Source organism: Borostomias antarcticus (genome assembly GCF_949987555.1).
Source record: "Borostomias antarcticus genome assembly, chromosome: 6".
Taxonomy (NCBI): domain Eukaryota; kingdom Metazoa; phylum Chordata; class Actinopteri; order Stomiiformes; family Stomiidae; genus Borostomias; species Borostomias antarcticus.
In genome coordinates, this window is record NC_140239.1 from 23,901,074 (window position 1) to 24,045,252 (window position 144,179).

Below are 144,179 nucleotides of genomic sequence, written 5' to 3' on the forward strand. Positions count from 1 at the left end.
AGACACCTGTCCCCTCACTAGTCTCACATCACTCCAGTCCCTCCTCTCCTGGCCCCCTTTAGTTCCCCCCAGCCTCGTTCCCTGTTCCCTTCCCTTGTGTCCTTGTTCCTCTGTCCTTGTGTTGGTGTCTTGTTGGAATCCCTCCATGTCCTTGTCTGGGTGATTGTCTGCACCTGTGTCTCGTTATGTCTTGTTGCACACCTGTACGTTGTTCCTTGATTGTTCTCCCAGAGTATATATGCCCTCCTGTTTCCTTTGGTCTCTGTCGGGTCATTGTCATATGTTAGTGTGTTTCCTCCTGGTGTTACCATGTTTATTTTTATATTAAATCTTTATTCTTTGAACCTGCACTGCCTGTCTGCCGTCTGCTTATGGGTCCTACCTCCATCTACCAGCCTCAAACCCTAACACATGTTGTTAACAGGTCCAACGGGCCCTGGTCAGACTAGAATAGGTCTATATCAACAAGACGACAACAACAGGAAGACTAAGTGTGAGACATGCAATCATCACTTTAACTGTGCTGACAGGTTACCATGCCATACTTGTATGCCATAAATTGTGCAGAAAAACGGCCAAACAGTGTGGCTGGGGAACAGGCCTGTGTTAGGATCAATGGAAAGAATAGTCTGTGGAATGATTTGATAATAAGCATACAGTAGTGGTTTCATCAAAATCAAATAAACAATGAACTTATTAATAAAGTAATATAATTATATATTAGTAATATTCACATGTAATATTCATTTCCATATTATCTATCTAAGTTTGGCAGGGACAGTGTACATTAACAAATGTACCAGACTTAGCCAAGAAGGCTAGTTTTCATCTGTAGTCCCTGGACAGCTTAAAAAAAGGAAAAACAGGCATTGGTCAAATGCTATTACATTGCATTAGTACTGTATCACTTGTAAGATTAGCAGTACAGTAAGATTGCATTGTGCAGACAGCATACTTTCAGATCAGTCGAAGTTGCGTCATTAGGCCTACAGGATTATTCTGTATATCAATATTAAGTAAATATTATATATATCAAAATATGATGCGGCCATCGCTGCCAGCTCACACAGTACTTGTTACCATGCTCCATATGTGAGCCAGATGGCATGCAATCACTCCTATATCTTCCTGGGACTGGGACAGCGGTGTGTGGGACTTCATCAGGTTCTTAAGTGGCCACCCCCAGGGTTTCGTCTATGAGCCCAAGACAACTGAGATGGCGCTCGACAGCAGAACCAGCGCCCAGGAACCAGCCACCACTCAGCTCAGCCCTGCCTCCCTCCTCAGCTTGGCTTTACCGCCACTTGTCTTCAGCCAGATCCAACAGGATGCCAACTCTGCCTGCTTGCTGACATCAGCCACCAGCCTCTTCCTTGTCACTTCAATATGAGGGAGGCCCAGGGCTCTCCAGAGTGGCCTTTAAAGCCCCTGCAGCCAAACTCAACAGATTGATTCTATGAGGGACTGATATTTCTTGAACTATTATTATTATTATTATTATTATTGTTGTTGTTGTTGTATATTAAAATGTAGTAATATTAAATCAGTGCGTTTCTAATAAAATGATAAACATGACAGATGTTTTGTCTTGCGTTGATGCTTTCTGTGGGTATTTGCCATTCATTGTCGGGAGTGGCTCCTTTTCTTGGAGCATCAACTCTGTTTGGTATGAGCTTCATATGGTCTGCTAGGTATTGATGGGGCCAAACTTTAGGGCCAGCTTAGCCTACCCCCTCTCAAGATTCACCAAAGTGTATTCTTTTATGTGGCCAGATACTGCAGCCATAGAAAGGGCGGCTTTACTAATAAACTGCAGCATCATCATGCAACACCTGCACACAACTAAACAATCTCTGCACCTACACCTACTGTAGCTCAACTCTCCCTGAATATGGGGGGCCTGTGGTATAACTGCTCTGGGAATTTTGAGTAGGGTCACCCCTGCACACACACACTGTGCATATTAAAACTTTTTATTAGCCCTCAAACCCCATTCCAAGCCTCAGACCATACTTTAGCCCCAGGCCCTGCAAGCCCCACTCCAGGCCCAGCCCCAGCCCATACTCTAGCCCCAGGCCCTGCAGTGCACCCTCCAGGCCCAGACCCAGCCCCAGCCCATACTCTAGCCCCAGGCCCTGCAGGCCACCCTCCAGGCCCAGGCCCTGCCCCAGCCCATACTCTAGCCCCAGGCCCTGCAGGGCACCCTCCAGGCCCAGGCCCTGCCCCAGCCCATACTCTAGCCCCAGGCCCTGCAGGGCACCCTCCAGGCCCAGGCCCTGCCCCAGCCCATACTCTAGCCCCAGGCCCTGCAGGGCACCCTCCAGGCCCAGGCCCTGCCCCAGGAAACACTCCATGCCCAGCTCCTCAGCCCCAGGGCTAGTGAAAGAGAGCTTTCCAGATCGCTGCAGGCCACTGCCCCCTGTACCCACTGATGTTCCTCTGTCTAGGATGAGCGCAGTGAGGATGGTAGCCTTGCTGCTAACCCCCTCAACTCTGACCCCAAACCCACCCTACGCAAACAAGTGGGTAGGGTGTTCTTCAATCCTTGTGGCTCTAGGTGGCACTATTGCATCACTGAAAGCTTTGTGTCCAACAGCTGCCAGGGCATAGTAAACATTATTGTAGAATGCTGTGAATTGCTTCCATTATAAATAATTTATTTGCTCATCCAGGATACCTTTTCTTAGGCCCTGCACTCATCGATTGTGTGTGTGTGTGTGTGTGTGTGTGTGTGTGTGTGTGTGTGTGTGTGTGTGTGTGTGTGTGTGTGTGTGTGTGTGTGTGTGTGCGTGTGTGTGTGTGTGTGTGTCCAGTCTGGTTTAACTACACCTGTGATTGTGATTTGTGTGTGTGTTTTTGTTGACCACAGTCACAAGGAGGTCCTGTAGGAGTACTGTAGGCTGTGTTTTTGATCTGTACATGGACCAGGCTTTCCTAGATAAATATCTTACCAACTTTGAGTTCAGATGTAGATTTTGTGTACTTATACTTGGAAGCCTAGGTCATGTACACAAGCATACCAGTAGTGGTCTGAGAATTGCTGGCATGAGAAAAAGCAAAGCTACACAACTTGTTAAATATTGCTCTGTTTCAGCTGTCATAAGCAACCTTGCTGTGTGGAGAAGAATGAGCTACAGTATGTGTATGCTTGAGTGTTCTGGCACTGTCTTATCCTATTATATTTGATTCCCTGATAGCTGTGATTTGATTTGTGGAATCGAATAAAGTTTTCAAATGTGTGTGTGTGTGTGTGTGTGTGTGAGGGGAGGGGGGGGGGGGGGGCTTTGAGATATAGACTAGTATGTTACTGTAGATACTAAATTGGAAGGAAATTGGAAGCTCTCATTCTCTGCCAATTATTTGTTGCAAACCACTATGAACAAGTTATCTTCCATATTAACTATATTAACACTACAATACCACCTTTTTGTCCCCATGCAGAATCCATCTCCCAGTTCTTATCGCCCTGTGAATCTTTCAGAGTGGATGCAATGATAGACGAGGAGGAACAAGATCAAGCAGCCAATTCTGAACATTCTGACTTAGAAACAGTCCTGTGAAGAGGCAGATATTACTGTGAGTACTATTTCAGATCACAGAGGCTTTGCATTCATTCCCACGCTACCAGCAGTTCCTTTGAAATCATAGGAGAGCAACCTGAAGCTGTCTGTCTTTAAGCTTCAATGTGGCTATGGTCACAGACAATGTTGTGTAAATATTTTACAAGCTTAAGTAGGATCAATGCACCCTTGCATTGTTCTTTGTAATTAGACAGACATGATCTATGATCCTCTAAAATGTCCAGGGCCCCCATTCCTTTTTTTGTCTCCAATGATAGTTTCCACATAGTAGTGTTTTCACAGAATTAGATTTCATGTTAGTTACTCACTGGTGTTTTGGATACATAAAAAAAAAAAAAAAATGGATGGATGGATGGAACATTTTGTTTTGCATAATCCCTCATTTTCCTTCTATTTGAATGATGCAAGATGTCACATTATCTTGCTTACTAGGCGTGGTGCACCTTTGATACTTATTTCATGGCATTGCATGACCCATAGGTATGAATAGATGAACACAGTTTTGTCCCATTGTCAGGGGAAACATGAGGCAGACATAGCTTCTGGCCCCTTAGGTGATTCTCTAATGAGACGCTCTCACCCTTTATAGCTCTCAGCTTTCAGCCTGGTATTGGATGACTTCTTTAGGGGGGGAAACTACAAGTTTTATGTTACTGGCCACTGAAACATTGATGATTCTCAAATTGTGGTTTGTTGCTCTGCTTAGAAGCCAAGTGGAAACATTGCAGATTTGTCAATAGTTTTCTCTTTACTTGTATTGAATTATACATATTTTCAAATATGTCTGCTCAGTTATCACACAGACAGTAAATGTAGGACCCAACTATTGTTTAGTTACATGCATGGATGTACAGTTAAGGCATACAGTGCCCCTAATGTTCATCAAATGCTACTGCCGTCTTTGTTCGTGACGTCACGGCCAATTCCCTGGACTTCTGCGGGAGAGCTCTGGGAGATCGGAGCTTGGATCTTCACCCGGCAATTATCGTGGAAACTTGCACTTTTATAAAGAAACACAAGTCACGGAGTACAGCCGCAGGTTGAAGTGCATACGGTAGGTAACGTCGGCAAGTATTATTTCCTCGCGCGCACACACAATCTATTGAAATTGAGGGTAGTAAAATAAGGCTTCACTTGCTTGCTAAAGAACAGGATGATCCATGGAACTGCAAGGCAGTTTGAGCTTATTGATGCTAGCGGTGGAGGCTGTCAAAACACAGGAAGCGATTACCATCAGTGTTAATTATCCTTCATTCAGGAAAATCTCGTAAACAAATCATCCACTGGGGTGTGGAATTCTTTAAACTTGCTGCACCAAAATGCTCGATTTCAGCGAACACCAACATTGAGTTTAGGGTGAACAGGATTCTGGGAAATTCTATATTTGACATACATATGCTCAGGGATTCACTAATGACTGGTTCAATTGCCCCGCTATGCTGTGAATTCCTGTCCAGCGGTAGCCTACATCAGATGGAATAGCTGCTGCGTGCCAGGCTGTGTTTTGTTACAGCATTTAGAGCAAACATGAAACATTTTCAAATCCGATGCGGAACGCATGAGGCCTGCATCCACAGTGCCAGTGACAGCAACCTGGAAACTGTTCAAGGTTTTCTATTGATGGTGTGAGAGGATGGGTGCTCCCATGTTTCTCCTCATCTCTGTCCTACTTGGCTATTGCAAATGTTGCCTGTGTAATCTGGGCATGTTCAGCTCATGATTACATATTTGTGTTGTGAGTGCCTTTTGATATGGCAGAGACCAAGTGAACTGCTGGATGTACGGTAGTGGAGGTGTAGGCTTCATTGATTCTATTGCATTCCCAGGAAGCTTAAGCAAAAATGAATGAAATTTCTCTCTTTTTTGATGGACTTTGGTCATTTCCATTCGTTTTATGAGTAAAGTGGCCTATCAGTCAAGTCACACGGAGACTGCTCATTGGGACAGAGGTGTGGGTTCATGTGTGGGCAGCCTAGTAGTAAATGTTGAGTGAAGTCAAAGTCCTTTCAGGAAATGCTCCCCACAGTTGTATTCCACTTCTGGAAACACATTGGACACTGAAAAGATTGTCATTGCTACCCCAGATACTTGTCCATGTCTCCTTCTACAGTACCTCAGTCTATTGTGACCACAATGGGCCGAGCTATAGTACTGCAAATAACTATTGTGTTATTTGCGGTACTATAGATATTATAGCTACTATAGCTATACCATTATTGATAGCCAGTCACAATAAAGTCTTGAGTCCTGTCATGTGAAGGCCTTTAGATTCAGGGCCAAATTGTAAAGCTGAAGGTGTTTGTGGCTGTAAAATAATGTCACTGTCCTGCTCTTTGACTATTGCAGTTAGAGTTCGCTGGCCAATATTTTTTTCTATAACATAACATTCCTTTCCAAAAGAGAGAAAGGGGTTTTAACCGTTTCATCAGACATGAGCCCCACACCGTAACAGCAACATATTGTGACCACACTGTGCAGTGCCAGCGACGATGACCGAATGGGACTGCACATATCCTGTTTCTTGGGGTAGTGACACGAAGGGGGTTTGGACACCATTGACTTGCTCATGTGCCTTTGTAATTAGCTGAATATGAACTGAATTAGTTATGCTCCAGCGAACAGACTAAAGTCACTGTTCAGTGTGATGGAGAGTGTAACCTTACACCGTCTGCGCGCCAGGCCCTGGCTCCTGGTGCTCTACTGTCTACTCTATGGTCTGCACTAGTGCGCCTCTCGCACACACACACCACCACCACAATCCAGGTTTTTATTGTAGTTATAGATGCGGGGGGCTGTATTAGAATAGACTGTCATTCAAAACTGTACTGCTAACATCAAACAGATAATTCCAGGGCTCATTCAGAGTCTCTACCCTTTGGTCCCATTGTCATTTGGTGGTGGAGTAAGTTGGGTTACCTCTTTAGTTCATCATTTCGATTCATCCTTCCATGGCCCAGCTGTGCACATAGCCTCATTGCATAACATCGTGGCTTAAGTGATTCAGTCTAGCTAGTAATGTAAATGAACCCAGGCCATCGTTATGGCTGGTAGTGTAACCATAGTGACGTAGAGCATAGGACTACCCGTTCTCTCCTATTGGTTCACATGTTGCTGACCTTTGGAGCCCAAGGCCTCCCTCTGGTATGAAGTTAGGCTGACTCACACTTTATGAGACAATGCCTCTGCTTACAGCAGTGAACACCCTGATAGTTTAGTCTACAGTGCACATTATGTGTTGCTGATATAGTGAGTTTGTATCTAGGCAATGTTTTGGGAGTTGACCCGATTGGGTATCAGTTCGATACCAGTTGCTACAACATAACTTTTTTTATACTGCTTTATGGAGACACACAACTAGGCCTACTGAACAGCAGCTATTAGAATATTTTCCTTTGTAGTTTTACAGTTCTTCAAGCTATTAGTCTAGAGAGAGCTATTAGCCATGCATGAAGAAGTTCCATTTGTGAAATAATTTTATATTATGAGTGGATTATTTATTCTGCTTCCGTCCATAACCATGCTAAGGCCCGGCCCAACGCTCATTAGGTAACTTTATCCACAGGAACCTTTGACCTATATTAAACCAGCACACTCTCTCTCTCTCTCTCTCTCTCTCTCTCTCTCTCTCTCTTTCTCTCTCTCTCTATCTCTCTCTTTCTCTCTCTCTCACTCTTTCTCTTTCTCTTTCTCTCTCTCTCTCTCTGTTCTCTCTCTCTCTCTCTCGCTTCTCTCTCTCCCTCTCCCTCTCCCTCCCCCCAGAAGGCCATGACTAGACTGATGTCTGGGCTTTTTCTCTTGTCATCGAGGGACATTTTCTATTTTCTACACGAAAGGGAATGTTTCTTTGATTTAGGATAACTAAAGAACACTTTCAGCAACCCACACATGGTATGATGAGCGGTCACTCTTACTTTTTGATCAGCATTCACAGTAGCCTACCATTATTCACACGTTTTCCTATGAAATAGAAATACTTTTTTATAACCCTGGTCTAAAAAACCCTCAACTGTAACCTGAGAAATCTTGGTGTCATCTTTGATCAGAGTGCACCTTGACAAGCACATCAAGTCCTTGACCCGTACATGTTTATTTCACCTAAGAAACATTGCAAAAATCAGATCTATTGTATCACACTCTGAGTTAGAAATGATTATCCATGCCTTTGTCTCATCACTCCTGGTTTATTGCAATTCTCTCTTTACTTCAGCTGGTCCAAAATGCTGCCGCCAAGCTGTTTACCAGGTCCAGCAGAACTTCTCATATTACTCCTGTCCTGGCCTCCTTGCACTTGCTCCCAGTTAATTTCAAGATCCACTTCAAGGCTCTTGTATACATACAAGATATATGTATCCTCCATGCTCCACATACATATAGAGCCCTACTTGGTCAGGCACCTATGTCTGACTTGCTCCATGCACATGCTCCCAGCAAGTCACTGAGGTCTGCTGATCTGTGTTGTTGTCCCTCTCACCAGGCTCAAGACCAGAGGCGACAGAGCCTTTGAGTCTGTGGCACCTAGATTGTGGATTGTGCATTTCCTCAGGACTTGAGAGGTGTGGCCTCTGTGGGCATTTTTAAGAAGCAGCTAAAGACTCTTCTGTTTACAGCCGTTTGTCAAATTAATTTGACTGTATGTCTATGACTGTTGTCCTGTTTTTGTCCTATGTTTAATTTTGTTGATTCTTTGTATGCATTTTAACCTGTATGCCACACATTGTGAGTCCTCTCTGTGAGAAGTGCTATATAAATAACATTTACTTACTACAAATACATGTATTTACTGGGCTAGCTCTACGCTCTGCTGCTCAACCAGTAGCCTAGTGTATAAAAGACAGCAGTCAGATAACCAGCCTTTAGACTCTTCTTAGTGTCTCTGTCTGTCTGTATGGGGCCTAGTGCTCCACTGTGACTGACCACCTCTGTTTCTCTGCCAGACCCATTTAGCTCCAGTGCTTCAATGTGTTTTCCATATCGCCTCTGACTGGTTAAGACCAGTGGGCTCTGGGAGCTCCTGTCTGATCCTGTGTGTGTGTGTGTGTGTGTGTGTGTGTGTGTGTGTGTGTGTGTGTGTGTGTGTGTGTGTGTGTGTGTGTGTGTGTGTGTGTGTGTGTGTGTGTGTGTGTGTAGGTGTGTAGGTGTAGGTGTAGGTGTGTGTGTGTTGTCCCACTGTGACGCCACCAGGCTTTCCTGTCTGTTCATTTCAGCTGTGGTACGTAGGTGCATCTGTGTGAGGAAGAGAGGTCGCCCAGGGGAGAGATACTGTATCTTTGCGTCTGAAAGGAGGAGATTCTGCTGTGTATCTCTCCAGCCAGACTGTCGGCTTTGTATCTTGACATGGAACAGACTGAGCACTGTCACCGTGACAGCGTGTTTTCTTAAGATTGAAGTCTATAAGTCTGAAATTAATCTATTAAGTGCGGTGTTTGTTTTGAATCAAACGTTGGCAGCTCCCGTTGGATCACGGATTTAGAAAACAGTTTAGTACAGTATCATTGTGTTTGCCACAAGACCTCTTTGCATAATGTTTAACTTTTTTAGTGGCAGAGTCTCACTGATGAGAGCCTTTTATTGGGGTTAGACTTCGACATGAGGAAGACGATCGTCAATCTTTAAACTGTCGTACAAGCTCCTTTGGTTAGGCATTGTATTCACTGTCTGCTGAGGTCAGCAAAAGTCAGTTCACTGGAAAGGGAGTTCATACATAGTGTACAGATAAATTAGTATGAAGGGAGGGGGGAGATTCCTGGTTACACAACGTCGTCTTCAAGACGAAGATGAGAACGACCTCCGGGCCACATGAACATCGTGTCAGCGTTTCCAGAAGTAATAAAGTGCATGGATACGCTTATCACACCACCATTCATAACACTGGGCATTAGGGCTGGGTATCAATTCGAATTTCAAGAATCGATTCGATTCCGATTCACAAGGTTCAGAATCGATTATCTCGATTCGATTCAATATCGATTTGGTTAGTGTTACTAAAACCTTTTTTTTTGTTGTAACCTTAATTACATGACTGCCAAGTTATGCAACACATCAATACTAGGGCTGGGTATCGATACTGATTTCCAAAAATGAATGAATCATTTCTTCATTCATTCATTAAATAAAAGATCGATTTTGGGATTCATGAATCGATTCTGAATCATTTGATCGATTTTTTATACCCAGCCCTACTGGGCATGCACACACCGGTTGTAAATAGACCCTGACAGTTATTTCTGAAAATAATTGGTTCCTAAATACATTTTTCTAGGGCTGCCTGTCTTCAACCAAAGAAAATGTTGGTCAGCCTTTTCTCAGATCTACAAATTAGCTTATAGACCTAATTTGTTATTCAGCAAGTTGTTGTTGTTTTTATTATTATTATTATAATATATTATTATTGTTTTGATGTAGGCCACTTCCACTCGACCACAAGTTGCATCTACCCTGGACCTCTGTCATATTCCATAACCTCTCATTTTGTCAGGCCATCCATTCAAATTATGTAACCCATGCACTTTCCAATGCCAGAATAAAATCATGAGAGTTTTGCTAGAGTCGGTGTTATTCCGTCAACTCCGTCAGGTGGCAACACGAGCTGTCTTAAGTCAGTCTTTTTCTCGTCTTGACATTCCGGTAAAATCAAACATGTTTAATAATATTGGAAGTTTTTAGTCTTGGCTCATGCAAATGAGCCTGCATGATCTCAGTCTTTGCAAAACCTTATAGTCTGTGTGACTAAAAACTCAACACTACAGTACTAGTTTTTAGATGTGAGAGGGTGTCAGACTTTAGTCTTTTTGAAGTCTTCTAGTGTATGGTAGGCATAAAATGTTTTCTAAAAGCTTATCATCACCAGTATTCATGATTTAAAACATGAGGATTGCAAGGTCCCCGGTTCGATCCCAGCTCCCTGCAGTGTCGAAGTGTCCTTGGGCAAGAACCCCAAAATCGCACGGTGGTGTAGTACCTGTAGTGGCAGTAGTACCGTGGTTTAGGTGTGACAACAGCGCATGACAGGACTGTTAGCCCATGATAGATGGTGATGGACGGATGGTTCATCTAATCACCTACCTGTATTTTTGAAAGTGCCTTCCTGCCCTTTTCCAAACATTTTCCAACAGAGCCTTCCCAGGTGGCTGTGTGAAACAAACCATCTGGCGCGCCAGGTTAGGAGATTCCTGTCTACTGTAGTTCAACAATAAGACGATGTTAATCTGTTGATCCTTTTACACTCCCTGTTTGCAGAGCTGCAGGTGGGGTTGGCTAATTCTCACACGTGTGATCAGGTGAACATGACCCTATAGAAGCGGCCTTCCTCTGAAGCAGTCTTCCCGGTGACCAGGACCGGTGCCACATCCTAATCCCGTGGGTGTGTACAGTTTTCAGTGCTCGGATGAAACCCTACTGTACATTCTGAGCAGGGGTCAGTAAACCCAAGGCTGACAGAGAAATCTACGTAGATGGGTCTCGTATTCGAGTTGGCTAAAGCATCGGGGTGTGTGTCAACCTTAGGTGTTGACTTGAGTGTAAACCATTAGGCCTATAGGTTGAAAAGCTGGTTTTCCAGGTAGCTGTGATCCATGTGTCGTCATGTAATGACGGATGGTTGTGGTTGGGCGCGAGGACTCGGCTTGGTTATTGGACTACTGATGCATCCTCATAGGAGTTAGCCATATACTGTAGCACACCTCACACATAGGTCAAGTCAAGTCAATTTTTATTTAAAGTGCAAAATCACCATGACATGGTCCCAATACACTTCACAGACATATAATAAGCAAGTAAAAAAATAATAAAACAGATTAAAAATCAAACAACCATATTGGACAATGAAAAATTAAAATACAATAAGAGACTGGGCTAGACCCAAGCTGGTCAGGGCAGACCATAAGAACGAGTGAATAGGTGAGTTTTCAACATGGTTTTAAACACACCAATGGAGCTAGCCTCCCTGACTACGGCCGGGAGACTGTTCCAGAGGAGGGGGGCACGGTAAGAGAAAACCCGATTGCCTACTGTTTTTTTCTTGATTTTGGGGATGGAGAGAAACCCAGCGTCTTGGGATCTCAGTGCGCGAGCAGGTACATATCGGGAGATGAGTTGTGATAGATATAGTGGTGCAAGTCCATTTAGTGCTTTGTAGGTTAGAAGGAGGACTTTGAAGTCAGACCTAACATGAATTGGGAGCCAGTGCAGGGAGGATAGGACTGTGATATGGTCAAATTTTCTAGATTTTGACAAAATTCTGGCAGCTGCATTTTGAACTAGTTGCAGACTTTTAGTGCTAGATTTCGGCAGGCCAGAGAGCAAAGCATTACAGTAGTCAAGCCGGGACGAGACGAAAGCGTGAATTAAAGTTTCAGCATCTGACATAGACAGTATAGGTCGAATTTTTGATATACTGTATTACGAAGATGAAAGTAGTCAATTCTGGTGATATCTTTAATGTGACTTTTAAAAGAGAGTGAAGGATCAAAGCAGACACCAATATTTTTAATTGTGGCGCTCTGGGTTACAGGGCAGTTTCCAAATGTTATGGAGGTGTCATTAAACAAGTCACGTAGTCTAGGAGGTCCAATCATTAACATCTCAGTTTTATCAGTGTTAAGGAGCAGACAATTGGTTGACATCCAGTGTCTAATGGCAGATAGACATGCCTCCAAGTTGAGCAGTTGGGAGTGATCAGTAGGTCTAATGGGAAGATATAATTGTGTGTCGTCCGCATAGCAATGGAAATCAATACCGAAGCTATGAATAATTCCACCAAGGGGTAGCATATAAATGGAGAACAGTAGGGGGCCGAGGACGGATCCTTGTGGGATGCCAAACTGCACTTTGGAAGCCTCAGAGGTAACATTGTTATGGACAACACAGTGGGTTCTGTCAGTTAGGTAAGATTTGAACCATGAGAGCGCTGTACCTTGGATGCAGATTGAGTTCTCGAGCCGATCTAATAGAATAGCATGGTCGACTGTATCGAAAGCGGAACTAAGGTTGAGTAGTAATAATACAGAGGGAAGGTCTGAATCAAGAGAGAGCAGTAGGTCATTGGTCACTTTAGTGAGGGCCGTTTCAGCGGAGTGGGAAGCTCTGAAGCCAGACTGAAAGGGTTCATGGAGATTGTTGCTTGATAGATGGTCGGTAAGTTGCTTAGCAATAATTCTCTCTAGAATGATTAAGGTCATGTCTCAACAAACACTCAGTCTGACTAATGGTACAAGTTCTAACTGATTGCTTATTACATTCTTTTAAAGGAAGCCAGTTATTTTATGACCATGTAGAATTATGATCTGTCGTGTTTGAATAGCTTAGTAGTTTCTGCATTGAGTTTGTACAGTGCCTCAAGGCTTTTTCTGCTATTGGATCATATGACGACTGCAAACAGTTATGCTCCGACCGCATTAAGGAGTAATGACGGCTGGTAAAGATTGTATAAATAGAGCATTATTAAAACCAAGAGATACTGCCATTATTTGAGGCAGATTCAAAAGCTTTGAAGGCTTCGTTCTTTGGAGTTTCCCCTCAGCGCAGTCAGTTCTGCTTCAGAGGCCATTGTTTCCAAACGCATCGCAGTCACCACGTGACTTTCCTTTTTTTGACAGTGAGCTCACAGTCCACGACGGACACAACTCTAACAATCCTCTGCTTGTCTATGAGGCATAAGAGTGGGGGCTCGATGTGCATAACTCACAGGCCAACAGGCCATTCAGACCCGTCTCTCAAGTATTTCCTCTGCTTGTGGAAGCATTGGCTTTCTTTAGTCATAAGGTACAATGTGTCTTTCTGTGCCTCTCAGCTTCACAAGCACTAATATTTTAACCAGCTGGCTAGCCAGTATGCTTGTATTAAGTGGTTTGTATGAAGATGTCCAGTCCACTGTTGCCCCCCCCCCCCCCCCCACACACACACATATACACACACACGCACACGCACACGCACACACACTGCCGTACCTCCTGTTAACCTGAAGTGCTCCTCATCTTTGCCTCCAGTAGAGGGATAGTGGTGAGGCAGGAGTAATCAGACACTCTGGGGGCAACAATCACTAAAACAGTCGCCAGTGCACAGATGGTTAGTGAGGGTGACATCACTTTGTACCCCCACTCCAAGTTTCTGCATGAAAGCCATGGGAGTCAATAAATGTGTAGCCTAGTCATATTCCATGTCTGGGTATAATATATATTATTATATATTATATTATTGTATGCCTTTGGCAAAAGTGCTTGTAACACAGTATTGAGTGTTGTTCAAGTAGGCCTACTACTCATCAGAACATAAGGCAATTCTTTGGTTTGTGTTTTTAGATGGATATATTTGTATGTGTAAACCTAAACCATGGGAAACAATGGGTTTGTAAGCAAGTTCCTCAAGCCCTTTGATTCACACCTCAGACCTGGCTGTTGTTCCTGTTCCCAACTGAAAATCTTATGAAAATGCCATCCAACCCTGGAGTTACCATGCAATACGTCAACAGCAGGACTTGGTTACAAGGCCAGGCAAACAACTATTGGGTGGGTGTGCCCAGTGCCCAGAGATTGGAAACATGTTTCCTAGGCTTTTTATTAGTTGCCTCTCTAGATGGGACTAATTGAGCAATTATGTGAAGGGGACTAATAGGTTTAGCCTAGGCTACTTGATGCACTGATGCACTACTTCAATCTGTTACGGACACTACATTCATTGTTTAATATCTAGGCCCAGGAAAGCTGACTAAAATGCTAAATCTACCCAATTATAGCATGCATGTGTGCTCTACTGATAGTGTGAAACTATCATTAAGCTAATAGTTGGCTCCAAAATGATCATTGCTTGGTTTTCATCCTTAGCTTTAATTTCAGGCAATACCTTTAAAGCAGAATGTTTTGCCATGCAGCCAGTCTATGCTGGGCCGTAACAAGCCAAACAGGCTAGCCTCCTGAGTGAATGTATTAGATACAGTAGCTGTATACAGTACTGTAGTTTGCTTTTAAATATTTTTTAGTCCTTCCAGGTGATCTGTAGTTGTTGTTTATGATACAATTACTGTATTACACAGGCTGGTACTGCTGGCTTCTGTCTATTGAAGTGTGTAGGCTGCTGTGGGTGGGTGTCAGGTTCTGTCTTGCCTTTTTCTTTCTCTGCATGGCCCGTTGTCAAAATAGCTGCTGGCAGTTCTAATACAAGATTCACCGATGCTCATGTAACATACTATAAAGATAGGTCCCAGTAGATCAGCATACGGTACCTTGAATGAACAAGGACTAATGCGTTACCTTGATCTGGACTAGTTCAGGTTTATGGTCAGACCAGTCATGCCTTTTTAGGGTGTGTGTTTGTGTTCAAGGCAAATATTGCCTTCCTCACTTCCACTTGTTTTGCAAACTAAAGCTGAGGCTGGTCCTGTCAGGTTCCCATGGTCACAGTCAGGTTATGGAACAGATTCAGCAACACCACACCTTGAATGACGACATGGAATGTGCTGAGTTTAATCTAACTGGGTTAATTGGATAAGCGATCAGAAGCCAGAGGGGTTGAATATTGACCTCTTATCCATGTAGTTTCAGTAATGGAGCAGTCACTATTTAAATGATCACATGTCATCAGCACTGATGTGAATTTTACTGCTCTGACAATAAGTTACCACTAACCTTTGATCCATGTTAAGTCATGCCTAGTCACGCATAGCCAGACCTATCTCCACACTTCGTTTACACTGTGCCAGCGCCGGAGACAGGTCTGGCTGGACATATTACCATTCTGCAATAGGGGGGGAAAAAACGCAGTATTTCTTTAAACCAATCACAGTCGTCTTGGGCGGAGCCAGCCCCGGATGCAGCGACGGTGTTCTTGCAAAATAGTCTGGATCGAATCTGATTGGTGCCGAGAGAATCTCTCGGCCCGAATTAGATTAATTTGCGTCGCCAGTCTCGCCACTGATTGGGCAGTGTGACAACGATTTTATTGCCAAAACCTACATCCGTTGAGTCAGACTAAGTCATGCCTGACTGAACTAAAAACATTCCTGAATCATAGCTAGCCCTCAATAATGAATGACACAGGTAGAGTAGGCTTAGATACTGTATGATGAAGGTCCTCATTCAAAACCTGCAGGCATTATAAAGTCTCCATTTTGATGGCAGGCCAGTTGTCTTTGAAGAGGTTAAGGAACATTCTAATGTTGTAGGCAAACATCCATGCAGCTGTATTCCTCTCTGGGCAGAGATGTTTTGAAAAAACGTCAGAGCTTGGCTTCACACATTTTTTTCCCTCCTGCTTTTAGAGGTTACAAGAAAACGAATATGTTCCATATTATGTATGATCTCACTCTTGTTAATACTCTTGCGGCATGAAAGAGGCTTAAACAAGGCCACCATGTTAGTTTGTAAATTGTGAAAACAATTTGTGCTGTGTACACTCCTTGTTATAGCTAGGCTAGCTGACAAAGACTACAGCCAGCCACATGAGAGGGAAATTCGGTTTCTTGTTACTGTCTCTACTTACATTGGATCCTGGAGTTTGTTTATCTATCTATGTGTCTGTTTGTTTTACATTTCGTATCAGCACGGCTCTTTGAGTGGGCTCCTTAAATATATTTTTAGCTGAGAGGAGAACAAGGCGATTGTGGTGACTAGTAAGCGATTCTCAAAGCATGACCTAAATAATTAATAATTGAGCATTGAAAATCTCCCTTGAACCCAGGGTCCTGGACCATCGCCAGACTCGAGCTTTGGTAGCAGAGGCCTATCTGGGACAAACTTTGAGCATGAGGAACTCAAATGTGAGCAGAGAAGAGAATAACTATCCATCACTGCCACTTTTGTGCCAGCGCATGATGTGTAGTATTCCCCTGGTTATGGTATATCCTAGGGAACAGTGACATACCCAGTGGAATTCTGCCATATACCAGATGGTTGCAAAAGGCCTCAACAGTTAAGGAGTACTGTATGCTGCTTGCTACAGGGTACATCCTTTTAAGTTAGCATAGCTGACGGGTGCTATTCTGAGCATGCTAGCACTCTATATTTCTGTACAGAGCTTTACTGTAGTTTGAGTGAATCATCTTTCTCTGTTGTGTCTTTCAGGTTGCAAGTGTGTTGAATGTCTCTGTTTTGAAAGAAAACACTAGGATTGTTAATGGCTGCATGTCTCTCAGGGTTGTTGTGCCCGTTCTTCAGTCTCACACAGTGGTACAGTTGTAGTTTGCGGACTACTACCCCCTAGGCTATGTGTTTTAATGGATCAGCAATGGCACAAGACTGTTCTGCCTGGAGCTGTCCCCGAGTGGCCTGTACTACTTTCAAACGCCACACTAACAGGTTCAGCTGTTTGTTTCAATAACAGTGTAATTAGAGGCTATGCCCAGGAGAATGAGGTAAACCTGAGAGTATCTCTCTATAGACACTGGTGTGTTTGCTTAGTGAGCATATCTCACCCACATTACAGGCTTATACTCTGGTGACCCTAGAGTTTCAGAAATCTTTTTAATATTCAGGCATAGGGTTGTTTACCACCACACACAGGTAGTTATGCTCTGTAATATTACCCCAAATCCTCAAATCATGGTTTTCGCCCATAATGTCTAACACTTTATAATGGCTTGTCATGGCTCTGAATGCCCTTGCTTATAGTCCCCACTATGCTATCTCTTCCAGAGCCTGTCGAGCGGCGCAATGGAGGATGGGAAGCCGGTGTGGGCGCCCCACCCGACAGAAGGGTTCCAGCTGGGGACTATAGTGGACATAGGGGCCGATAGCCTGACCATCGAACCACACAAAGGGAAAGGAAAGGTGAGTGAGAGAGCACTTGGAATCATTACCTTCCTCATACACCATAGTGATTGTGGCAGTATTAAAAGTCTCAGAGGTTACGTCCAGAATGGGGAGGCCTATTGTCATCTGTTGGTACACAATTACTGTAGGCCATAGTGTTGTGTTTCTAAAGTGAAGTGTCTCTTACCTGGTCAAATAGATTTTCCCCAGTGAGGCCCCCATTCCCACTAATTGACTTTTCCGCCAGAGTAGATAATATATTAGCCTACTTTGTGCAAAGCTCTTAATGTACTTCAACCCAGTTTCTATGGTACCCCATAGCTTCCTGTCCAGTGTTAACTGTTTCAGCAGAAGGACTCAGCCACAGAGCATCCTCCTCAAACAATCTGCCCTCCATCGCTGTTTACATCCTGCCCATAAAACACTAGGCTCTGTCAGATGCTTTACACATAAGGAAGCTGTAAGGGCAGTGTGTGTCTGTCTGTCAGTTTGTGTGTGTGTGTGTGTGTGTGTGTGTGTGTGTGTGTGTGTGTGTGTGTGTGTGTGTGTGTGTGTGTGTGTGTGTGTGTGTGTGTGTGTGTGTGTGTGTGTGTGTGTGTGTGTGTGTGTGTGTGTGTGTGTGTGTGTGTGTGTGTGTGTGTGTGTGTGTGTGTGTGTGTGTGTGTGTGTGTGCGCGCGTGATCCCGAATGGACGTGTCCATCTATTTTCTGGATGTTAGTGTCAGTTCCGGACAGAGTCTGAGAGACACACAATGCCATTCTGTCCAGCAGCGGCCAGTTAGTGCCAGTGTGGGACCACCTCCCTGGGCCGCCTAGCGCAGCCTGCTTGTTGGCAGACCCCCTGGGGGGAGATGTAACGAGAGAGAGAGAGAGAGAGACTGCTCAGTGCATGACACGACATCAAGCAGACACAATGGCGGACTCTGTGGCCCTTCGGCGTTAGGTAATGTGTCCCGGGCGGTTTCCACAGTTCTCTGCCATGGTGACGGTGGACTACAGAGGGGGTGAGAGAGAGGGAGAGTTGTAAGAGAGGGGGAAGGTAGTGTTTAAAGTCTTGCATCACCCTCTTCCAACCCCCTTTTTCTCTCCTCCAGTCTGCAGCTCAGCCCTGAGGAACCCTGCCAGTAAAGTAGAGAATGTGGAACATGCCATCACAGGACAGAATAAATGGGCTGTACGTTACCTTGGCGCTGCAACCTTGGGGTATTAACACGTCTCTTTGATTGGATGGCTTTAATAATATGGCCAATAGCGCGGGCGGTAGGGCCCCAGTATGACCTATGGAAGCTGGCTGTGTTTGGTCTACACACACAGCCAACACAGCCTTACCTCTGCGCTCTCTGGGGTTGTTTGACATGTTCACACAGACCTCTCAAATATTTGTCTTAACGTAATTTTTTCCCTTGTAGAATGGGCCTCGTATGGACAATGTAAAATGGCAGACAGCTTTTCAGACGACATTAATGTTGGCCTCGTGTGTTGCAGCTAGCGTTGACTAGCTTTGGTTAGAAGTGTTTACAGTACATTAGCATCATGTGTATGCTATTCTGCATTGATCTCTGCCATTGCTATGGTAATCTTGTGGATTAGACCTATTCTAAAAAACTAAACAAAACATGAGCCTCAACCTCATTTCTCTCTTTGATGTTTCAAGTCAACCCTGTTCGTCTGGACTTTTGACACAGGGTTTGTTTTCAAGCAAATCAGAAGCATGTGACCCTGTTTTTTTTTTCTTCCAAGCTGCAACCTCGTCCTCCCCCTGGCGAGTCCAGAGAGGGTGCAGACAGAGCGTACTGAACACTCATTAGCCATTAATGTTAAGTGTGTCACAAGGGCTCACTCAGAGTCACCGAACGCTCACCGAAACTGCGCCGAGGTTTGAGTGGTTTTAAGGCTTCCGTAAAAACTCCCAGCACTTGGTAGATTTGTTTACAACGCGAACACGTGCTAGAAGTAACCTATCCATCCCACCAGCACCCTGCTCCAGCCTCCACAAGCCTGCTCACTCACTCTCAGTCTGAGCAGGGGCGCATGCAGTAACATTGTTTGTCCTGGTCAAGGCCTGCGGTTAGGCTGGTCAATAATGCATGGCTGGCTGTCCTCTGTCGTTCCGGAGGTGGGGACGGACGTCTCTGGGCCAGGGGACGGAGGGGCTGCAGGCCTTAGCCCCCAGCAGCCACCTCGCCTGGTTACCTGCTGCCCAGATCGTGTTTCTCCCTCCTTCCAAATAATTAATTGAGCCTCAATGTGTCACTCACTACTCCATGCTCCAGTGGACTGCTGTTTGATGCGCAAGAAAGTAGAACAGTTGGCATATTCAATCCCCTGGGAGTTGAAAAGGTACACATCTGATAAGGGCTTGAAAAGGCCTTGATCGCTAAAAGCATGCACAGAAATGGCGATAGAAAATGGATATTCTTTACTATTTTTTTGTGTTCTGTCCAAGGTCCTGTTCTCTCTCTCCTACAGTCATTAGGGCACGTTTGCAGAGTTTTCTTTAACCCTTTTATATAGAAATGAGAATGTTTAATCACTCGTTCACCTCTCACTGTCCTACAGCCCTTTTTGGCCACCGTCAACCAAGTGTTTCCTGCTGAGGATGATGTCAACAAACATGTGGAGGACAATTGTGAGTGTCTGCTAATTGCTAATGTTTGACTGTCAGCTCTGCAGGTTTTTTGTGATTCCATTTCATGAAGTTACCTGAACAGCTAGGCTATTGTGTTTTTGCAGTACCTAAATTAAAAGCCCAGTACTAATTTTGTAAACATTTCCACGTGTATGCTAACGTGTGTGCTTTGTCTTCGCGTTCCTTTTCTCAGGTTCTCTGATGTACTTGAATGAAGCCACTCTACTGAACAATGTGAGAGTGAGATATAGTAAAGACAAAATTTATGTAAGTACTGCACACAAACACAGATCTACTTGTAGCTAACTGACAACAGGTTTGAACGGAAGGATCGAGGACAGGACGCTCATCACTGTTTTAAAGTGTTTATGACTGTACCCAGACTGAGCCTACAGTATAACACACATGGCAGTCGGGCGGCTCCTGTCATTCTTGCTCAGGGCTGTCAAGTATCTGCTGGGAGGCAGACACACACATGCACACCAAGGTTAAAATAGTTCTTTTTTCATTAGTTTTTATTTTTATATCGTTTCAACTTTTTGTTTTCAATTTCCGTTTGGTTTTCAATCGTTTTTAAAGCAGATTTGCTAGTTGATTTTATTTTTTTATTTTTATATGCTTAGTTTTTTTTGAGTTTTTATTAGCTTCAGTATTAGTTTTAGTTTTTTTATCTTCTGCACTAGCCTCGTGAGACTATCCTGATCTCCAGAGCTCACGTTGTTTCACTCCATGCAAAACAACCACATGGCGCACGTCCGGTTACTTCTGTGCAGCGGCACAGCTAAAGAAAAAATGGAGGATTGATTTCATATCCACCCAAAATACTAGGCTTATGTATGAAATGAAAAAGACTAAAACTAAGGACATTTTCTCTAATTTTAGTTTATTTTAGTTAGTTTTGTAAACACACAACACAGTTTTAGTTAGTTATCGTTTTTTGTAAAGCCTAGTTTTTGTTTTTATTTCAGTTAATTAAAATGTTTTTTCACACCTAGTTTTCGTTTTTTAGTTAGTTTTTGTTAACTATAATAACCTTGATGCACACACGCACATGCACGCACACGCGCACACACACACACACACACACACACACACACACACACACACACACACACACACACACACACACACTACTGTCTTCACTGTCTCCCTGCTGGCTCCTGTGTTCACCCCCGGGCTCCGGTGTCAACCAGGGAGGGCTATCCTGTTCCCCACTGAACTTAATTGTCTCCTCTGAGGTGACAGTGCTACGTGGCAGCCAGCTGGTGAGGAGAGGCAGGGGACAATTGAGTTCCTCCAGGTGGCATCTAGTGGCCACATAAGGAACTGCTGTGGCTTGGGACTGTCTCAGTGCAGTCATTCAAACAAAATCAAACAAACATCTTTATTTGTTTCACGGCGAGAGGCGGCACATCACACGGTGTAGGCGGCGAAACACACACACACACGAAATGGCTGGAGCATCCACCGATGAAACTTCTCTATGCGCTTAACCCATTCCAACGTCCTGGGAGCTGGGAGCAGACAATAGGCAGCGTGCATGGGACGCGCCCGGGGGCCAACCAAGTGCTCGTGTCTGTCTTCGCCAGGGACGGACAGCGTTACTGATCTGTTCTTCTGCCTGTTTTTCATATTGGATTCTTTATGGTGGAAACCCTTGTGAACACGGGGAAAACATGCAAACTCTGCACAGAAAGGCCCAAAGACCTTCTGCGCCGCCGTGCCACACAGTCAGTTGTCGGAACTGTCATAATGTGCCAGTGAAGTAAACAACCTTGGCGTTTAAATGGGATGTGCTGAATGTATTCAGAGGGATTTGATGTGTATTTTTTCTGAGATGTGCCCTGCTCCATTTCTTACTTCAGAACATCTCCCATTCTCTCTCTCTCTCTCTCTCTCTCTCTCTCACTCTCTCCCTTCCTCCCTCCCTCCCTCCCTGCCAGACCTTTGTAGCCAATATCCTGATTGCAGTGAACCCATACTATGACATCCCAAAGCTCTACTCTCCAGACACCATTAAGCAGTACCATGGGAGGTCACTGGGCACCCTGCCACCCCATGTCTACGCCATCGGTGAGTGTGGAGGAGCACAGCCGAGTCACCGTGCACCGAGGAGCCCAGCAGTGCCAGATGTCCACTAGAGGGCAGTCAGAGAAAGGTTATTGTTTGCACCTTCTATCAGCGTCCCTGACATGCTGTTCCTCTCTCTCAGCGGACAAGGCATACAGGGACATGAGGGTTCTGAAGATGAGCCAGTCCATCATCGTCTCGGGGGAGTCTGGGGCTGGGAAGACTGAAAACACTAAATTTGTGCTCAGGTACAAACTGAACGGACAATACAGAGTCTAACGTAGCTGATACGTAAACATGAAGAGAATTGTTTCTAATTTAACTATTAACTTTTAACTATTCTACTTTTCAACTATTGATTATTCCCCCTCTAACTAGATACTTGACAACATCCTATGGATCGGGTCAAGATATCGATGAGAGAATAGTTGAAGGTGAGAGTGACTTCATACAATACCAGGCAGAACAAATTACACACCACACTTTATCAATCTGTATTTTAACTTCTTTATTGAACTATACAGCCAACCCCCTTCTGGAGGCCTTTGGGAATGCTAAAACCGTCAGGAATAACAACAGTAGTCGTTTTGGAAAGTTTGTAGAAATCCACTTCAATGAAAAGGTACAGGATCCTCATTTTGTGTCTTCTCTATTTGTAAAATCACAAGTTGTGACTCAAAAACAAGACCTCAACTGTGTTTTTCATTGTGTGTTGTGTCAGAATGCTGTTGTGGGGGGCTTTGTGTCTCACTACCTGCTGGAGAAGTCAAGGATCTGCAGGCAGAGCCAGGAGGAGAGAAATTACCACATCTTCTACAGGCTGTGTGCCGGTGCCTCAGAGGACATCAGCCAGAAGTTCCACCTCGGTTCCCCAGAAACTTTCAGGGTGAGTGGTCTCACACTAGAGAAGGTTCTGGACCCACAGTTCCATTTCATTTTTTTCTATTGTTTAACCTAGTCTGAGGAACCTATTATGGTCTTACACCTTCTGCTTGGTCCTCTTTGATACTGTCTTAGACAGAGGACCCTGTTCCACTCTACCCCTCAATATCAAAGGCTCCTGAAGTGTCTTCAGGTTAGTTAGTTATTCTTTATAGCTACAGTATGACCACTAGATGGCACACTTAGCCAGGGTCTGGGGGTTGCCTTTGCTTCTCATTTTAAGCAACAATCCATCTGTTTGAGCTCTGTGGCTGGCAGGTCTTTCGAACCTTGGTCAAACTGTTACTGCATTTTCCCTCCATACCATCAGAGCCTTCTTTTAATGGTACCTGCCAATTTCCCCTCTCTGGGACTCTCTGAGCTTCTGACACCAACACAGGCAGTGGTATTTCTGCTGATCTCCAGTTAAACTCTAGACATAAGTATTGAAAAGTCTCAGCTGACATATTTTAGAGGGCTCAGGTGAAACAGAGCAAAATTAGGCATTAGCACTGACAGAAGCCAGATAAGTCCAAGCCCTCCCACATATCTACGTTTCAGTTAGTTTTCAAAACAGGCCGGGATCAAATAGAATTCCAACTGAGTTTATGGATCTTAACAGTAAAGTTCTAGAACAAGATAGGATCTAGGTGCTCTCCATTTTCAGTGCTGACATCTCAGAAGGTACGGCCTCTTTGCTTTGCTTTGGCTTTGAGGGGTTTTAATATCTGCATTAGTATTCTATAGTTAAATCTTTCTCATTGCCAATATTTATTTGTACAAAAAAAAAACAATACGTTGTGTCTTAAAGTATTGACCATTCTATTCAGGTGCCCTTCTGCTTTCCAAATCCACAGAGTTTAGAGCTTGAGGAGCTGCCTTGCTTGTTTGGTCCTTGTTCTATGTTAGAACTCTCATAGGTTAGTGTAGAGGCTAGGTGCATTGTGGGTACATTATTAGTTATAGGCTAGTCGTATTTCACATGATAGAGGAAATGGTTCTTGCTCAATAATGCTAGATAGATTACAGTAGACTAATGATAGTGTATAGTTTATCAATGTGATCAAACGTAAAGTGGTTTATCATTCCTGTAGGAGCGGTGTTTGTGCGTATTTCGACAGAGTTCTATCTGTGTTCGGTGCTCCTAAGCTCGGTATTCTCTTTCCGAGAGCATTCTTTGGAGCAAATACTTGAGACTGCGGGAGTGCGTCACTAGCACCTCCTGAGAATAATGCCTGTTCTCCCGTGGAGAGGACATATTGCAGTGTAATACACTTGCAATTGCCTTCCACTGCTTCATTGACACAAAGGGGCAATATATTATTGGTTAGGGACAACATGCTTACTATGCATTTGTTTGTCACTGTTTTCTCCTAACCTTTCCCCAGTGTAGCATTACTGTCCACAGTAACCCAGCTCTCATGCAGCTTCCTTGTCATTTTATTTTGCTGACCTTGGAATCTAACATGAAATGAGTTTTTGATTACGTAAATTTAACTAAAACAAGCCTGTTGGTTGGCTGAGCAGCCATGCGGGTCTCCAGCCGAGCTGTCTCTCTGACTCTGCCTGTGATGGGGTGAATGTGCTCTGTTTGCATTGTGCGCAGGACTGGTATGATGGAATGAGGGCTGAGAGGCTCCCTAAGGCCGTGTAATGAAAGTCTTTGTTCCATTCTATCTGGTCAGCTAAAATAACTCGCTTTTACAAGCAAGTTTCTGCTCTGCTCCCACTTCTGCGCTGTCCTGTTCTCCTCTCGCTGCCCGAGAAGTTGGTGTTGGACTCATCATTATCCCGTGCCTCTGGTGACAGAAAGAGAAGCAACCACCGAAAAGCTATTAAAACTCACACAAAAGAAATAACTGAGAGGCAGAGATGTCTTTTGTGCACTTTCAAACTCCATCTGGACACAATGGTGTGCTCTGAATCACCATGACCAAGACCAACAATGCATCACAGTGATATCATCTCTTATATGCTGCTAGGCTTTTAAATCATTCTAGGAGATGAGCCCACATTACTCCTATCCTTGCCTCTCTTCACTGGATGCCTGTAGTATTTAGATTTGATTTTACTAATAACCTTTAATGATCTGCATGGTCTGGCTCCGAGATGTATTGTGATTTTTTATTCTGCCATCAACCTGACAAGGGACTACAGATGAAAATTAGCCTGTTGGCTATATCTGGCATATTTACATGTATGTATGTATTTATTTAAATGTTTATTAATATGTGCTGTCCCTATTTTAAATAAATAAACAATAAACAATAAACCTGTGTGTCTGTGAGCCTAAACGTAACCTGAGATCCTTGGGTAGGGGTGTCCTGGTTATTCCAAAAACATGCCATACCACCAAAGGGGACTGTGCTTTTGCTGTACAGGCCTCTCAGTTGTGGAACTCCCTGCCTGAGAGTCTCAGAGAAGCTAAATCAGTATCGTCTTTCAAGTCTCTTCTCAAAACTAAATTTTACCTCCGCCCCAGCGACAGACATCACAGGCCAAGAGGTCATGTTTTTAGTGGCGTGTGTCTACACAATGTACGTCTGTAGCAGGATTACGCAAAAACTACCCAACCGATTTTCATGAAACTCAGTGGAAGGATGTAGCATGGGCGAACCTAGAAATCATTAAATTATGGAGTGGATCCGAATCATGGGGCGAGTTCACAAGCTGCCCAAACACAGCCGACCATTCTAGTCTAGGGCCTGGCTTAGATATGTATGCACTTAATTTAGGAGAGAATTTCTCAACTGTTATATACTAATATGACCCTATGATGTGCGCAAAACTCTCTATCCAGGACTAAAATCTCGAGAAAAAAAAAAAATCCAGAAAATGCTTTTCACTGCAGAGATTTTGGCACACATCCCAAGTTGTTCCCTAGGGTCATATTAGCCTATAACAGTTTATCCTTTGTTAGTACCAAAATATATGCAATATACAAATATTTAACAAGATTTTGCTTATTTGCATATATAAACCTTTTTAAGACAAGGTGTAGTACAAAAAAATGATTAATGTGAAGATTAAACTCCATGAGGATATATTTAGGGGGGAAAAAACTATTCACCAGTATAGTGTCTCCCGTTAAAAAGGGCGTGGTCATTGTTGTGCGTGGCTGGCCAGCCGCGCAGCTAGAATAGCAAATGTCCAGTAGTCGTCACTCACTGTGTCCCTTTGTCCCGTTGTTGACCTGCAGTTCTATGTTGCTACTACAAGAGGCAGTGGTCCCAGAACCTGCAGTTCTGTGTTTCTACCACAAGAGCATTTACCGTTTTTGGCCACAGGAGGGCAGCAACAGGCTTAGATAGACTGTGTTCCTTGTTCAGTGGGCAGCAACAGGCTTAGATAGACTGTTCCTTGTTCAGTTTCAGCAATTTAATTAGTATTTGAGTTAGGCTATTTAGTTTATTTGTGTAAGTATTTCTGTTAGTTATACATTATATTTCTTTATTATTTCAGAGACCACACACTGTCTGTTTATGAAGTGAAGAGAATTGAAAGGTCAAATAATGTGTATTAAGGGTTTATAGAGGGGTCCACAGCCCCCAACCCAATATGACACGAGGGGGCGGAGTCTTGCCACCACGCCACTGTCCACGCCATAGACCCCACAAATCAGCCCCTGAGAGGGCTAGAGAAACACGGTCTTCACCGGTGGGGGCAGGTGGGTAGCCCAGAGAGGGGTCCACAGCAACCGACCCAATATGACGCGAAGGGGCAGAGTCTTGCCTCCACGCCATTGTCCACGCCATGGACCCTACAAATCAGCCCCTGAGAGGGCTAGAGACACACTTGTCTTCACCAGTGGGGGCAGGTGGATAGCCCGGAGTGGGCTCCACTGCCCCCGAACCCAATATGATGTGAGGGGGCGGAGTCTCGCCACCACGCCACAGACCCCACAACTCAGCCCTTGAGTGGGCTAGAGACACAGGGTCTTCACTGGTGGGGGCAGGTGGGTGGCCCGGAGAGAGGTATACTGTCAACGACCAGCTCTAATCCGAGGGGGCGGAGTCTCGCCATCACGCCACTATCCACGCCAAGGATCCCACAACTCAGCCCCTGAGTGGGCTAGAGACCCACGGTCTTCGCCAGTGGGTGCAAGGAGATTGCCCAGAGGTCACTGTACTGCGCTCAATCAGCTCTGACCCAAGCGGGCGGAGTCTCGCCACCACGCCACTATCCATGCCATGAACTCCACAACTCAGCCCCTGAGAGGGCTAGAGACACACGGTTTTCACCAGTGTGTGTATGGAGATTGCCCAGAAGAAACTGCACTACCCTCGAACCGCTCTGATGCGAGGGGGCGGAGTCTCGCTACCGCGCCACGGACCCCACGGGCAATGGGCATAGGATATAGACAATTAACTACCAGTGGAATGGTGGTGGAGCATCCACCTGACCCGCTGTAGGTCCGCTAGCCTTGTGTTATCTCGGTTTATCCCTTACCTTTGTCCAGAAGCTGAACCAATTGCAGCAAAAAACTAACTTTAGAGTAATCATCAGTGTAACTGCTTTAGCCACTGACCGCTACCATTAATGTTATGGAAGCTGCTGCTAGTTGTTGTGAGCTCATGAGCTAACTAGCTATCTCGCTCTTATTGTGCAGGATTAGAAGCATTGGAAGCATTGGAACTGATGTGTCCAGTCGACAAGACCTATCTTATTTTATCAGACATAATTTCATGTCATTTCAATTCACTGTTATTTCAGTGGCATGACTAGCTTCCGTCCTACCAGTCCTGAACAGAAACAAGCCAGCCACGCACATAAGCCAGGCTGGTCCTGGCCTGGTTCAGTTTTTTCGTCCCGGATAGAGAATTTTGCACATATCCCACGTTGTTACTTAGGGTCATATTAGTCTTAACAGTTGAGATATTCTCTCCTAAATGAAGCGCATACTGTACATGTCTACTATCCACCTACATAAAATAATTTTTTTAGACCAGGATTACGCTAAAACTACAGTACCAGACTGATTTTCATGAAACTTGGCTGAGGACTGTAGCATGGGTCAACTAAGAACCCATTAAATTCTGGAGGGGATCCAAATCACGGGGCGAGTCCACAAGCCACCCAAACACAGCCATGCCGGCCATTCACCTCCATTAATTTTTTCGACTAGGATTATGCAAAAACCACCAGACTGCTTTTCATGAAACTTAGTGGAGGGGTGTAGCATTGCCCAATTTAGAACCCATTCAATATTGGCGCGCACAGAGCCACAAAATACTTTCAGGGGCGGAGGTGTGTGTCTCTGAGCACCATTTTTCATTGTGGTTTACACACTTTTTCATAGTAGTTTTTATTTATATCATGATAGTAGTAATTTTATTTTAATCACATTGCTTTCTTCCCTCATGCTATTTTAAGGTGTTGTTATTAGTGCTTCTTATGTTTTCTCTTACAATGTTTTTGTGTTATTTTTATTGTTTTATATGGTTTGTGAAGCACTTTGTAACCCTGTTTTGAAAAGTGCTCTAAAAATAGTGTATTATTATTATTATTATTATTATTATTATTATATGTTACAGCCTGTACATTAGAGCATTCACACACTCAAGCTTCCTATTAAAGGTGGTCACTATTTGTTGTATTGCTGTTTAATCTTTGATTGTTTGTTTTTTTCTTCTTCTTTCTTCTGCTTTTCTTTCTTCAGTATCTGAACAGAGGATGCACTCGATTCTTTGCAAACAAGGACACAGACAAACAGATACTTCAGAACCGCAAAAGCCCTGAGGTAAAGCACACACTGGATCATCCCTCTCTTTCTCTCTTTTTCTACCTTCCTCTCTGTCTTTCTCCTTCTCTCTCTCTTTCTCTCTCTCTCTCTCTCTCTCTCTCTCTCTGCCTCTCTCTCTCTCTGCTATCTTTCTTAACTAGTCAGTTTTCCCTCCACCCCCCCTCATTCAAATCGTTCTCCATTGGATCTTCATGGCTATTCCAGGTAATCCCTCAAATCCCTTGAAAACAACATGAGGAAATCCTCTGTCAGATGTGAAGCATCTTCACCACCATCAGCAGGAAAGGCGTTCTGATCGGCCACAGATACAGTTTATGACAGGGTACTTGTTCGTGCCCTGTTTGGAAATGTACCGAGGGAGCGTTTTCCATGTACAGACACGGATAAAGAAGAGAATGTAAAGTTCCATCTCCATCTCCTTCCTCCTATCTGTCACTGCCATTTACTTGTAGGCCTACTTGATTGATGGTCTACAGTATACACACACTGGTGCACTCTGTGTTCAATTGATTTCACTTGTCTCACGTCATTGTGTGTTTTTATTTGGTCAGAATGTTCCATTTGCTAACCTTCTCCAAGCTGCATTACAGATATGGGGCAAACCATTTGAAGCAGGAGACGAGCCAGTTAAATTGGTCCTAATGCATAGATTTAATGCAATGCATCAATGAGAATTCTTCATCCTATGAAATTAGTTAATTCTGTTGATTAATTCTGCATAAGAATTCCATTATTGCAGCTGTATACGGCATCCCTGCAGGCCCACTGTAATTCATTATAACTGTTATTACAAGAAGCCTGGACAAGAGCTTGCCTTGATCGTGATTCATTTTAACCACTCAGAAAAAGACTTAATCTTCATTCTTTCTCCCTGTCTTTAATTCAATTTGATCCATTGTGCTTATGATCCGTTTAAAGCAGACAACTCTAACATTTGAACTACTGTAAGAGGTTTGAAATGGATTATTGGCAGATGTTGGGTTGATATAATAAAGCATTATGGAATGAGAAGCAGTGGGATGTCACGGATATCGCCACGGCTAGCAGGAGTGGTTAGGCATGACGCGCAGCGGAGTGCCGTTACACCCCGCTAGCCATGGCGATATCCGTGACATCGCACGGCTTCTCGTTCCATAATGCTTTTATACAACGGTTGCCACATTTATCTGTCAATAATTCAAAAAGAAAGACAATACGAACTTTAAAATGTATTTTTAATGGAACTATTTGTTAATCATTTGTGGATACTTCCGCAACGCGTTGCCAGGCAACGACAATGCTACAGTACATCTTTGTAAACATTAATCTGGACACTGTCACGGCTACTAATAACTAAGAGGTGGATTGATATTAAAAGATGTGCGAACATTCCATTTTAGCGTGGGGATATCGTGGTTATCGCCACGGCTGGAATGCAAACTGACCAATAGAGACAATGGACCGGATCTATACCGTTGTATAATATTCCATATGATTGCCATTACAAATGACATAGAAGAAGAAGATGCTCTACAGGTTCTCATCAGTATGATACAAGCTCCAGGGAGAGCATGGAGCTTGTTATATGACCAGAGGAACTCACAATGTATCTGGGAGAATTATCTGCCGATGTGTTACTAGAGATGCTTGTTACCAGTGCATACAGTAACAAGCAGGGCCATACAATGTACTGTAGCATACCCCTCGGCACTCACGTTGATCCTGGATCTATCTCTCTTTACACTGCTTCTTCTCTATATAACACAGGACGATAAGGTGATTATACACAGTCATTTTGCCCAGTTTTAAAGGGATTATTTATTTTCTCTTTTGATAATGATGTGAATTTGGGATTTTTATCTCAGGGTTCACATCTGTGCTGAGTGTAGTGGGGTCTGTGGGGTGCATGTTTCTCTCTTTATTCCAGTGCATGATTTTTTCTTTGCTCTCTAGTGTAGGGCTCAAGGTGAAAACATCTTTTTGAGTCCAGCTTTTGTCCGGCTAGAATGTCACAGTCCAATGATCTACTGGTATCTGGCACACAGCAAGCCTTCCATTCGATTTCCAAAAGTGCCTGATCCCAGTCTGTGGTAGAATAGATCCAAGAAAGCAGAAGCATTAACCTTATGTACCTGTTATTGGTCTTGACGGTGCTAAAATGTGCTCAAGTGCTTATTGAATATGATATCTTTAATTGTAAGATTTTAAACATTTTTTTTTTTTTTTTATGAACTGAAAAGTTGAATGAGCTAAAAGGTTTGTATTACCTTGGAGCATCCATTTTTCTATAGAGAAGAACCATTCCTACTGTACACACCAGTGCTTCTAAATCTCTGATCTGGTGTTTGTTTCCTGCTACATACTACAGTATATAGCCTATAGCTACCCCAAAACACTGATGATATGCTCTAGATGCCACCTTATCTGTATTGTCATTAACCACAGACATGTTCAAATTAACATCCTAAAGCAGGATTATTTACTGTACCAGGCTCTGATGCTACCGTAGCAGTTAGTGTGTACATTGCTGTAATGCCAGTATATTGTCATGCTGTGACATTCCTCTTGAGTGGTTTTTCAGGTGTGCTTTTCCTTTCTGTCCTAGCTCATCTTCCTTCTGCAGATTTGAGATTTGATGTTGTTTTGTCTGCTGTGCAGTTTTTGTTATTGCCGAAATTTAAAATTCACATATTAGCTATTAGATATTGAAGTCCCAGACAAACTGTGTACACGAACGCTGTTCTGTCTGACAAGCAGTCCTCTTTTACAGTGAGCGACAGACGCTGGGTCATAGCTGTGACCCGTGTTGCTCATCATGTCGTGAATCCCCCTCTGTAAGATTGCACTGGCCACTGACCCTTCCTCTCCTTGTGAATTCTCAGCATATGAAAGCTGGGCCCCTGAAAGACCCTCTCCTGGATGACCAGGGAGACTTCAACAGGATGTGTGTGGCCATGAAGAAAATCGGTCTGGATGACACTGAGAAACTGGACCTGTTCAGAGTGGTTGCTGGGGTGCTGCATCTGGGCAACATCGACTTCGAGGAGGCAGGGAGCACATCAGGTGAGCAGGACTCCTCCCTCCCTTTCAATCTTTTTTTTCCCCCTCTACTGAAGGAGTGCTGTTCCCCAGCACAGATTTCGATTTTCTGTCGTATACTAAAAAACATTTGTCTCAGGGGTAACTGATGATGAGGAAGTGGTAGTTAATAAAGTTATTTTTCCAAAGCTGCCAGAAAACATGGCATCCTGTCATTGTTCTTGCCACCAGAAGTGATTAATCTCATGTCTCCCAAAACAATTCTTGCTTTGTTCCTGCCCAGGTGGCAGGTGATTTGCTGCTTTTCCTCAGGACAGTCAGTGGGTTAATTAAGCAATAAACCACGAGAGGCCGTGTGTTATAGTGATTTTATAACAGCTAGGGGGCGTTGTTAGGCACGACGCGAAGCGGAGCAATGTAAAATATTAACATTTACTCAAAACGAAGCATCATTCCCTCAATTCCGCCGAGCAAAATAGTTCCCCTAACAAAAGGGTTGCCACGCAACAACAACAACTACAATGCATTGGATCAAATGGGAGGCACTGAAAATGGAATGATATGCGATCCCAGGTGTGTGTTACAAAGTATTTTAACACGGCTTCCAGCCAATCAGAATCAAGAACCAGAACTAACCGTTGTATATTCAATCACTAATACTTAAGCTTCCTGGGCCCATGTGTTCTGTTGTTGTATTCAGTGTAAACAGGCTTCTGTTCTTTGTCAGAGACGCACCATTGGTGACATAGACAAATACCCCTTCTCTCTAGCCTCTCTGGCTCAAAGCCAGTGGACTTATCACATGGAATGACATCTCTGGGTTCAGCGATGAGCGAGAGCAAATAGTTTGAACTAGTTACTCTAGTAGTTCTAATCAACTGGGGATTCAGTTCATTATAAAATAATAATCATTCATATCAGCATGGATTCAAAGTGTTTCTCTTTGACTACTGTAGATGTGACGATCTCTCATCTTTAAAGAGCTGGTATGTTGAATTGTGTGCATTTTCTGGGCTCTTTCCACCCACTCCACATCATACTGTGCATGTTTCAGAGGAGCCAGCACAATTTCTATGGAAATCGACCAATCCTTTTGAACATCCTAGTGAAATTGGACATGGCTACTCCCAGTGCCTCTCTGTCTATTCTCACAGTGTGGAACAGAGGCGGGCGGACAGTGCGGATGCGTTTAAACAGAATCGTTCTCAGCGGGATTCTCCCATGGTGTGTTTTGTCTGCCACCGGGCTAGCGAAGATAAGATCATGGCTTTGGGGGCGCACAGGATATCCTGTCGCAGTTCCTCTGAGCGGCACCCGAAACTATCTCTCTGTTCCACTTATCTGCGCAAGTCTCTCTCTCAGCTCTGATGGGGACAGAGTTTTGGAAGGAGGCATTAGCAGTTTGATATATGCTCTTTAATGGTGGTGTGAAATACATTTTTGGGCGTCAGTGTGATAAGAGATTTGAACAGATCTTTATGTGCAATTCCGCGTGTAATCGTGGATTGTTTTCCCCGTTCGAAAACGTAGCAATGGACATCTGCGCTAGTGTAATCCAGACCTCAGGAAGAGCTTCTTTCTGCAAGCCATCCGTATAGTACCACTATACCCAGAGGTACACCCCCCAGGGCTATTCATTCATTCATTCATTCATTCATTCATTCATTCATTCATTCATTCATTCATATCCATATAGCACGTACATAATCCATCGTATACTGTATACAGGATACAAGGATTCTTATTGTGTAATTAGTTTGTAAACTTGTAAATTAGGAATTTGGAATTGAGTTTATCTGTATCAAGCATAATCTTGGAGCCGGCAGCAACATTTCACCATGACTGTACACCATACATTACATGTGACAAATCAAGGAATCTTGAATCTTGCTGAGGCTGTTCTGCCTCTATTGATTCCAGTTTGACGTGGACAGTATTGTGCTGCAGAGTACCTACAGTACTTGTTAATCACATGTTGTCACTGTGATGTACAGTATGTGCAGCTGTGTGCAGATTCTGCAGAGTTGAATATGCTATCAGACATTTACATTACATAACATTACAGTCATTTATCAGATGCTTTTATCCAAAGCGACTAACAATAATTGCATTTAATGTACATAGGAAAGGCCAATGTATTTCTACTTGCCAGAACTCACAAGTCCATCTCCTTTCTAAAATAAGTGACTAAGAGCATAATCTAGTGCTGAAAGCAAAGTGCAAGACTAGCAATCTCAAATACAATAGGTGCTTAAGAGGGAGGATCGTTGTAGTACTTCTTGAAGAGATGATTTTTGAGCCTGCATCGAAAGATGGGCAGCGACTCTGCTGTCCTCACGTTAGTGGGCGGTTCATTCCACCACTGCGGGGCCAGGACAGAGAAGAGCCGTGACCGTGTCGATCGACCGCAGGGGCCTCGGAGAGACGGGGCAACCAGTCGCCCCGAGGTAGCAGAGCGTAGCGGTCGGGAGGGGGTATAGGGTTTGACCATGGTCTGGAGGTTGCGAGCCGCTAAAGGGAGCCAGTGTAGGGAACAGAGAAGGGAAGTTGTGTGGGAGAACTTGGGGTGGTTGACCACCAGACGAGCAGCAGCTTTCTGGACAAGTTCCAGGGGTTTAATGGCTGATGCCGGGGCCCCAGCATGGAGGGAGTTGCAGTAGTCCAGGCGGGAGATGACCAGGGCCTGGATGAGCACCTGCGCCGTTTCATCAGTGAGGAATGGGCGAATCCTCCTGATGTTGTAGTGCATGAATCTGCAGGAGGGTGTGACAGATGTGATATGTGTGGAGAACGACAGTTGGTCATCCAGGGTCACACCCAGATTCCTCGCAGTCCGAGTCGGCTTCACCACTGTGTCTCCAATGGTGATGGAGACCTTCCCCTGTATCGATTAAAAGCCACTGTTGACATGCCTCTTTTGTCTTGAATGCCGCCAGCCATTCTGTGAAAGGCACAGACTTTACGGTAATAACCAAGAGCGGCTGTGCTGCTGCTAACCTTTAACCTGTGTTTGTGTCACCAGGCGGCTGCACTATAAAGAACCAGTCGAGCCAGACGCTGGAATACTGTGCAGAGCTACTGGGTCTGGACGAGGAAGACCTGAGAATCAGCCTCACTACCAGGGTCATGCTCACAACAGCAGGGGGCGCCAAAGGAACAGTTATCAAGTAAGCAATTGCCAGCAGATTGGAGAGTGCTGGTTTGAGCCGATGGTTGAAAATACAGTTTTTTGGTTATATTCACAGAGTGGTAATCAGAGTGGTAATCATTATTGAAGTGGATGGTCTTTGGTTAAAGATGGGACTTGTTTATCCATTGATTTGAAATGTTATACGATATTTCATGAATAAGCCAGCAGATATTTCAGTTCAATAATAGACACTATGCCTTTTTCATTGTAGTACTGTATACAAATTCAGGTGACAAGTCATATGTTTGGTAATATGATGTTGAGTGTCTCATTGAGAGAGGCATGCATCGTTGCATGATCTAATAGTGTTGGCCGCACAGGCTGTAGGTATATATTGTGTTAGTGTCTGTGTGAGTGTGTGTTACTATGGACGTCATTCTTCTTCTGTTGCTGCCTCTGACTCACTCACACACACACACACACACACACACACAACCAGCATCGGCCAAGCATCCATCCTCTCTACTCTGCTGCAGCCACAGCCCCAGATAATTTCTATTATTATACAGCGCACTTTCAACACCAGAGGAGATAGAGCAGCGCAGCGGAGGGGAGCATGGGGAAAGAGTAAAGCAGATCTTGTTACTGAGAGAAAGATAGCACTTCAAAGGTTTGTGAAAGGGGAAAAGTCAGCCCGGACAGACAGACAAAACGGACAGACAGACAAAACGGACAGACAGACGGGCTGTGCTGCATCCTTATCTTGGTGTGTTTTAGCCAGGGCTCAGTCAGTCTAATGCCTCTTATAGTCCCATTGGCAGCGTAGCCTAAGGTACCCTTCCTGAATGCCAAGGCACTCTCCGCAATTACTGCCCTCTCATGCCGATGTTCTATGTCTCCTCGGTAATCTGTGTAGAGAGAGGGAGAGGCTTTTTGTAGAAAAAAGAGAGACATTTCACGTTTCTGGTGTCACCGGCTGTATGCCGTTACTGCTCTCAGCCGGTTTTTCACGCGGTGTGTGTTTATAAACATCTACATTACGTTACAGTCATTTAGCAGACACTTTTATCCATAGCGACTTAGAATAATTTCAAATACATTCACATTGGAGTCATTTAGCAGACGCTTTTGTCCAAAGCGACTTACAGTAAGTACATTTGTCTCGAGTAAATGAGCCGACTGTAGAGTGACACCAGCAGTCACAGTGCTGGCCCTCATTAGTGGTGACAATACCCCGGCGAGGACAGTAAGGGACTTACAACAGGCCAGGCGGTGGATTTGTCTGCTCCACTAAGCAGGGCTATTTTAATGTGTTACGTAAGGGGGGGGGGGGGGGGGCTTCGCTAAATGTCCTGTTCAAGAATGGCTCTCGGCCTTTTATGTGTGACGTCGTCCAGTGAGTGATAGAGAAGTAGGTGTCAGGCATATGGACCTCACCCCACAAGGTTGTTGACGAACGGCGAGAGAACCACCTAACTGCGACCCGAGTCACCCGACACGCAAATCCCCTGAGTCATCATAATGCTCATCTGAAAGAGGCCGTGCCCTGCAAATACGTTCCACCGCCAGCTGAATCCCTTGTTGGGAATGCACATAAGTGGGAATATTAGTGCTCTGTGAGTGTGTGCCTCTTGGTTTTTAAATGGAGTTCGATTATTTTTCGTCTGTCTGGAAGGGTGGGTATGAATTAAACATGTCTGGCAGCTGAGAGATTCCAGGTGAACGGAGAGCTGTAGGGGCATGGGAGGGAGGTGGGGGTTAGGAAGAGATGATGAGGGGAGGGTGGCATCATCATGAGATGCTTGTGCTTTTGTTATTAATTTCCATCTGGTGCTGAAAAGATCAATTCTTGCCTCAAGGGTGTGTGTGGGTGTGCCGGTGTGCCCGTGTGTGTGTTTCAGTGGTAGGGAGGTGTGCAGGTGTGTGTGTGTGCAGAATCATTGCTCTCATAAAGATACTTTGCAGAGGGGGTGGACTTGGCCACAGTCATTCAGATCTGAGGTCTGCTGAGTCCCACCAGTAGAGGGTTATTCCTGTGCTCAGCGTAATTGCAGACCAATGATGTGTTTGTGAAGTGCTGGTAAAGCTTTTTTAGACACTTTGAATCCAGAGTACTTTGAATCCAGTGTTGTACAGTAGATGTCGTTGTCAGATTATATAAAAAAAAAAAAAAAAAAGTTGTCATTGCTCTAGCACTGTGACAACTTGTGCCACTTCTGATAAAAGGCTGTACTGACGATGACTGGGATGTACAGTCGGCTCACTTACTCTTGACAGATGTACTTATTGTAAGTCCCTTTGGATAAAAGTGTAAATTACTGAAATGTAAATATTGAACTTCACACTTGAGTGCCATCAATTATGATACCTCTGGTGAGCTGATTCTTATACTTTCTATTATTGTGTCACAGCTGTTATCACACAATCACTTTCTTCCAACGTGTCAATAACCTTCAGCCATAGGCTCATCTCTTCCAAGTGCAAAGCAGAGTGATTCAGTGTTCCTTTGTGCCAGCAGCCATCAGACTTTACAACAGTGCCTGAGCACCCCTCCAACCCCTTCCATTCACGGACCTGGAACCCCCCCTGCCCCCCTACCCCTCTGTCAGTCACTTGACATGGTCTAGTTTATTTATTCATAGTTTTATTATTTCCTTCGCATGCTTCACGTTTTGCATTATGCACTGTAATGTTATGCTATGAATATTTGACTATTGATTTTATTCACTACTTCTGTCTTCTGCTGCTGTAACTCCTGAATCCCTGCCCTCCAATGATACTCAGGTGGGGAAATGTGGGCGTTACAGCAGTAGAAAAGACAGAACAGAACTGAAGAGGAAAATAATAAAAATCAATAGTCATAATAAAATAATGAAATGTTAATTAAAATAAATAAGACATATAAATAAAGTTGAAGTCAATTAATTATATATATATATATATATATATATAATATATGTATATATATAATATATATATATATATATATATATGTTCATACAAGCAAATGTAGCACACAGTGCTTTACAGAATAAATAAAAAACATATTTTATTACTGGCTAGTATAAAAAATAAAACAGGATAGATCATATATGGTAAAAGGTAATAGAAAATGAGAAACAGTTAAAAATTAAAATAAAATATTTAAAATTTAGAGGATTTAATTATAACAGGTAAAACTACAAGATTAAAGCGAGATTAAAAAGGTGTGTCTTAAAATGTCACTTAAAGGTTCCCACAGTTTTAGCCATACTTAGGTTTTCTGGCAGGGTATTCCAAATACTGCCATAAAAACTATAAATATCTCTAAAAGGCCGAGCCAGTGTAAAGTGACAGGTGACAGAAGAGCAGAGAAGGAGGGGGCTCAGGCGCTGTTGTTATATACAGTCTGATATACAGTACTTATATGTTATATAATGTTGTTATATACAGTCTGATGGCTGCTGGCACAAAGGAATGTCTGACTCGCTCTGTCTTACACTTAAGCGGGATGAGTCGTGGCTAAAGGTGCTCTCCATCAGCCACAGCTCGTCATAGAGGGAATGGGAGGAGCTGTTCCTCGACCTCCTCTGCACCACTACCTTCAGACTTTTTCCTCCAGAACACAATGTTCAGAACACAGTGAATGGACTCCCTGCTCTCTCCTCCATCTCCCAGAGTGCCACTGAAGGTGGAGCAGGCTAACAACGCGCGGGATGCCCTGGCCAAGGCCGTCTACAGCCGTCTGTTCGACCATGTGGTCACCAGGGTCAACCAGTGCTTCCCTTTCGACTCTTCCGCCAACTTCATCGGGGTCCTGGACATTGCAGGCTTTGGTAGGTTCACTGTACCCTGAAACCATGCGTACCAAAATGTAGGTTGAAAGGTTGAATTCGTTTTCTGATGTTGACATTTCTCTTCCAGAATACTTTGAGCACAACAGCTTTGAGCAGTTCTGCATCAACTACTGTAACGAGAAACTGCAGCAGTTTTTCAACGAACGCATCCTGAAAGAGGCGAGTGCTTCCGCTGACCATTGTCTTCTACTTTCCACGGGGCTCAAGCCTCTTGTGGTCCCATTGACATTCCCAGACTCGTTCCCATGATGAAAACCCATTCTTTAGATTCTGCTAGGGCAACCCTGTTGCCTGGAGTCTATTATAAACTCAGTAACAAAGCATAACCAAGTCCTTGGCCTTCCCCATTACAATATAACACAACCATAAATGGTATCATGTTCTCAGCATGATCATGAATGTGCATTAGAACCACTACGTTTCAATTCTAGGAACAAGAGCTGTACCAGAAGGAGGGGCTTGGAGTGAACGAGGTCCATTACGTGGACAATCAGGACTGCATAGGTCAGTGAGTCACACTACACAGCTTTTCATACTCATACGATTCCATGAGTTTGCATCTGGTCCATCCAGATCCCCATCCACACCTGATATAGATTGATTTTTCTTACCTGTGGATTTGCTCCCAAGTCTTTGTCAGTAAACGTTTTTCGTCTTTGTTTGGTGGAGCAGCAGAGCTTCCATCGGTGTGCGTGGTGTGTGTGCGTGTGTGCGCGCGTGTGTGTGTGTGTGTGTGTGTGTGAATGATCAGTCTCTGAAACATATGGCTCGAGGCCTCAGCCTTGTTACCTGGGTAACAGAAGTGGAGAGCATAGAGGGGGCCAGATTGATTAAGTTTGTGGATGAGCACACCTAAAGTCAAGCCCTGTGTGAAATATGCTGGTGGTGCTGAAGCAAGGTGCCAGAGACAGAGAGATGGAAGTGACAGGGGTTAATGCCAGTCTTCATTCAATGTCCAGCTCCATAGAAGTAGGGTCTGCATTCAGCCAAACCCTGTCTGCATTGCAGTCACGTGAGGCTGCCCTGTATACAGTGGCCCTGAGAGTATACATCTTACAGCTCCACCAAGAAATGCATTGAATAAAACGTTGTTTCCCTCACTAATTTTAAACCAGTGGATATGTTATTGTTGTTGTCGTCGCTTATGTGTGGGAGATGAGCTCTCCTCTGGGAGACAAGATGTCTGATGGAACATCATTGATCAATTGTGCTGCAGTAGATTACCTTCAACAGCTTGGAGCTTATGTTAATATGTCAACTGCAGTCTGTTATGTGTTTATACCTACGGTATTCACATCAGGTATAAGAAAATGTGCATAAAGGCTTATATTAAGGCTCATATCTTTTCAGACAGATAGATTGGCCTAAAAGAGGAGATATTCTCTGTAGCTCATGCAATAGACACAGTAGCATAGTATGTTGGCTATTTTTGCATTTGACTTTCACTTAGAAAATGTTCTTATTCGTATATTGGGGGTGACATTATCCCCTTCCGCTGCAGAGCAGTTATAGGTCGAGGTTAAACTAATTCTGAACATGCCTGTCTTTAATTTACTTTTGGACAAGTACGCCTCCTTCTTTGACATAATTGGATCTTAGCCCCAGGCAATCTAAAAACCTGTTCTTTAATAAAGCACACTTGCAATATGTTATGCTGTCTTTAAGGTTATGCTGTTTGAATTGTGGATTGTCTTTTGTTAATTTCTCTCCCTCCCTCTCCTCCTCTCTGTAGACCTTGTGGAGGCCAAGCTAGTGGGCATCCTGGACATCCTGGATGAAGAGAACCGTCTACCTCAGCCCAGCGACCAGCACTTTGCAGAGACAGTACACAGCAAGCATAAGAATCACTTCCGCCTGACTGTGAGTGTGACAACTAGGGCGCAGTTTCTCTTCTTTAGTGTTGGCACAGTGAAACTTAATTTGCACACTTATATAAAACTAAAACTGTGTGTGTGCGTGCGTGCGTTTCTCTCAGGTGCCCAGGAAGTCAAAGCTGGCCATCCACAGGAACGTCAGGGATGACGAGGGCTTTATTGTCAGACACTTTGCAGGAGCTGTGTGCTATGAGACGGTAGGCTCAGACGACTCAGCAAGTCTGAGGGCCATGAAAGAGCATCTAAATCACACTCTAAAGTTAGATAATCTCCAAGCGCACATTACTGACAAATGACAAATGTATTCTTTCAACATAATAAATATGGATATCTGCAAACCACACAATTTCCTATTAAAAACATTGTTAACTCAAAATACTCAGCTACTGTAACAAGTATCCAGAAACAGTGCATATCTTCAAGGTGTGTAAACATGTCTTTCAGACCAAGTTTGTGGAGAAGAACAATGATGCGCTGCACATGTCCTTGGAGTGCCTGGTGAGCGAATCCAAGGACAGGTTTGTGAGGGAACTATTCGAGAACTCTAACAACAAGGACTCCAAGCAGAAGGCTGGCAAGCTCAGCTTCATCAGCGTAGGGAACAAGTTCAAGGTGAGCCAGACATCCATTCTATACAGAATGCACTTAAAGAGTATTTCATTGTTTCAGACCATCCCTGTTTACAGTGTAAACATTGTATTGTGTTGTAAGTGAAATGTAAAAGGTGCAAATATGAAATATTATTCATAAGTAGTGGATGTCACCTCTTGACACAGTAACTAAGCAGCAGTGTGACGATGCAATGTGGAAACCCTGGAATTTGTTTACATTCGGCGCATGCAGGGATGTACAGTACTCTTGGTGTTAACGTCTGGTTAAATGGTTGTCCAGTTAAGTTTCCATGGAGTTCTTTCTGTGCCTTGCTGTTTTTCCTTATCCCTCCCACTGGTCTTCCTTTTCTGTTCTTCATTCCTCCTCTCCGTCTCTTCATCCGCTCCCTATCCCGATCCACGCCGTGGTAGCAGTTCAGGAGGTGTTACTGTAGAGAGAGACAGACAGACAGACAGACAGAAACGTTGAAGGGGGTAAAGTCATTCGTAGCGAATCGTAGAACAGCCAGGTGAATCAGGTAACACGTCTTGTCCTTGTGTGTGTGTGTGCTCCGATCCAAATGCATCAGTGAGCAGCGAGCGCTCTGCTGTTCAGCCTCTTCACCGCTTCCAGTCACCCCAGTCGCTCCCGCTGTCTTGTCTTGTCCACCATGTCTATCAAAGACCGTTTGTCTTGCCTTGTAACATGCCGTTCCGTATACAGTGCCACCTGAGTATTTGAATTCCAACCGTTCATTGAAAGCCTAAAGCGTTTAAGCGTTTGCAGGCCGTGAGAGGGTCAACAATCACCCCCACGTGGTCCCTAGGCCCGGTCGACAGCACAATAAATCTTTTTGCGACCGAAGAACAACACTGTTTATTGGTTGTGGCGCTTGGGATTTGTCCGATCCGCCTCCGGAACCGCCAGCTGACTTGGTCATAGATTATAAGTTAAGTCGTCGTTGATCTTGATTTAACGGTCCGGGCACTCTTGTGTTTTGTAGCTGTCTTCTTCGTCTTCTCCAATGGTTCCATGGTGAGGGAGATCAGATGTTTATTTGAGAGACGCAAAAAGATTGTGACGGGCATACATCTAAATGTCCCGGTGGTGTCCTTGGAAAAATCTCTGTGAAACGCCCCTCACTGCACAACACATGAAGGAGAGTGGCAAAATAAATAAAAAAACAGTTATCTATGTTGCCATAGTGCACAGCAACTACTGTACCATCTGTCCCTTCATCCTTCCGTTTGTCCCTCCATTCCTGTGGTGTCATCAGTGTTGTTGTTGTTTACCTGTTCGCATATGTCATGTTAAAGTTGTTGTGGTTGTTGCGTGTACCTGTACTGTTGCTGTCAGTTTGAGATTTGAACGAGAATGCTGGAGGGAGAAATCACAGGCAACCCCACCATAAGCATGAGTTTACACTGTGTTGAGCTGCAGTAGACAGATGTTTGTCTCTAATACTCACCAAGTTTTCCTCTTCTCCCTAATCAGACTCAGCTGAATATTCTGCTGGAAAAGCTTCGCAGCACGGTCAGTATCTGCCCCAACACCGGAATAAGCCTTCAGGTCACATAACTCAAGATTGTCTCCCCCGCAATAACTTGATTGATCTCCAGAGGGACATATTGCCATGTCTCTATTTTATCAGCACATAAAACCTTAACTGAGGCCCAGATTAGGAACTGGTAGTTTGACGTAATGGGCACTTGGTTAGACTGTTAATGACCTCACATCTCTCTCTCTCTCCCAGGGCTCCAGTTTCGTCCGCTGCATTAAGCCCAACTTGAAGATGATCAGCCACCAGTTTGAAGGGGCCCAGATCCTCTCTCAGCTCCAGTGCTCAGGTGAGCCTCAGGTTGTGAAGAAGAACAGTTAAAGGGCAATGCTCGTTTTTGACAACCTGGACCTTATTTACGACATATTATAAGAAGTTTGACTCACCGAGATCACTTTGGTGTAGTTCGGAGGCCTGTAGAAGAAATTTAAAATCTAGCGCGAGCCAGTATATCCATGTAATGACGGTGATCGGGGCACCGAGAATGCAGTTTCTCAAAATCTATTTTCGTCCGCTAAACGGTTGTTTTCATCAATCAGATTGAATGAATCGACAGTTGAGATTCCTCAACGCGAGCCATTGTTGTGGTTTTCAAATACGGGGTCTTTAGCCTCTGTAATATGATCTTTACACGCCTCTCCCCACTTGCTCCAGCACGCATGCGCACAGGCCAGCGCGCAGACTGGCTTTTCTCCGGCTCACATTCTCTGCGCTACGATCGTTGTTGGTGCCGAGAATATTGTCGTCGTCATTCGTCAGCAACAATCCGATCGTAGCGCAGAGAATCTCAACTGTCGATTCATTCAATCTGATTGATGAAAACAACCGTTTAGCGGCCGAAAATAGATTTTGAGAAACTGCATTCTCGGTGCCCCGATCACCGTCATTACATGGATATACTGGCTCGCGCTGGATTTTAAATTTCTTCTACAGGCCTCCGAACTACACCAAAGTGATCTCGGTGAGTCAAACTTCTTATAATATGTCGTAAATAAGGTCCAGGTTGTCAAAAACGAGCATTGCCCTTTAATATAATCAATACGCTGCAGACCGCTGGAAAAATCAAGTAAGTCAACGTTTGAAAAGGGGAAATTCAGGCTCCGGTTATCTTTTTGCCCTTCTCTCCACAAAGTTGTTAGCACAGCTGCTCCTGATTCACTCTGCCTTTTGTCCTAGACCTAGATTGATGTGAGGTGGCCCGCTTGGGACACTTAAGAGCTGTTGTTCAACTTGACAGTATTTTCAATACTTTTTCTCTCCTAAGCTTTGAGGCTGCATATTCAAGTTGACAAGCTCTGTACAATTTACGACGCCTGCATTTTTCATCATCACAAACTAAGCAGAGACAGCCATACAATTTGGTTTCTCATAAATCGCGGTGCAGGAAAGAAAACTAAATCGTTCTTGTGCGCACTGCGTTGCAAGAGTCGCCGCTTCCACAAGCGTTCCTGACTGACTACCCTGCTGTGTCCTGACAGGGATGGTGTCTGTGCTGGACCTCATGCAGGGCGGCTTCCCATCCAGAGCTCCCTTCCATGAGCTCTACAACATGTACAAGCAGTACATGCCTGCTAAGCTGACCCGCCTGGACCCTCGCCTCTTTTGCAAGGTCAGCGATACCCCGCAGCTCAGTGTCTGCCCAGCTCTGCACCCCTAACACTCTCATCACCATTCTGTACAACACCGCCTCCATGCTGTTCATATCCAGTCGTGGATATTCTGTGTAATGTTTTTTTTTCTCTCCGCAGGCCTTATTCAAAGCACTGGGGCTGAATGAGAATGACTACAAGTTTGGTCTGACCAGAGTGTTCTTCAGACCTGGGAAGGTGAGATGTCGATCCTGTGTGTTCTGCTTTCACCAACCGGCTCTCTGCTGGAAGGGTTAAGCCCAATTTATACTTCGTCGCTCGACACTTGACACTTTTGACATCATGGGCGACACTTTTTGTGGGGAAAAAACGTGTCGCTGAGGGCTGTCGCGCACCAAAGTTTTTTTCTAATGTCACTGACTCCGTCACAAATTGTCGCTCAAGTGTTGAATGAAAGAAGGAAGAGGGAGCGCTGCATGGGTCCTTTAAGTAAAATTGGTAAAACAGGTGCTCTTTGGTAAGGGTGCATTCATAGAAGATAAACAGGTTCAAGTGAGTCCTTGCACATACCCAAAAATGGGGAGTGTGAGACTGGAGTACAGGAAGAAAAACTTGAAAAATCCAAGGCAACTCTGTTATATTTTGAAAGTTAAAAAGCCTTTATTATGGCATGGCTACAAAGATAGAAAACTGGACCTACGCGTTTCAGCTTAGAGCCTTTTACCCTGATGAAATTTTTCTTTCTGCACTCCACTCTCACACTCCCCATATGTGCAAGGACTCACTTGAACCTGTTAAGCTTTCGCTCAAGTGTGATTGGATGGCTAGATAGAAGGCTTGTGCGTTGCCATGGATATGCTTGTTCCGCAGCCTTGTTTTAGTTTTGGCTGTCATTTGACGTTTGGCTGTCATGAAAGGAGTAGAGGAACGGCTCTCCAAGCTTGTGAGGAGATATCCCCATCTATACAATTCATCCCTGCCCCTTCAGAGATGCCCAAGTACTGCGTAAAAGAATGAAAACAAAACACAATGAAAACCGCTCTCTGAATAACCTCTTTACCGCAGATTAAACTCTTTCCCTCAGAAAGCCGCTTCTCACAGAATGACAACAAATGCGCAACAAAATGACAAGCGCGCGGCTGATTGTTTCCATAGAGACGACGCAAAGTGTCGCACGAAGCATAAATGCAACATGTCGAGTGACACTTTTATTTTGTCGAGAGAGATTTGTCGAGCGACACTTTTCAAGGAGCATAAATTAGGCTTTAATGTTCTCCATGCTGGGAAAGCAGGCTCCTAGGGGGAAGGTGCATTAGTCAATTTGGCTGCAGAGGTACGGGAGGAAACACGGTTTGGATGATACACCACAATTAACAGATGGAGTATTCATCTCGGATAAATAATTCATAGTGGGTTAAGTGTGTGGATATAGGAAGGCCTTGACTGAGGTGGTTCCAGTGGAGTACACAAGAGTGGGGACCAGTGTGAAACAGGTGTGGCTTTGGCATTGCATTCTGGGATGTTTAAATAAATGAATAATGGAATCCTTTGTCGACTAGCTGATACTGTGTTTCTGCCTTTATAACGTCGGTATATCCATCAGCCATTTTCGCCTCAGGCGGCGTCTCCCTGAGGTGACGTGACTGTGTCAAGGGCTGTGTTGGGAGGGAAGAGTGACCTTGGGTTCACGGCCGCCTCCTCTCTTCCTCTCCCCCAGTTTAAGGAGTTTGACGAGATCATGAAGTCCGACCCTGACCACCTGGCAGAGCTGGTAAAGAAGGTCAACAAGTGGCTGATCTGCAGCCGCTGGAAGAAGGTGCAGTGGTCCGCCCTCTCCGTTATCAAACGTGAGTTAACTCTGCACCAAAGACGCCTTTTAGACACGATGATGTAGCCAGGCCACGTCGACAGCATACATCGGGTGTACTTGCTATAATGTAGGAAAGACGCAGTTAAAAGGGTGGCGATTATTGCTCTTATTCTATGATGAACACAACACGGTTGACGAACCCGACACAGACCAGCATAGAGGAATCACCGCTATCTTTTCCAGTGGACAAACGCGATAAACACAAGTCCTGTGCGCCGCTGTGTGATGTGTTTTCCTTTAGTTTTATGCCCAGCGGCAGCATCTCCATATCGTCTGCTCTATCGGCGGGCGTTGCCGGGGCAACAGTGGGAAGTCTGTGCCAGTCCCAGCAGGTCTGTGGGTGTCTGGGCACTCGAGATCTCTCTCTGCCTCTCTCTCTCTCTCTCTCTCTCACTCTCTCTCTCACACCCTGTCTCCTTGTGTCTCCCACAGTGAGGAATAAGATGCTGTACCGCGCTAGTGCCTGCATCAAGATGCAGAAGACGGTGCGCATGTGGCTGTGCAAGAGGAAGCACAAGCCACGGTGGGTGCCATCTCGTCCCCCTCTCTCTCTCTCTCTTTGTCTCTCTGTCTCTCTCTCTCTCTCTCTCTCTCCCTCCCTCCTCTTCCTCATATGCCACTTTCACAGTTCAGCGACGCCATGCTGCTTAGCAATTCGCGCATGCATTCCTAAGGAGAGAGTCACGCGGCGTCTTGTCTGGCGGGGCTATGCCTATTACCGTTGTGAAGCTCCGGTAGATCTGTGATGATAAAACAAAAAACACAGCCCTGGCAGCAGTGGAACGGGAGGGGGGTGGGGTAGTTACCACGGGGCTACGTCTAATCCTACGTCTAACAGTGTGTGTGCTATTGTTTGGAGGGGGGTCTCTGATTGGATTGTGTGTGTGTGCGTGTGTGTGTGTTTATGTGATTATGTGGATGTGAGTTTATTTGTCCTCTATGGGTGTGGTGTGATTGTGTGGGGGCCGACTGAATGTATGTGGTTTGTGTGTGTGTGTGTGTGTGTGTGTGTGTGTGTGTGTGTGTGTGTGTGTGTGTGTGTGTGTGTGTGTGTGTGTGTGTGTGTGTGTGCGTGCGTGTACATTTCCGTGTGTATTTTGGTGTATGTCTCTGATCGTGTGTGTGTGTAGAGATGTAGCGGTATGAAAATTTCACATCACGATTATAGTGACCAAAATTATCATGGTTATCAGTATTATCACGGTACTCTTAAAATATGCTGAAAATGTTCAAAAACTACACTCTGAAAACATTTCACTAAGTTTTATATTGAAAACCACGAATAGTTTTCAAATAGCAGCACTATGCACTTTTTGTTTGCATAAACATTAAAATAATGCATCTTGGAGACTGTTGCGAGCTTTGGCTGATGCTGGACAGTATTTACAGTAGAGTTTTTCAAAGCATGGTAATAGTGAACACGGTTTTAGTGATCATTTTATCGCGATATATTTAATCAAATTGTATCACGGTTTATCATTATACCGGTTATTGTTACATCCCTATGTGTGTGTGTGACAGGATCAATGGGCTGGTGAAGGTGCGTAATTTGAAGACCAGGATGGACAAGTTCAATGAGGTGGTGGCCGGCCTGAAGGAGGGCAAGCAGGAGATGGCGGCACAGATCCAGCAGCTGGACGCCTCCATCAATGCCCTGATGGTCAAAATCAAACAGGTGTGTGAGATAGACACAAGCCCCCCATTCGGCTATGCACTTCAACATCTACAGTATCCTCCATGCTAGGTTATCAGACATCTACATGTGTAGTACTACTCCTTCTGTTACTCTCTACGAAAGCAGGCTCCTGTTCAGCACATGACAATAAAATGGCTGCAGTGGGAGCTTGTTCAGACTGAATAATGATGAACTAAATGGCAGCTCAGTCTTAGTGTCAGGCTAGATGGATGGAGGAACGGTCGATAATATTCCACATGAGCATGGTGGGCAATTACGAAGGGCTCAGAGTACAGATTTCTGCGCACCTCTGGGAGACGAGGCCATTTAAATAAAAGCAGGCTTGAATGGCACTCCCTTATGCTGTTACCCTCACGTAGCTCAGGAGGTAGAGCGGCGGCACGTAGCTCAGGAGGTAGAGTGGCCGGCTGGGGATCCCCGGTTCGATCCCAGCTCCTGGCGTTGTGCCGAAGTGTCCTTGAGCAAGACACTGAACCCCAAAATTGCTCATGTGCGGAACGGTGGCACAGTACCTAGTACTGTCGCCTCACAGCAAGAAGGTCTCCGGTCCTTTCTGTGTGGAGTTTGCATGTTCTCCCCATGTTCGGAAGGGTTCCCCCATAAAGAACCCAATATGAAAAACATGCAGAACGCTGTTCGTCCATTGCGAAGACGGACAGGAGCACTTGGTTGGCCCCCGGGCGCGTCCTCTGCACGCTGCCTACGTCTGCTCCCGGCTGCCGTTGGGGGAAGGACGTCGGGATGGGTTAAGCGCAGAGAAACATTTCATCTCCACATCTGTGCTGTATGACACAAAGATTCTACATTCTACATTCTACATTTTCTCAGCAGTAGAATTGGTGCTTATTCATTCACAGAAATAGATTTTGTTGGCAGTGGCCCATTATCTACCCATTGGCATCTTATTTTATTTTGATGCCAAATATTATTTCAACTATAAAGACAACTTGATATAATTGTGTGCCTCTGCGATTTTAAATTTTGCCTTCTTTTCAATATATTCTCTCAGAATCACATATAAATTAATTTATTGTCCTCATTTTATTTTTCATTGGATCAATTTAAAGGAGCCCACTGCACATGTTAGTCCCTAGTGTCCTAGTGATTTGTTAATCTTGAAAAGAGCAAATGCTGGGGTTCAGGGCTAGCCTGGCATTGCCATCCTGATCACGTGAGCTCACATTCTGTTTCTCTCCGCAGATCAGTCTAGTAATGCTCCCATTCAGACAGATTTCCACCCGGTCAGTACTGGACTGGGCCAATCACACCATACTTGGAAGCTTGAGTCTGGTGAAGCCAGGCTAGTTCAGGGTTGCAAGGTTGCTAAATTGCTAAATTGCACACATAATGGTTGATGATGGTTGTTGAAGTCAATAATAGAAGATCGAGTGACATCAGACAATGCCCCACAGCTGCATTACAAAATAAGGCTTTCACATAAAAGGTTACACTGACGGCAGATGTGCTTGAATATTCATTAGCGTGCAACCCATTTGCTTCTAATTCAAATGTACTCCACAGCATGTGGAATCTCAGCAGTCAGATTATGCTGGGCGCTGATGAGGGATGAACGTAGATCTGCTCAGCTAAGTGGAGAGTGGTGAGGCATTGTGAGGTTTGTCATAGCAACAGACAATAGACCTTTCCAACCTGTCAATCACGCGGAGAATAATAACCAATAAGGTTGCCTGGTTTCTTAAGACAACGCCTCTGATGTGCCACAAACAAAGCTTGTCCCGCGTGGCGTTCATAGATTCGACATTAGTTTGAAGAAAATGGTTCTTAAAACATAAAACATACAACATACAGGTTCTTAAAACATTCTTAAAACATCCAGTTCAAGATAATTGCCTTAACAGAAACCAGGTTGACAAGTAAGAAAGTGTCCCTATTTAACATCCAGGGCTACAATCATATCCCTTGTTATAGATTAGACAGGATTGGTGGTGGTGTATCCTTTTTTTTGCAAGATGAACTCAAATTCTCTCTTCGCCCTGACCTAGCAACTTCTCTAGGCCAGGAAGCTGAAGCTATATTCATTGAACTTACTACAGCTGTTCTGAAGACCAATGTTATTATTGGCCCCCAAATCATCACCCCATAATTCATTTATTAATTGTCTAACTACTACCCTGAGTAAAATCTCATCAGAGAAGAAGTCATGTTATCTGTTGGGTGACTTTAATATAAATCTTATGCACCCCCAAGCCTGTGCTTTCACTGACTATCTGAATGCCTCTGCCTTTTACCCTCTCATCACCATACCTACAAGAATTACAGATACAAATAGAACTCTTATTGATAACATACTTACCAACTCAATTGATGACCCAGGGATACCTGGTGTCTTGCTTGCTGATCTTTCTGACCACCTCCCCCTGTTCTATTTAACGCATACTGTTACTCCTTCCATTAATGGTAAACCAGTAGCCTCTTATAGAAACCTTTGTCAACCTAACATAGAAAAGTTAATCCTGTCACTGAATGAAAGTTCATGGCATTCGGTGGAGATGGAGAGAGATGCCCAGAAATCATATGATATATTTTTTGAATTCTTTTCTAAACTCTTTGATATTGCATTCCCCTACCAGAATACAAAATTCTGCCCCGAAAAATCTACAGCTTGGCTCACTAAAGGGTTAAAGAAATCCATAAGAAAAAAGCATAAACTTTACAAAAACTAACTCATCTCTTTTGAATTTTAAGTTTTATTCCTCTTACAGGAATAAACTTAATCATCTCCTCCAAACTGCTAAGCGACATCATTATGAAACTAAATTCACTGAGTCTAGTAATAATATGAAAACAACTTGGTCAATTATAAATGAGATTATGAAAAAGACCCCTTCTAATAAAATATTATGTGATGAATTTCAAGGGGGACTGGGAAGTAAGTCAGTAACTGATCCTGTAGAAATTGCCGATGGATTTAATGACTTTTTTTGTTAACATTGGACCCGCACTTGCTGCTAGTATACCTTATAGCTCTATGACATTCCCTGAAATACAGGCCCCTCCTAGAAAAAATATGGTTTAGGATGATTGAGATATCTGAGCTTGAGGACATTGTGGCCGATCTCAAACCTAAGGGAGCTGGTCATGATGGACTGAAGCCCAGTCTTCTCAAGAAATGCTTGCCCGCCATATCGAAACCTCTCCTTCACATATTGAACTGCTTTCTTGTTACTGGCCGTTGTCCTGATCAACTCAAATGGGCCAGAGTCATCCTGGTATATACATCTGAGGAAATGTCTACATTTTCAAATTACAGACCAATATCTATTCTGCCTTGTCTGACCAAAGTACTTGAAAGAATTGTGTACAACAGACTAACTGAGTACTTAAAGGACAATGCTCGTTTTTGACAACCTGGACCTTATTTACGACATATTATAAGACGTTTGACTCACCGAGATCACTTTGGTGTAGTTCGGAGGCATGTAGAAGAAATGTAAAATCCAGCGCGAGCCAGTATATGCATGTAATGGCGGTGGTGCGGGCACCGAGAATGCAGTTTCTAAAAATCTATTTTCTGCCGCGAAACGGTTGTTTTCATTAATCTGTCTTTATGAATCGCTAGTTGTGCTTACATAGTAATATGATCTTTAGAAACATCTTTAGACACGAAATAGCTTCCTCACTTGCTCCAGCACGCATGCGCACAGCGTGCTGGAGCAACGATTGCGCGCTGTGCGCATGCGTGCTGGAGCAAGTAGGGAAGCTATTTCGTTTCGATCCGGTGTGTGCTGTTCAGTGGACATTTTATTAACTTGCTCCAAAGTTTGTGGGGCATAGCAACAGTAACTCGGGGGTGGCAGAACTTTTTGTCTGAATAGGAAAGGTCTATGAGTCCCTTCTAGTCCTACTTGTGTGATTAGTCCAGTGCCTCATCGGCTCCTCAGAGCTTGTTAGGAAACAGTGCGGCCAGACCTCCGGCCGTATTATCTTCCCCCTCTCTGTGTGTAGTAATGTTCCCACTGCATGTCTTTTCACGCCTGCCCATGCGTCCGTGTCCTCTCCCCCTCAGAGCACGTCAATGACTCGCATAGAGATCGACCACGAGTACCAGGCCCTGGTGACCCGCTCGGAGCAGCTGCTGACCGCCATGCAGAACAAGAAGAAGGAGGAGGAGGAGCGGGAGCGCCTCAAGCGCATCCAGGAGGAGATGGAGCGAGAGAGGAAGAGGCAGCAAGAGGAGGAGCAGCGCCGCAAGCAGGAGCAGGAAGACAGGCGTCTGTGAGTCTGGGGGGGAGACACAGTCTTTGCACTCGTCACAAATCAGTACCTATCTCCCAAGGCAAGATATTTGCGGATGACAGGCAGGGCGTTATGGACCCCCAGCGAGTTACAAATCCCTCCCTTACTCCTCTGCCTGGTGACTGAAGGGTATGGAAATATTAAACGATCGAGGCAGGACACCTGGAGAGTGACAGCAAGAGAGGGCCCTTGAGAAAGTCCCATTATTATACAGCTTAAGTATCATTATTATACAGCTTCTACAAAGGCTCCAATTACAGTAAGTGATGTGTGAAGGCTGTTCCAGGGGTAACACAGGGAAGAGACTCCAGGGATCATCTGTTCCAGGCTGTTTGAAACAATGAGCTTACCTTACTTGGCCTGTGTACAGTAGCTGGGGCCTGCTATTGACTGACATCTGAGCGGCTGTAGCTCCGAGCTGCTGTGTTGTCTCTCAGCATTCTCCATCAGTCTGCTTTGATCAGGTTATCAAGTGTGATTGACAGGCTTTGGCAGCTGACGATGAAAGTGCCAACCTCTGTCCCTCCTTCTCTCTCCCCCACTCTCTCTCCCCCACTCTCTTGCCCTCAGGAAAGCGGAGATGGAGCTGAAAAGGAAGCAGGAAGAGGAGCAGAGGAAGAAGATGGAGGAGGAAGAGAGGAGGATTCAGGTGGGTGTCTCTGGCCTCCCACTGGGACTCCACTATGGATATCTGGCCAGTGTCTGCAGGGCTAGAAGGCCAGTCTGGCTCGGTGCCAAGCTCCACTTCCCCTGTTCCACTTCTGAAAGGTCGCTGGCAGGAGTGTCTCTCTCTCCTTTTTTATAAGCATTTCTCTCTCTCTCTCTCTCCCTCCCTCCCTCGCTACCCTCACTCCATCATGCTTTCCTCACTTTCTCTGGGTTTCCAAGGGTTATGTCATGCAGTGGGTTGTCCATCAGCTGCTGGAGAAGGGCTGCTCAGAGACTGACCTTCTGTCTCAAGCTTTTAGCACCAAGAAGAGAAGCCACCCCTCAGATGAAAGCCACTGGCCTACGGCCCAGAGCCCGGGGCAGGGATACTCCAACAGGCTCTCTGCTGTGGCTCTCTCTTAGTTTCTACAGTATTCATTCATGCCCTGAGTAAATATTCATGACTCGCTCTGCTGTTCCTTGAGGATTTTTACTGGAGGAAACCATCCGAGCCTCATTAAATATGTTTTTTTTATATTCGTTCTTCCTCCTTCAAAGGTCCTATTATTAGTCTCAACACGAAGCCTGGAAAAAAAAGAAAAAGAGCTACTCCCCTCAAATGAGTTTTGTCTTTCGCAGTCACTTTCTTTCTCAGCTTGTTGAATTGATGATACCGATATCTGCTCTTGTCAGCCTCTACTTTGTTATCTCCAGTAGAGTCAGTTGAGTCTGTGCTAGGCTAAGGTCCATGGACATGCCCTAGTTCAGGCTGCCTGTCCTGACCCTTGGGTGCTAATAGGGTGTTACCCCCAGGTGCCTTGGGTGCTAATAGGGCAGGCAGGCTTGCCGGGACTCACTGATGTCTCGCCCTGCCAAAGAGTAGACTCATTAGTGAGTCTAAGATCAGGCCCCCGTAGCACAGTCTGCCTCTCGAGGACAGAGGTGCTCTCAAAACCATTTGGATAGAGAGAAGGACACTAAGGAAGGTCAAGGCACTCAAAGGAAGAATAGCTGAATGTTCTGAACTTGCTATATTTAGTAGGTCTGAAAGATGTGGCCTTATTATGCACCATTTCTCTCATGCTCTAAAATTCTCTTTTTCCTCTTTGAATGAGAAGATTTGCTCTGTCCTCAAAACCGAGTTCCTTGTGCCCTTCATGAGTTTGGTGGGTCATGGTTGGGCAGGCAGGGAGTGACTTATGAAAGTGTGTGTGGACTACATTAGGACATGGTGTAGGCAAGAACATCAATCATACTGCTAGCTCCACACGCCTCCCTGACTCCTTCATTAGGCAGAGTAAAGAAATGCCCTCTGACCGAGAAGACACACTCCCTTAAGCAACAGCAGCCTACTGTATAACCTATTGTGAATGTCACGGGCATGCGTGTGTGTGTGTGTGTGTGTGTGTGTGTGTGTGTGTGTGCATGTGTGTGTGTGCGCGTGTGTGTGTGTGTGTAATATTCTCCGTATGTGCAGGCGGAGATGGAGCTACAGCTGGAGTCCGAGCGCGAGGAGGAGGTGGCCCGCTCGGCCATCCTGGAGCAGGAGAGAAGGGACAGGGAGCTGGCCATGAGGATCGCCCAGAGCGAGGCGGAGCTCATCCCCGAGGAGGGCCAGAACGACGCGGGCCTGCGCAGGTAACACGCTCTCCGCCTCCACGTACTTCCTCATTCGGAGCAGAGACCGGGAAAATGTGTGTCATGTACAGTACTTCATTCCAAGAAGGTTTGGAAGAGACCTGCCCTGCATCCGTGTGTAACCATGTCTCTTCTTTTCTTCTCCCAGTAACGGCACCTCAGGTGTTCCATCTTCCCCAGGGAGAGCTACGTAAGACCCAGAGATTTAACCCTTAATCTCAGCCCGACCTACCCTTGACCGCCACTCAACCATTACTACCCCTGCATGCTGTAGCAACCTGCCAGCTAAACCCAAACGTTAAACTCTTAACAAAGGCACACTCAGAAACGATAGTGGAACTCGATTCCGGCGTCATGGTTAAAGAGTATAGTTTTTCCAATCTCAGATATGCCTGGCCTGGGCTCATTCTCAGAAGCAGTCTGCCAGATTAAGATTTTCAGATTATTCTCCACGAGGACCTGATCTGTCCTTAAATCAAAGAAGCGGAGGGAAGGGAATCACCCATTCCTAGCAAGCAGACGAGAAGGAATCACCTTTCTCAGCTCCTGATCGGTCCATTTATTTTGTACTCAGTGCTCCGTTGTAATCCTATTATTCTCTCGTTTACAGTGCTGGTGGGACTCAAAAGCTCAAGAGCTTGACCATGTAGGTTATGTTTAAGCATCGCCTTCACAATCCTCTTGCTAGCACACCCTCACCAAGATCCTTGATTCAGTAGAGATACAGTAATACATGTGAAAGGTCACAGACCAGTTCATGTATTTTGGATACAAAATGATCTGCACTTTGGCTTCAATTACATACTATTGCACACTATTTTCTGTCAAGGTTGTAGTTGGTTGTATTGTAGTACTAATGTATGGTATGCCATAGCACTACAACTAGTGCTTGCCATCGAGAATGCAGCCCTGCACTCTCTCGCTTTATCACTGCACCTCTCCTCAAATGAACAGGACACTCCACTAACCTCAGGTTGGCCAATATAGTGAATTACAGATTCACTCAGTACTCAGTCTGCACTCTCTCCTCACCTTACATTGCACTCACTCTGCACTTGGAATGAACTTCAACACCATACGGTTTCTCTCCTTAGTCCTATTTCAACTTCGCCTCTTTCCTGGGTAACATGCTCTCTCATCATCAGATAATCAGAGACATGCTGTAACAGTACACCACAGAGCCTGTGCTAGTTTTGTAGCTATTAGAAATGAAGCAGGTTCACTGAGAATCTTCACACAAAGGCTCCTAACCGTCCTGATGTCCTGTTGCAAGCTCGCATTCTGTTTCTCCATCTGGCGCATCAGGTCACCTAATCCAGGAGATAAAAGTCAATTTATCATTAGTCGGCTAATTATAGAACTGTTTCATCCCTAAAACAACGGGAGTGAGTTTAATCAGCGGAGCCCCAGGGTCTGCACGCTGGGCTCTGACGGGCCGCGGCTGTGTCACACACGGAGGCTCAGACGGCATATGTCAGGCGACGGAGGGGGTCCCCCCAGCGAGTCACAAAATGGAACAGACCCCTGGAAAGAAGGATGATAATGAAGCAGCAGTGCAGTGGTCACGGAATCAGGGAGAGAGAGAGAGAGAGAGAGAGCGTGTTACCTTCTTGGTCACACACAAATATGTTTCTCCGTGACTCTACACCTCTTCTTCCTCTTCTTCCTCCACTTAAAAACTGATAGAGTAGCAAATGTATAAAAACAATGTTTTCTTTTTTGTTACTGCTTTTGACAGTGGCTCAGTAGTAACATTGACTGGCATTCTAACTCTTCTATGCTGGGATCACCGTGTTCTTTTAGGGACGAAATGGCCAAGGAAATGTCAGAGCTTCTGGCTAGGTGGGTAGATTGTTACCCCCTCCCCCCTCCCCCCAGAATGTTCCATGACTGAAATCTGTGACGATCTTCACCGTCTTTTCAAATCTCACGAAATACCTGTAATTGGGGATGAAAAAAATTTGATTTGTGAATCTGCATAATACTGTATATCAAGTTGTTCTTTAATTTGGGGGTAATTCTGTATAAATCTGCATAATAATGGAGATCTATCTCTTATTTTTTAATTCAGCATTTTCTAAATGTACTGGAACGTGATTACTAATGAGGGGCAACAACACGAGGAAAGAAGAAGAGCAAACCTTTCTGGGAACTTCTCTGATACCATGGCTAGAGCTGCTACACTGTAGTTAATAGTTAACAGCTCTTTAGCCTGTCACCTAGAGAGTGAGTGTGAAGGAGTTATGTTGCCCGGAGGCACCACACCACTTGATCTCCCGAGACACCATCACTCGCTCTGATGCTAATTGGCTCAGGTTTCCTCCCACTACACCTCAGACGCATGGCTGGGGATGTGTGGGCAGAAGGTGTCCCTCCTGCTGGCCCAAGGTTACCGACTCCATGTGTTTCTGGGAAACCTGGAATATAGCCTCCTTTGAGTGTTACTCCAGCCTGCCTAATGGAGAGGCTCAGTCAGCCAGTAGGATTAAAGAGTGGGAGGCCTTAGGTGTGGCGGACACTTGCTCCACAGTGTTCTATAAGGGGCAAATCCCAGTCATGGCTTAATTAGGCCTGTCAGCTGTGCCAGGCAGCAGAGAACAGGAGCCCCACTGATGGGGCCTGCAGCTGGAGACGAGAAGTATACTCTCACTGTCAAATTTACCGTTTATTTTATCAGAATGAGGGCCACTCTTTTTTTTCTTTCCAACATACTGTTGTAGAAAACACTGGCTTAGAAGCATGCATTTTCATGATACCATCTCCACCCCCTCAATGGCTCCATCTTGTGCCATCTTGTAAATCCATACAGTAGCTACCGTGACAAGCTTCATTGATTTCCTTAACTCTTCCCCCAAACAACAAATTAAATAGTCTCCTTCTCTGCCCAGAGGTGGAGTATGGATCCTCAGACGCCTGACCTCCATGTGGCTCTCCTCTCCAACCTGTGTGCCCCCCTGTGGTATGTTGTGGCATTGACCCCCACTCTCCTGCCTGTGTCTGTCCCCTACTAGAGGCCCACAGGTCCAGGCCACCAAGGCCGCCGCTGGCACCAAGAAGTACGAGCTGAGCAAGTGGAAGTACGCCGAGCTGAGGGACGCCATCAACACCTCCTGTGGTAAGAACCATGTTTCTACCCCTGCTTAAAACATTTTCACAAACTTTTTGCACTACTGCAGTTTAGAAGTGAATTGAATGTCACACTATATTGAAAACTCGAGTTAGCCATGATAGCATCAGGTGTGCTTGCTGTACTTTAATTTATTTATGCAAAGCGTAGCTTACTATTTTATCTGTTGATATCTGTTGAACATAACATTCTGTAAAAAAAAAAAAAACAACAGCACAAAAACATTTTAATGATGGATCTTAAGGACAATGCTCGTTTTTGACAACCTGGACCTTATTTACGACATATTATAAGACGTTTGACTCACCGAGATCACTTTGGTGTAGTTCGGAGGCATGTAGAAGAAATTTAAAATCCAGCGCGTAATGGTGGTGGTGGGGGCACCGAGAATGCAGTTTCTAAAAATCTATTTTCTGCCGCGAAACGGTTGTTTTCATCAATCGCTAGTTGTGCTTACATAGAGCGTAGGCCTGTTGTGGTTGTTCACATGCCTCTGTAATATGACCTGTAATATGATCTTTAGAAACGTCTTTCGAAACGAAATATCTTCCCCACTTGCTCCAGCACGCATGCGCACAATCGTTGCTCCAGCACGCTGTGCGCATGCGTGCTGGAGCAAGCGAGGAAGCTATTTCGTGTCTAAAGATGTTTCTAAAGATCATATTACAGAGGCATGTGAAAAACCACAACAGGCCTAAGCTCTATGTAAGCACAACTAGCGATTCATAAAGACAGATTGATAAAAACAACCGTTTCGCAGCAGAAAATAGATTTTTAGAAACTGCATTCTCAGTGCCCCCACCACCGCCATTACATGCATACTGGCTCGCGCTGGATTTTACATTTCTTCTACATGCCTCCGAACTACACCAACGTGATCTCGGTGAGTCAAACGTCAAAAACGAGCATTGTCCTTTAAGGCTGTTCCTCTTCTGGATACATCTTTTAGTACTCTCAAGGAGGCTGGAGCTGCTGCCTGTGAGGGCCAAGAGGTGGCCAGGAAATTAATGGGAAAGAAAAGCAGCCCTGCAGGCTGACCCACATGGTCACAAATACATGAGTAGTTTAACAGTTAACAGGCCAGGCATCCACCACCAGAAGAGACCAGGGCATGGCCAGAATACAGATGATGCTCTTCAGCCCCCCATCAACTCTGTCTAGGAGAGTCATTAAATACAAGGGGTGTAATGATATATCGTGCCACGAGATATCGTGGTATGCAAACGATGATGATATGCATCGCTGAGATGAAAAACGGTCTTGATATATATATATATATACATGGACAAAAGTATTGGAACACTTACACATTACACCTACAGGAGCTTTTATAACATCCCATTCTAAATTCATAGGCATTAATATGGAGTGGGTCCCCCATTTGCAGCTTCCACTCTTCTGGGAAGGCTTTCTACTAGATTCCGGTGTTTGTCTGTCTTTGACCATTCATCCAGAAGAGCATTTTTTAGGTCGGACACTGGTGTTGGATGAGAGAGCCTAGCGCATAATCTCTGTTCTAGTTCATACCAAAGGTGTTCAATGGGGTTGAGGTCAGGGTTCTGTGTGGGCCAGTCAAGTTTTTCCACAATAACCTCACCCACCCATGCCTTTGTGGACCTTGCTTTGTGCACTGGGGCACAGTCATGCTGGAACAGAAAAGGGCCTTCGCCAAACTGTTCCCACAAAGTCAGAAGCATAGAATTGTCCAAAATGTCTTCGTAAACTGAAGCATTAACATTCCTTCCCAACTAAGGGGCCTAGGCCAACCCCAGAAAAATAATCCCAGACCATTATCCCTCCTCCACCAAACCTTACAGTTGGCAAAATGCCGTCAGGCAGGTAACATATTCCTAGCATTCGCCAAACTCAGACTCGTGGGCATAGTCATGCTGGAACTGTAGACATTGCTCTTCCAGTAATCACACTGCTGTTTGTAGCTCTGTGCTGCTCTTCTCAAGTTCTCCATCAGTGTGTGTGTGCGTGACCTTGTTGTTGCTGGTAGTGGACATGCCGGTGGCCAGCCATCATGCTCTGTCTAAACCCATGTCTCTCCACTCACATTCACCTGCAGACATCGAGCTGTTGGCCGCCTGTCGAGAGGAGTTCCACCGCCGCCTCAAGGTCTACCACGCCTGGAAATCAAAGAACAAGAAACGCAACACGGACACCGAGCAGAGGGCTCCCAAATCTGTCACCGACTACGGTGAGGAATGCTCCTCGCTCCCACTGGAGGGTCTTTAACTATTCAGAAGCACTATAATGCCTCCACTTCTTTTAGAAAGTAATTTTGCAACTAGCGGCCCATTTCTCAATTCTGGTCCGGGTGTCACAGCGGGGAAGACGGCTCTTAGAGTGATTGTTCTACTGTTATACTGATACTGTAGGTGGCAGCATTTCAAATCTCTGGCCTGACCTCTCTTCATTGTTCTCTGAAGAGCCGCCTGCTCTGTCGGAAGCAAAATGGGTTCCTCAGCTCAATGCCGGCTCGGTCACATTTCCATATGCCACGCAGGGAGTCGCCATGACGACAAAGAGCTCTATCCGTCTGAGCGGAGCTCAGATGCATTTTATTGTGCCGGGTGTTTAGACTACTGATTCCACTAATCCAAACTCCTACACTCTTCTTCTTCCTTCTCACTGTATCTGTTCAAACCCTGACACACCAACAAAACGCACAATATGTGGAGGAAATGCTTTCTTATATACCGTTCTCTTGCAAAATGTAAAGAAATGTCTTCTTTGTTTTTTGCCTTTGAATTGCCCTCTAGTACCAGTACTTACCGATAATGCCTCTGATTCAAGCCCAGTGAGCACTTAGACACATGGAGGAAATCTGATGATAGATTATTATTATTATTATTAGTAGTAGTATTAGTAGTAGTAGTAGTAGTAGTAGTATTATTATGCCTCTATTATCCATGATGTTAGTGATGGGTGTTCAAATGGGTGGAAACATGATCTCTTTTCTAAAAAAATGTTTTTATTCCCTTATCTATAACTTATTTGTCTCGTCCACACTCTTTTGTACTTTTTCATGATACAGTACATGATAATTTTATCATGACTGAAATGGAATATTCACCAGCTCTAAATGTGTGTATGCATATTATATCATGTGATCATGTTTATGTATGTAATTTGGCATGTTTACTTCCAGGTCATCGTCCTCCTGTGAGACAAGCATGTAAGTGGTACTCCACTGTGTATCACCACTAACCGCAGAGATAAACCCCCGTATTAACCATGGGACATTGAGAATGATGTGTTGTTCTGTTTGGAAGACTTATCTCCCTAGTTTAATTACTTGCTGTCACTAAACCGAGTAGTGAGTTAATTTACAAAAGGACACTGATTCTGATAAGAGAGACATTCTACCAACATTTCAACAGTGAGATGTTTTTTTTCTCGGTGCCATACAGTGATGGACCTCAGACATTATTTATAGATATCTAATGTACAGTACGTGGATGGCAAATGAAGAGGCATTCAGGCAGATTTCATACAGCTTAAGGACTGCTATTATTGATACTAACGCAAATGTGATGTACTGTAGCAATGTTGAGCTGCAGGCTAAAAGCATCCAGGGCATTTAGTCTAAATCGTGTTTGGATTAGCAAGTCTACCTGCTGATTGAAAGAGAAGCACGCAGTTAGTCCTTAGTTGAGCAGGAAGTGAGAGAATTTGCCAGGCAGTCAGGCAGTAGCTGAAAGCCAGGTAAGTTGTTCATTGACAAGCAAAGTTGATATTGTAATTAACAAGCCCAAGTTGGGAGGTGTCACTTCAAGTGCATCTGTCAAGGAGTTCAGTTCAAAGTGTCATTCAAAAATCTCTCACTCCTGGTTGCTGCTTTTTGTCCCCTACCTAATGCAATCGAGTTTAATTAATTAATTTGACCCCTGTACGTGTGTGTGCATGCGGGCATTCATTCAAGCGTTTGTCTGTCCGTTACACATGTACCAGATCCCACCACCTGGGGGCGCTTGCCACAGTTCATTTTTTGTCTCGCCCCCGAGGGCCTGGAGGGGCTGGCCAGACAGGGATTACAATTTCTTGCTCTCTGTCTGGCTGGCTGTCGTCCGCACCATGGGCATGTGTTTGTTAAAATTTTTACCCAATCGTCCGCAACATGGGTGTATATTTGTTAAAGTTTTTAGCCAACCACATCACATTGGGCGGGTGAAGCCTCTAATTGCGCTTAAGATCAAGTTCAAACAGTATGTAACCACCTGAATAACACGAAGAAACCTAATACAAAGTTTGTAGGGCTTCCATTAAGAGTCTATAAGAGGCCGGCTTTGCAGCAGAAATATTGGTTGCGAATGCTGAGTGCAAATTACAGACAGAGCACAATAATGATATGAAATGTTAATGTTGCTTTGGGGGAGAGTGGTAGCTGTTAGTAGGCTACTCAGTGAAATTAATTTGCAGGGCTACAGATAGACGTGGTATTTGTTTGCTATGTCAAAAGTAGGCTACTATCTGAACTGTCGTTTCATGACGTTGGCTATGTATCAGCTTGTACACCTAGTAAAGCCCTATTTGCACAGGACTAGTATTACCTGGGAAGCCAGGCTCTGCATAACTGCTTTGGATTTAATGCGCAACATGACATTTTCGGTAGCAGTGCCATTTATATAGGCTATTGCTACAATTTAAAAGAGGAGATATTTTGCTTTCCAATGGTGTAAAATATGTTTTGCAACTCTCAATATTGACTGCCTGACTCACCGAAGTCAGCTATTATCCATATAGCCAAATCACCAAGTCACGTGTGTAAACTGTATTGCTGTTGCATCTCTGTGTTTCTGTATATTTGCGTCTGTAACTCTGTGTTTGGATTGCACTGCTGCCTATCTTGGCCAGGTCTCTCTTGAAAAAGAGATTTTTTAATCTCAATGAGAATTTTTTCCTGGTTAAATAAAGGCTAAATAAAAAAATTAAAAATATCCCTTGACTTGACGTGCCAAGCGCAAGCACTCTGGAGCTCTGTCAACGCCGTTGATGCTGTTTTCCTTTTGGGTGGTCCCTGTATAAAAAAAAAAACAATGCATAGGCCTACCTATTTAGTAAAATCATATGCAAACATGGTATTATTGATTTATCATTTCACCATTTGAGATTAGACAGCACTCTCCACCATCATCATTGACACCAATTTTTTTTTTTTTAATCATTTTGCGGTTAATTTTGATGATGTGAAGGTTAGTTTTACTATTTAGTTTTACTATTAAGCAATAATTTATATTGTCTTGGATTTTGCCTATTTCTTTGCTTGCAACTTGTTTACCCGAGGGTAACCCAGTATGTTACCCTGATGAATGGAGAACATGGAGTCGGGGGGACATCCGCCGTCTGTGGCAATGATGGGGTGAGACGTAATGGTCGATAGCCCTTGTTTTTCAGTAGATTTTGCTTTTTTTATAAAATACTATGCTTTGTGTCTCAGTAAAAGTATAGTATATTCTACTCAGGAGCCTGTCTACTTTCTAAACAATGTTCAGAACTGTTGGTGCTTGTTCTTAGACCCTGTAGGATGCATTGAACAGATTCTCTATGGCGGCAGACCGCTATACAGACAGCAGAGGGAGACATAGACTGTACAGTACTCCTTAAAGGAAACAAACTGTGTTGTGGACACATTTTAAATGACCAGTAGATTATCATATCACCTTATTGTATGGCCTTTTTTCATGTTTATTTCTTCTTTTTTAAACATTGTCGTTTTAATTCCATATTTTTTGTCCTACACAAAGTTATTTTTATATTAACTATTTTATAATCACTGATTTTAATTCACAACTTTTGAATAAATGCTTAGATTTCAGACCAAACAAAATATATGATGAGCCTATATGTTGGCTCTACAGATAAATCTGACTAGAAAAGCCCCCTCCACTTATACATTTAACACTGTACATGCTTCATGGGTGGGGGACGACAAGTTCACTGTGCACTTGTTTGTATAACCAAGCCATTTTGCTGACAGACTTTAACAAAGGTGCTGGGTTTGCCAAGGTGTTATATTTACAGTCAATGGCACAGTTTCTTTCTACTTTCACACCTTGTGGACATTTTTTGCGGGTGGCAGTGGAACTGTGAGTTTCTGAAGGCTGTGGTGGTTAAAGCTGCCCTGCTTCTCAAACAGGCTGAGGATACTGTATGCACCCAATGTCTTTCCCTGGTCCTGCTGTAAGATGCCTCCTTGAATTGCTTGGTTTACACTTCACTTTGCATAAATTATGCTAATTGTATTTTTTTTAATGTTTTGATACAATAATTCAAGCTCTTTAGCCAAACATGTGCCGTGCTTCTTGTAGTTCTGATTTGCTATCCCTTTGATCAGAACTTCTGTGATCTTTACTGACCCTCTTCTCCAGCTCGAGCTGCAACACACTCCCAGCCTTACTATTGGCTAAGGACTGTCTCATACTCTCTCTCTACAGCCCAGCAGAACCCAGCCCCGCCCATTCCGACCAGGCAGCACGAGGTGGCCATGAATAGGCAGCAACGCTACTTCCGCATCCCTTTCATCCGGCCTGGGGACCAGTACAAGGACCCCCAGAACAAGAAGAAGGGCTGGTGGTACGCCCACTTTGACGGGCCGTGGATCGCCCGGCAGATGGAACTGCACCCTGACAAGCACCCCATCCTACTGGTGGCAGGTCCGTGGTCCACAGATCCGCTCAGTGTGTCGTTTTTTTGGGGGGGTATAGAATTCTTACTCAAAGCTGGGAGGATCTCATAAGTGTTTATCCATCTAATTATATCCCACTAATGGCTGTTGGCTGGTCAGTATTCACTAATGACCTCCTGTGCTGTGCAGGGAAAGATGACATGGAGATGTGTGAGCTGAGCCTAGAAGAGACCGGCCTGACCAGGAAGAGGGGGGCGGAGATCCTGCCACGGCAGTTCGAGGAGATCTGGGAACGCTGTGGGGGGATCCAGTACCTACGCAGCGCCATCGAGACGCGGCAGGCACGCCCCACCTACGCCACCGCCATGCTACAGAGCCTCCTCAAGTAGAGCCCTGGCACTCGCCACGGGCCTCTCAACACAGTGAAGGGAAGAATGCTACTGGACCTAACACAGCGGGCATTCAGTGTTCTGACTGGGTGCACTCGAGTCATAAGAGAACTGCTATTAATGCATTGTCTTTTTTGTTGTTCATGTTGTTGGTCTTGCTGGCTTTGAATTGTCATGTCAGTTAACTTTTGGCGGGAGGGTTGGGGCAGGGCAATTTGCAGTGAACCCTATGCAGAGGAATCATGGTGAATAATTACATGCAGTTGTGTTTGTCAAGCAAATGCAATGTTTTTTTCTTTAATATTTTTGCAAATGTATCTACGAGGCCTTAAATACTACTCAACAGGGTAAATTGCTGAAAGTAGGACATGTTTCAAAGCTGCCTCCCCAAAAATAAGTTGTGATATTATTAAATCATAGACGTTTATAATGATGCATTCCTGATTACACTGAAGGCTTGTTGTTGTGTCTGCAGTCTTAACAGCTTGTTGATAATTCCACTCATACTTAAACTTGCTGTTTACATTGTTTTCATGTAGTTTTTACAGGACAATACTTGCACAAAGAGTTGTTGGATCTCCCACTTCTCTCATGTGTGGCAGTATTACATGAGTGTCAGGTTCTCCAATGATAATTTCCAGTAACTGCACACAAAATTAGTTTCCAATTATGATATTTGATAATACTGTAACATTTTTTTTACCTCTGTCTTTCGAACCGAATGTAATTTTGAGTTTGTTGATTTTCTCCTTTTTGTTTGTGTCTTATTCAATAATGTGACTTGATGTTAATGAGAGAGGTAAAGAAAGAACGATTCCCTGTTGTCAACCTATTACTTGTGCGTCAACCTATTACTTAAATGCCACTTGGGTTTTCAAATTATTCACACAATGTTATGTTTCAAAAGTTATGAACAAAATGTCAAAAATGTGTATTAATCAACCTTAATTATGAAGTGAAATTCTCGACTACCAGTTCTAGATAATATAGAATTCACAGGAGTCTTGCTGTCAGACAGATATGTTTGAGAGCCGAGGTGAACTGTGAATAAATGACAAGCTGGTTGGGGTAAGACATAAGCTTATTCTCCACAGCACACGGTTATCTTCCCTTGAGGGAAATCATCTCATTTGACATTAGACACAGTACATGATATTTTATATAAGTGTATGATACAAAGAGAGTGTAATGTTTCTACTGGAATGTACACATTTATTTTCAAAGAGAAATCTTTCTACTCCAAGGGTTTGTGCACTTGCATCTGTTTGATTTGGACAGTTCTTTGTGTGCTCTAAAATTAAGCAATAATTTAGTCACACACACAGCTAAGAGGAGAGGGGCTTCCTTTGTCATAAACGGCGACATTCAGAGACAATCTCCAGTGAGAGAACTATTCTTTTCAGGTAATTGAGGGATAGTTGTGAGGTTGTTTTCTATGCTTTTCTTCCCCTTTGATGCTCTGGTTGTTCGAGTGTGAAATCTATCCACTCATGTTGTCTTCAGTTAAGTCCTAACTATTTATTTATGTATGACTTTAATACCAGACCAGAGTGTGATGTAGGTCTACTACTGGGGGGATGTTCTGGAATAACGTGTACTGTACAACAAAGACTGGATTTGATATGCTCTGTATCTCAACACACTACAATCATTCCTTGTATACTGCCTTTTCGCTGTCACTTTTCTAATGCTGATCTCTAACAGATGAAATAAACACATTCCATGTTTCACTCAGTCTTGTCCTCCTCCCACTGATGGCACCTGTATTATTCAGTGTGACGTTTCCAACAGCAACAGATGAACCAACCGTTTGGTGTGAGAATTGACATAATACACAGTAGTTTGACAACAGCATTAGCACACACGTACACACAACAAGGTCATAATGTCTATGATACTGAACACAAAATGGGCCGTGTGTATGATGTCACACACCCATTGTGATAGAAGCACCTTGTTGTGATAGAAAACATTTGTCAACGTTTGACATCTTAGAAACATACTGTATTCCAACCTGTTCACCTACCACAACAAATTATCGCCACATACAGTATGTACAGTAGAAAAGCAAGGAGCTGTTCAGGGAGAATTTACATCAACAATATTGCAAAATAATCAGCTTAGTTATCCACAATACCTGCATCCTTTTTTATCCACAGATGACAGTGACAGGATATGGATGTCCATCGTTTGTCCAAAGATATGGATGTCCACAAAGCCTCTTTCCCTTTGAAATGCAGGCTCTGCTGTGGGATGTTTCCTGGCTGTCATCACTTATTAGTTAGCAGGTCTTTGTCTGTGCCGCCACATAGTTCATGACTGGACTTCTCTGTTAGATAATGGCTGCTGTGTGGGTCCTTTGTTCTATTAGAAACTGCCGTACCTGAGCACAGAGGAACAAAGAGGTATGAGGCCAAACTCGATTATCTCCATGTTCTTTAGGTTTTACTATATAATAACAATTACCATAATTTAAATGTTTCTTGGATTTTGCTTAAAGGAGTAGCAAAGGGGAAAATCATGTTTTTGGAATTATTTTTCACGGTGCCCACCCACATCCATTGTATGACCAAAACGGTGGTAGAGCAATTATCAGACTTTCTCAAAAGTGCTAGTTTTGTCAACTTTTTGATCTGAACCATTGTATATGATCATAAGTAACCTTAAAACAGGGCTAAACATGATTTTCCCCTTTACTACTCCTTTAATTCTTTGCTTGCAACTTGCAACCATCTATGTTTTAATCAATTTGACATAACATCTCTTTGGAGAACCTACAGTATTGCTCCTGTGGTACACAATCACATAAAGCACTTAAGTTTTCCTTCTGAGCTGTGTGTGACTGAGGTGAATGAAGAGCCACCACCCCCCAACAATAGAGTGGCCAGTGACACAGACCTGGAAAGAGACTAATCCAGACTAATCACCTAATGACAAAGCCTGTGTTCAGAGGGCAAGATTGGCTTATGCTTGCACAAACAGGCTTGATAATCAGTCTCCTACTTGCTGGAAAACCAGGGATAAGCAGTTGGAGGCTGCCTGCTTTTAGGAGGTTAGACTTTCTCTGTGTTTAGTTCTGTCTGTGTATAAGTCTGTTGTGGATCCACATATTTCTCTAAGCCAATTTGAGCCACAGCCGTGAACTGCAGAGGGCTCAACCAGTGGTCAAGCAATTTCAGAGAATAGCAATAATGTTATGAGATGGTTAGATCTTGTCCATTCTTTTGAGTGAACTGGATTTTCCATTATTCTCTTGAAAATAAAGACTTTCAATCAAATGACCTTGTCAATAGACCATACCTCGTAGCATTCACTGACGTCATTCAGTCGTCTATCTCCGTAACTTCATAGGGAGAGTGTCTCTTCCAGGGTGTCTATGGGGCATGAAAAGGTGAAATCAGACAGAAACGATCAGCACATAGAAGCTTTCCAAATTAAATGAAAACGAAAAGAGCAAACAAAGGAGCAGAGGAGAAAGCCATTACAATACTATACTTTATTCCGAGGGGAAAATCACACAGGGTGAAGCCTGACGAGATATTTCTGTAGACACATTAGGAGGTTCTATAGCACAGAACACACAGTAGAGAACAGCTAGAAACATGTGAGAGAGTTTACTGAGGTGCCAAAGACAAAGCATAGGCAATATTCACATTTCTCCTTTGGGCTGATATTCAACAGGTTAATTGACATTTGAATTGTTTTTTCAGATAGCCCTATCAGTGCCAATTTCATTGGTAGAAGACCAAATTGCTATTATTGCTCATTTACTGTTTTTTTGCTTCCCTCTGGAATATGTAGAGGTGGGTCGTATGCCCACCTCCCTTGTTCTCTGTAAAGCGCATTGTGTTGCCTCTGGGTATGAAATGCGCTATACAAATAAAGCTTTGATTGATTTGATTTACCTTCAGGCCCAGACATTTTAAATTGTCCACAATATGATTACTGGGACATACAGTATATGCTAGTAGCTAATGTAGGGATGTATGATATTAAAAGTGTTGTTTATTGTTGTTTCTGTTTACTGAGTGTCTGGCTGGTCAGTAAACTAGCTGGATTAGACATGAGGGTCTTTGTTCATGAGAATTAGTAAATCCAGGCCTGTGAATGGGTTCCTGCTACGGAATGAAGCCCCAGCAATACCAAAACCAGAAGAAAATCTGCCCCAACAATTACACTTAACTGGATCAGGAAGCGGACAAAGTTGACATTTCAACCTTTTGCTTAAACACGGTGGTGCTGTATTTACATGTAGGGGGAATAACACATGTAGGTACAGTAGATCATTGTGGGAGATTTTCAAGTTTCAACCTCGACTTCATAGAACCGGTTCTGTGCTAATGCCAGTCCACTGATGGATTTTTGTTATTTGGACTAGGACTAATAAAAAGGTATTAGGAGAAAAGATCTGGATCTACCCTTTCTTGACATACTTTACTGAAGAACTAAAAACATTTCAGATGTTCCATTAGCAGTTTCTAAGGTGAATAGCTCTACAGTAATTGGATTTAAAATGACACCTTCCCTTAGAGAATCGGCATGAGACAGGACCACAAGCTTGGAGCTTATATTAAAATGGCATCACCTTACTCAAACTTCTGTTAGGGATTCCCTGGCCTCTCAATGTGTTTTTAGCTTTCAAAGCTGTGTGGCTTTGTTCAAAACAAGAAGTGTGGCTTTGTTCAAAACAAGAAGGGTTAGCAAGTGATGAAAGAGGAATGAATAAACTAATGTACAGATAAATGTTTCTATCATATAAAACGTGTGTGTGTGTGTGTGTGTGTGTGTGTGTGTGTGTGTGTGTGTGTGTGTGTGTGTGTGTGTGTGTGTGTGTGTATGCACACATGGTAAATGGTAAATGGACTGGACTTGTATAGCTGGGAATCAAACCGACATCTCTGAGGTCATTGGACAACATGCTTGCTTGAGCCACAGCTGCCCTAATACAGTAGTGTGGTGTACCATGTTCTGTAGTTGGAGTAAGTGGCCGTCTGTGATTTATATGGTAATAGAATGCCACTGCTTTCATTGAAACATGAATGCCACCACTAAAAGAAATCAAAGAAACACATTCTACAATGAAACTGGTGAGAGAGACATGAGCACTTCATGAGCAGTTGTCAGATAGTAATTAAGAATAAGAATGATTAAAAATATTAGCATAAATAGTAAACTCTAATAGACTGAATTAAATCCATAATACAGCTATTACTCACTTCCTTCCACATACAGTAGGTCTACCTATTATTACTCTATGTATTCGGTGCTCCAGTTTATTTGTTCTCTACTGTAAATGATTCTAGGGTACCTGCAAGTCGCTCCATGCCCTGGGACTATCTTGCACTCTCCCCCGTTAAAACAGTAGTCTGGCTGAAGAACACACACGCTCTGGCAGGGCAGTTCGTCCACCACCATGTAGCCGGGGTCGCACAAACACTCCGCCTCCTTGCTCCAGCGGTTCACCACACAGCGCGAGAACTCATTGCAAGCCAAGAACTTGCAAGGATTTGCCTGATCAGCTGCAAAGACAGATAGGGAAGATATAGGTAGCAATCAGTATTCACTGGCAAGACTCACCCTCTTTTTAATGCCCCACTTTTCTCTGGGAGGTAGGCTACTGAGCAGCGTTTGATTATAACGAGATCTTCAGGTTCTTGTTTGTGTTAACATTAGTGTTAATACAAATCATATATGAGCAAATGTGTTTTGATATTTTTAAACTGCCTATAATATCCTTTATTGAAATGTCTACAATCAACCAGTTTCTACTACTGCCATACCTGGCTCTATGTCCAGGGAACCCCTGTCAATCTCTATGTCCACACGCTTGGCTGCAGCATTGCAGAAGTTCTCCAGAACATAGTATACAGCCTGGGTGATGTTGTAGGGTACCGACTTGGCAAACTTCATCTTGCTGTTGACCACAACACTGCCGTTCCTGAAGTTGAGGATCTCCAGGTTCTTGAATCCCGTCAAATTAGACTGCAGATATGGAATCAGCTGGGATAGAGTAGAGAAAAAACATCTGAATCTGAATCTGAATGAACATAATCAGTTTATCCTAAAAGGCATAGGAAGTTAAAATTGCCAGATTTTACATATTAAGTTGATTTTTAAATCATGTTTTTTTATCAGTACCCATGATTAATTTATGGTAGTTCATAGTTATTTATATTGTATGGAGGGCTTTTCTTTCCTCGTTCAAGCGTGGCAAAGCCCATACTCCAATTCTGGACTTGTGCCTGGAGGACCATTAGCTCCAACCTGTGAATGTGCTAGGCCTAATTCAACTTAGATCTCCTAGGAGATAAAGCACCCTTCAAAATCCTGAAATTGTTTGGATCCAGAACATACTGTAGATGAGAGAACGTGATCAACATGGCCTTAAGAAGTCCCCTTCAAAATTGGAAACAGCCTAATGAATAAATGCAGAGCCTCTCCAAGCAGGAAGCACATAAACTGATGTTGTTCTGTCTGGGGTAGGTCACGTCTAGGGCAGATGATGTTGAGGGAGCTCATGTTTGGTTTTTCTCAGCACAATGATCTTCAGCACCGGAAAAACTGGATGTTATTGGTTTCCGTCTGAGAACATAATATCATTGGTTGTCATACCTAAAATAAACTGCCAGTGGTCTTGCATTGCTTGGAAGCAGACTAGCCTGAAAAACAACATCTAGCTATTTGTTATTTCTGAGCCTCTTATGTGCATACATAATTGGCTGAATTGTTAAAGATAAATATTCTGACTCTCATTAATGGAATTGTGAGTTATGGGGCTAATGGATTATTGCATGTTTACATGACACGATATATATAATGTTTACCCTGCCCTTTAGTAAGTATGACCTAATTACCAAGGCTTTTACTATTACCATTAAATCAAAGTTATTGATGATAATACAGTACACAATCAACACTACCATGAACTCAACATTGTGTGTTCATATTTTTGTGCATAAACATTAAACACAGCTACAATCTAATCCTGAAGCAGTTTGGCACTAATCGGTTAATCACCATGTTAATTCACAAATGTAGGCTATGTTTATATTAGGATGATTGTTACATTAACATATTTTAATGTCCTGCATTTTAATATGGTTGTTTTTATGGTTGAAAAAAGGAATACACATGCAGAGGGATAAACTAGCATGCTTTAGAGCAGAATTAGTCTGCAACAGATTCCTTCTTAGGGATTGTTTGGGCTAAAATAGCGAAATGCTGATTTTAAACTAAGAAGAAAAAATATCTGCCATTTATGCTGTGATAAACCAACAGGTATGCCATGAAATATGTACAAACTATGATTCGAACTGTACTCATTTTCCTTTATCTCTCTTGCTTCTTTCTTTACCAGAACATTGTGTAGCCTACTTTTGTTCTTCAGACCACCTTGTATAATACTGTATAGTATACAGTACATACTGTAGATAATGTACAGTAGGCCAATAAGCAGGGTCAACTTGTTCTAGTCACAACATTGCACTTCCCAGATCCTGTCCTCTTCAGCTCACTGGCTTAGCTGAGTCACTGTTTGGTGTAATGAGGCTTGTGTTGAATTTGCCTCAGCTTGAATTTATTGTGTGTTGGTAAATCAAATCAATCTAAATCTGTTATGAAATGCTGATGACATAACCAGTAAAGGCAGCTAAGCGAGCGTTTCACTAACGTTGTTATGGTCAAATATGTTATGTTGCAAAATGCAATAATGTCAACAAAACCTGATCAGCTTAGTTAGTTTACACAGTATTGTATTGCTATAAAATATAGAGCTCAAGTGAAATGGGGAGAAAAAAGCATATGGAATGATAACTTCACAATAATTAATTTTACAGTCCACAAATAATCAAGTTAAATGTAATAGTCATATTGCATTGTAGGTCAGATGGATACTCCATTACTGAAGCCATTACTGGAAGCTCAGTGATATTCACTGGGAACATATGGGAAGATATGATCTCACCCCACATAAAATGCAAAAAGGAGACAGGCAGATAATGAGTAGGTGAGTAGTACACAGGTAATTGTCCTCATTTACCATTTTGTAATTGTAATTGTCCTCATTTACCATGTTGAATTAACAACACTCATTGCATCCAATAGTAACACATAAATGGCAAAAGTTATTTTTATTTTGTTAAAAAAAAGTTTTTTTACTCTTATTTAACTTCAAAGCACACAATGACTTACCAGGTCCATGAACGTGCTCTCTAGGGATATGTACTCAGCAGAGGCCTTGTTGAAGAGGTCATCTGAGAACCTCATGTTGGTGACTCGTAAGCTGAAGAACACTACCAGCTCTCTGCCCATACTAGCAGTGGTCATGTAGGGCGTGGTCAGGTATCTCGGTGGCGGGGAGGGCGTGGTCTCGAAAAGATGCTCCTTATTAGCAAACGCAAGTCCACTGCCATAGTCAAGCAGGTCAACAGTCTCATTGCTCACCGCGTCTATTTGGTCAGGTTTTGCGTCAATGAGTGAGTCCTCTTCAGCTAGTGGAGTGGTAGTATGACTCTCTGGCTCTCCCTCTTCTTCCTCCTCCACCTCCTTTCCATCTTCAATGATGACAGCCTCTGCTTCCTCTTCGATGGACTCCAACTCCTCCATGAATGTGGAGGTGACTATACGTTCTTCTGCATCTACATCTATCTCAAAGAGCCCGCTGACCATGGACGTCTCTGTCGGCAGCACCATGGCCACAGAATCAGAATCTGCAGGTGGTGTTGGAATGGCGTCTGCAATGGGTTCTGCTGTCCCAGTAATGTCTTCGTCTGTGGATGAATCCCTTTCTTCTGCCTCCTCTGGCATGTCATCTGCCTCGTTGACTTCACTGCCCTCTGATGTATCATGCTTGACTGCTGTTGCCACCTCTTTGAAATAGGGGTTGAAAGATTTTAGTAAGATGCAATCTGTCACAAATCATGTCCTCAAATTACAAATATGTCTGCCAACAGATATATATATATACTGTAATACATAATTCATAGTGAATGTACTGCTTCATGCCCACATTACTGTAGAGACGATGATGCTTTTATTCTGCTGGGATGTTGTAAATATTCTTCTGATTCATTTTTAAAGTAAAATCTATCTCTATATTTTGACAATCTATCTGTGGTTAATGCCCTGCTAATCAAATAATTGTAAAAAGCCTTATGCTACTGCACAGTAAAATGTGAACAAGACAGAACATTTATCAGCAGGCAGCACTCACTACTAAGAACATTAATATATCCTCCCCAGGTTGCTCTGTAATTATTAGCTGTAATGTAGCCACACAGCTCTCTATTGGCGTAACAGATTTATTTTTAATTGCATAATAAGTATTCCCTCTCTCTCTCTCGTGCAATGTCTATCCCTCACTGAGCTAACACAGCTTCAATGATGTGCACATTCCTCACCTGCTACATCCGCGTCTGGCTGAGATGCTGGCTGCTCATCAGGCTGAAGGTCACCGATGTCCATCTCAGTCATCTCCTGTACCTCCTCCTTGTCTATATCTACCTTGGGATAGAGGTACTCATAACCAAGGTCTTCTGGTTCAACTTGATCTTCTACAGGCACAAAAGGGAGATTGTCCTCCTCGACAGGATAGAGGTAGTCTGTCTCCCCTACAGGCTCACGGAACCCAGTGTCTCCTTCTCCAAAGTTAACGTTCTCAACAGTGTCCACAGGTTGAATGATTTTAACTGTTTCAGCTGGTGGCTCACCAACATCCTCTTCAGATTTGAGGTCCTCTGTTGCATCAAGAGTTAGTTCTGCCTCTGGTTCTGTTGCAACATCTCTCCCCTCTTCTTCCTCAGACAAAGGAACTTTAACCTCAACCATAATTTCTGGCTCAGAGGCCTCAACTTCTACCTCAGGTTCAGAACTCTCCTCCTCAATGTCTTCTGCAGGCTCAGTTATATCAACAACCTTAGGCTCAGACATCTCCTCCTCTCTCTCTGAGACCTCAACTACCTCCACCGCAGGCTGTGAGACCTCAACTAGCTCCTTCTCTGTCTCTGAGACCTCAACTACCTCCTCCTCTGGTTCTGTAAGCTCAACTATCTCTTCAACCTCCTCCGCTCCATCTACAACCTCAACCACCCCCTCTTCTGGCTCCACAACCTCAACTACCTCCTCATCTGGTTCCGCAACCTCAGCCACCTCTTCATCTGACTCCACAACCTCAACTACCTCCTCTTTTGACTCCACTGGCACCTCTGGCTTGATGACAACAAACTCCTCCTCTGATCCTGGAGACTCAACCTCCTCTTGAACATGCTCTTGAATTTCAGCTTCAGCGTCTGCTCCAGGTTTCTCTTCAGAGGTCTCTAACTTGCTATCAGGCCCAGAAACCCTCAATTCTGTCTCCTCTTCAACAGGCATAACATTAACAACCTCCTCTTCCAGAAGGTATTGTATCACTTCAGTAGGTGGCTGATCTGTAATGGCTAAGAGAGTAGTCACAGGTAGTCCAGAGGTTGGGCTCACTGTCACTATGGTCAACAGCACTGGAGAAGTAGGAGTAGGCTCCACTATATCCAAACTAGGATCACTTTCATCAACAGGAGCTAGGTCCTCCTTGGATATCACGTTAGGAGAGAGGTTGATATCTGGAGCATTGGTTTCTAGCTCAGGAATGGAGGTCACAGGTAGGTTTGGGATATAGTCTCTAACAAGCTCACCAATTTCATCTTGAATGGTCTCAATCATGTGTGTGATAAATGACACGTCATCTTCTGGTCCACTGGTTGACTCCGCCACACCCTCATCTTCAATAGCTTCGGACCTATCAGTAAGATCCTGAGACGTGAGGGGCTGATCACTGCTGGTTGTCCGGGCTGTGTCAGGGGATCCTGGTTCTTCCTCCTCATCAGGAGCAGCGGTAGGATCTAGAGGTATCGCAAGCACAGCGCTGAGTGGAACATCTAGACGAGGTATTTCTACAATGACCTCTGGCTCCGCTGTGGATTTGAGGTCGGTGTGCAAATCTGACTCACTAAACTGTTGAAGAAAAGAAAAAAAATAGCACATTAATTTGTTAGTATTTAATATGTATATAAGGTCTTCAAAATAAATGACATTAAATTAATTTAATTTTCACTTACTTCATCAATAGTGCGGTCAGTAGTTGAGGGGCTTGATGTTGAAATTGGTGGGGTCACTTTTTCTATGAAAATACATTTTAAAAAATACACAGGGAAGGCAATATTTAAATGCATTATTTTCAGTTATCTCTGTTCAATAATTCTATTGTTTCAAGACAAATGTATTTAATGTAGCATTCTCCAACCTGGTTCAAAGTTGAGTGAAGCTAGATCCACTGGCAGAGAGGCTTCTTCCTTAAGGGCCTTGGCCACCATGTCCTGCAGGTTGGGCCTAGCTGAGGAGACCGGTGCCCCAGTGGCATCCTCTGAGCTCTCAGCAATTATGTCAGGGGAAGTGATCTCAAAGACCAGAGAATACTGCACTGCCACACCTCCAGGCCTGAGGAAGAAGAGGCTTTGCCATTTATGACACCAAAAACAAGCCTTGTAATAAAAATGAGAAAGATTATGAGAAGATATTGACAGCAGAAGATGGCAGCAGTAAGTAATGACAACATGTTTTTTAGCAGCAGTAAATAATGACACAATGCTTTTCAACCCATGTAAATAACTGAACGGTCAGCAAATATATATAGATACCAGTATATATAATATATGTTGAATAAGTAGGCTAGTTATAATACTATTTAGAATACATCACATGCAAATCTGTCATTTACAAAATGGTATCAATATTCCACATGCACTCTCAATTCTAAAGACTGAGAAAAAACAGATTTGTTAAATGAGATTTTGATTTGAATGGTTATGACCATCCATCGTGCATTTCCTTTTTTTGTGACCACTGAACACTCGATGTTCAACAATGGTCGAATGAGCTGTGTGACCTTTATCAGATTAGAGGAGAGGCTGTAGCCACAGACTGGTATGATTGTTATTGGCTGTGACAGCACCAGCCACCACAGGGAAGGCAAATTAGGAAGGGGAGCAGCCGGGCAATTACTGTATTCACAAGGTTTGCATTTCAACTGCTCTCTTTTCTTCTATTGTTCTACCTACAGTAAAATGTTGGGTGCATTAACCTCGCAGGCATAATTGCAGTAGCACACTATATATTTAAATGCATTATTTTCAGTCATCTCTGTTCAATAATTCTATTGTTTCATTCCGTTGTTATTTTAACATCTACAGTAAATCGAGCAGAGTACAAAATGTAAATACAATGTTGTTTCTGCAGATTTTGGTCCTTCATTCCACAACTTTGCCTATGTTTGTTAATATTGGCTTGTCAGGGCTGCACAAAGAACAAAGTAATTCTGAAGTGGCGTATAATCCCTCTCCCCTGCTGAGCTAGAGCCAAACAAACACTTAACATCAGGCAGGGAAAAGCACAAACAAGGAGGAAAAGCTACGACTCAAGATGTATCTCATTACTATAATTCAATTACCCGTCACTCTCCTGGGTCTCGCTAGCATTCAGAAAGAGGAAGAGAGGAGGCAATTAGTATTCAGTATAATGATATACATTTGACAGAATCTCAATGCAATTAATGAATGAGCTCATCTATTCAAATGACTATAGACTACTGTTCATGTGAAACATACTTTATTGGATTCTGATGAAATAATCAAGTCTTAGTGGAATTTCTCATCAACATGATAGATTCTACAGTGCCTACCCTCACTGGCAACTGCATGCCCCCAGGTTTCCCTCTTAACACCTTATCACTTCCTGTTTTCCACTTCAAAGTCTGGCACTTCAAAATGTTTTTCGCATATGCCACAGACTCACCTGATTCCCCGTACACTGATCTCTTTAAAACCTGGAAGTTTGTCAAAAACATGTTGCATCTGTGAATGAGAAGGTGGACACTTTGATTAAGCCCAAAATACCCTTGCTGAAGCCTACAGTATATCTGTCCCCTCACTGGGGCTACAGGCTCTCAGCAGTCATACTGTACTTAATCTCAGGATAATTTACCATCCATAGGGGTTCAGCGAATGTACTCTGTATGAATGGAACACTCATAGAGCTTCTTAATGAAGTGGGGACAAGTACAGTACCTGTACTCTACAGTGCATCCGGAAAGTAGTCACACCCCTTCATTTTTTCCATATTTTATTATGTTACCTTATTCCAAAATGGATTCAATTCATTTTTTTCCAGCAACCTACAGTACACACAATACCCCATAATGACAAAGTGAACAAAGTTGTTTAGAAATATTTGCAAATGTATTAAACATATTTAAAAAATTTACAAAAATAAAACTGAAATATCACATGTACATACTGTAGGTATTCACACCCTTTCCTCAGTACTTTACAGCTTCACATCTTGGGTATGACGCTACAAGCTTGGCACACCTGCTTTTAGGGTATTTCTTCCATTCTTCCCTGCAGATCCTCTCAAGATCTGTCAGGTTAGATATGACATGGTTTTCTTTACAGACTCCACCAGCTCAGTGTCCTTGTGGTTAGAGTGCCCGCCTTGAGATTGGGAGGTTGGGGGTTGATCTCTGGCCGAGTCATACAAAAGACTATAAAAATGGCACCCAATGCCTCCCTGCTTTGTCCTCAGCATCAAGGGTTGGATTGGGGGTAAGTCTGTGACATACTAGCGTCATGTCTAGGGGGTGTACTTGTACATCAAGCTGCCTCATGCTAAGTAATCACCTGTCCTATGGGCCACTACACTCGAGAACCATTGGTTCTCAAGGCTAATTACTTAACGGTCAATTAATTCCAATGAATGAATCTTGGTTTTTGCTAGCTTCAAGAGCGCTTGAAAAAGAGGATAAAGAGGAGCAATACATTCTCTTCCTCTATGAATGAAGTTTTTAACAAAGCTCAACAAAACCTCACTTTCCAAGCTGCGCTCAGGTGATCTATTTGCTTTCTCTGACATGACCCTGTAGTATGTCCTAAGCTTCTTTACCATGACCCCCTGCATTGGGCCACACACAGTCCAGCACTGAACAGTAGGAGTGTATTACTGAACGTAGTGGTCGGTCGGTCGGTCGGTCGACGTAGTCGGTAATCCGTTGTCTGGTAGACTAAGCATACAGAAATAAAATCGTCTCTGCATCTTCTTGAGAGAATTCAAAAGTACTTTTAAAGACTAAACACACAGCGCAGCGGAGTTGAGGGATAGAGAGATATATATATTATTGACCTTACGGCCTTAGGAACCATCAGTGTTGGTCCATCATGGTCCAATGGAAGATCTACAGCACAGAGCTTAGCCTTGTTGAGTCCTATCCTCTAGGGTCCCACCTGGTCTTGCAGGTGGTGAGACAGGTCGATGTACTGGGGGGAGTCAGGGTCATCCAGTAGCTCTCTGTAGCCTGGGTCCACCAGTTCGATGCTGAATTCTATGATCTCTTCCACAGGCTGCTCGGGCACTCGATTGGGCAGCTCAGAGTCCTAAAACAGGAGCACACAGTACAGTAGCAGTAGGTGCAGTCTCCAGAGGTGGAGTCTGTGAGGGGCAAGACCACAAATCCTCATTATTTCTGTCAGCTTTCCTTTCCCTCCACAAGCTTGTAGCGAGCTAACACAACACCTTTACCTCCTCTGTGATCACTGGTCCATCCAGAGTGGCAGTAGGAGCGCCGGCAAGGCTAGCAGAGCTGGTCACAAGAGCGGGCGGTTCTGATGGCACTTCAGTCTGGGCCTCAGCTGGTTCTTAACAGGATCATAACAAATCAGCTGTGGTACATAGACAGTAAAAGACTGATACATATTGGTATCTGCATCTTGGTTACGGAACTTACTAGCTGTCCCAGGGATCTCTTGTGTTGCTATGGTAGCAACCGCTCTGCAGACAAAATAGAAGATAATATACATTAGCAATTATGCAAATTCAAGTGTGTGTGTGGCAGTTTGTAATTATGTACAATATGGTCCTCTTTAGATGTGTGTATTGGCAATGCATAAGCTCATAAACTATTCAAATTAAGAGCATCAAACATATGACCATCTGGTTTCTTAATTATCTCTCATTCTGACTGAGTTATTCACTCATGTTCACTACCTCCATATCTCGAGAACCATTAGAATCCAAATGGAAAATCAGCCCACATACATAAATTATAATGATCTGTATTAATTATGTCAAGTTGAATACTGAGGTTACAGTCAGCTTTCAGCATCACTGAAAAAGCAGCTCCTTGACAATGATGAGCAGAAAGCAGACTGCACACAGCGTATGAATCTTACCGTGATGGAGTCCTGGGATCCTGCAGGTTCATCCTCTGAGAGAGCATAACCACAATCACAACATGAGTAAGATGAGCAAACACTTCAAGCCCTTCCCTCAAATGCACCCCAGAGAGCATTGTCAGTAAAAGTGTGTGGTTTGGTCACTATTGAGCGAGTAAAAGTGTGTGGTTTGGTATTGGTACTATTGAGTGCCATTGGTCACATGTCATGGTTTATGGTGCTGTTATCTGTCTTAATGGAAGCAAAATATTTCCTCAAGAGACAGATACAGTACATAATTAATCAAATGCCAAGGGCTTTTCTGGGTTAAGAGGGGTTAAGAAACAAATTGCTATATAAATAGAGGCTCCTCTTACTCTTGCTATTATTCAAGAAGCATTGTTTTTTTAAGAAGAGAAAAAATCAGTTTGAGAAATAATTGGATTTCTTCTAATTATTATTTTTTTCTTACTGAAAAAATGATTCCTAAATCCTAGGTATTGAAAATGCAATTTTTACCCCAAACACTATGATGTGGATGAATGGGCTGAGAACAAGAATGTGTTCACTTGCTTCCTTACCCTGTACACCATGCTGATGTGCTCTTCTGAGTTGCTGAAGGTCCTGGCCAGGTCTGAGATACAGTCAGTTTCATGCTGACATATGTGGACCCATCTCTGGTACTCTGTCATTCCAGGGATCCTGTCGTAGAAGATCCGGAAAGCCTCCCACACTGCCTCCTGGCAAACTGACCAGAGACAGCAAGGTGTTGGAGTTGGGCAAATCAGATGTTCTCAGATTTACTGTAATGCACTTAGATTTGTGTGTTATGCACCAACCTACCAGAACAAATTCCTAGTATGACTGATAAATCTGACTCCGATTTACAGTTGCACCGCAGATTTAACGTGTTGGACACGCCCATACAATGTCATACCCCCTCCATTGACATATATAGATAAATAGGCTACACATACTGTAGGTTCAAGTTCTCATCAAATGTTGAAAATACTAGAAATTCTGAACTCCCAAACCCAGCAGATCATTATCAGCTCCATGAGGTTTCAAAAGCAGTTTTAAATTTAAAACTGGAGAAATTGTGTCCCCAGTTGCCAAGAGAAGACACAGATTGTTCTCATGATGATGAGCTATGCTATTTAGTCAAGTTATCCTTTCCCGCACTTCAACTGTAAACAATTTTCATATTTGTAGAATCATACCACCATGATTTTCCAGCATCCATGAATTGCTTTGACATCACTCTGGACACTCAATTATGGAACAGAGGGAAATCAAATGTATTGGGTGGTTGTATATATCATCTTAATTAAGTCTAGATAAGATTCTGGGGACCACAGAGTCCATTCGCAGATACAGGAAGACAAGTATCTGTGTCTAGTTATACATTGAAATGACAATTCTGCAATTCTTGATTTTCTGCAATTTGATTTTGGAAGAGAAGTCTACAGGTATGCTCGGAGTTCCCGTGCAAAGCCTTCTTTTGTTAGATGTCCGATGCTCACAGAGAGGACTAAAAGTATGAAAAGAGGGAGTCTTGGAGCACACAGATCATCTTTTAATCATCACCACCCCGAGGTGAAGTCGCACCAAATAAAGGTTATGATTAAAAGATTATCTGTGTGCTCCAAGACTCCCCCTTTTAAGTCTACATGTATATTGGATATTCACAGGGGTTTGTCCTTTCAGAATTATTTCTTTTTACATACTGTGCCTTTTGGTCATATTATAATTCCAACTCCCAAATGGGTGCAGTCAAAAGTCTTTAAACGGTCGGCTGTGCATGTTCGCCTCAACATTTTCCACCAATCACATCTTTTCTATTTGAGGGAACTTTCAGATACTTCTGTTTTGTTCCACAGACACAATTTCTGACTGGGGCACTGTTGATGGGCTTTGCTAATTTGCGTGGATATATCATATGTTGTACAGTACGTTCTATTTCCTCCTTGGGTGAATTGTGTAGGACAGGTAGTGACTGCATACTGAACTGAAAACACAGTAATGACCATAAACCCTTCCAGCATGTCCCTAGGCAGGACCATACCTCTAAGCTTGTAGTAAGCTTGGTGGCTGGCGATGACCTCATCGATGGTTTCCTCAGGGCAGACTCTCACCCCAGAATGGAAAGTTGCTGACCTCTTTGTCCGATGCCTCTCCAGGTCAAATATCGTTCTGACATTGGATGTCTGTTTGGTTGTTCTCAGAAGCTCAACCATGTGCACTGAGTTGAAGACCTTTCTCTTTGTCAAAAAGTCCTGATTGTTCATCTCTACACAGCAATGATAAAAGAAAGAATGGTTTTAGTCCACTATACAGTGTCAAATGTTTATTACATTTCTCAGACTCAAAACTAAAAATAGAAAAAATCAGTTTGATGTATCAGTGTTTGTGCAGGCGTCTGTGTACTAGATACGTCATCAAATCTTAGCATCACCTCAGTATAGAGCAGTGAAACTATTTATCTTATGCTACATGTAGGTAGTCCACACTACTTTAATTGCAGAACATGACCCGAATAGCCTACACATGCTGTACACTGGCCACAGACCATTCCTCTCAATTTATCCTTCCTGACTGATTTTTCTCTAGTTTTGCATTTTGCCAGTGCCCTTGTCACTACTGGTATCACCACTTGCAAAACCATTTCCTTTTTGGTGATTGTCTTGCTGTTGCCTCTCCTGACCACCTGTTGTCGCTTTCATTTGCACCAGGTGAAATTGATTCACAATCGTTTACACTTCCTAACTGAACATATCAATATCCCAGAAGTTTAATTGACTTGGTGATTAAATGTTGCATTCATTTTTTGGACTGCAGCCTCTTCATAATGCTAGTAATGACATGTGTATGGTATGTGTTACAGTAAGTGCATGAACATTTTAGTGTGAGTATAAGTGTTGAGATGTGAATTCCATATTTCCCCCCTATAACAAATGTGTTTTTTCAACCTTGACAAAAAACTACAAGCACTTCGAAATCTGCCCTGGATGGATTTTGGCCTCCACTACTATGTAAGGGATAATAAACGACGCTGCGCGTCGGGACTAACAACACTCTTGAACTGTACATTATTCACAACAAAGCACTGCCTCTCGTACCTTATTGCTTAATTAACCACCACCCCTCCAGACAATCGGAATCGAGTATTCACCCAGACCATGGTATAATTAGATATACTGTATCTGCTTAGTCATAATAATTTCAGACTACAAGAACAACAGGCATTAATTAATCAGCAGAATGCTTTACAATGTATATACCTTGGCATTCAACTGTAGTATCCAAGCCCATAATCACATTACCATAAGTTGGTTCCAAATTTGTTATGCAACCACAATAGGCTTTCAATTGCCCTGCCATCAAGGTTGCGAGTGTGGGCTCCCATTATTGACATAGATCTAAAAATACCCACCAACAATATGTATACATAATACAGTGTGTGGGACCATGACAGTACATGATGCCATGCAGTCACCAGATATTGTCAACTCAATTTCAAATAATATGATTCAATGTACTCTGAAACTATCATTTTAAATGAATCACTGCAACCCATGAAAAGTACACATCTGAGCTTACAAGGGATACTGATAACAAGAAAATACATCTAACATCACACAAAAGTTTCGTTTTAGTGCTATTTCTCTGTAAATGGCAGTAGTAATGTGCTGACCATCTGTATACGTGCTGTATCAATCCGAATGCAATTGATAAAAAAAGGTGGTGAAATTCTCAATTCAGTCACCAGGGCATTTACTAATTCCCTTTTGTTGTTCGCATGTACAGAACATCCAATTCTGACATCTGCACAATCGTTGTGACTGATTTGCCCTTGAGGTTCCGAAAGGGCTATGGCTCATTGTTCACAAACTGTGTTTACCTTTCATTCCAGAGGCCTGTAGAGCAAAGAGGAATAGCACAATACTGAGTCCGCATTTCCAAGGCATGTTGGAAGAGTTTTGTCTCCAAAAGTAGAATATAATAGAAATCCAGGTGTGGTGTCCTCTATCTTAAATGGAGCCCACGGATGTTGACATCACTAGGTATCAGGGCATCTGTTGATCCAGCATGATTGGTCATTTAGGCTGAGGCTTTGACTCGATTTCTTGGCAGATGGTGAGAATTCCAGGATGGCATCTGACAAACCTGGCTGGGGAAGCCAGCACTACCGGGCCTACAGATGGATCACCAATGCTCTCGACGTGTGGCAAGAGTGCAGGCACTGTTTCAGGAATAATCTGTTTATCTACTGCTCAGACATAATCCTTCTTTACCCCGTCGGCCCTACAGCATCGGCGTCATCTTGTTAGTGGCTTTCTGGGGGGAAGCATCTGTCACCCCCATGGTCAGATCTGTCACCCCCCTGGCCTGGCACTCTTGTCCACATCCACGTTTGACTCAAAGCCTCACCTGCCAACCACCACCATACCACACATCAAGGGTTCCTACAATGTGCCCAAACTTTGCTGGCATTCAACCACAGCAGCTTTCAGTAAGCCCTTCTCAAGGCAATGCGTTCTGTTTCTCCTTGGGCAGCAGTGGACAGGTGCGTCATTTAGTGTGTTGCGTCTCCTCCAGGGTTTTAGGAGGTGCTCCAACTTGATTTGCACCACTGCTTGTCGCAGCAAAGAAGATGATCTGCCAACGTTGTTATTAGCCTTTTGTTGCCATAAACTGAGAATGTACAGAAAAGATCAAAGAATATACAGAGTAAATAATATATATAGAAGAGTACAAAAATATATTTATATACATACAGTAACTATATATACATACAGTATATGTAAAAATATAGAATATATACACACACACACACACACACACACACACACACACACACACACATACATACATACATACATACATACATACATACAATCTGTATGTAACAAACAAAAAGTTTGGAAATTTGTGTTCACTCTGTTGTAACAATGCTTCTTGGCAATAAGTTTAATACCATTGGAAAGCCTGTTTATTTCCCTTTTAAATGGTGCCCCATTAGGGCATTATAAGGGCCGTTTGGTTCAGATTCTTCCAAAAGCACCAAATTTGGCACAGATGTTGTCCATACCATACTTAATCAAATTTTGCCAGGCCACAGGGCGGCCATATTGACAAAATCCAATATGGCAGTCACCCTAAATAATGAAAAGGGTTAGAATCATAAATGATACCACTTTTTAGGGATTTTCTGGTTCATAGAATCTGATTCTGATGTTATTTCAATTATTTGAGGTCAAGTTTACCCCTCAAAGTTGGCATAAAGGTCATTTTGGGGTCAAATCCAGTGTTTCTGGTGTGTCATCCCAGATTCTACCTCCAAAAAAGTATTTCTCATTATAAACTGTACTGTGCATATGTTGCATGAGTTTGACATCTCATCATTTGACGTTTACTCCTCAAGGTTTCTTGGCCCCAAGAAAAAAGGTACGAAGGACTGTGAAATACAGAGGCAGAATATGATTTTAATCACACAACTTTTCCTCTCACTCCAGTCACGTCCCAATGCTGACATGACAGAGTTCTTTCGGTTTGAGAATCAGAGAGAGCCACCAAGCCTGGCAGTTCGAGGGTCTGGGACAAAGTCTGACATTCTTCAATGCCTCAATGCACCCACAGGCCATGCAAGCCACCTTCGTGGTGTTGGATATGGCAGCAGTAATTCACATGGTGTGCCCCACAACAGCAAAGACATTCAGCGAGTATGTCTTGCTCAACATTGTACCATTTATGGAGGCCCAAATGACGGATAGTACCCAACGCATCGATGCTGTATGGGATAATTACCAAGAGGAAAATAACCTCAAAGCTCTTACACAGCAACGACGTGGGAATGGCCCACGGACAAAAGTCGGCAATGGCAGCATTCCAATCCGTAAGTATGAATGGAACAGCGGCTTCTTAAAAAACGAGGAGAACAAAAAGGAGCTCTTCTCATTAATCAGCACACAGATCTCCAAGAATGACATGGGTGGAAAGCTCCTTCTGACTACCCGCTTTGAGACTGTGCTCTCCAACAAGCATTGTGATCTCACAAAACTTTGATGTGTAACCATTCTGAGGCAGACACCAAGATCCTCCTGCATCTGGCACATGCAGCAGAGTAGAGTCATACAACAGCCTATGTTCGCACAGTAGACAGCGATGTCGTCGTTTTGGCAGTCCAGTTTTTCAAGATCCTCAGCTTATCGGATCTCTGGGTGGGTTTCGGCAATGGTAAAAAGTATCGTGACATACCAGTCCATAAAATCTACTCTGATCTTGGTCCGTCAAGGTCCTTGGCCCTACCCCTCTTCCACAGCTTAACAGGGTGTGACACGACTTCACAGTTTCTTGGATGTGGCAAGAAGACAACTTGGGCAGCATGGACTAGCACACCGGACCTCACCGACACACTAGTGGCTCTCACTCATAACCCTGACCTCTTCAGTCTCGAGTCTGTCCATATGCAGACCATCACTTTGTCATACTGATGTACAGCAAGGAGTGTGGTGCAGCTGGTGTCAATGAGGCCAGACATCGCCTCTTAACCACTGGGAGCAGGTCGCTGGTCGTTCCAGCATGTCAAGCGAGTGCTGTTACAGGCGAATTTGTACTGGAGTCAGGCCACCTCGATCCAGCAGGAAATTCCTGACTTCAGTGAGTGGGGCGTGCACAAAGATGGCACCGGTACATGGCAACCACTATGGACCACTCTCAGTGACGCGTCAGCAGCATGTGGCCTTCTCGTGCACTGCGGCTGCCTCAAGGCATGCACGGGAAGGTACAAATGCAACCGTACCGTTGTCAGATACACAGTCCTCTGCAAATGCGAAGGTGGGTGCCTTAATAACAGCGACGATAGCTAGTAACTACAGCCTCCATCTGCCCTCCGGCTCTGCCCTGCACCTCTCCTGACCCTGCTCCACCCTCAGCATGGTAAAGCCTCTCCTGAGACTGCCTGCCTGGCTCTACCCTCAGCATGGTAAAGCCTCTCCTGACCCTGCCTGCCCTGCTCCACCCTCAGCACGGTAAAGCCTCTCCTGACCTTGCCTGCCCTGCTCCACCCTCAGCACGGTAAAGCCTCTCCTGACCCTGCCTGCCCTGCTACACCCTCAGCACGGTAAAACCGCTTTCTGTAGCCTAACTCTCACATTTTTATTTATTTATTTCATACAGTATACCTAGTTTCTGACAACTCCTGGATCTGTTGACTCTACTGACCTACATTTCTTTCTGCCCTCAGCTTCTTGGATTCCCTCGCAGTGTGTGTGCCTGCTTGCCTGCTACCTGCTTGTCAGCCACCCCGTCTGCCTGTCAGACTGCTTGCTAGATCACCTACCTGCCTGTTGTTCATTTAGAAAATGTTGGGAAAACGGATTTCTCTGTTAGTTTTGTGCCCAACAGGGCTTTTCATTGTTACACCTGCCTCTAGCATTCTGCTTTTAGGTCCTTACAATCTTAACAATCCTTGTATTTTGATCAATAAATGCACACTGCAGCATATAGCATTTTGTCACAGCAGATCTCTTATTTCAGTAAAAGTTGTTCCTGAATATAATCCTTACTGATTTCTTTAGTGACCTTGAGGGGTAAACGTCAAATAATGAGATGTCAAACTAATGTGACATATACTGTACATGTCTGTCATTATAATGAGAAATATAAATTTTTGGAGGTAGAATATGGGACGCACCAGAAACACTGGATTTGACCCCAAAATGACCTTTATGCTACTGTACCTTTGAGGGGTAAACTTGACCTCAAACATCAGAATCAGATTCTATGACCCAGAAACCCCATATAAAGTGGTATCATTTATGATTCTAACCCTTTTCGTTTTTTTTCGGTGGCGCCCATATTGGATAATTTTGCCGGGCACCTATCTTGCTGCCCGGTAAAATTTGTATGGACAACATCTCGGCCAAATGCAGAGAAAAAAATGCAGAGAAATCAATAGCGGCATATTTTGAAAAATGAAGCGGGCCAAGCAAAGTATTGTGTGGGAATACTTCGAAAAGAAAGGACAAGAAGCCACTTGCAAATAGTGTGATGCCGTGTACACGTACAACAGGACGACAACAGCAATGCTCTATCACTTGAAGAACGTTCACTCAGATAAGTTGGCTCTCCTCCACGTCTCACCTGTAGCAAACCCACCATCGGCTCAGTGTTTGCGAGGAGCTGTGACGCGCAGCAGACAGAAAAAAATAACCCAGTCTCTCCATAATAAACTGTTGATTATTTAAAAAAAAACGCTTTTCTGATTGTTTGGAAATGTTGGTATTTTATTTACAATTAATCGATTGATTGATCGTTAACATTACCAATGATCGATTCAGGGACGTGCCTACAATTTGCAACCCAAATTGCTATAGACTTGTTTGCAATCTACCAAACACAAATTTTCAAACTTTATGTTTATGTTATACACACACGCACACACACACACACACATACAAATATGGGGGGGTGACACTCTGGCACTGTTATAGTCTGCTGCTGGCTGCTGGCACAAAGGAACGCCTGAACCTCTCTCTGTTTCTGATCTGCCACAGCTCGTCATAGAGCAGATGGGAGGGGTTGTTCAGGATGGACTTCAGTTTGTCCCTCATCCTCCTCTCAACCACAGCCTCCAGACTGTCCAGTTTTGAGTATTTGTCAACAAAAGCTCAGCATCCCCTGCCTTGCAAAACAATGTTATTAGTCACCTTTTTTAAGGTGAATTGAGATACAAAAATTGTTCAATTTTCAGCTAGTCTATATGGAAGCTACAGTATGATTCACATTTTAAATGTAGGCTACATCACAGAACCACTTTGGAAATTGCTTCACCTAGAATTGTTAATGATTTTACATTTGTTTCATCATGGCTCTATGTGTAGGCCTACTGTACTGTTTTATGATCCAAAGCTATCTCTCATTTAGCTGTTAAGCGTATGAGTCAAAGTTATGAGTTTTTGCCTTCATGTTACATTTAACATGGCGGTGACCACTCCCTCTCTACAATCATCAACACTGTTGACGTTTGATGAACAGATGGTATTCGTTGCCATATTCACAAAGGCATCACTGCAAATGAAAATGAAACTTAAAAAAAAGGAGTTCTAACCGTAGCTAGTGATTGTTGTAGTGGCTGTAACGCTGACAAGAGAAGGCTGCGCCATCTTCCACCTGTACCTGCTTTGCGTGACGAGCTTTAAACATGTGCTGCTGCAGCATTCACCGATTGGTGGCAGCACTGTGACGTATCGCACAGAGCATGTGCTATTTCCGGTAGAGCGTAGAAGAAGAAGAAGCAGAAAACCCCTAAACGAGTGAAAAAAAGGCTATAACAGTGGTTATTTCACCTATAAACGACCCAACAATGCCCTGACCCTGACAAAAGACATCTACAGGAATGGTAGATGGTGAGCGTCAGATTTGAAATTCGCCGCCCGGAATAGTCTGGTCACCCTTTTCTATATCCTTATATACGTGACCCCAGATTAGAGGAACGGCAGCGTATCTCTGGGGTCACATCAGGGCTAGGCTAAGGGTAGATGTGTGAGAATTTGATGCGTCGTTCAGAAGAAGCTGAAGCTGCTTGCATTGGTTGAACTTGGAGCTCAGCAACCGGTCTCGAGTAGTCTGGAAAGACCATGATGTTGTGTCCGTTCCATGACACTTGCCCCATCTTCCATGCTTCTGCAATCCGCTCTCTATCCTGGAACCTCAGGAACCGTGCAAGGATAGCATGCAGTGTATGAACACCATCTGGTCAAGGCCTGGTGATGGACCTGTGTGCTTGGTCAATCTCAATCCCGTTGGGGTAGTCCAGTTGCTGGAGCTTGGGGATGGTTTCACATAGGAATGAGAGCTCCTCCTGACCCTCACATCCCTCTGGGAAGTTTTTGGTGGCAGGAGGATCCACTTCCATTGCTTTATATTAGCATCCACGAGAAATTCCAGCCGAGATTCAACATTAACAATGTTGTAATTTCTGCTATTTTACTTTCGACAGCTGGAGTCAGGTTTTCTTCTTGTTTCTCAGACGTAAAGTAGTGTGTATATTTTAACAATGTCCACAGCCAGTGAAGCATTGTCCACATCGGGCTTTTGAATGATAGCCTCATTGGTTGTTGCTTGGCTTTGCCGTGCTTGAACCTTGTCTAGTGGAGATACTGGGTGTTTTCGCTTGGTTAGGCTTCTTTGTCGGTTTGCTTAGATATTTAAACTAAAGAGCGGTTCCTTTGTTTATATTATCTCATTATAAAATAGAATAGGCTATACTGCGTTGGGGCACTCTTCTAAAGGCTTATTTATGCTCCCTTTTCGTCTGAAAATCTATCCGTCCATTTCAAACGTTATAACAGTCACTGGCCACATACTTCCATGTGTCCTTTACGTTGGTTTAAGTATACATTGAATACATCCATTAGGGCACTGCAGTGTGTTAGCCTATAAGTTTGTGAGAACCAAAATGGCGACGTGGAACAGGTCGCGATCATGCACATTTTGAGGCTAAAGTATATAGATGTCTGAAGTTCCTCACCAACTTCCGCCATATCCGCCGCTTTCATAAGTGAAAGCTTCTTCTTCTTCTGTTTGTCGTGTCTGGACGTGTCTTGCTTGTGGCTGCACTGTCCCCATGACTTCCGGTGGTAAGGCCCTCGTACTGCTCCGTTTCACCTGTATCCGTAAGCTTTCAGAAGATGTGCAAAATACGGACCGAATGGTCGCAGAGTACGGACAGAAAGCTCCGTCCGAATCCATCTGCACTCTTTATGTAGAGCATAAATGAGTCTTAAGCCGCCATACTCGTTGCCCACCTCACATGACTCCTCTATACAGACACTGCTTTGAATCCTCTGCTTTGTTGAGCATTCCCCTAGGGCTTGAGTCATACGCCAAAATTGTTGAATCATACTGTACCATTGCCTCTTATCTGATTTGCTGGTAGACCCTTTACACAGTATCTGAAAGACAAGCTTGTGAGGCTGGCACTGTATCTCAATGCCATAAACCATACAAAGATACTTATCACCAGTCTTGGTACAAACACTCTACAAAGATTAAAGCCAGATATCAACACCTCCTCCAGGACTTCATTGTAAAACAACACCACACTGTTCAGTGCTATGAAAATACCAGGTAACGCTATTATAATGGCTTGCATGGTTAAAAGGATGATCAGTATAGTCTTAAATATCATTGCTTTCTGATTTCTTACATCTGACACACTTCAACAAAAACTCACTACATACTTCCTGCAGAGTATTTTTGTAACATGGTATACAGTGCATCCGGAAAGTTTTCACATTCCTTCAATTTTTCCACCTGTTATGTTACAGCCTTATTCCAAAATGATTAAATTCATTTTTCCTCCTTTTTTCCACACAATTCCCCATAATGACAAAGTGAAAAGGTTTTTTTCTCCAAAATGTTTGCAAATGTATTAAAAATAAAAACCGAAAGTATCACATGTACATAAGTATTCACTCCCTTTGCTATGACACTCATGATTGAGCTCAGTGCATCCTGTTTCCACTGATCATCCTTGAGATGTTTCTACAACTTGATTGGACATTATTTGGAAAGGCACACACCTGTCTATATAAGGTCCCACAGTTGACAGTGCATGTCAGAGCACAAACCAGGCCATGTAGTCAAAAGAACCTCTGAGGCAGGATTGTATCGAGGCACAGATCTGGGAAAGGGTACAATAAAATTTCTGCAGCATTGAAAGTCCCAACAAGCACAGTGGTCTCCATCATTCGTAAATGGAAGAAGTTTGTGAATGTCCTTGAATGTCCCAGCCAGAGCCCAGAGCTCTGAAAATGGCTGTGCACTGATGCTCCCCATCCAACCTGATGGAGCTAGAGAGGATGTGCAAAGAAGAATGGGAGAAACTGCCCAAAAATAGGTGTGCCAAGCTTGTAGCATCATACTTAAGAAGACTTGAGGCTGTAATTGCTGCCAAAGGTGCTTCAACAAAGTATTGAGTGAAGGGTGTGAATACATATGCACATGATATTTGAGTGTTTTATTTTTGATACGTTTGGAGAAATCTTTTTTTTTTTTTTTTTTTTAAATCACTTTGTCATTATGGGGTGTGATAGAATTTGGGGGAAATAATACATTTTGGAATAAGTCTGTCACATAAAATGTGGAACAATTAAGGGATATAAATACTTTCCGGATGCACTGTAGGTTAATCCTATCGAAGTGCTTGAAGTTCAGGGCCTAGATTACGTGGTGTGGATTTCATAGGCAAATCCGACTCAATCCGATGCCAATCTCAGAATGTGATGATGCTCCAGATACATTGCTTTGAACATACAGTACAGTATCAACATGTCATAATGAGACGTGTATGTTCACATTCTGTAATACCCAAAGAGGAAAAAAGATTGTCCAGGAATTTACATCCAAACACCTTGGGCCTTTGTCTTTGTAATTTGTCACCTCCCCCCAAGTCCCCTGCAAAACCCAGTTTCAGTCATGTAAAACACCTCAGCTCTCCCTCTTTTGTAATTGTGAGCACACTCTGCATAGCTCTTCCTCATCTCTTTGTTTAGGTCGGAGGGGCCCCACCTTGGTCTTCCTCGTCCTGATTCAGAGCTTTGTTTTCTTTGTTTTCTCATGTCACATGTTTTTACTCTTGGCCACGCCTGCCATTCATGTACAATGCAGTAGCCAATCACATCCTGGAAACACTGTACCTTTGTTTGGACTGTACATAAGCCACAGCCAGAAGTGACTGACTTCACTTCTCTGACTGAACCACCTTTGCTGCGTTTGTCAGGAAGTCCTTGCGCAAGTATTTGATTTCATTCAATAAACCAGACTCAACCTTTTGAACGTATCTTGGTAAATCTTTGGACTACACCAGTCTAAAATAACTATCACAAGATCTATACAAATAGAAGCAAAACTTTAAATTATGTTTTTTTTAAATGAGCCAAACAATCTCCCTCAGCAGTGTCCCTTCACAGGCAAAACAAATTATCAACTGCAGCGTTTGTCTCTCCATCTCCCCCACCCAACCACCCCCGACCGATTGTCTACACTCAATAGACCTCAGCTGTACTGACCATGGTTGCCAAAAGAGGGCGCAGTTCATGCTTCAATACAGACAGTCCACCATAAAAGAGAAGTGAATCAAAGCATCTCCAGAACAATTTAACCTTGTGAAATAATATCTGCCTGTTCAGTATCAAGTAACAGCTGGTCATACATTTACAGAGAATATGTAAAATATTAGATTAGAGGGGTAATAGATGGGCCACACCAGATGACACTTCCAATGTCAACAACTGTTCATTTCACATTTATTTTGCTCTTTATGTCTGTGTTGAAAAAGTGCCTTGGATCACACTTCAGATGCTGTATATATCGAGTGTCAGCACTGTAGTTTATTCTGTACATGACCTCAGTCACTTATCATGAAATTAGCATGGAAGAGAAACATGGGGCACTAGCACTGCCAACAAGTTATGGCCCATCCTAAGTAGCGTCAGATCTACTTTATCAGTGAAAAGTATGCCCCTCCCTGGAACTAGGCAGATAGCTGGAGAGTTACTGAGGTGAGAAGCCCAGACTAACAATAGGATAATGAGCGTAAATGCAATGTCTAAAGGTGAAAATAATGTCTCCAGGCGCTCAATTAATTTGATCAAAGTGTGTAGTCACTTGACAAGCCCCAGGGTAAACAAGAGGACAAGCTAAAATATCTGGTACATACTGAAGCACAACTTCAGCTTTCAAACGTCTGAAAATGGCTGAGGCAGAGAAGAAATGTGGGAAGTACTGGATGAGATGGGGATGATGTATTCTGTTTGATGACTCCTTGTCAAAGGTGCTGTGGATCTGTAAAATCGTGACAAAGCTTGATCTCAATCAAGTGGGCTGTTGGGACCAGGGCATTAGAGCCAGACCTCAACCAAATCACCCACAAACCGTCTCATCTCTCCACCTTTTGAAGTTCTTAGCACACAAGCCTTTCAGTCTTGCAGTTAGTATGAAGTTAAAATACAGGTTTTACTACTGCCATCCACACCCAGCTGTGAGAGAAATAACAACATTCTATACAAAAACATTGTGCTATAATGTGTGGTCACATCACATTGTGAATATAATCAAAACCTTAAACCTGTGGTTAGTGTCTGTTTGAAATGAGGAGTAAATGTTCATAGTATTTCATATTCTTCCATGCCCACATTTATTGAAACAACTGAGCATGTTGTAACCTAATACAAAATACTGGCTAATACATACTGTGCTTGGTGAACCCAGCTGAAAATATTACATTCATTTTCACATTAAATATAATGCAAATCATGTGGCCTTTCATTTCAAAAGTGTACAGTATCCTGACTCAGGGTAAAATTAGCACCTCTTGATTAACAACTCACTTCATTAAAGAAAAATTGTAAATCCTAAGCACAACAAGCAACAATGTGAAATGCAAATTAAATTGATGAATGTTTAAAGCATAACGTGTGATATTAATGACAAAACAGGGAGTCCAAGAACATTGTCTGCCTGGGCAGATAGTTACCTGAGGATTTCAGTTGTGTAATTCTGTATGAAAGGCTCTGCTGATGAATTGAGGCTTCGCTTACCAATGGGCAGGGTGCAGGGATTAATCTATCCTTGTCAACCCCTAATGAAGAACGTCTCAATGAGCACAGACTTGTGATAGATTTAATAAGTGCACAGTGAACCTGTTGTCCCCCACCCATGATGCATACATGACATCACCAGCATGTACAGTTGTTGAATGTGTAAGTGGAGTGGGCTTTTCTAGTTTACAGTAGATGTATTGTATACTGTATCGAGCTGGCATACAGCATATTTTTTGTTTGGTCTAAGCTTTTATTCGAAAGTAGCCTACTGTAAGTAGTGAATTAAAATATCAGTGCTATGCATATCCTCCTGTCGAAAAAGCTTGCATGTCAAACCGTTTGCAGCTAAATGAAAGGATTATGTCTAATATGTTTCATATTTTGTCACTTCTGGTCATTGTGTTACATTCGCCCTGCTTCTCGCTCTGAGTTGAAGAGCTGGGCATCCGAGCCATTCAGAAGAACTCCTTACATCACAAGCGCGAGCCTCTCTCGGCATGCATCAGTGTCAATCACAGAAGTAGAGTGAGCTGCTCTACACTGTCTGACTCACAGACTCCCCACCTTATGGCATGACTAACTTTGCCACAGTTGGACAACATACATGACCCAGCCATATTCTATCTCTGATCTATTCAACATGATTACACTACCTAAATAAGTCATCTGATCTATGTTGTGAATATAACGACTATAATAACTAATAATACCCACAATACACCTGACCTCAATGCTAACCTATGAGAACATACTTTTATAAGTAAGACACTAAGCATAGTTTTTTTTTATGTACAAAGCAAAATGTACTTGGCAGTGGGAAGGATGAATTGTGGCAAGTGCCCCCAGTTGGTACAGTAGGCTAGGGTGATGGACTGATGCTAACAGATTCAAACTCGTATGGGAGGCTCCCTGGGATATTTTACTGACTGAACATCAAAAGGTACAGGAGGGTCAGGATTTCTGGAAATTAGCATAATTAAGAGAATGACAATGTGTTGGGAAATCACTACTGTACTACACTGTACAACCATTTGATTCATGACTCCAGAATGACATGTACAGTAACGCTACATTACAGTAACTAAGTAGTGTGTTTTTGGTGTTAGGGTGGTTTCCATTATGTGATGGAAGTAAATGGATGATCTTTCTCTGTCATGTGTACAGAACAGATAGTATCAGGGTTGGGGTATCAAGGTTTACTAGTCCTACTCTGTTTTTTTCAGAATTACTTGAATTGAAATGGAATTGACTCCAACCCTGAGAGATATGTGACACAGATCAGCAGTCCAACACTGTCTGCAGGTTGAAAGCATAGGGCTATGTCCTATCGCAGCCCTGTAGTACATACTGTACCTGTACAGCCAACATGAACAGACTTGAGGCTGGTCAATGTAACTGCTCTAACTGTAGCTGCACCCACAATCATTGGATAATGTTTAAAATGGTGGGTACTAGGCCTAATGGAAACATGGGGGCAATATAATACTTAGAACTTGTATATAAACAGATGAATCATAAAAAAGAGGTGACAGAACATAATTGAATTTCTTCAATTTAAATGTATTTATTTCATTTATTTATTTAAAAGGGACAGCGTACAGTTAAAACATATACATAACGCATAGGCTTCTATGACAACATATAATGCATTGTACCAGATTCTAGCTTCAAGCTAATTTGCATCTGTAGTCCCCTTGGCAGGTCAGAGTAGTAAGATGATAGTAATGATAGTAAGAACATTTTATTTCAATCTTCTAACATTACGAATGTCATTCTCTCTGACTGGAAGGGCTAAACATAATAAATGCATCTACTGTAATGGCACCAATCAGGAGAAGGAAGGCGCTGACCAAGTTGCAGGGTTCCCACTCTTTTCTAGAGAACATTTTCCAGGACTTTTCCAGGACATCCTTCATGCATACACAAAAAAGTGTGCACGAACATTTGCATTTTTCTTTGGAGGGGGGACACAGTGTATTCACTGCCGTTAGAACAGATGTGCCCGCTATTTTTACAATGCCCTAACCCAAACCCTATCCTTAACCCCAGTCTCGCATAGCCAGACCTAGTCTAACTCAACAGATGTAGGCTTTGGGGATAAGCCTTGTCATTCGTTTATTAATGTCCGATTCTTGTGGTCGGCTAATCAGTGGCGATGGGAGATTCTCCCAGACTACGTTAAACAACAACTTAGCAACCGCTCCGCCGAAGACGATTGTGATTGGTTTAAAGAAATAAATTGTTTTTTCCCCCTATCCCCGAATGGTAATGAGTCTAGCCAGACCTTTCTCCAGTGCTGGACAGTGTAAACGATGTGTGGAGAATGATCTGGCTATGCGAGACTAGTTGCTTGTTGTTGCTTCATGGAGTGAAGGAGACCTTCGAAAACACGCAGATAGGTCTAGATTGAATCTCCCGGCCCCAACCACTGATAGGGGCAGGGAGATGCTCCCGCCCCCTAATGACAAGAGTTATCTCTAAAACCTACTTCTGATGATTCAGACTACCCTAACCCAAATATGTGTTTATGGCTAAAATGCTTGAAATTGATGGTTAATAGACGGAAGCTGTAACAAGAGATGTGCCCGCTATTCTTACAGCGGCGCTCCACTCCATTTAATCAATACAAAAACACACTATAAGAATAGCCACTGCCTTCTTTAGAGGCTGCATTAAATGAAGTCTGGCATAAATTAGTCTTCTGTTAATTTATTTAGGACTGAACGGGGGAAGGCTAGTTGATACAGAATTGGAAAATGTAGGATAAGAAATTCCTTGTGAGCTGGGAGGAGAATGTCAGCCTTAAGATCATTGGATTGGTGTTACAAGTTACAGTACTGTCAATCCTCTACTAGGTTTGATTCCCATTAGGACGATGTAGGCACTGGGGATGTTCTCTCCAGGGTTGTCAGATACTCGGGTTGGGTATCTCCCAGGCCTTTCTGTGCAGAGTTTGCATGTTCTCCCCGTGTTTGCAAGGGTTTCCTCCAAAGACCCCAATCTGAAAATTATAATGTAATGATAATGTTGTTGTGTCACTTGCTGTGTTGTGATTAAAGACCCCTCGAGGTCCTGTAATTATATACATAATTGTAATTATATAGTTTTTATTAAAAAAATTAAATAAAATAAACTTTCACAAGGAAGTTGAGTCCGTCAGTATTTTGTGTTGCTGATTCTTGGTTTACTCTCTAAAAAGACAAATTTCAGCAATCAGCAGGCTGTCACTGAGAGTTCTGTTATAGCAGGTAGGTTCCCATACAATGTACCCCTAGTACGCCCTCTGAGGGGTAAAATAAGAGGCAGTGAGGACAGTTCCAGAGGCAGAATGTGGCTCCATTAATCACCCTGGAGCAGGTGATAATGCAAAGGGGGACAGTGAGCTGCCTCTGACAATTAGAGCAGCTCTTTGGGGTGTTTAAGCCAAGCATTAATAACTCATCTTTCTGACAGCTACGCTCATGGGAGATAGGCTCAGGACTGCCGGTCACCATGATCCATCTCCAGCACTTTGGAACAGTCACAGACTAATCGCTGCTCCTCTGGGCTCTGAGCAGAAGGTACCTATTGGAGTGACCCTAACCCCTTGGCTAAGCCAGCCTACTTTACTTTGGTGGCCTTAGACACCCAGTTGCCTACTTCTCTGCTCTTTTGTGAGTTTAATTGGTACTGTCACATGGTTTATACCAATGAAAGCATTGGTATAAATCATGAAACCATGGCAATGGTTAAATTATACAGTCATCTGTACAGAACTTGTGTCTACTCTCACAAGAACAAGGGGGCGAATTCACAAAGGGATTGCGCAGGTTTTTGTGCCGCTATACAGTACCTGTGCAAAAAACCCTAAAATAAACCTTGTTATTCACAAAGCACTCGCAAAGGGTGAAATACCGTGCTAACTGCATTGCCATCATCATAGCATTTCTGTGCGCTTGTGCTATTTGCGGATATTAAAATGAGGCAATATGGGCGGAAATTTTTTCCTTTTCTATTTAAATGAGCCTCATTGCAAATCAGTCCAATTCACAAAGATCAATGCTAATTGCCACACGCAGTTATAGTGAAATAATTTGTGTCTTCAGAGAGTTGCTGGTAATTGAAGCGTATTTATAAGGGGTGTCATGGCCAGTGTTTCCGGTGATCATGGCAGCAGTTATTGTAGGCGAAGGCATTGTAATGCCAGGCATGCTCGTGAGAGATTACAGGTATTTCAAAGGAGAATATCACTTTAAGATTTAAGCGAGACCGAAATCATCCGGAGATACAGGTTGCCAGCTCAAGCAATTCTTGCTCTACTTGATGAAATCAAGGATGACATTGAGCCTGCCACCCAGAGATCCCATGCAATACCTGGCATTGTCAAACTGCTGTGAACACTCTAGGTTCTTGCGTTTGGCTCCTTAAGGTCGCAGGTGCCTTTGGACTATCACAACCATTCATAAGCATATGGTATGTTGTACCAGTCATTATTAGCAGTGACAACATACATAAAATTTCCCCAAAACAGACAGGAAATTGAGGTGACAAAGCAGGAGTTCTTTAATGTTGCCGGCTTCCCCAATGTTGTAGGCGCTATATTGACTTCACTCATGTAGGCTACCAATTGTACCACCATGGGAAAACAAGCATGTTTTTAGAAATAGGAAGCAAACGCATTCAATCAACATCCAGTAGTGTGCAACGCCAGAAATATAATAACAAATGGGATTGCCAAATTCCCAGGGTCGGTACACTACAGCTACATTTTTAGGAACAGCAGTCTGTACAGAATGATGCAAGACATGGATGACAATCACTGGTTACTGGGTAAGAAAGTTGTTTTGAGAAAATGTTTGTGCTGTAATATTCATTGCAAAAGTGTCGGGGAAAAGTATGTGCTTTGTGATCATAGGTGACGGCGGCCATGGCTAATGACTCCCGTGCGCAATCCTACCAATGTTGGAGAGGCAGCATACCATCGGGCACAATCTGATATTGTCGTGTTGGACTCATTCCTGGAGCATCATAAAAATGTTCATCATTGCAATGGACCAATCACGTTGTTGTGATGTCATAGCTAGAAATTAAAAAAAAAAAAAAAAAAAAAAACGGGAAGAGAAAGTTTGAGAAAGCACTTGCCAGTGGCAACTAACTCAAAGGTAATTATTAGTATTTTTATTATTTTATTATAATATGATTGTCTGAGATTGAGTACATTTGTGTCACAGAAAGGCCCAGCAGAATCTAGCTGGTGGAAATTTACAAAACAGCTAACCTTAACAACTAAGCACCTGAAGAAGAAAGACAACCAGAAAGTAATGTACCACACATACTTGCTGCCAAGAACAATGTACTACACCCATCTGCTGCCAGCAACGACAATGTGCCATACCTACCTGCTTCCCACGAGGATCTGCCTGCAGCAGAGGTACCACAAGCTCTAGAGAAAATGACATCTCGAGGCCACGTTGTCAGACCTCCAGAAAGAAAGAAAGACTTTGTTCTAGAACAGTACGCAGTATGCATTGAGTGGCAGAATAATCCACTGCTACTATATAAGTGATTGGCAGTCTACCCAGATCATCTTAGAGTAGGACTAGTTCTTGTTTAATAACTTGTTGAGGATGTTCAGTACTGAAATGCAATCATTTTGAAATGTTTCCTGAGTTAACAATAATGAATGGGTTCATTATAATATGATTATAGAAATTATTATTTAGCAGTGTCTTAAAGACTCAAAGGAAAGGAGATGTGTTGTGGAACTACTTTATTGTTCGCATGAATACATGAGCCTATAAATGTTACGGTGCCGGGAAAGGGTAGGCGGCCAAGTGAAAACGTGTCTGAGGGTTGTGTTATGTATCAATCATTCCTTATTAAATCAGTAAAACGTATCTCTGCCTCATTGTGTGATACTGAATACAACAATACAGGGAGGAGGGAGGAAGACAGGGTTAGTGGCTGTACTGGACATCCACAGCACACACAGGGTTTCTATCGGACTCAGGGTGGTCTGCAGGTGACAGCGGGGCATCCACTGGACCTGGTTAGAAGGTAGGAGGGAGAGGCACTAGGGAGAGGGGAGGCAGAAAACGGTTAGTAGCATGCAGAGGTACTAACCCAACATACTCTCTCTACCTCCGTTAATATGGATAGGATTGTGCTGGATATTTTTCCTTCTGAAATCAATAATGAGATTTGAGAGATAAGGGAGCGTTTGTCTTGCTACCGCTTGCACCACAAGATGGCGATATAACAAGAAAAGTAATAGACCACCAACGCGTAACTAATCTTGGTTCCGGTTTGTTTCTCGTCAGGACTGATTAGTGTGGGAAGGAAGTAGGGGGACTACCCTGAGCCCTTGTGGACTAAGGCCACAAGGCCGCGGGTGCTCTGCACTTTCGCCTAAGTGCGCAATTTGGGATCCATCTGCTGTGTTCGAAACTGTTCCCTATTCCCTACATAGTGCAATGCGTCCGCCATTTTTTTCTAGTGTTCAAATTCTCAATTTCATTCACTATATAGTTCACTACAAAATACCCACAATTCACTGTGATTTCTAGTGAACAGAAGATGCACCCTACAATTTCTCCACTATACCACAATGCAATGCAGTTGTGTTTACCAAAGGAGAAGACGAGAAGAAGACGGCAGCTATCGGTAGTTAAAGCAGTTAGCTAATGTTACAATGATTCCTGTAGCTGTTTTGCTGCTAATCCATTAATGCCTGAGAAACAACAGTTGAGCAAAGAGCTGTGTTGTGCTGCTCGTACTAGTAGATGGCAATATAGCATAGGAAAAGTAATGTTCAACACCAAACTAATCTGTGTGGAGCGATTACTGCCTCGTGTTGCCAACACAGAACACGACTTGACGGATGGACAGAAAAAGACGACATGAGGGATAGAGTGAGTGAGAAAGAAACAAATGCTATTCTAGGGGCCAGCATTTAAAGTCGCACTGAAATGGACGTTTGAGATCATCTAATTTCCGACGCAAACAAGCTATGAGGGTGGGACATATGTTTAGAGGAATTTGATTGGAACATTGACAAGTAGACGGGTTTTAAGAACTTTAGACAGATTCGATAGAAGGATAGCGTTGATTGACGGGTGGATGTCGTGAGATTATTGGCCTAAAATCTAAGGTACCTGCTGTCGTCATTGCACGTGACCTACCGTTTTCCAGGAAGTAAGAAATTGTATACTTTGATATAAGATTACAACACAAGAAGAATTTTGTAATTTGTTTGGCATACATCGTTGAATAGGTAAACACTATGACCAATTATGTGAACCAAAATGGGACAGAATGCTTTTTTAATTTCAGTGCGAATTTAATGCCCAGCTCCAAAAAGTAGTTTTCACGATAGAGTTTGGACTTCCAGCCATGGAGCTATTACTGTATAACTGGAGAAGGCATTGGAAATGGCTGCCTATTCATTTCAATGAAAGTTGCTCACCGGCGCATGAAGCTATTTGACATAGTGGCCAAAGCTTGGTATTGCAAGTCACGTGATGTCATGCAGCCCAAAAAGCATATTTCTCATAGAAATAGAGCATAATCGATAACCCAATTTTTTTTAGATGCCACCAATACCTGTTTCGAGACGATTTTAGAAATATGCTGTGACAAGCCTCAGGGATGCTGGGCGTACGTTCATGGCTCCGGTGAACTCGGCGGAAATCACGTCTCCACATGAAGATCTGCCCTCTGCCTCTGATTGGCTAGTTTATTCGACATTCAGGAAGTTACATGTTTATTGACATCACTGACAAGCTAACAGCAGCTAACTATTAGCCCATAGCTCCATGTTTTTAGTGTGTTGAATAACAGCTAACAGTCAGTACCTAATGTTAAATTTGCTTATGTTAATGTCAACCATATCGATACTGTATATAGGTACAGTACAGTAGGTAGCTAGACTAACATTAGCTAAATTTGGACGTTTGAGATGTATTTCAATTTCAACTTACCAACCAACCTGTTGAGCATGTTCAATGTGACATTGTTCATACATTGATTATAGTCTGTTTCTGTTATCTGTTTGTGTCTGCCGTTCTTTAGCTATAGTGGACTGATGCTTGCACAGGGAAGACCCTGGTGGCTTGGGCGCTGGCTAACGAAGTGCAGGCAGGGAGACAAGAAGGTGTCCATAAGGAAAGGAGCCGACTGCCTCAGCAAGTGGGTTGGTGAATCAGAACAGTCACCTTCTCTTTGACCAGGTTAGTCGTAGGGGGTAACTGTGGCGGTTGGGGGAGGGGGGTATAATTACTGGACAGAACACCCGACCATCATCCACAGTGTTGACCGAGAGTTTGTGATGGCTGTGGGTTGGTCTCTCTCCAGGCCTACCTAATGAGACCTTCCATCATCTTCTTTGACAAGATACTGTAGATGGGCTGGCCCCAGTAGCTTACGCTCCAGCAGACCGGATCAGATACACAGGTGAGGCCCGTCTCTCATGGAGCCACCACCTCGCTCCGCCTCTGGTGTAATTCGGTTGTGCAGCTCCTCTGTGTACTTGACTGTGATGTTGTTTATGGGCGATTGAAACTAAACTAGCTTTGAGTTGCGTTTGTCTCTCTCTTTCGCTCTCTGCAGCTCTATCGTGTCCACTCTGCTGGCACTGATGGACGGGTTGGACAGTCGAGGGGAGATAGTGGTCCAGTTCCAGTTCATGCTTGCTTGTTGCCTACTCACCTTCCCGTCTCCTGCATCAGCTGCCACCTGTCTCCGCGCTGCCCAGCTGCACCTCATACTTCATTACCCTTAGTATTTATACAAGTCAATTTCCCTTGGTTCTCTGCAAGATCATCCAGTCCAGTACCTATTCTGTTCAGCTCTTCTGTCTGCCATATTTTGGAGTTGTTTATTCAAATTGAGTTTAAGTAATTTGTATGAGTCAAGCATCTTTGTCTTGCATGTCAATTTAGGCAGTTAGTGCCATGCTTATAATTATTGTTTTGTGTCACTTTGTCTTTGTGATCTCTCCTGATGACCTTTTATCTACGCAGAGACTTAGTACATTATGGAGGAACCTTGTCCCTTTCTTCTACTAATCCCTGAGGAAGAACAACCGTGGATGTCCTGAACAGTGTGATGGCTACATTTGTTGGGAATTTGGGTGGCAGCAGCGTGGAGCATAATTGCATAGTTGCATAGGCCAACCAAGTGGCCCAGAGCGGGGGAACATCTAGATTGCCGCTTTCCACATGCTTGGAAGGAAGGGGGCCCCCCGAACAGATCACACCACCAAAATGTATATGCGTAAAAAGTTAATATGCTGTATATATTATTGCATGCTAATAAATGGGTCAATTTTGACTAAAGTGATCTCGACTGAAGTGCATTTAACGTAGGTAGTCAAGCGTACTACTACTCGCTAGAACTCTTAAGTGCATCTTCTTTCTAAACAAGCGTCTAAGAGCTTAACCTGGTGTTAAAGATAAAGTGCAAGAACAAATAAAATTGGTGCTAAGAGGAAGGGTCCAGGGCACGTCTTGAAGAGGTGAATTTTCAGCCTGTGGTGAAAGATAGGCAGCGACTATGCTGTCCTGACGTCAGTGGGCAGTTCATTCCACCACTGCGGGGCCAGGACAGAAAAGACCCGTGACCATGTCGATCTGCCGTAGGGGGGCTCGGAGTGACTGGGGAACCAAACACCTCAAGGTGGACAAGCAAAGTGGTTGGGTGGGAATGTAGAACTTGACCATGGCCTGGTGGTAGAAAGGAGCTGTTCATTTCATTACCCTCTAGCATCAGAGTCTTAAACTGGAGAGGAGCTGATACAGGGAGTCAGTGTAGAGAACGGAGGGGCCGGATGGGTGTGGTAGAATATGGGGCCATTGAACACCAGGCGAGCAGCAGCTTTCTCTAGCAGTCTGATGGCCGACTCCAGGGTGCCAGCTGCAGTGGTCCAGGTGGGAAATAACAACAGCCTGGATGAGCACGAGCGACGAATCACACACAGATTCCTTTCCTAGCATAAAGTTTGATAAGAGAGCTGAGTATTAGCAAAAGCAAGGATAATATTATATCAGTGTACTATGAGCTGTGACAGGGGGAGAGTTACAATATTAATTTGATTTTCAATATTATTTTTTTTAGGACAAAAATAGCAACATGTGAGCTTCAAAGTACTGTACATGGCATGAGCTGAGTATTACTGTACATGGCTGAGTACTGTACATGGCATGAGCTGAGTATAAGCGAAAGCAAGGATAATATTATATCAGTGTACTAAGAGCTGAGAAGGGGGGAGAGTTACAATATTAATTAGACTTTCAATATAATTATTTTTAGGCCAAAAATAGCAACATGTGAGTTTCAAAGTAGGCTACTGTACATGGCATGTTTACTTGCAAGATGGTACGAATGGCTTCAGGTAATTGCACTACCCATGCATGATAGACCACTTTGATTTATAATGTGGCAAATGATAAACACAGCTGCAAGCATCAGCCCGCCATATCTAAAGAATGCCTGACACAAACTAGATAACAGAAAGAGACTGGAATCAATGTATGAACAATGTCACATCGAACATGCTCAACATTAAGCTGAAATTGTAATACATCTCAAACTTCCGAATGTAACGTTAACTAAATAACATAAGCCTAGCTACCCAGCCTATATACAGTACAGTATCAATATGGTTGGCGTTAACATCAGCAAATGTAACATTAGCAAATGTTAGTTAAGTTATTAAACATTGACGCACTTACCCTCTAGATCTTTTCCCAACGATTTCCTAAAATAACATTTCATGATCATTTATAGCAAGTTGGTTGCAAACATGTACAGTAGCTATGGGCTAATAGTTAGCTGTTGTTGGCTGAAGCAATGAGTGGTAGCCTAACATTAACGTTAGAAGAATAAACAGTCATAAGTGCAGTTATTGCAGAAATTCTCAACCACAACAATTAAAGAAGGAAAACAGTGTGCACTGTAGTCTAATTCGTTTCTGGTTGTAAGGAAGAAGAATCAGATCCGTCGATGCAAGTTTCAATACTTTTATTGAATCTCTGGCATCAAAATCAAACTGCAGTTGTGATGAGTTCACTCTCCAAATGTCTAGCATGAACTGACCTGACACAGCGCATCGCTCTGAATATACGAAAAAGAGGTGTTCCCAAAATTGTCCTGTTCTTCGTTACCTTGTCTAAAGTTAGACAGTTTATTAGTTCAGTTAAACAGATCTTGTGTGCCCTGTTTGTGTGACAGTGTGTGTGTTTTTGGCTATGAAAACCAGCGCTCTGCTGTGAGACACCTAATCCTATAGATGATGCCTAGTGAATATACAGTTTAGGTTTTACTAAAAGCCACTAAATGTCATATACTGTAGGTGGCAATAGTGAATATATGGATTTCTCTAAGAAGCACTTACTGTCATATAGTTTAGATAAGAAGCACTTAGTAAAATATAGGTGGCGCCAGTCTGCCACAGTAACACACTGGAAAATCCCCAGTGTTCTGGCTTAAAAGACAACCTAAGCCTGTCTGTAGTTTTCCATCCCTCCAGTATCTATGTGTGTGCATTTGAAATCCACTATAATATAACTTGTGATTATACTGGTTAAAATATACTACAGCGGTAACAGAGTTTCTCAGCGGAAAATAGGTTTTTGACTGGGTATGGCAAAAGTTTGATCTATGTTTTGTTACGTTGATTGGCTGAAGGAGTTTGTCTGTCAAGGCAAGCACTCCAACCCACTCAAATCGTTTTGGGCAGCTGGAAGTCCAGACTGTGGTGAAAACTACTTTTTTTTCTGCGATGAGTCTGGCTTCGGAAGAGCTTTAGGGCCAACAACTGAGTTTATTATTTTTTTAAACTTCTGAGTTTAAAGTCAGAATTTCTTAGAAAAAAAGTCAGAAATATCTTCTGAGATTAAAGTCAGAATTTCTGAGAAAAAAACCTTGGAATTTCTGAGAAAAAAGTCAGAAATAACTTCTGAGAAAAAAGTCAGAATTTCTGACTTTAAACTAAGAAGCTTAAAAATAAAATAAAAAACTCCGCTGTTGGCCCTAATGCTCTTCTGTAGGCTTCCAGGCTAACGTTAGAGCGGTTCTCTATGAGTCTTTATAAAATTCAAGATCCTTGAATCTTATGAAGATGGCTAAAGTTTGGTAGTTATAACGTGCTGTGTAGCATTGAGGTATAATACATTATATCTACCACTTATAAGGTGTCATGCATGACTACACTACGACTAGTATAAACTTTTATAAAGTTGTATTAAGCCTTGTAAGTGCATTGTAATGTGTTATGAATGTGCTTATGATGAATGTGTTCATGATTATAGACACAACCTCCATAGAAAGCATTACCAAATTTCTACCTCTCTTTGAAAACCCCAATGGCACATAAATTCTCCTTCTGCAATAATATACTTCATAATTCACAATAATACCAGCCAAGGGTGAAGACATCCCAAATACGGGTGCCAGATGCATGCCAATCATAAACTACTGCAGGCTTCTTCTGCTGAGAGTTTGGTTACCAAGGGCTGAGATGAATTCAAATTACCTCAGCTTGTCTGAGTCCTTCAGTTGTTTGTTCTGTCTAGTTGCCACAATGGGAAAGGAGCGTGTCAACATTGCTTAGCATATAAAACCACACTGGTCCAAATTCAAATAAAGGGAAATGCCTGATATATATCCATGTTTATCAGCGAATGAAACATGTATTGCATCGGTTTTTAGGATGGTGAAGCAGAGGTCAGCCATTGAAGTAATATTGCCTGTGGCAACAAATATTTTTTATGAGTTAGTGTCTGATGTAACCAGCATCCCAAAAGTCTGAGATGAAAATAAATACATCAGACACTTTTCAGACATTACAAAGATAACAAAACGTCCACCCACTGGAATGAACCTTGATCAAAGCTGACTTTCATATTATTTATGTTTGACTTTCACTCTAAAGATAGTGTTTGCAGTATTAATGAGTGTTCATCTGTATGCTAGGAATGCTGAAACACTGTGAAATATTGATACCTCCACCCTCCCCCCACCCTCCCCTTTATGGTGACATTACAGTACATCCACCCATAACATGTAATGACCACTTTGCGCAACATACTGTAATAATCCCGCGTGTCACAGGTGCATGGAGGCAAGCGGGCAGCAAACAATGGGCCTCATTCACCAATATCTCCGAGCTGCCAGCCGAGCTGCATCACATTGTAGCCGGCCAAGAATGTGATGCAGCTCGGCTTGGCATAGGGGTTCCTAGAGCTCTGTAGCCTGGCTGTACGATCGCGAACTTGTGAACAAAATGAATACCACACAAGAGCAAATATAACCTGCTTCGCTATAATGAAACTGTTAAAACTAAGATGCCTGGATAAAGAAATATTTTTTCGAAACGATCTTATTTGAAATCTTGTGCACATGTATCTACACATACAGTAGGTTATACATATCCAATTTAGCAGAAAAATATGATAAATTACATGGGAAAACAAATGTGAAGCAAGGCTAACATAAATATGAGGTATGGGCTGAAGATCCCTTTCCCCCTGTCCATGGGTTACAGAATAGCTAGTCTCAACACCAGACCCATGAGAGTTCTTTCGCTGATACACTACGTAAGCTACTCTAACTACGTTACTGCATGCTGATCTCATAGATCTCTCTATGGGTCTGGGGACACTTCATGCAGAAATCTGGGCCCGTATTTATCAAGCTTCTTAAAGTGCCATTTTAGTCTTAAGTGCTGACAATTTTGTCTTAAAGGACAATGCTCGTTTTTGACAACCTGGACCTTATTTACGGCATATTATAAGACGTTTCACTCACCGAGATAACTTTGGTGTAATTCGGAGGCCTGTAGAAGAAATTTAAAATCCAGCACGAGCCAAGTATATCCATGTAATGGCGGCGGACGGGGCACTGAGAATGCAGCTTCTAAAAAATCTATTTTCTGACCAGACGCCCTCAGAACACCTGCTTAGATGCTAAGTGGCATAGACTCTATTATGTAGTATGCGAAGGGCAGCGAATCAGTGAGTCTGGAGAGTGACAACGGAATGGCTGATTTAAAATGCAATCAATACGTTGACACAATGAAATAGGGCCTAGGCTGAAAAACTAACATACCTTCTGTGTTCGCTTTCTTCTTCAGCGATGTTATTGACATGGACCTCATATTTCTTCTGTATTTATGGTATTCCTACTGGCGGTGTCCATCTTGGTAAAGTGAGGTTTTCCGTCTTTGTGTTTTGTATGTATTCAATGTATTCACATGGGATATGATGCCACATCCCGAGCTCCGATACAAATGGAATGCAGCATTGAGCTCAAAATGCTATATGCATTTGCAAAGTCCAGTGTTGTTGTGTTTTTTTTGTCAAGCTGGAGGCAGCACCAAATTTGATGGAGACGGCCGCCTAGTAATTCTCTATGCAGGAAAAACTGGGTGGGTAGGTAGGTAGGTAGGTACAGGTAGGTAGGTATAGGTACTGTATGTAGTGTAGGAGGATTGATCATGGTGTTACACCAGCAATAGCCTATACAAGAAACACAATCAACAGTTAGGTACACATTTACAGTAGATACAAAATATACAAGAATTAAAAATATATATAAGTATATATTTTTGTATAACAAGTGTAAACAGTAGATGTCTACATTGTACAAACATGCCTAGGTCTTGCACAACCAACAAATCAGAGTTATAGACCAATTTAAGGTGTCATATCATCAAAAAAAGAGCCACTGGTCAAACTATGATGCATGCACTGAACTGGCCCATCACATACTTAGTGGACAGAAGTCATAACAGAGTATGAAAGACCTCAGAATAAATGTATGCATTTCAGAGTGCTCATAAATACTGAACAACAGAGGTGGATTTCACTAAAGAAAAAAAGGGGGGGAAACTCACAAACATCCCATGTTCCTGGCATCAAGTTTGGTGTGAAATTGACAAACATTTCACTGAAACAAGGATGTCCACATTAATCAGTTAAATAATGTAGATAAATACTGTAAGGGGGCCTAGATGTGCACAAGGATGATACAGGCACTGTTAACCTTGTGATAAGTGGCTCACTAATTCTGATCACTGAATTAAAAGATAGGAGTGAAATTAAAGGTTAATGTCCCACTGATTGTCACACACCTGAGTGTGTGAAATTTGTTCTCCGCATTTGACCCATCCCCTGGGGGAGCAGTGAGCAGCAGCGGTGCTGCGCTCGGGAATCATTTGGTGATCTAACCCCCCAATTCCAACCCTTGATGCTGAGTGAGATTTACAGTAGATACAAACTATACAAGAATATACAAGAAATGAAAGTCATTCATGTCATAGAAGCATCAAAAAAGTACAATAAAGTTTCCCCGCTACATCTGCAAATATGATGAAGTGATTAACATATTGCTTGTCATTGGGAAGTCGTGACTTCATGTCAGCCGACCACTGATGCCTCCCCATAATGATAGGCCTAATGCCAATTCTGGAGTGACAGCGTATAAGCTGATATTTGAGGCATGATGCGTAACTGAATTGCTTATTATCCTCGTTTCTGCTAGTCTGATATCCTTAACAGAATATACAATCCCTTTTCAAGGTCAGATTCCCAGGCACAACCAAATCAAACACTCCAGTTCTCCCAAGTGAAGCAGACATATCCAACGCTTCCATCTTCATGTCAATAGCTGGGAGGCACTGGGCTGCGGCTGCTGCTGCTGTACAGTGGCACATCCATGAATCAGCCAGGAGATTCTCAAGAAAGTGAATGTCAAAAAAACTCACAACACAGCTGTTTGGAGAGATGATTGAAAAGTCCAGCATGCATTGATTTGATTCTTCAGTTCAATCAATGATTGAAATTGAATTGCTGGGTAGAGGTGTGTGCAACTGTGACTTAACGTTTATTATGGATGCATGAATATCACGAGGACAAAGCGAGGCCCTCACATTAAATTATACATCTCTTTTGATTAATTTGTTCCATCATATCACTTTGCAGGACTGTGTGAATAAATGTTGCACTGTAAAAACACATCTACTTGCTGTTACTGAGCCATAGTCAAATATTGATGTCAGAGAGGTATTTGAATTTCACCAAGGGAAGCAAAATAGCAGAGGCCAAATTCAGCTACTTTCTATGTGCAGACAAAAAGGGATGATATTTCAGCTCTAGGCGTTTCAGATGAGATTTTCCAAAAATAAAGCATTTTTTATTTTATTCAACCTTTATTTATACAGGAAGGCCCTTGAGAGCAAGCTCTCATTTACAAGGACACCCTGTTACAGTGCATTTTGAAACAATACCAAAAAAATGCAAAACAATAACAAACTTACAGTACACATAATAAGACATTAACCCTAGAGTAATAACGCCAATTAATAACACACCATCACTAAGGTCAGGTATATTTTACCCGATATAATATACCCCATAAAAAATAAAAATAAAAATAAAAAAAATGTATTAAAAGTACAACAATGTATGGCAAATTGAGGAACTTTACTTTTATTTTTCACTGAACAACGTCACAAAAAAAAACTCAGTATCATGGGGGGAAAAGCTGTAAAATTGGTGAAAAATTTGGGAATCGAACAAAAAACTCTAAACTTTATTTATTAAAAAATAAAAATAAATAATGGAGCTGGCAACTTGTTATTTGGTCCACCCATTCTTGGGACATGTGAGCCTTGTCTGATGAAGGCACAGTCTCCCTGCATCACTGACAACTTGGGTAAAATCCACGAATTAACAAAACTAACATTGGGTGAAAATCACTCAAACACATGCCTTCAATGACACCAGAGAGCAGCCTGAAGGTATCCAAGGACCCGCCCACCTCAGTCATCAGCAACACAATTAAAATAAAAAAATTAAAATCATATGGGTGAAAATCCCCCAAGGTTAATGCTCTAGGGCTAAGAGAAACAAGACCCATCCCTATGTAACGTATCATCTCGAAGAACTCTAAATGACTCTAGCGAGATAAATCGGTCACGTTTTAGTGAGTCCTGGAGCCTGTTCCATTTATCAGGAGCGTAGAAGGAAAAAAGTCTTTCCTGATTCACTATTCACACGGGGAATAAACAGCCTGATGTGTGACTGCGAGTGTTTGGTCATTTGAATCAGTACTTAGGAGTGAAGACAGATACAGTATATAGGGAGCTTGCCAAAAACAGTAGGGCTTTATAAATAAACATAAGACAGTGTTGCTCTCTTCGAATCGCAAGAGAGGGCCAGCCCAACTTTTCATATAAAATACAGCGGTGTGTAAGAAACCCAACATCACCACCACCCAACATCACCATACTCAAAAACAGACATTATTAGTAATTGCACAATGGACTTTCTAGTGAAGAATGAAAAGCAAGCCATTTTCCTGTATAGGAAGCCAATTTTTCTCCTCAGCTAATTGGTAAGGTGTTCTTCATGGGTCTGAAAAGAGAGCTTAGTGTCCAGCCAAATGCCAAGATATTTACGAGTTAACAATTTCCATTTGCTCGTCTTGGAGTGTAGGGGACCGTGAGAACAGCATCTATTTAGTCTTGTCAGAGTTTAGGACAAGCTTGTGATCAAAAAGAGACTGCTGGAATGCATCAAAGGCTTGGTTTGCAAGCAGGTTTGCTGCGGGCGAGGCAGGAGTGGGGCCAAAGTTGTATAATCAATAATGGATATTACAATGCGGAGAGGGGAGTAAAATATTATTTACTTACAGCTTTCGCATTTCAACCCAAAGAATGTGACCTTGAGTGGTTTGAATTCGTGCTTCTTACAAAACTAACATACATCTTAACAACCTTTTGGAAAGTTACATTATGCTGATTTACGCTGTGGCATCCTCCCCACGGCCAGGGGAAGGGAGGCTGCCCCAAGAACGCCCCGACCAGCTGCCCCAGGACCAGAAAGCCCAATTAAGCACCACGGACAGCACGGCCAGGTAACAGCATGCCCCAGGTCTCTTCAGCAACAGGGACAGCGTGGCCAGGTCGTCGACAGCGTCTACCAGCCTTTTCTGGTTGACACGGCAACCCTGGCGCCCAGCTGCAGGAGATTGACTGATCAGGCCCTGACTAGCTGTGTTCGGAATCGCTCCCTATTCACTATATACTGTAGTGCACTATATAGGGCGTCAGCCATTTTGTTTGTAGTGTCCGAATTCTCCACGGAATTTTCATTCCCTATATAGTCCACTATTTATTACCCACAATTCACCTTGATTTCTAGGGAACAGTGCATGTACCCTACATTTTTTCCGTTCCCTAGGTAGTTCACTACATGGTGAACCCTAAATAGGGAATAGGGAGTGAGGGAACGAGAGAGTGATTCCGAACACAGCTACTGAGAGAATATCAGCTGGAGCAAATCAGCTAACAAGCACACAACACCTCAAATGCCCAGTCAGGGAGACAGAGATCAGTCTCTGACTCAGTGAGTAGAGTGAGGTAGCCTGGCTGTCGACCCTCTCGCATAACTGCGAATCTAATTTTCCAGGAGTGAGCCGCTGTATCCCCAGCCCGGATTTCACACAGCACGGCTGAGGAAGTCCGGGAGGACGAGGAACTCCAGCTGAGTTTTTGTTGACCTTTTTTGTTTTTGTTGAGTTTGTTCATAAATGCGCTGAGGCGCTAACTAGCCCACTGACTTGCTCTCCCTGTTGCTCTCCACCCTACCTGCTCTGTCTGGGTATCACAACATATAAACCTTTCCATAAAATAAAGAGAACACCTCTAGCTCTATAGCTGCAATATTTACCTCTGCCACAGCAACAGCGCAGGGGGAGAGGTAATGTTTTCGGTGGCGTGTTTGTTTGTTCACGTGTTAGCAGGATTATCCAAAAACTTCCAGATCGATTTTCACAAAACTCGGTGGAGGGGTGTAGTATTTATGCCATAAACTACCAGACCGCTTTTCATGAAACCCATTCAATCACAGAGAAAGTTTGGACTGGCATATGGCTCTCGACCTAACAAATGCAGCAATACCAATCCTGCTCACATGCACGTGTGCACACAGCTGTGAAACGCATTCATGGGCTGAGGTCTGTGCTCTCTGAGCACCAATTCTAAATTGTTTTGTTTTTTGCATTGCTTTTAAAGTTGACTCTGAGGAAGATGCTTAGTCGAAACGCCAGTCACCTTTCTGCCTGCAATAAACATGCAGGCTCCAGTATTTAGCTTTGGGTAGTCTATTTGAAGTCCCCAGATAAAAAAGCTTTACTTATTGTCCTCGACAGTTGAGCACCAAAACTCTTCTATTTCAAACTTGGCTGAAGCGCGTTGGACTTAACCTTTGGGACTACTGAATCTGTCTTTGATCTTGCTCATGCTGTTGTCTTGTGTGAGACACAAGGCTGTGGAATAGAGTAATGTGAGTCGGAGAGATGTGAACATGCTTTGTTAACAGAGTATAGTCCGATATATCAGAATGACTGATATATCGGGCCGATATTTGCATTTTGTACCTTATCAGGATGTTTTTGAATGGGTAAAACAATCCGCGATTACATGCAAAATTGCAAACGCATATCACACCACCATTAAAGAACATATCAAACAGGTGATTTAAGAGTTTGAGCTACAGCATTCAAAGGTATATTTTTCTTGCCTAGTAGCATAGTCTACAATGTTGTGAGTTTAAAATGCAGCTGTTGAGCCATCCAACCAACGCCAACAGTAAACAACCCAACCATTATCTCATCTACTTCGTGTTGCTGCATTTTTTGTTTTATTCTTTCATGTTTTTGAGCGCAATCAACTTTACCATAAAGACAAAATTAAGTCCATCCAATCACCCAACTTCGTCCTCGAGAGTAGCTAGATAGATAAGGCCTGCCTTGGTTCACCACAGTGGCGGCTGGTGACTCAAAAAACTGAGGAGGACAGGAGGAAGAGAGGCGAACCGCCCTTGGGGGCCGGGGGTCACTTTCCCTCAGTCAGATATTTGAAATATCAGCTTTAAAGTGGATTTACAGTCAATTTTAGCATATGAAAAACTGAATAACACTTTCTTTAACTACATGCAGCATTTATTTATCATATTCATAATAAAATATTACAAAACAACAATAAAACATTGTAAGCAATAGTGGTTGTAATGGATTGTACTCTTCTCTAAAGAGAGAAAATAATTGATATTGGTGAGGTGCTGGAGAGGTTAGGTGATATATGAAAAATGTTTTTGATTAGGGGACACTGAGGTGTGCTGGCTCTCTCTTGTTGGAAAATAAATGACAACTGGACAATGGAATACGTTGCACAGCAAATGCAGTATCCAACAGTTCGCTCATGGCTAGCTTGCAATGGTACAGCTATGGGATTAGCTCATTTGGGTTGCTGTCAAAGCTGCCACTCTTATGTTGCTACAGTATAGCCTACAATTATCAGAACAATATGAACATTCAGTTGAAAGTTTTCCATCCACCCATCCATCACTGGATGAGGAATACGCAGCGATCAATTCTCACGCAAGCAGGAGCCAGGCTGTGTATTTCTCCGATCCGGTGTTGCGACCCAGTGTCTAGAAATGTTTTGGACGAGTTGCCGACAGTTTGCCTCCAGCCAATCTGCGCGCCTGCCTTTGCCGTAGCCTGACATGCACCTCGTAGCTAATGTTACCGGCTATAGCCAGCCAGTGGAACTGTCGTGTTCAGACGGCTCTAGCACAAAAAGTATTTATGTCAGCTTGGATATTTAGATGGCTAGAATCAAGACAAATAGACGGACAGTTTGATGTACAATATGTCCCATAATACTTTTGGATGTATTATATTATGCAGCTACGAACACACAAAAAGTCTCCAATGGCACAGGGAAGAGAAACACAGACATCAACGCCGACTCAATCGGCCTTCACTGTGGTAAATCTGGAATGTGATTGGACTAACAAAATGTCAATATCTGAATCCTGTTCAGACAGGGCCGGAGTACTGTCCTCCCTTGCGGTAATTTTCCAGCGTTTTGGCCAATCACAAATTAGCAAGAAAAATGTATAATTGATCATTACATTGATTTTAGAGAAAAGAACCCGCCCTTAGGGAGGCTAGCCTCCCTTCCATAGATATCTATGGGTCCTCCAGCTGCATGTTGTATATGTCACTGTTGGAGCTTTAGAATTTCAATAATGGGTTTTTATCCATAGGGAATACCTGCTTTATGAACAAAACTGAGATAATATTAATTATGAATAAATAAATTCTTATATTTATATTCTAATCCCTCTTTTCTCTCCAAAAACTGAGGAGGACTGTCCTCCCCTGCCTCAATGGACGAGCCTCCACTGGTTCACCACATCATCGGGTCGTCCACAGACGGGTCTCCCATCATCCTAAGTTCATTGTTTAATTTTTTCCAGTTATCCAAACTCCATATCCAATTCCTATTTAGATTTTTGATCAATGACTCTCACGCGAACAAACAAATTCCTAGGCTATTATTCAATGATTACAGATTAGGATTGCTGACATAAACCCATTCAATAGCCTACCTCTCGTCATATTATGGGAGCTATAACGTGAGGGAATGGATGAAGGACATAAAATAAACTGATAATAAGGACTATATATTGGAACATATGGACTGAATTCGATTAATTAATCGAATAGAGAATATTATTCAAAAAGAACAGTGCTTGGAAGTTCAGACAGGTGTGATGAAGGAGCTATTTGGTCGGGAACACAAACTGAGCTGGGGAGCCTACCCACATGTATAGCGGCATATCTCAATAAAGGCTTTTTAATTTTTTTGCCAGTTACTTTTTTTTGAAGAGGGAACATTATGATTTTAAGTGTCTACTTAGTGTTTCGGTTATGATTTGAAATGTCTACTTTGGGGGGAAGATGTATGCTAAACATACAGTTTAAGTTATATCCTACATCATTATCTGCTTGCTGTTTTTTGCGTGACTCCTGTTATTCTTATTTCCAAATTTATATTAACTATAATATCCACTAATATAGGCTACTATATAACAAAAGCCTCCAGATCTGCCTATTCCACTAGAACGCAGCTCTGGATTTCGACCTCCAAAACATAGCTCCGGTCCTATGGATCCACCTCCGGATTTGAGCTTCGTTTTGGCCGTGGTAGTGTAATTCCTAGGTGCAAACGTAGGTCTTTTTCTGGAAAAATGCAGAAAAACTTAGTAGTGTAGTCAGGGTCTAAGAATGCAAATATGGCCGATTTTCTTTTTAACTCTTAAATAATCAGTAAGCTTAAAGTGCTTAAAGTGTTAAATAAAAAACAGTGACACACAACTGCATTTAACGTATGAAGTCAGTGTATGACTACTCACCAGAACTCACAAGTGTATCTTCTTTAAATCTCCTCTAAATAAGTGACTAAGAGCATAATCTAGTGCTGAGGCAAAGTGCAAGAGTAGCAGACTAAAAATACAAAAGGTGTTTAAAGCAGCCCAACAGAGGATGTGGTATTTTTCCGATTTGGTTCACTTTTGCACAACTGTCGTAAAACGGTAAATACTACAGTATGCACGCTCAGTATAGCTGAACAAATCATACAATGCTGCACTTCATGGCTCCTGGCAATCCTACGGTGTGGCTAGCCAGCTACTGCTGCAATGATAATTAGCAAACAAAACTAACTCAATTCCACAAAATCTCACAACTGTCAACGCTTTGTCAGTTCGCCAACTCTAGCTAAACTAGCTTTACACTTGCTAGCAAACATCTGCCTTACACACAACATAAAATAGCTAGCCAGCTTAGATTAACTGACATTATAAAAGGGGCCAGCTAGATAGCATCCTCCTCATACATTCACAGCTAACAGCCAAACATCCAATAATTCTAACATAAGAGATTAGGCTAGCTACGTTATGAAAGGCCAGGTTGGTGTCAGTCTCGTAGCCTTTCATTACACTTTGTCAGCTCGCTAACTCACTATCAATTAGTCTAAAAAGTTACCAAACTACCAACAGCTTAGCTATGGAACATAGCCCAAGCTAGCTAGATTACATGCATCCTCATACATTCACAGATAACACAAATAAGACATAGCAAGCCAGCAAGCTAACACTCATACAGTACTTACAGTACAAGTTCAACAAAAATGCCAGGTCTGCGTCAGTCTTGTAACCTTTCATTGTGCAAAGCTCCCACCAGCAAGTAAAAGCCAGTCCAATATTAACTGTAGTTTGGCTTCTGGTTTGGTCTCCTTCTCTTTTTCTTGTCTTGTCTTTTTCTGTGATGTTCCTCTTTGGTCTTTTCGCCATCGCCCTGGTGTGTGTGCAGTACTGTGATTTGAGAATGTGTGCTATTATTATAATAGCAATAGCCAGTGGAAGTTAGTGTGTGACATAATGCCATCAACGTTAAGGATTTTTCTGCGAAAATAGTGGCCCGCTACACCAAACTATTTCAAGAAGAAGCATTCGGGGGGAGGGGTGGGAATGAAAGAGGCAACATTCTGCCTATTATTAAGGCAGTGTACCATCAAAATGATTTAGAAACTGTTATTTTAAGGTAAAAAAAAACTTTAAGAGTTTTTAAGAGGCAGGATCCCAGTATTACTTCTTGAAGAGGTGAGTTTTGAGCTAGCAGCAAAAGATGGGCAGCAACTCTGCTGTCCTGACGTCAGTTCATTCCATCACTGTGGGGCCAGGACAAGATGACCTGGATGAGCACCTGTGCCATTTCATCAGTGAGGAAAGGGCAAATCCTCCTGATGTTGTTGAGCAGGAATCTGCAAGAGCGTGTAGTGGATGTGATATGTGCCAGAAATGACAGTTGGTCATCCAGGGTCACACTCAGATAGGGATGGGAATCGAGAACCGGAACCGTTAGAGAATCAAAATCGTTAACTCTGAGAATCAACATTGCAGGATGGCCAGGTCGCGGTGTGGGCAGCCCTTCCCCAGGAGGAACAGCAGCTCAGTCTTGGTCCAGGTTGAGCATGAGGAGGTGTGTCACCATCTACTCCGAGATGTCAGCCAAGCACGCAGCTATGCATGCCTCCACTTGTGTGTCAGAAGGGGGAAATGGCAGGACCAGTTGGGTGTCATCAGCATAGGCGTGATAGGAGAAGCCATGCGAGTGAATGACAGAACCCAGAGAGGTAGTGTAGAGGGAAAAAAATGAGGACCCATGAAAGACCCTTGTGGAACCCCCATAGTCAGACTACAGTAAGTGGTTCCAACATCGACCCTCTCCATGTCACCTCGTAGAAGCGTCCCATCAGGTAGGATGCAAACAGGGAGCGTTCAGACCCAGTAACGCCTTTCTCCTTGAGGGTGGAGAGGAGGATCTGGTGGTCTACCCTGTCAAATACTGCTGACAGGTCTAGGAGTATCCGGACGGAGGAGAGAGAGTTTGCTCTTGTGGCATGGACTAACTCTGTAACTGCAAGGAGGGCGGTCTCTTTCAAGTGGCCAACCTTGAACCCAGACTGATGGGGGTCCAGGAGGTTGAAGACAGTTGGTTAAAGATAGCACGTTCAAGTGTTTTCGATAGAAAGGATAGAATGGAAACCGGTCTGTAGTTTTTGATGTCAGACTGGTCAAGATATGGTTTCTTCAGGAGGGGGGTGACTCTGCCAGTCTTGAAAGCAGAGGGAAAGCATCCTGATACAAGAGATGCATTGATGAGGTGGGTTAGTAAGGGGAGGAGTTTGGGTGCAACAGACTGAAGGAGAGAGGAGGGGACAGGCTCTAGGGAGCATGTGGTGGGGCGGTTAGATGTAACAAGGTTGAGGACCTTGTTAGGGGAGAGGGGAGGAAGGTAGGGTAAAGTGGGACATGGAGGGGGGGGAGCAGAAAGGGAAGAGAGGGTGGGGAGGTGGAGAGGTGTGTTTAGTGCATGGAGTGTCGACCGGGTGATGGGAGAAAGAGGATCTGATATTGTTAACTTTCTTGTCAAAGAAGTTGGTGAAATCAGCAGGGAGAAGGGAGGACGTTTTTTTTAATTGGATGCAGATGTTAGAGCGGAAGAAATCAGCTTTGGCAGAGGATAAGAAGGAGGAGAAAGAAAAAAGAGATTGGAAGTTAAGAAGGTCCTCTGGGAGTTTGCCTTTTCTCCATTTACGCTCAGCCATTCCTAGGCCAAGTCAAGTAGTTAGCCGTGCTGGACAGAGATTGTCCTGAGGAGAGAATAGAGAGAGGGAGAGAAAGAGAGAAAAAGGATTCAGGAGCAGTGGCAACTCGTCCAAAACATTTCTAGAGACTGGGTCGCAACCGTTCTATTCAAGTACAATATCAATTTGTGTGTGCCCCCCCCCCTAACATATTGAATGCTCCCCCTGGCATTTCGTTCTGGAAACGGGTCTGTACCTGTTGTCGTCATTGCACGTGACCTACCGTTTTCCAGGAAGTAAGAAATTATATACTTTGATTTATAACTAATAATATTTGGGCATGCATCGTTGAATAGGTGAACACTATGACCAATTATGTGAACCAAAATGGGACAGAATGCTTTTTTCATTTCAGTGCGACTTTAATAATGCATTGTCTCGCTTTAGATCCACTACTGCAAAATTGCATAGTTAACTGTTAATAAGTGAATAATAAAGGATTTATTAACCTTAATAATGCATTGTCTCGCTTTTTTGTCTGGCTGGGAATTTCTGGTACATTGGTTTGAATCCTACTTAAAGGACAGAGACTATTTTGTGTCTATAGGCAATTACAAATCTGAGCTGACAAAAATGACCTGTGGAGTTCCCCAAGGCTCCATCCTGGGGCCTATTCTGTTCAACATTTACATGCTCCCACTAACTCAAAATATGGAAAAAACAACAAAATATGTTACCAAAGCTATGCAGATGACACACAAATTTATATCACCATATCACCAGGAGACTATAATCCCATACCAGCGCTGAGTAAGTGCATTCAACAAATCAATGATTGGATGTGCCAGAACTTTCTCCAACTAAACAAAAATAAAACTTTAGTAATTGTCTTTGGAGCCAAAGAAGAACGATTAAAAGTCAGTGCTCAACTTCAATCAGTAATGCTAAAAACCACAAACGAAGACAGAAATCTTGGTGTAGTCATGGACTCAGACCTGAATTTCAACAGCCACATTGTCAATTACAAAGTCAGCCTACTATCACCTGAAGAATATATCAAGGATCAAAGGATTTATGTCCCAGAAGGATTTGGAAAAACTTGTCCATGCATTTATCTTCAGTAGACTCGACTACTGTATGTATACAGTTCTCTCTAAAAAATCGATCAGACAGCTGCAGCTGATTCAGAACGCTGCTGCTCGAGTCCTCACTAAGACAAAGAAAGTGGAGCATACAGTATCACACCAGTTCTAAGGTCTTTACACTGGCTTCCTGTCTGTCAAAGAATTGACTTTAAAATACTGCTGTTGGTTTACAAAGCACTGAATGGTCTAGGGCCAAAATATATTTCTGATCTGCTCATATGCTATGAACCATCCAGACCCCTCAGGTCGTCTGGCACAGGTCTGCTTTCTGTCCCCAGAGTTAAAACAAAACATGGAGAAGCAGCGTTCAGTTTTTATGCCCCACATATCTGGAACAAACTTCCAGAAAACTGCAGGTCTGCTGCAACTCTTGGTTCTTTTAAAACAAGCCTGAAGACTTTTCTTTTTGCCACTGCTTTCTAAGAGGAGTTATGTTTATCTGTATACTGCACGGTAACTTTTATACCTGTATTCTATTTGTCCTGCTTTTTGTTTTAAATGTCTATAATGTCTTGCTTTATGTTTTAATGCTTTTAATTTGTCCTGCTTTTTGTTTTAAATGTCTATAATGTTTTGCTTTTTGTTTTAATGCTTTTAATGTCTGATGTAAAGCACCTTGAATTGCCCTGTGGCTGAAATGTGCTATATAAATAAACTTGCCTTGCCTTGCCTTTAGATCCACTACTGCAAAATTGCATAATAAGTGCATAATTAACTGCTAATAAATGCATATTAAGTGCATAATAGCAGTCTATAAACAGTTAACAAGCTTCTTATAAGTGTTTATACATATCTTATAATCTAACCATAAACATGTTTATTATGCTATTATTAAACACTTGTATAGTCTTATTTATGCATAATAATGTCTTATAAGCATGTTATAAGGATTTATAAGGTCCTTATTACCTATTAACTAACGTTTATAATCTATCAATAAGCGTGTTTAGTATGCTATTATTAAACATTAATCTAGTCTTATTAACACATAATAATGTCTTATAAGCATCTTATAAGGACTTATAAGTCAGACAGATTCCGGGCAGAGTTCAAATTTACAACAGCAATCCACTTCATCCTGCTCCCGTCAGCTTGAATCCAGACATGTAACACTCAGTCTGTTTTCATACAACACTAACCAGCACAAATTAAGATGAATTGATTCCAAGCTTAGTCATTAGTGGCCATCTACCTCTCTATTGAATAGTAGATAACATATTTACATCACAGTACACATGAAGGAAAGATTAGACCATCTGGAGTGTGCTGTATAGTAAGAGGAATGTCGTTTTGCAGATTGTCAACCAGCTGCTAAAATATGAGCTAGTGACAACCCAGTATGCTATTCAGGTTACAGTGGTGACTGCTGGCAAGTAGCCTATCACTTGGCAGAGAACAGGGAATTCAACGCAGAACATAGGGTTGGGAGTGTGGGCGAAAGTCAGACAGCACTAACAGGGAGGTTGACTGTTAGTCCACTGAGCTCTGCTGATGATGGACTTAAGAGATGCCTCAGATACAGTAATGTAAGACATCTGCCCAAGAGAGACGCAGTGATGTCATAAGCCGATCTCTCTTATCCATCACTCTTCATCCATCCATATCCCATTGCTTCTTCAGAAAGAGACTACCCATTGAGCCTGTGGTACAGCTTGTAATATTTAGAGCAAGTATTAAAGTGTCACACTGAGCCTAATCGATCTCAAAGGGAGAGCAAAATATTAATTGTTGACACTAATATTGCTAGACAGTGAGTGGGCCGCCAGTATATAATCTGGATTTTCAAATCACAACATCATGAAGGGAAATGTGCATTCCTTCATATCCTAATGCAGTATGTCTAACTTACTTGTTTCTTACTTAATAATCTGATAAAAGACACTAAGAACTAGGCAATGCTATAGCCCCAATCCTGATTAAATAGACTGACACTCACACACTGGGGACTTCTGTTCATCACATACTTTGTGGCACCGTGCATGTGGTACAGGATGACTACTTTACCCACTTTTACCATTAACGGTCAACACTCGCACTGCACACAATTGTACATATTCGATACAAATCGATCAGACAGCTGCAGCTGATTCAGAACAGCCTACCTGTATATAAAAACATTGCACACAAATTAACACTTTGCATTGTCCTGTCTTTGCACTGTCCCGTCTTGTCCTTGCACCCTGATGTCTAAAGTTGTCTCTATCAGTGTTATGCACCGGTGACCAAAGCAAATTCCTAGTACAGTATGTGTAAAAGCTAAAGCTAAAAAAAACTGATTCTGAAATTCTGATCAATCAAGACCCCTGTACGTGCATCCGTGCATGCACCACAATTCATTTTTCCCATTGCCAAGTACATTTTGCTTTGTAAATAAAAAACTATGCTTGGTGCCTCAATGAAAGTATAGTCTATTCTACTCAAGAGGCCGTCTATTTTCTAAATCCAGAGTTCAGAGCTTGAGGTGTTCAGTTCACTTTTGGTGCTTATTATTAGTTGGCAGAGAGCACTGATCCACTGTGGAACAGTAACTCTATACAGCAGAGGGAAGCATAGACCAAACTAGAAAGGGTGTTCAGAGAGAACAGGCCTCCGCACATTCATGCATTTTGTTGGTGTAACTCAGTTGAAATGGTTAAAATCACCTCAGTTTATATGTAATAGCTTACATGATCCAGGCTAAGAAAATGTAGTTTTTCCTAATAATGAATGAGTTGATGAATGAATGAATGAATGAATGAATGAATGAATGAATGAATGAATGAATGAATGAATGAATGAATGAATGAATGAATGAATTATATTATTTAGTTTTACATGCACAGAAAGATGTTTGCTTAAACATCTATCTTCTGTAAAGCTCATTTACTCATCATTGTAATGAAGAGAAAACAAAATTTTGGTCTGTTTTAAACACCTTGTACGTCTATTTGTATATATACAGTATTTATGTGACAGGTGGGTGCTAGGACCCAGTAGGTAGCACTGGTTAGGAGAGGCTAGTGCCCTACGAGAGTAAAGTGAATCCAAGGTTCTTGGTTTGAGTCCCATCGTTGCCAGAAATGTGTTTATACATTACTGATTATTGAACATTATATTAGTGATCCTACAGTGTACAGTATATATACATTTAGACACTTTTATCCACAACACAAAAAGCAAACAGACAAAAGCATACATTTTTGATGTGACCAAACTTGTATTTTCAGTTTGCTATTATTGTACTAAAACACAGGATAATACTCAATCAATCAATCAATCAATCAATCAAAGCTGTGTTGTATAGCGCATTTCATACCCAGAGGCAACACAATGCGCTTTACAGAGAATAAGGGAGGTGGGCATACGTCCCACCCCTACATATTCCAGAGGGAAGCAAAAAAACGGTATCACCCGGGGGCCAGAAAAGTGAGCTGTAAAAATTATTCCCTGACCCCTCTCAACAAGGCGATCGAGCAAGCTCCTGGAGTATGTTTGTCTACCGGCTAAGAACATTTATAAAGCAATACATTTATAAAGCAATAAACATTTATAAAGCCATACATTTATAAAGCAATAAACATTTAAAAAGCAATAAATTACAATAAAAAAATACTGTTTTTTTCAACTGTTTGCTTCAACACTAAAATTAAAAAGAACAGTTAGTGAAACCTGACACTCAAGGAGCAAAACCTCAGCCCAGATGTGCAGGTACTGTAGCATATGATTTATATGTAATACCACAGGATCCAGGCTAAGAAAATGTAACTTTTCCTAATACAGTGTTTATCTGATTTGTTAAGGTCTTGGCTATTGACAGCTACCAGCCTCCTACAACCAAGAAAGAGCTAATGAGATATCTCGGCCTCATTGGGTACTATAGACATTTTTGTAAGAATTTCTCTAGTGTATTAGCCCCTCTTACCAACCTGCTCAAGGCCAAAGCAGAGTTAATCTGGTCTGCATACTGCCAGCTAGCGTTTGACCAGGTTCGTTCCATGTTGTGCTCTGCCCCGGTCTTGGCTGCTCCGTTCTGGGGCCAACCTTTACAGTTACAGGTTGATGCCAGTCATGTGGGGGCAGGAGCGATGCTGCTGCAGATTGATGACTCGGGCGATGGGAGGCCTGTCAGTTTCTTTTCACTTAAGTTTAATTCATATCAGTTGAATTATTCTATAGTGGAGAAGGAGGCCTTGGCCCTCATTTGGGCCTTGCAACACTTTGAGGTGTATGTTGGCTCTGGGGTAGTGCCCCTGGTGGTTTATACAGACCTTAACCCTCTTACTTTTATACATTCTATGCAGTGCCCGAACCACAGGCTTATGAGGTGGTGTATCTTTCTACAGGCTTAAGCTTTAGACATTTGCCATATTAAAGGCACGGAGAACGTGGTTGCAGACGCTTTGTCGTTATTTTGCTGTCTCTGCCTCCTGTCTGCTCCTCTGTCCTCTTGCTGTGTCTACTCTCCTGTCTCTTAAAAGTGCTTCCCAGGTACAGGGGTTTGCTGAGGCTGAGAGGGTTGGTGGAGCTGGTGGACCGGAGAGTTTCGCTGCTGGTAGAGGTTTTTCTTTTTTATTTGGGATCTTTATGGGGGGGGGTGACGACCCTACCACTCCATCTGCTGGGGTGTCTGTGTATTGGTGTTGTTGTCTTGTCTTTGTTTTTTGTCCTGCTGGTCAGCCTTAATGTGGCACACCTGAGCAGGAGGAGGGCCTCAAGCACTGTAGTCTCTTCCTTTTCCCCCCGTTTGGAGTGGACCTTCTGCCTTGGTTATTTGAGTTGGTTTTGTATTAGTTTCCGACACCCTCAACATTCACACTCCATTTCACCCATCCACTGACATTCCACATCCTACCTTATTTTGTGTTGTATGTTTTCTTGTGTTATTCCATTAAATATTTGTGTTAAATATTATTTGGGCGTGACTCCCTTTTTGTTGCAGTTCTCACGAGCTAGGCTGTAACATTTGTGTATCTGCCCAATTATGCTGATCCGCTCCAAAATTTCATGGGATCTAACTTGGCCCATGCTACACCCTCCACTGAGTTTTGTGAAAACCGGTCAGGTAGTTTTTGTATAATCCTGCTTTGTGACGAACAAACAAACTAGCTAACTAGCACACCCAAATGAAAATATGTGCGTGATGAACAGTACATTATCATACCATCTTATTATATGGCCTGTTATCAACTTAAAAACAATTAAAATTAAAAAATCATGAAGTCATATATTTTTTGTGCTAGAGAATGTTAAGATGGCTTGAGTTTAATTTTAAGACTTGATATTTCAATTCACACTACTTACTTAGGAATAAATGCTTACATTTTCGACCAAACAAAAAACATGATGGGCCTATATGCTGACTCTAGCGGTCAATCTAAAAGCTCACTCCAGATACAGATTCAACAACTGTACATGCTGACGACATGCATCATGGGTGGGGGACGACAGGTTCACTTTACACTTGTGTGAAATGCGTTTCTGTCAGATGTTTGTAATGCCCTCTACATCCATCATCACCATTCTGGCCTGTTTTTTTCTGAAGGAAAATTTCCATACTTTATAGATTCCATAGGCCGGGCCTTTATTTATTGTATTTCACAACAGCAGTAGTGATTTGTGTTTAACTTGGGTGGGCTTCGACCCACAGCCAAAGTAATTACAGTGCATTGTTTATTGTGAAGCTTTATTGTACAGCAAAAGCAATTTCATCTTTGATTAGGATAAACATAATGTCCATTGTAGGTACTGCAACCTCACATGTATGAAACCACATGATAAGTTTTAATTTTCACAAGTCGATACCATACACCGACCATTAAATACAACATCTGTCCATACAGCTACCTCACCTTGGATCCAGGCCTGGACTGCTGTCACTCACTCTGCATCCAATAATTGTGCTCCAATAGTTTACCAGTCAAATTGTATTGGCTTCACGCAATAGCAATAGGCTAGTATTGAGTCTATTCATTCGGATGTTCGTTCCTGCATGGTAGCATGTGCAGCTTGGCAATGGAATGTATTGTCTCGGGTAGTCGAGAGCTTTAAGAGCTATAGTGGGTGATGAATCTGTAATGTCATGTCTGTTATGATTGGGAATTTGATATAATAATATCAACAGCATTCTGCAACAGTTTGATTGCATACACAGGCAAGCTCTACAACAAAATGTCAAATAATTTGCCATTACTGAACAGGTTACAATGCATACAGATATAAATCGATTAAGATTTCTTAGATTCAAAATAAGGGGCTAGTTTGGAGTCATATTGAGTAAACATTACTCACAGCAAGATGACTATTTACATAGTCAAGACCTAAAATGTTAATTTTTTTTCTTGGATATGCCTGGTCCATTGAGATTAGCTTGGCACCCTAACTAACTGATAAATGATTCAAGTGTGTGAACATAGTCAACAGAGCTCGTAGCTCTAGAGAAGAAACAATTTATTTGATGTTGCAGAATCTAATTCAAATCGTAATCTCTTCAACTGAATATACTGTAGAGATTACACTTTGAATTAGATTCAGCAACATCAAAGACAATTGGCACACATTATTTCTTCTCCAGCACTACTGTACACCTTCTGCTTACTATGAGATGAGTGTCTTTCATACACTTGAATCCTTTATCAGTTAGGCTAATGCCATGCTAATCTCAATGGACCATGCATGCACATCTGAAAAAAAGAAACGTCTTAGGTCTTAGGCACTAAAAATATTTTATATATTGAGTTTTTTTTTTCAGGTTATGGGCCCTCCCTTACTAGGACTGAGAACCAATCCGTTGCCACACCAACCACAGTCTAGACTAGAGGAAATGTTTGTTTGACAATCAAATGCTTGTATGGCAAATATGGAGCAGCGTAAGATACAGATACACAGTTAAAACATATTGGACATTAGCCAATATCATAGCAGTGAAATACTGTACTATACACTCTTAAACGTGTTCTGCGAAATGTAACACTATGTTTAATATAGGCTGTCTCCCATGGCCCATTTCAGTATGAGCTACAACGTTTGGCACTATGAAAGCATGCATCCTCACCGTCTGATTTATCTATGATATAGCCATTTATTTTGTTTGCTATCTTGTATGATTCCTTACTTTCAGGACCTGCACCATCTAAAGCGTATTAGTTTATGGAAAGCTTGCTTGAAGTCTTCGTTCGACATGGTGTAAATAATGGGGTTAATTAAAGAGTTCAGGTAACCCAACCAAGTAAATATGTCAAATAATTCTGGATGAAAGCATGACTCACAGACAGGCACTAATAAAGTATAAATGAAAAACGGGAGCCAGCATATGATGTAGGCTCCGAGGATTATTCCTAAGGTTTTAGTCGCCTTTCTCTCCCTTGCAGCAGAGATCCTCTTCTTTTCCAGAAGCGCGTCAGACACCGTGACTTTCACCTGGTTTAAATTCACAGACGACGTAGTGTCACACGATGATGTGTCGTTCGTTCCGTAATTTAGAGAAGTAGTTGACGCCACCGAACCTGGAGAGTTTGTAATCAAATGGGCAGAGGTAAGTCTTTTCCCAGGTTTATTAGTGGATTGTTTCAAGATCCTCTTTCTAGCTTCCACATATATCCTGCCGTAGAGGGCTAGAAGTAGCAACGTGGGGATATAGAACGCGCCAAAAGTTGAGTAAATCGTGTAGAAAACGTTATCAGTGTTCACATTGCAACTAGTAACCTCCTCCGCTTTCACCTGACGCCAAAAGAATGGTGGCAGTGAAATTGAGATGGCAATCACCCAGGCGGTGGCGATCATCCCTGCTGCGCGCGCTGGCGTGCGCTTCTTGGTGTACTCAACAGCATCTGTTATCGCCCAGTAACGGTCCAGAGCAATTACGCAAAGGTGAAGAATAGAAGCTGTGCAACACGTTATGTCTGAGGACAACCAAATATCGCAAATAATTTGACCCAACGTCCATGTGTGACTCAATGTGTACAGTGCACTTATTGGCATCACTAATATGGACACCAAGAGGTCTGTAACCGCAAGCGATGCAATCAGAAAGTTTGCAGGAGTGTGTAATTTTCTAGACTGATAAATAGTCACAATAACGAATGCATTTGATAAAGTTGTTGCAAAAGTTAGTAGGGATAATGTAACAGCTAAACCAGCGTGGAATACTAAATTAGACTCTTTCTCCTCTTCTTTTGACGTGAAATTCGCGTTGGTATCGTTGGTTGAAATATTCAACAATTCGCCATAAATAACAGACGCTGGTTTTAACTGATTGGAGTACTCCATCCCTTGATGCTCTTGATAGATGTCATCGAGATTCAAAAGCCCTGGATGTTAAAATTGCTCATTCAGTTCAATGTTGCATTTCTTGTCATCTTTTCCAAATCAAACATTGCTCCATTGCCATCGGTGTCCATCAGATGCATGACGCATGATTATCCAACATGCAACAATCAAAGGAGTAAATCCTATTCAATTGTCTCTGAAATATCCTTTTTGATGTAACTTCCCCTTCTTTTACATTGTTGGTTGTTCCACACTGCCGTTCAACGCCATGTAACCGTTAGGAAAAGAAATTGTTCCAAAAAACAATTATTCAAAAAATAATAATCATAGGCCTGAGTTAAAAAGATAAACGTTAATGTAAATAGTATGTATCAAAACCGTTCAAAGTGTGAAAAATCATCCCCTTATAAGCTTTCATTCCACTCTCTGAGACAGTGTTATTTGTGTTGCACTTCAGAAGTTCGGCGCTGGCAAGGCTTTTTATGCTGAACGCACTGCAGAACACTAGATATCTCACTGGTCCTCTCCCTCTCCAGACAGAGTGGTTTCATCCACTGGGTCATAAAGCTCTAGGGTTCTGTCTATATGAAAGTTAAAAGAACCATATCTATGAGCCATATAATAATAGTATAATATAATAATAATTAGATCTTTAGATGACACATTAAGCTATTTTAAGCTCACAGTAGCCTACTTGATAGTCGACACTGGATAGTGAGCGAGAGCGCACATTATAGGCCTAGGCTACTTTAAGGACCATGGACAGCTCAACATTGTGAAAACTTGAGCTTGAAAATACTGCCAACAGTTTTAGCATGAAACGTGCCATTGATGATACGGACAGATGTAAGCCTATATGCATTTAGGATGACTGCACTCGAAAAAGCAGCATAGCCCAATAACTTGCTTAAGAGGCATAGAGCTGGGCCGGGGCGCGGTTGCAAGTACCACCCTATACTACTGTATCCTTCAAGCTGGCTATTCATCAAGCCGGCGTTTGAGATCAAAATATACAGCCGCCTGTAACAAAGATTTGAGAGAGTTTCGGAAATAAAGTAGCCTATTCTCATTCCCCTTTAATAGGGTTTCTGTGTGAACTTATTTTTAAATAAGGACATGTATTCTTAAACGAATACGATTTTGTTAATGTTGAAATACATGATGATTTGTTTCAGTCTGGATAGCTAATTTTGCATGTGCCTATGTAGTCTGGGGCCTGTCTCTTTCGCAGTTGTTTCGCCGGTCTAGAGGGGAACCGCCTAGGCAAGATCGCATAATCTTCCGGTCTGGACCGGAAGAACAGTTGTATCTATACCCAGCTGGCATTTCAACGTTGATTCACGGGTGATTCAACGTCATGTGGCTATGTGAATCAACGTTGGGATTTGAAAGGTGAATCAACTTTGAAGTCCCAACTTTGTTTCAACGGCTTACTTTTCAACATGGGTAAATTAAGGTCTTTGAATCAACTTTGCATCACTGTTGAAACTGCAACTTTGTTTCAACTTATAACTTTTCAATCATGTAGCCATGGAGAAGAAAGGCGTGAACTTTTTACAATTTTATTTTACATTACAATCAAGATGCACATGTAGGCCTACAACAGCAGTGAGTGGGGTTGCAACACTGACAACTGTGCAAATAGCAACAACATCAATCCAACAATAATGTGAAAAATAAGTGTTTGTGGCACTGGCATGCACACACACAAACACATTTTGTGACATACTTCTATACAGCAATGCTACAGAAAAAGGCATTCACAGTCAATCTGCCGGCTGGTAACAGCTTTTAGCTTTCTAAACATAACCTCATTTGCAGCACAATAGGCTACATCCTGGGTTGTATGTTAAAACGCGAAAGCAAAACTAACAAGCTAAACAATATATTAACCTTTCCATCTACAAGTAGCGGCAAAAGTTGAACAACAAGGAAATGACTGGCACATTGCTCAGCTTGTATAGAAGTAGATACTAGCTATGTCCAGCTAGTGTGAGGCAAACAATACATGCATCCATGGAGACAAACATTACACACGATACACCGCACCAACATTGCCAAAGAAACTACGGTGTCCATAATAGGACATCCTCGGATGTCCATGAAAGGTAATTTGAATCTCATTCTTTGTGCAAGCGCAAAATAAGGATTTGTGACCAATAAGATTAATTTATTGCAAAGATATATAAAGCAAAACCTTCGTTGGGCCACTTTTTACCCATATTGTGCGTTAAAGGGCTATAAGGCAGGTTGAAGACATCATGTTGATGTTGATGTACATCAACGTACAGATCTTCAACAGAATTTCAACGTTGATTTATAAGTATTTTATCAACCTTTTTCAACCATTGAGCATTCAATATTGTTTCAAGGTTGAAACGATGACTGACATTAATCCAACTACATTTCAATGTTGAAGGTCGGTCGTGTGCCAGCTGGGTAATTTCGGAGGCTAAGACGCTGCAGTGGCTTCAAATGTGTGATATTATGTATCCGGCACACTTTTTCCATGACTTCTTGAAATATTTCTTCAGGTATGTCCATGTTTTCTTCCATCGATGTAAATAAAGCAAGCGGAAGTAGGAGGCGGGCTCTACAGGCTTGAGCCAGAAGAAGGGGCGGGCTTAAGGCAGTGAAGTTAATAGACACCAGGCTCTCCTCCCCGAGGAGAGGCTAGTGCCTATGTAGCCCGTCTGTTTCGGCATGCCCAGGGGGGTATTAGAACCTAGGTCTCCCGCTCGGGAAGCGAACACACTGACATTTGTGCCAATAGGGACTGTCAGCGCTCCTTTGAGGAGTGAGTTTCACCAGCTCCACGTCTCACTTGGTTACACCTATATTCTCTGAGAAGGCTACAACAACCTAGTTTATACTGTTTAAAGGTATGATATGTTATATGTGGATTATTTCCCCCATCTAGTGTCTAAAGATAAGAACTGCAACAACACAACGTATTGGTTGCCCAACCTGCAGATCGGGTCAAGCGAGCTGACAATTTTCCTTGTGTGTGTGACTGCAACGATGTCAAATGATGAATCTTTCAGAGTAACGTTAACTTTAGAGTAATTAATTCACTTTACAACACTATAATTGTAGTCTAGCTAGAGTCTAGAGAATGCACTGTTTCAGTCATACTGTGATACTGTGATCTTCACTTCGAGAGGAACATAACGTTACTCTAATCAGTAATCACAATCAAGTATTTCAGAGTGCCATGTAATAAGTTACATTATACCATGGCCTGGGTTAATACTCTTTTCTGATTGGCCAGCAGACGTGCGTTAAAACCGTGTATACGCACACGTAGTTTGGCTAAAGTTTAATTACCGATCTAAATTAATGCACCAGCTTTGACAGCAACCCAAATGAGCTAATCCCATAGCCTGCTGTACCATTGCTAGCTAGCCATGAAAGAAGTGTTGGATACTGCATATTTGCTGTGCAACGCATCCATTGTCCAGTTGTCAAATCTATTTGCCAACGAACTCTTTATGATAGCCAGACACCTCACTGTCCCTAAATCAAAAACAGTTTTTTCACTTTGTGTTACAACGTGGTGGTGCACGTTAGTGGTGTAGTAGCCAGATATGATTTTGTAACTTCAGTCTAAGAGTTGCAGTAAAAGAAGCCAGCCGTATGGAAAACAGTCTCCGCCTTGTTTATTCATTTACAGTATATACAGCAGTGTTTCCTGTGGAACTGATCTCTTGGTGTGGTGGTGTGTGAAAAAAAAGAGTCTGATTTCGAAACCAAAGCGGGGGATCGGAGACCGCCCTTCTTCCTCCCTTGTTCCTCTCTCCTGTCCCCTTCCTATACTGTAAGTAGGCCTATAAAGATGGCCTAACTTATCTCGTAAGGTTGGTAAAGTCCTAGAGCTTAAAATGTAATTAATTACATGTAACTGGATGGGATAAAACAGTAACCACGCAGGCACTTAATAAATCATATGGTTTACAGACATATTTTAATCAGATGTATTGACGGTTACCATGTTATTTTGATTGGCATTTTTTAGGTGGCTGGAGGAACATTAACGCAAGCTAGTGTTAGTTCAGCCAGCCAAAAAGACCGTCGCACAATCCATCAGGCAGCGCTGCACCTGACTCGCACGAAAGTTGCAGAACATACTCGCGCTTGTGGTGTATATCTCCTTGACAACGCTCGCTTGAAGGGCTGACTGACGGACAGACAAACAGCAGCGCGTAGCTCAAATGGGGCAGGCTCCGCTTCGGCTCAAACTGTATTTTCAGATAACGTTACGTAACGTTAGCAACACAAGGCCAATTTAACATATTCATCTTTTACTTGTCCGATCAGACAACTGCATGAGGCATTCCTCTTGCCCGAACAGAGTTTACTGGTCCCTGGGAAGCGGGCAAAACTGTTAGCCTACTACAGGAAGCTTGCATTGTTCCTTAATCCCCCGGTGTGAATCATGGCTAGCCGGCAACCTAGCCTACCTGACTGGTCTCATCATTCTCCTCTCTCTTCCTCTTCAAAAATCGTCATCTGCCCATCTGGAAAATTGTATTGATATATTAGGCTATAGGATCCGCTAGTTGTCATCAGGGAATTATAAAACCAAAGGCTTAACCAACGTGCTTGAGATGGGCAGGAGGCTAGGCATTTTGAGGAGTAGGCCTAGGTGCCAGCACCAGTGATTGGCCCAATTCAAACACTGGTTAATACTATGGTAATATTTGAGCGTCAATAGCCTACCTATCTTTCGTTGTAACCTCATGCCGCTCACTGAAGAAAAAATCCCTTCACGCGCCGAGTCTTCCGATCACCTCAGAAAGGAGCAGCATGGAGCGGCACAGAGCGCACGGCCTATAGGCTCTTTATTGAAAATAAATAGTCCTAATGTGGGTGAGACAGTGGTTTTGAAAGCGCATTTAGGCAGAAATATTTAGAAAGTTTTATTTATATATAGCCTAATTTGTATTATTGTTCAAATTCATCAAATCAAATGTTTGGTGTTCGGTGCGCCACGGCAAAACCTTACCAGTGGAAACGCTGTATACGGCATCCAAATATATCACAGTGTGAAGAGGCAATTGCTGGATTCTAATAACCCTGTTGCTTCACATAATGATACGACACCTCCCGTCCTCGCAAATCAACTCACAATGAACGATACGACCATGGATGTATTGGATACGACTGACAATACCACAACATGAAAACAATACTTTTGGAGTTGAGGACAATCTGGCTATCATACATAGTTTGTTGGCAACTAGGTTTGACAGCTGGACGATTTATAGGTTGCACAGTTAAAAATTAGTTAACGATAGCTAGTTAGATAGCTTACCGGTCTAGTAGAAAAGTAGCTATGTCACCATGTGACTTTATCCCATGAAACTCCATAAACTCCGTCCAACGAGCAAAGGCTGGCCCGATATTTATCTGAGTTTTGCCCCTTCTTCGGTCACTGAGCTTTTGAGATTCGTATCGCACGGTTCGCCGGGGCTCAGGCGGAGAAGCAGGACGACGAAACGCGGCCATTTTACTAAACGTTTAGCTGAAAAGAGTGAGCGGAAGTGGACGGAAAAGCTGCCGTTTTATAGTCGCACACACACTTGATGCTAACCAATATCAATAATGCTGCTAATTCATGGAAGTATAACGTTAGCTGGCTACTGCTAATCTCACAGTGGTAAAGCTAGAATAGTACCTGGCAACTAGCCTTGCGTCACCAGTCTCTCCTCAGGGAGAAGAGCCTGGTATCTATTTACTTCACTGCCTTAAGCCCGCCCCATCATCCGGCTCGAGCCTGTAGAGCCCGCCTCCAACATCTGCTTTCTTTATTTTTCCTTAACCGGTAGTTCTCCTCGCATCTTCTTTTACAATTTTCGTCGGTGTTATGCCTGGTGATGCCATCGCGAATGTTATTTACACCATGTGCAGCCTACAGTAAAAACATTACAACAACTGTTCGTCTTCCGGTCCAGACCGGATGATTATGCGATGCCATCGCGCTTCCGCTCTAGACCGGCGAAACAACACCGAACGAGAAAGGCCACAGACTACCTGGCAACCCAGCGCACAGTACCAACGCTGTAATACTATTGGCTGGTATGATATCAACAGAGTGTCATTGTCGGGCTGTCAAAATTTCATAATGTAATAATTTCAGACAAAATATCATTTTTTATGGAAAAGCAATACTTTTACTCTGCAGCCTTCGCAAAGCCCTATGGATGTATTATTTTTGAAAAAATGTTTCTTTTAATCCACATATAACATTATATCTTTAACACAATATGGTTTATGGCTCATACATAAATATAACAAAACACAGTATAAATTCAGCCGAATATATGCTATCATGTGTTATGTGCTATACATAACTGGTCTAACACAGTATAAACTATAAGCTTTTCCTGCCCATGTTCTTGTATGTGCCATTTCCATCTGCTAGTGCTACCTTTGAGAAGCCATAAAAATTAACGTCATTAGTGGAGTCTAAACCGCGCGCCTCGCAGGCCCAGGATCACATGTACACACATAACAGGCTAGCCAGTTAGCTATCTGAAAGCTAATACAATGCTAACTTTTAAGTAATATTTAGGTAGCTAACACGTTAAATCACGTCTACGATGGATGGCGAAATGAGGAGACTTGCTGTCCCGAGTAAGCACTGCATATTCTGAGCCCAGGGCTATCCTAGCGACCAGCTTACTTTAGTAGCAAAACTAAGTTAGTTAGCTAATTAACAGCTAGCAATGGCCGCCAAATATAGTTATAAGGTATAATGTCTGTATACCGATGGTATCAGTAATATCATAACTAATATTTTGGTTAGTTAACGTTACTCCTGAGGCGATCCTCGATACGCTAGCTAGCTAACCTAGCTAGCTATGGTCCATGGCAACACCGGCTTGGGACAAAGTTAAGCTAACGATGTGTACTTTTTCATGCCTTTCTGAACAGACTTCGTGGAGTGGAGAGTCAAGATAGCCAAACTAACCTTGGCCGTTGCTGTAATTAAGAGTAGGCCTGCCCGGGAAAGCGGCAGACAGCATGCTGAAGCTTTAGCTCTCAAACTGAGGAACCGGGATGAGGCATGGAGGAGCAAAGCCAAGGGGCTGGAGGAGGAAGTATTTCGACTGCGTCAAGAGCTTCTTCTCACCAAGCTGCAGTCAAAGCCAAGAAACATGACAAGCCAGGATGGTGAGTCTGTGTTCTCATCTTCTCACTGTAATTATTGTCATATCCTTCCACTCATAGTGAATTGTCAGGATATCTGCCTTTATTGAAACCCTCGTGACGAATAGCCCAGGGTTAGGCTAGTCAATGCCTTTCAACAGGTACCAATATCTAGCTGTGTGTGCGTGTGCGCGTGTGTGTCAGTATCATACTTTTTCTTTTGTTCTATTGATATGAATCTGCAAATGTAATGTTGTTAATCTAAATGTGTATAAATGTCTCCGTCGTTAAGAAGGTTAAGCATCATTTGCACACAATGTTGCTTTGGAGAGAAGGTTCTTTGATGTGCAAATCATTAGATCCTGTATGAAATTACTCAAGGTGTAGGAGTGAGACAAAGGTGAATGTAATGGTTAATGACAAAACGTATTGGGTGAAAAGGGTGTTTGGTACATTATGTTTCATGTAATGATACTGTTGATACAGAGGATAACAGTAGGCCTATGCTTAAGACTGACATGGCGGGGGCGGGGGGGGGGCAATTGAAACACTGTGCACCTGTTAATCAATGACTCATGTTGAGTATTTTGATTTGAGATACATAAACCTGATATTCCTGATATGATGAATCCCCACAGGAGATGGCTTTATGGATGTGTTCAACCAGGACCTTCTAGGCTCAGCTAAAGACCTACCCAGCTCAGACATGGATTCCGGCCATGGGACAGGGAACAACACGGAGACACTGCTACCCACTCAAAACTCTGCAGAAACCAGTACACAGCCAGCCCTGCCACCAGTTAGCTCAGGCCCCCAGTTTTCATTCTCCATCCTGTCAGAGGGAGACCCCCAGGGGACATCGATGCTCCTCCATATGCGTTTCCTCCAGAGCTTGTGTGGCCTCCAGTTGATGGAAGGCAACGGGGGTCTGGAGGCTGCGGAGCTCAGCACTATGGACAGGGACAGGTCGGTGGTGGCAGAGTCTTTGTGCCAGCTGCTCTCCTGTGTGGTGGCTGCCTGTGGGGATGCCCGGCCCCTGCCCCCTCCCCTGCTGCTCCTGCAGGCAGCTCGAGTGGCAGCCCAGACGGTGGAACAGTGGACTTCACATAGGAAGCCCTCTGTGCATTTTGTGACCCACATGGAGGATGCCCTGAAAGAGCTCACTGGAGTTTTACTACGCAACAACCAGTTTAACAGGGTAAGAAAAATACACTAAAGGCTATCTAACAGTACCAAATTAATAGTGCAAAGATGGTTTCTATTTGTTTAAAATGCATAATATTTACAGGGCAATGTGAATATATACATTTTGAATCCAGCATGAGCAGATGATCATCATTTTGCTAAAAGTTAACAAAGTAATGTTTACTGCTTGTCAGTATGCACAGAATGATGTGAAAATCATCAAGTGGCAATTTAAGGGGCTGTTATCACCATCTGTTAATCTGAGGTCAATGCCCACAGTCTGCAACTGATAAAATAACCTTTGGTTTCAGTTAAACCCATCACATTAAAATTCACTGAACGTCCATGGGTCTGACACTTTTCTAAGTCAGTATGACATTTGGTCCAGGGTTGCATATTTGACTTTCCAAACCTTTCATATCTTAAAACTCATATAATAGCTAAGAGTAGGCTATGTGGAAAGATTGTCCACCCCACCCTGTAACCCAGGATTTTAAGACTGGCAACACCAGCCATTATAGTGTAAAAGAAAGGCTTTCACTTCTGAGTTGTAAAGGGTGTGTTTTCCCTTCCCATATGAAGATTAGCTTGCTGAATAATTTGGTCATTTCTGGCACCGAAGATGAACATCGAACTGTCTGCATGTCTTAGCAATTTATTTGATGCTAGCCTATATTTTATATGGTCTTCATACAGACCAAGCCCAACGTATCGGATGTAGGCCAAATAATTAATAGGGCTGCTATGCATTTAAAGCTGCTACAAGCTAGGTACAAGCTAACAGTGAAGAGCCAAACAGTGGTCTACAAAGGCACGGTACACACAGAGGAGCTTAATCACGTTACGTATCCCTCTCTATAGTGTTGTCACGATACCAAATTTAGTATCACGATACTGGATATTGAAACGATACTTGAAACTGAAACGATACTTATTCGAGACATCAATAACTCATTTGAAATGACACGAAATGTGAATAGCATTGCTGCAAGGGGAGGAAAATACTATATTAATAATCTCCATTTCCATCCATGTAATTTAGATGATGACGTCCAGAGTCAGGCTGGTGGTAGTCGGTCTGAAAAAATACTGATTTGTTTATTTTTAGTTTTAGTTCAAGGTGAATACACCTAAAAACAGCACTGTAATTGGCATGTTCAAAGTAGTACATATAAAAGAAAATTAATGTTAATAAACCTGTTTGTACTATTTTTTGCCCAATGAGAATCAATAAGATAATCGATAAGGAATCGGATCGATAAGCAGAATCGAAAATGGAATCGGAATCGCAAAAATCGTATCAATTCCCATCCCTAGTGCTGTGTCCTTAAACTTGATTCATATATGCTACTGTACATGGTTGCTGAAGCACCCACTTCACACTGCTAATGAGGGATGAGCTGCATTGTTACTGTTGCGAATGTCTGAGCTTCCTAACGTTGGCTACCCTAGCTAGCAAGCATCATGCACAGTTCAGTAGTTAGCTAGGCTAGTGAGATAACTAAATGTTGGTCAATGCCAGCTGGGCTAATTAGCTGGCTGGCTAGCAATTATAATGTGCTTGCTAAATTATTTGAAGAGTCTACTCTACGAGATTGACAGTGTTGTGTTAACATACTAACTTTTCAGAGTTACTGTAACTAACTGCAGTTCTGGTGGACACATTTGTGCAGATGTGTTCAGAGCTGCCAACCCTCATACATTGTGAGTCACTCAAATTACCTTTTTTCATATGCTCTCCCGCCACACATATTTCTCACTCTTCATAATAATACTCTTTTTGTATAGCACCAATACAAATAAATGCAGGTCAAAGTGCTTGACAACAGAGTGTGCATGCATCACAGTGTGAGTGCTTCACATAAAAATCAACATAAAATAAACAAAAAACAGGAAAATAAGATGGAAGATAAAACACAATAAAGATAAGAAAAAGTAAAGAAGTAAAGATAAGAAAACAAGTAAAATACAGTTTAATAAAATATTGTACTGGAGATGTACATTAAAAAAAAGTTTAGTAGCCCGCAAGTGCAAAAGGAGCTAGTTAAAAGCTTAAGTGAAGATACATTTTTAGCTTTCTTTTAAGACTAAATTGTTTTTTCTGTTGTGTTTTTTCCCTAATTGGAGCAGTTTGCTCTGGTTTGTGCCATTGCTGCTTGTTGATGTCAAGTAACGTTCCAGTCGTGGGCAGGGAAACAGCAAGATCCATCAGGCCTGTACCTTTATTTTTAACGCTCATATAATTAAAGTTGGTTCATTTCAATTAAAATCCCCAAATTGCTGATGATGTGTCCTAATGCTGGCTCATGCATGGTATCTCAAAGTCCTCATTACAGTGCGGCTGACAGGGTAGCTGCCAAACTGTAAATGCGCTGAAAATGTGTTTATACGGCAAATAATTATCAGCGTTGATTATTATTAAGGGAAAGCCGTCGCTCGCTAGAATTTAAATGCCTTTTTCCCTGTTCCTTTTTGTTGTTGAGGTGATTTAGGTGTTGCTAGTTTGTCTTAGTTTTGGTACTAAATAGGATGGTCAGGACACATGAATGAAGATGAGGAGACGTATCCTCCTCTCCACCACAGTCTCCAGGCTGTCCAGTTGTTGCCCCACAACAGAGCTGACCTTCCTCACCAGCTTGTTCAGTGTATTTCTATCCCCAGACCTGGTGCTACCTCCCCAGTAGGCAACAGCAAAGAACAGTGTGCTGGCTATCACAGACTGGTAGAACATCCACAGCAGCCTGCTACACACATCAAAGGACCTGAGCCTCCTGAGGAAGAACAGTCTGCTCTGTCATTTCATATAGAAGGCCTCTGTGTTGTCAGTCTGGTCCAGTTTGTTAAAGGTATAATATGTTATATGTGGATTAAAATAAACATTTTTTCAGAAATAATACATCCATAGGGCTTTGCGAAGGCCGCAGAGTAAAAGTATTGCTTTTCCATAAAAAATATTTTGTCTGAAATTATTAAATTATGAAACTTTGACGGCCCGACAATAACACTATGTTGATATCATACCAGCTAATAGTATTACAGCGTTGGTACTGCGCGCTGGGTTGCCAGGTACTATTCTAGCTTCACCACTGTGAGATTAGCAGTAGCCAGCTAACGTTATACTTCCCTGAATTAACAGCATTATAGATGTTGGTTAGCATCAAGTGTGTGTGCGACTCTAAAACGGCAGCTTTTCCGCACTTCCGCTCACTCTTTTCAGCTAAACGTTTGGTAAAATGGCCGAGTTTCGTCGTCCTGCTTCTCCGCCTGAGCCCTGGCGAACCGTGCGATACGAATCTCAAAAGCTCAGTGACTGAAGAAGGAGCAAAAGTCGGATAAATATCGGGCCAGCCTTTACTCGTTGGATGGAGTTTATGGAGTTTCATGGGATAAAGTCGCATTGTGACATGGCTACTTTTCTACTAGACCGGTAAGCTAGCTAACTAGCTATTGTTATCTTTCTTGGAATCTGCATAGCCAGACCTAATGTTATCTCCTCACTACAGCATCTAACGTAACTTATTACATGGCACTCTGAAATACTTGATTGTGATTACTGATTAGTGTAACGTTATGTTCCTCTCGGAGTGAAGATCTTATCACAGTATGACTGAAACAGTGCATTCTCTGGCATTTTGGCAACCAATATGTTGTGTTGTTGCAGTTCTTATCTTTAGACACTAGATGGGGGAAATAATCCACATACAACATATTATACCTTTAAGGTGCACTCCCAGGAACTTGTATTAAGTCCACTATCTCAATATCCTCCCCCTGGATGGTAATGGGGGTTGGGGGCCTCTTGTTCCTTCTGAAGTCCACCACGAGCTCCTTGGTCTTGCTGATGTTCAGTTGGAGCTGGTTCTCCCGAGACCATTCAACAAATCTCCTGACTACATCCCTGTACTCCTCGTCATCGTCTGCCCTGATGCAGCCCATGATGGAGGAGTCGTCCAAGAACCTCTGGAGGTTCTGTGGCTTGCCAGTGAGGTAGTCTATTATCCAGGCCACCATGTTGTGGTCCATCATATTGCTGGGAGCTTTTCTGTGAGCCGTAAAGGCAGGATGGTGTTGAATGCACTGGAAAAGTCAAAGAACATGACTCTTACAGAACTTATTCCCCCTACAGGTGTGACTAGGCTCTGTGGCTCATTCAATTGTCACTCTTCATGTGTGGACGACTCAGATGTCTATTTAATCTAATAGCCTTTGAGAACAGCCCATTTTTTTGTTCTGTCTGGTCTCATAGACACACTCCCATTATTGTGTTAGCCTCCTATTCTCCCTCAAAGAACATTTTTACCTGTCTCTTTTGAGTAGTGTTCTGTATTAACAGTACTGCCGCTAATTCACTGATGGACACAGATGATGTCCATGTAGTACCATTCTCATGTACTAAAATACCATTCTCTGTTCCAAACTACCCAGGTAGAATACCTTGTATGATCTTATATCAAAGGCTCTATCTCGCCGAATCAAAAGCATGTTGGACATAGTAACCAAACAAAACAATTTTACAATTTCAGAGCTTTATTGTCATGTCTCATTGAGCACATCCTTCATCTCCTAACCCCCAGTCACTTAGCATCCCCCTTTGACCTTGTATATTGAGCTGCATTGTTATGATTAAAATTGCTGTGTTTATTGATGCAATCTTGTTTCTTCTATTGATGCAGTCTTGTAACTTCTATTCACACTGTTGTCTGGGGAGGGGGGGGGGCGTTGTCTGGAGCATCAAATTTATGTTAAGTACAATGTATCTTACTCTGCTTCACAATAAAACATATTTGAAACAAACTTGTCTGTGGGTGGCACTAAAATCCACAGGTCCGGCAGATAGGCTGGGGTTTGACTGCTCTGTTTTGATCTGCACAGTGGTCAGGTTGAGTGATAGGGTTGGGAGGAGGGAGTGGGGTTATAGCGTCCTCACCTGTGCTGACATGCTCCTCTGTTTGTGCCCCTCAGTTCCAAATCCTGGAGAAGATCTCTGAGTGTTTGGTCCATCTGGGTGGGAGCAGCTTGCTCAAGTCCTTGCTCATCCGTCATGTTCTCTCTGAGATCAACCGTCTGGCAGATCACTTCTGGCACATCTGTCAGGTAAACATTACCTCTCTCTCTCTCTCTCTCTCTCTCTCTCTCTCTCTCATATGTTAGCCAAGGCTGTGAAAGAAGAACTGTGAAACTGTCAGGGACAAAAAGAAAAGAAAAAAAAAGTCACCAAACAAGTTTACATTATAATGGTCAATCATGTGTGGAAGAATGCCTTTAGATACTGTAGTTTTAGACAGGTTATTAGAATACTTTCCTCTACAGTATGTTCTCAGAGCTTCCTACAGCATTAGGCCCAGCGTGCCCCACTGATGGTGGTGGTGGACTGACCAGTTTTCTGTCAAAGGTAGTTTATATGCCATTGTAACCCAAAGGTGTGCCATTCCGTAAGCTGCGCCAGGCTATTGTTGTGACCAGTTATTCCCACAAAAAACGAATGTTGCGCATGGAAAGGGGCGTGGCCGATTCCATTCGATTGCTTGGCTTGTTGGCATGGTTGGATATGTTGGATAGCTTATAATCGGTCATATTGTCCTGTAAATGCTACTTTATATATTTGCTAATATGAATGAATGCCATTGAAATAGCCGAATGTCTTTAATAGTTTATAGGGATGCGTTAATCCGGCCATTTGAACATTGGACTCGCATCAAATCAAAATTAATTCATTGTGAACGTTGGATAGCCTTACTTTGTGAACGTTGGATAGCTGGTACTTTAAATATTTGCTAATGTGAATGAACACCATTGAAATAGGCGAAGCAATATTCATCGGAATGCCTTTAATCAAAGTCATTCAGTGGGTGCGCTACGATCGTTGTTGGTGCCGAGAATATTGTCGTCGTCATTCGTCAGCAACAATCCGATCGTAGCGCAGAGAATGTGAGCCGGAGAATAGCCAGTCTGCGCGCTGGCCTGTGCGCATGCGTGCTGGAGCAAGTGGGGAAAGGCGTGTAAAGATCATATTACAGAGGCTAAAGACCCTGTATTTGAAAACCACAACAATGGCTCGCGTTGAGGAATCTCAACTGTCGATTCATTCAATCTGATTGATGAAAACAACCGTTTAGCGGCCGAAAATGGATTTTGAGAAACTGCATTCTCTGTGCCCCGTTCACCGTCATTACATGGATATACTGGCTCGCGCTGGATTTTAAATTTCTTCTACATGCCTCCGAACTACACAAAAGTGATCTCGGTGAGTCAAACTTCTTATAATATGTCGTAAATAAGGTCCAGGTTGTCAAAAACGAGCATTGCCCTTTAAGTCTCCACAAAATACCACGGTAGTCTGTATTACCGTTATTAAGGCGTGGCCAGCGGAGCGGCCAGAGCCGTCTATAAAAAAAGTCTGTTTGTTCGTCTTGTTCGTAAGTAGACCGATCACAGCGCACGCTGCACCTGCACAGGGAGGCCACGCCATGATTAGACTCTTTGTCTTGTTTTTTTATGATTTGATTTTTTTTTTCTGTCATTTGCGTTGGATAGGAAGGATAATGGCGCGCGCCGAAAATTTCACCTAGGCTACAGTGAACGGCGCATTGTCTATTTGTCACCCTATGTCAAAACGGCAGCTAACCTTACTCCAAAAAACATTACTCAACAGTGCAAAGGAATATTGTATGCTTACCTTTCTGTAGCCTACTGTATTTGTCCCAAACATGCACGAGTCCACAAAACTTCAATAAAGCTGTCATCCTCACTTTCCCTGCTTCATCGTTTATGGTCTCGGGTAGACCTGGTCCAGGGTGATATCCTACAGATAACGCCCTGTTACTCTCAATGCAATTTACCTATGAATGCGCTTCATCGGCCCGCTCGTCCGAGTCTACAGATAAAATCGTTTCGTTACTCACCAAAGTAAACACATCATTGAAAAGATGAAAGCCTTTTCTCCGAGGTCGCTACAGTTTGTAGTCCCCCACCTTTCAAATAAAAGGCAAATTTGTACACTTAAATGGCTAATATCGACAGCGCATCGACTGTCTTCTTCTACCGGCGATTCGGCGCTCTCAGCTTTGTTTAGCCTACTCACTGCTGCCACC

General features: G+C 42.8%; 4 protein-coding genes across 8 annotated transcripts in view; 2 read left to right on the forward strand and 2 right to left on the reverse strand.

The window, feature by feature from the left end:
- The first annotated feature begins 4,522 nt into the window (after positions 1-4,522).
- LOC311310359 (unconventional myosin-VI-like) lies at positions 4,523-66,268 on the forward strand. Of its 5 annotated transcripts, XM_084439818.1 has the most exons (36): positions 4,523-4,635; positions 17,204-17,338; positions 19,880-19,949; positions 20,143-20,216; positions 21,893-22,022; positions 22,162-22,267; positions 22,398-22,453; positions 22,544-22,641; positions 22,741-22,905; positions 28,600-28,680; positions 31,545-31,725; positions 34,724-34,868; positions 38,489-38,646; positions 38,735-38,826; positions 39,099-39,171; positions 40,400-40,527; positions 40,643-40,738; positions 40,986-41,153; positions 42,627-42,665; positions 42,886-42,979; positions 44,169-44,299; positions 44,439-44,516; positions 45,997-46,126; positions 46,582-46,672; positions 47,671-47,824; positions 51,873-52,081; positions 52,673-52,751; positions 54,228-54,388; positions 54,537-54,578; positions 54,999-55,034; positions 56,192-56,230; positions 57,400-57,503; positions 59,587-59,718; positions 60,673-60,699; positions 63,959-64,177; positions 64,339-66,268. In XM_084439818.1, exons 2-36 carry the CDS (start codon positions 17,222-17,224, stop codon positions 64,536-64,538), a joined length of 3,903 nt encoding a protein of 1,300 aa, XP_084295944.1. In that variant the 5' UTR covers positions 4,523-4,635; positions 17,204-17,221; the 3' UTR covers positions 64,539-66,268. The 5 variants fall into 5 exon arrangements, with proteins under 5 accessions (XP_084295944.1, XP_084295945.1, XP_084295946.1 ...); XM_084439819.1 differs by lacking the exon at positions 60,673-60,699; XM_084439820.1 differs by lacking the exons at positions 54,999-55,034; positions 56,192-56,230.
- A 3,517-nt stretch (positions 66,269-69,785) lies between these two features.
- On the reverse strand, positions 69,786-82,059 carry LOC311310572 (interphotoreceptor matrix proteoglycan 1-like; the record flags this gene model as incomplete). Its single annotated transcript, XM_084440082.1, has 11 exons — positions 69,786-70,057; positions 70,319-70,538; positions 72,729-73,405; positions 73,937-74,089; positions 75,077-75,148; positions 75,814-76,007; positions 77,017-77,037; positions 77,361-77,419; positions 78,845-78,994; positions 80,353-80,519; positions 81,837-82,059. 11 exons carry the CDS (start codon positions 82,057-82,059, stop codon positions 69,786-69,788), a joined length of 2,208 nt encoding a protein of 735 aa, XP_084296208.1.
- A 45,540-nt stretch (positions 82,060-127,599) lies between these two features.
- On the reverse strand, positions 127,600-128,751 carry LOC311309978 (5-hydroxytryptamine receptor 1B-like; the record flags this gene model as incomplete). Its single annotated transcript, XM_084439352.1, has 1 exon — positions 127,600-128,751. One exon carries the CDS (start codon positions 128,749-128,751, stop codon positions 127,600-127,602), a length of 1,152 nt encoding a protein of 383 aa, XP_084295478.1.
- A 6,602-nt stretch (positions 128,752-135,353) lies between these two features.
- The window catches only part of mei4 (meiosis-specific, MEI4 homolog), a gene marked incomplete at both ends in the record, with an annotated part of 11,413 nt that continues 2,587 nt past the window's right edge, over positions 135,354-144,179 (forward strand). Inside the window, 5 exons of the mRNA XM_084440083.1 lie at positions 135,354-135,387; positions 135,688-135,927; positions 136,542-137,101; positions 140,938-141,075; positions 142,051-142,182. Coding sequence (XP_084296209.1) covers positions 135,354-135,387; positions 135,688-135,927; positions 136,542-137,101; positions 140,938-141,075; positions 142,051-142,182 — 1,104 coding nt within the window. The remainder of the gene's footprint in view (positions 135,388-135,687; positions 135,928-136,541; positions 137,102-140,937; positions 141,076-142,050; positions 142,183-144,179) is intronic.

Excerpts from the sequence above, each read along its gene's own strand:
- LOC311310359 (XM_084439818.1), top strand. The coding sequence starts at position 17,222 with ATGGAGGATGGGAAGCCGGTGTGGGCGCCCCACCCGACAGAAGGGTTC. Across the intron at positions 22,268-22,397 it reads AACACTAAATTTGTGCTCAG|ATACTTGACAACATCCTATG; the intron begins GTACAAACTGAA and ends CCCTCTAACTAG. Across the intron at positions 41,154-42,626 it reads GCGTAGGGAACAAGTTCAAG|ACTCAGCTGAATATTCTGCT; the intron begins GTGAGCCAGACA and ends CTCCCTAATCAG.